The 130,376-nt window shown below is 44.1% G+C and overlaps 2 protein-coding genes and 1 long non-coding RNA gene across 12 annotated transcripts; 1 reads left to right on the forward strand and 2 right to left on the reverse strand.

The window, feature by feature from the left end:
* Positions 1-17,379: 17,379 nt before the first annotated feature.
* On the reverse strand, positions 17,380-115,078 carry LOC140629687 (synaptonemal complex protein 3-like). Of its 5 annotated transcripts, XM_072819237.1 has the most exons (11): positions 114,878-115,078; positions 107,758-107,896; positions 59,248-59,542; positions 29,356-29,541; positions 28,732-28,801; positions 27,910-27,944; positions 25,778-25,895; positions 24,749-24,848; positions 22,572-22,670; positions 18,502-18,606; positions 17,380-18,402 (listed from the first exon to the last, which is right to left on the reverse strand). In XM_072819237.1, exons 4-11 carry the CDS (start codon positions 29,480-29,482, stop codon positions 18,331-18,333), a joined length of 726 nt encoding a protein of 241 aa, XP_072675338.1. In that variant the 5' UTR covers positions 29,483-29,541; positions 59,248-59,542; positions 107,758-107,896; positions 114,878-115,078; the 3' UTR covers positions 17,380-18,330. The 5 variants fall into 5 exon arrangements, with proteins under 5 accessions (XP_072675338.1, XP_072675339.1, XP_072675337.1 ...); XM_072819238.1 differs by lacking the exon at positions 59,248-59,542; XM_072819236.1 differs by lacking the exons at positions 59,248-59,542; positions 107,758-107,896.
* LOC140629686 (PWWP domain-containing DNA repair factor 3B-like) lies at positions 30,893-50,321 on the forward strand. Of its 6 annotated transcripts, none has more exons than XM_072819233.1 (5): positions 30,893-31,026; positions 43,864-43,976; positions 44,324-44,479; positions 45,678-45,858; positions 46,598-50,321. In XM_072819233.1, exon 5 carries the CDS (start codon positions 46,802-46,804, stop codon positions 48,782-48,784), a length of 1,983 nt encoding a protein of 660 aa, XP_072675334.1. In that variant the 5' UTR covers positions 30,893-31,026; positions 43,864-43,976; positions 44,324-44,479; positions 45,678-45,858; positions 46,598-46,801; the 3' UTR covers positions 48,785-50,321. The 6 variants fall into 6 exon arrangements, with proteins under 6 accessions (XP_072675334.1, XP_072675329.1, XP_072675330.1 ...); XM_072819232.1 differs by lacking the exon at positions 30,893-31,026 and adding an exon at positions 40,270-40,387; XM_072819228.1 differs by lacking the exon at positions 44,324-44,479.
* Positions 37,405-96,456, reverse strand: LOC140629688 (uncharacterized). Its single transcript, XR_012027505.1, has 3 exons — positions 96,150-96,456; positions 44,609-44,680; positions 37,405-40,291 (listed from the first exon to the last, which is right to left on the reverse strand). It is a non-coding gene; the product is annotated as an uncharacterized lncRNA (long non-coding RNA).
* Positions 115,079-130,376: the final 15,298 nt, after the last annotated feature.

The raw sequence follows: 130,376 nt of genomic DNA on the forward strand, positions 1-130,376 counted from the left end.
GAAATTCCTCCCATGAATCATTCAAAACAAAACAACCCCATTAGGAGGAGAGGAAAGATTTTCTCCCGTTTTTCTGTATGGTGTCGTGGGTGGTTTTTGTTTTTTCTTGTTTTGTTTTTAATATCAATTCTGACCCCTGTATACCAACCTTCTGTTTGTTTTCAGGTTTTTGTTTGCAAGTTTTCAAACATAAGCCCATACAGAATATCTTTTTCTAACTGCAGTAATGTATACAGGAACAAATGAGTCCTCCACCGCTATCCAATCTTTGACATTACAGGGAGAAATTAATTGCCCAATTTCACATGTTCGTAAAGAAATTTCCTTTTAAGCCAAAGCATGTGTTGGTATATGCGTCTGAAGTTCTGTTCCAAATGTCTAAGAAGGTCCTCATTTGGGAAGTTTTCCAGTAGCTATAGAGGCAAAAATAAAGTACTCCAAAGGTCCCCATGAAAGTTCTCGTATTCATACTAAGACATCTGGTTTTATGTGAGCGGGCAGAGGCAATACTCAGTACATAGTGTACTTAGTGATCAGCAGCCCGCGGGATGACAAAAGGAAGGGACATAAGTGGTATAGAATAAATTGGTATGCATGTATTGCTTAGGTAAGTAGTAGTTGACTATGTGATAAAATAATGTGATTAAAAAAAATAATAATGTGATAAGAGGTCCATGGGTGTTTTCCTGGGAAAATCTTCCTGTGTCTCAGAAGGGATGCTGCCCACCCACAGCAATTACCAACAAGAGGCAATCAGTAGACTCTCCAATGGGACAATTGGTATTACAAGGTGGAAACACCTTGTAAATGCCAGTCCGTAAACATTAGAGGGTACATATACACCTCTTTCTTAGGAGAGACACCAGGACATACTGCACTAAAGTAGAAAGCTAGTCTCTATCTTCTTGCCTATGTAGCTCCCTCTCTGCCAGAATCTTTTACCTTTTTAAGATTGATTGATTGAGAGATTTATTTATTTATTTATTTACTTACTTACTTACTTATTTATTTATTTATTTGAGTGAGACAGAGAACGAGTGAACGAATGGGAGGGACAGAGGGAAATGGAAAGAGAATCTCAAGCAGACTCCGCACTGAGTGCAGAGACTGATGCAGCGTTCCACCTCACCATCCTGTGATCACAACCTGAGCCACAACCCAGAATCAGTCGCTTGATTGCGCCACCCAGGGACACCAAAGATTCATTTATTTATCAGATAGAGGGAGAGAGAGCGCACACAAGCAGGAGTGGGGCAGACAGAGAGGGAGAGAATCTCAGGCAGACTCCTCGCTGATTGCAGAGCCCGATGCGGGGCTTGAGCTCACTACCAGAGCCAAAGTAAAGAGTCAGTCACTTGACTGACTGAGCCACCCAGGTGCCCCTCCTCTCTGCTTGGATCTTTAGGGACTTTCTGCCATTGGGTCGTTTCCAGCTTTACCTTCACATGTCTACTGATGGTTTTTAGCCCCACATCGTTGCTGCATAGAAGAAATTATGGCACCTCCCCAAAATGTCTGGAAATGGTACATGACAGGAGAATCTCAGAACTATGCATGGTTATCTGAGGAAGGCCTTAGCCCAAGGTTGGCACTGATCTAAATTCTACAAAATTGCAGCTGCTGCCTACTGAACACCATCCAGTCTCAGGCATTGTGCTAAGGGCTTCACATGCATAATCTCCATATCCCATCAGGTGATCCTTTATATGTGGGGGTCTTTCGAAAAACATATATTGTAAAGACAGAGCCATGGGATGAGGTGTTTAAATTAGTCTTACTCATTCCTTACAAAGTATATAATTCGGTTAGGGATAGATCGGGCTAGGCAGGGAAAGGTAAGAGGAAGGCCCCAGAACCAGGCTCCCATAACTCCCGAGGACACCGAGATGGAAAAAAAAAAAAAACAGGTAAGGAAGTGGATCTGGCCCCGAGCCCTGAAAGGTAGGGAGTATCATCCTCTGACCACTACATAGTAAGCACAGAGACTCACCAGACCCCAAAATAGCCATATGTCATCCACTCATGACGACACAAGAAATCTCAAGGCCAGAAACTCCCTAGTCAGGTTCTCTGTGAATGGCCAGCCAAAAACACCTTCAGTGGCAACCCTGTCGGGGCCCCTCTCACTGCTGAGAGCCTTCTACATGTCCTCTCCTCATAAGCTTCTATGGCTTTAGTCACTCTCCTTTGTCCACAAGATTCATTCTTGGATTCCGTGAGACCAGAGCCAAGTTCTCATGAGCATTTTGGTGCTGAAACCCGGGATCGTGCTCACCAAAGGGTGAGTAAATGCAGACTCTTTCCTTTCTTTCCTGGGAGACATCTCTCCCTTGGATAACCTCTTCTTGTAACAAACAGCAAACCAGGGCACCTGTCAGCCAGCTACAGGTGAATAGCGTGGCTCCTGGTCTCAAGAGCCAGGTGACAGGCTTCTGGAGAAAGGTTTGGTCAATCCCGCTTCCTCAAAAGAAGGGAATGGTGGCCTGATCCTAACAAGTTCCACTGACGGTCCTCCTTCTCTGGTTTTCTTAATTGGCTTTTCCCCTGCCTCAGCGACTTTGCCTATAGTGGGGCCATGCTCACATACGACACTCAGGTGTGTGAACAGATGTAGCAGGGGTAAGGCGAGGAAACATAATTGAAATTGGTTTGTAATGGGCCTGACACATCAGGCACCGTGCGGCTAGGAATGCAAGCAAACTCACGTGACCAAACAATGAGGGCTCCAGCAAGAGAGCTCTGAAGAATAAGGTCATTTATAGGTTTCCCTGCTAGTTTAAGGTGCATCCGGAGAGTGGACATAAGGACTGGCAATCCAGCGCTCTGAACCTGCCCTTTGGCCACCATGATGGCCTTCGGGTCTCTGAGACACGTAAAAGGATGGAGACCGGCCCTGGGGCTCACGCCCTGGGGAAGCCTCATCCGTAAGCAGCACATGCCTCCCCCCCTGAGAGACCCTACATGTTTTGCTTGCTTCCTTATCCTTATCAAAGGAATATCACAGTTTAAACCATTAGCCTTGCTAATCTGTACGATTAGGACACTTTTGTTTTTCTTTTCTATCGGGGTGGGGGGGTGGGGGAAAGAGGAATCCAGAGGAGCCAAGGAGGATTAGGTGACGGACAGTTAAGAGTGGCTGCTCCTACCAGCCTGATCCCTCCTCAACCCAAGTTGTTAGGCCACTCTGTCACCATGGGTAGGCACACAGGGGACGCCTTGGTTGACAGGAGAGAGCTGATATGTAGGGATGCCTGCATAGTCAACCTCTCTGTAAAAGGTACGGGGTAACTGATTACCATGGGATCACGAGATGGGAAACTAACCATCCTCCACAAAAATTAATCTGGATTGGGTACTGCAAAATTGGACATTTTTCCCTGGAAACCTGTCTAGAGTTTTCCACGGGTGAAAAACTGTGGGTTCTTCAAAGCAAGGTGAAATAAAGCGTGACCTTCGTGGCAAGGCACAGTCTCTTCTTCAGTTCCCAAGGACTCTCCCTTGGGGTGCCTTTTACCCAGCTGGAAACAATTTGACTTGCAAAATGTAGGGAAGGCCTGATCTTCTGTAACACTGTTTGGCCTCCACGGGATCTATCATTGGATCTCTTCTGCAGAGAACGGGGCTCTCCGTCAGGACCCCCGACCCAAGGGGCTCTTGCAGAATGTGTTGGCCTGAACATGTTGGCTGGTAAAGTCCCTATTATCCAATATGTTAGGAGGGATAAACCAAATAAACCCAGGCCTCTGGAAGAAATACAGGCCTTCTGCAGCAAAGCGGTTTGCGACTGACTCTCTCACTGTTCCTCCTCCTAAGAGATGTGGGGGCTTCTCCCTCATTCATTTCCCAGGTTAATGGGTATCATTGGAGCCAACCAAGGTTAGTCTAGCTCCAGATGGAGACTTGAAGGAATGTTCCCGAGCAGCTGCCAAAACTCTCTTTGTTTCGGGGAAGTTCCGTGTCTTCCCCGGCCTGATCTGGATGGCCTAATTCTACACTGTTGGTGGAAGAACACGGCATTTGCTCATCTGTTCAAGTGGATGAGCTTTAGATGTGGGAACCCTCTTGCTCTGCCTCCTGGCTGCTCTTTGCCTCTTCTGTCTCCCCCTGCCCCTGCTCCTGTTTCTGCACCAGCTTGGTTACTGGCTACGGACACTGCTCACTTCAGATTTCCCCAGCAGTGTCATAGGTAGACATTGACAAATGGGGAACACACTAGTTTTTAAAAGTGGACCCGGGTAGCACATAATCTGTATTTAAATTAATTTAATTTTTCGGGTTTTTTTTAAGATTTTACTTATTTACTCATGAGAAACACACAGAGAGAGACGCAGACATAGGCAGAGGGAGAAGGAGGCTCCCTGCCGGGAGCCCGACGCGGCCGACGCAGGACTCCAACCCAGGACACTGGGATCATGCCCTGAACGAAAGGCGGATGGACGCTCAACCCCTGAACCACCCAGGTACCCCCAGCGTTGGTTTAATTAATATAGATATATCGTTAAAGTTATCAGCATTTAATGTGAAACTTGTAGCCTGTCAAGGTTTGCTAAAGGTCAAATAAGCCCGAGGTACGTGAGCTGCGATTTGTTAGCAACAAGGTGACTTAAAATGATGCTTTACCTTGTCCGTCTCAAAGTTTTCACAGGTAATTGTTAAGATAGCTCTCAAAGGTTTTGGTAACCTAAACCTTTAAGTTTTGTGTGGATGGTAATTGAAATTAAGTTCATTGGACATCTAGACCTTTTCCAAACAGGATAAAGTGCTAAAACATTGACTTGCAGAGAAATATGATAAAAGGCATCATTTATAAACAAATCAGATCATTCCCTTTTCTCTCTACTTGATCCCTCTGAAATTCAAAAGGTCTGTCTCTCCATGAGTGTTCTTCCTTCCATGGCCCTCATAGTCATTTGCAGAAGTTCGTAAGAGTCTGTTCCTATCACAGGACATTATTGGATATATATTGGTCATTTTACCAGAGCTTCGCTGGCATGTCCTATTTGAGAGACATGCACAGACTCGGAGATGACCAAACGGCTTTAAGGGACTAAGGCTGACTTTATGAAACGTGGAGGCACAAAGCCAATGGAGATTTTGGCCTGATACCTTGCTTACGGAGCTCCCAGTAGCCTCCCCTCACCAGGTGAGGTGAGTAAAGACTGTCGCTTCCTGGCAGGTGCAGGAAACTCAGGATACTTTGGCGACCCCGTGAAGAGGAACCCGTCCACACCTACAGGTATTGCCGCCATGTCTCATTGCAAGTGCTTGGTTTGGCTTCTGGCCTGGAGGGGCTGCTAAAAGTTCAACCTAGAGATTCCTTATAAAAAGTTCTGGCAAAGCAGATTCTAAAAGGCCCGTATGATCAATCATTATTCTTGCTGAGCTTATGGAAGTCATTAGGCCCAGTTTGTTAAAACTGGACTTGTTTTGTAGACAGGCCAGTCCTGATGTGGCTCTCTTTGATTAAAAAAAGAGGGTAATTTTACAGAGAAACTATGTCTCAATCACACATCTTGGTGGATATGAAGTTATAGCTCTGATCCTCTTTAAGTAAATGCTGCTTGCCTAAGCTAGACTACTTGAGGTAAACTTCAGAGAAATTAGCTTTTCTATTTCTACACAATGGCTCACATACAAGATTATCTTTATGCTTTTTTATTCTATGGGGGTGATGACAGGACCCCATGGGTGTATGATGACTTCAACATCTAGAAAATGGGATGAACTCCCCAGCCATTTTGTAACTCAACTTGCACCTTGACCAGTTCTGTATGGCTGGGTTGGCAAAATCCCTCCTTTAAAGCCAGAGCATAACCACTACCAACAACAACAACCGCCACACACACACACACACACACACACACACACACACACATACCCCGCCCTGCCCCGGCATGGGGTTAACTATGGCCTTCCAAAGATATTCAGGATTAATTTGCTCTTATATTTGTGTCTTTTGTTTTAAAAGGAATTCTTGAATTCTAATGATGTTCATATAATTACTAAGCCCCTTTTGGTGTGTGTATGTGTTTGTGTGTGTGCACCTCTGAATGTATGGTATTTTACAATAACAAAGAAATATTACTACCAGCAATCTGATTTTTTAATGAAGCTTTATGTTTCTTCATGTAGCTCAAGATGCTTTGTTCTTTTTTATTCTAAGGTATGTCCCATCGCTGGGATACACTGCAAAATTGCAGTGTGTGTGTGTGTGTGTGTGTGTGTGTGTGTTTCAGTCTCTAATTATGCATTTGAGAGAGACAGAACTCAAGCAGCGTGAGGGACAGAGGGAGAGGGAGAATCAGACTCCCTGCTGAGTGGATAGCCTTACGTGGCTCCCAATCCCAGGACCCCGAGATCATGACCTGAGCCAACGTCAGACACTAAACCGAGTGAGCCACCCAGGCGCCCCTAACATTGCTATACTTTTAAATCATTTGAAAGAGTTCTCTATTCTGTATGGTTAAAGCACCAATTTGATATATACAACTGACACGACTATGCCATGTGGTTCGTTTTTTTTTTTTTATCTATGTTTAGACATAGTCTTTTAAGTTCGATCATTTTATAATGTCATAAAACATTTATGGATTCTAAAACAAAACTTGACGGGATGAGCACTGGGTGTTATTCTGTATATTGGCAAATTGAACACCAATAAAAAATAAATTTATTATTTAAAAAAATAAAAAAGGCAAAAAATAAAAAAAATAAAACTAAACTGAAAAGCAGGATACTTTAAGAGAAGCAGGTTCCATTTCTGTAATCTCCACCCAGGTCCTTCCTTTGTAACCATTTCTTTCTCTTTTTTTATATTTTATAATCTATGAGAGGGATAGAGAGAGGAGAGAGAGAGAGAGAGAGAGAGAGAGAAGCAGGCCCCATGCAGGGAGCCTGACATTGGACTCAATCCCACATCTCCAGGATCAGGCCCTGGGCTGAAGTCGGCACTAAACTGCTGACCCACCCTGGCTGCCCTGTAACCTTTTCTAATATATTTTTGTTCATCATAGGTACCTAGCTCTAGACAGAGAGAAAGAAAGACCTACTCTCCCTATGTGTTAGCTAAAACATAACATTCCATACATTGGTTTGTTCTCTACCCATCAGAAACATGCCAGGACATTCAGGGCACGCAGGAGACTGCCTTTATTTTTATTTTTTATTTTTTGCCTTTAGTAACATTTTGATGAAAATTTAAAATTTACCAGGAGGAAAGGTAGTGACTATTTAAATGCTGTGCTACTTTACCTATGAATAGAGAAATGCAATTCTATACTAAAACAGGAAAACATTCTCTTTGACTTGTGAATATTTGAATCCCTGTGTGTTTCATCTTTTAAAATAGGTAGGTATCAGTACACATTTGAATCTGTTGCCTCAACTTAGATCACATAAACTGCAAAACGTTACCCAATAACTGTCTTTAACCATATTCTTCACCTGCTTAACTAGAGATTTTTTTCGGCTAATCGGCTGGCATTTTTCTGGATGCAGTTAGTGAAAAGAGTAGACATCTGCCCACTAGACTAATGTGCTAGTATTTTTTTTTAAAGATTTTATTTTTTTTTTTTTAATTTATGATAGTCACACACAGAGAGAGAGCAAGGCAGAGACACAGGCAGAGGGAGAAGCAGGCTCCATGCACCGGGAGCCCGATGTGGGATTCGATCTCGGGTCTCCAGGATCGTGCCCTGGGCCAAAGGCAGGCACTAAACCGCTGCACCACCCAGGGATCCCTGAAGGCTAGTCTTGAGATAAGTCGTGTCTTACATATATGTTTGATTCCAAGTAGCAAGGGTCTGGTGTAATTCAGAAGAGAAAACGCGGCTTTCTCTTCACAACTCACCTTTAAAATCCCAACCAAAACCCTTCTGCACAGCAAAAGAAACAGTCAAAAAGACTAAAAGACAACCTACAGAATGGGAGAAGATGTTTGCAAATAACGTATCAGATAAAGGGCTAGTATGCCAGATCTATAAAGAACTTGTTAAACTCAACAGCAAAGAGGCAAACAAACCAATCATGAAATGGGCAAAAGACATGGCTGAAATTTCACAGAGGAAGACATAGACATGGCCAACAAGCACATGAGAAAATGCTCCGCATCACTGCCCATCAGGGAAATACAAAAGAAAACCACAGTGAGATACGACCTCACATCAGTGACACTGGGGAAAATCAAAAAGACGGGAAACAACACATGTTGGAGAGGATATGGAGAAAGGGGAACCCTCTTGCACTGTTGGTGGGAATGTGAACTGGTGCAGCCACTCTGGAAGACCGTGTGGAGGTTCCTCAAAGAGTTAAAAATAGACCTGCCCTACGACCCAGCAATTGCACTGCTGGGGATTTACCCCCAAGATACAGATGCAGTGAAACCCAGGACACCTGCATCCCAATGTTTATAGCAGCAATGTCCACAATACCCAAATTGTGGAAGGAGCCTCGGTGCCCATCAAAAGTTGAATGGATAGGGATCCCTGGGTGGTGCAGCGGTTTGGCGCCTGCCTTTGGCCCAGGGCGCGATCCTGGAGACCCGGGATCGAATCCCACATTGGGCTCCCAGTGCATGGAGCCTGCTTCTCCCTCTGCTTGTGTCTCTGCCTCTCTCTCTCTCTCTCTGTGACTATCATAAATAAATAAAAATTAAAAAAAAAGTTGAATGGATAAAGAAGATGTGGTCTATGTATACAATAGAATACTACTCAGCCATTGGAAACAACAAATACCCACCATTTGCTTCGATGTGGATGGAACTGGAGGGCATTACGCTGAGTGAAATAAGTCAATTGGAGAAAGAAAAACCTTATATGGTCTCATTCATTTGGGGGAAATAAAAAATAGTGAAAGAGAATAAAGGGGAAAAGGGAGAAAATGAGTGAAAATATCAGTGATGGTGACAAAACATGAGAGACACCTAACTCTGGGAAACGAACAAGGGGTAGTGGAAAGGGAGGTAGGCGGGAGGTTGGGGTGACTGGGTGATGGGCACTGAGGGGGGCACTTGGCGGGATGAGCACTGGGTGTTATACTATATGTTGGCAAATTGAACTCCATAAAGAAGTAAAAATAAAAAATAAAATAAAATAAATAAAATCCCAGCCAGTCATTCTAAGGCCACATCGAATATCAACATTATTATGTGGCTTATATCGTTCTTTACAGTGACTATTTGTTTATTTATTTGTTGATTGGCGGGGGAGGGGCGGAGGGAGAGAGAGAGACAGAGAGAATATTCAGCAGGCTCTTCATCCAGTGCAGAGCCCCACGTGGGGCCCGACCTCACCACCACTTGATGATGACCTGAACTGAAAGCAAGAGTCTGAGGCTTAACTGACTGAGCCACCCAGGCACGCCTCCGTGTGACTGTTTAGACTCAGTGTTCATTTTCCTTTCCTTCAAGAGCACGGGAATTTGCACACGGTTTGAAATCCACTGTGCAACACACATGGTGGCAGCCCCTTACACAGACGTTTGTTGACCAAGACCTCCAGACTCCTCGTTGTACAGGACCAGTTTTTAGCAAATAAGATGGTAGTCTTCAGGATACATGAAAGTGTTCACTGAATGTAAAATGAGGAGTGATGGAATTCTGAAAAGTCAAAGATGGGGAGGAAGAAGCAGTCTAGAAAGGAGTTGGAGAACAATGTCGGGCAAGGAAGAGCATAGACTACATGAAAGCACAGCAAAGCCTTTCAACAAGAGGGAGTGATGAACATGTCAACTATTGCATAGAAGTTATGCAAGATAATTAGTGGAAAACAATTGAAAGTCCATGCTTGGGGCTCTTGGGTGTCTCACTCAGTTAAGAATCTGACTCTTGATTTTGCCTCAGGTCATGACCTTACGGTCAGGACATGGAGCCCCACCTGGCTCTGGCTCCCTGCTCAGCACAGAGTCTGCTTAGGATTCTCGACCCTCCTCTCTGCATCTCTCTCCTCCCCTCCCTCTGCCTCTTCCTCTGCCTCTCTCTATCCACCCCCACCAACCCCCAAAGCAGAAAGTCAATGCTTACCTTAAACAGGTTTAGTAGAATGATTTGGACAAACTCCAGACATCAATGTGTTAGAAAGCAAATTCGAAGGTAGGAGTACGTTGCAAATGTAGACTACTTGTTACTGTTGTTTGTTTCATGGGTAGAATTTAGTGATTTCTCATTTGCATATATAACACCCAGCGCTCATCACATCAAGCGCCCTCCTGAATGCACATCACCCAATCATCCCTCCCCGCACCACACACACACACACACACACACACACTTTCCCTACAACACCCCTCAGTTTGTTTCTTAGAGTTCAGCGTCTCTTATGTTCTGCCTCCCTCTCAATTTTCATCCTATCTTTCCTTCCCTTCCCCTGTGTTCATCTGTTTTGTTTCTTAAACTCCACACATGAGTGAAATCATATGGTATTTGTCTTTCTCTGAGTGACTTATTTCACTTAGCATAAGACCCTCTAGTTCCATCCATGTCGTTGCAAATGGCAAGAGTTTACATTTTTGGTGGCTGAGTGCTATTCCGTCATAGATATATACCCCATATACCCTGCCTCTTTCTTTTATCCCTTCATCCATCGATGGACATCTGGTCTCTTGCCGTATATTGGCTGTTGCGGACATTGCTGCTACAGGCACTGTGGTGCATGTACCCCTTCGAATCACTGTGTTTCCATCCCTTGGATAAAGACCTGGTAGTGCAACTGCCGGGTCGTAGGGGAGCTCCACTCTTAACTTTCTGAAGACCCTCCATACACTTTTCCAGAGTGGCTGCACCAGGTTGCACTCCCACCAGCGGTGTAAGATGTTGCCCTTTCTCTGCATGTAAACTACTTTTCAAGTGGGTTGTGGATTACGGGGAAAGAAAGGGACGGGAGTGATCGCTTCAGAGGCTAGAGGTTAGGAACCGACAATGGTTGGTTAATGCTGTTCCCAAAGACACTTAAGCACGTTTATCTGTTAGTGAAGATTTGTCTGTGGGCAACCAAAACCGGATTAGTGACTTAACAGCGCAGGATACTGGAGATTTCTCTATTTTTAAAAATTTTATCTTGAAATGTCTCTATTTTTAAGTGGCACTGACTTGAGAGTGTTTAAGCATTGCCCTCAGTCAGATGGTGTTGATTTGTATCGTTTTTTCCTGATTACAAGTGTCATGTACGACTGGTAACGAAAAGTATTTAAACTCTACAGAAGTACATGAAGTAGAAAGCAAGCACCTTCAGTCACCTCAGGAATCACTGCTATTAGCAGTTTGATCCATGCCTTTGAAGGGTTCCGCCTTCCCCCCACCTTACTACATGCTGATGTTTACCCCACAAGGGCTGTGAGCTTCCGTTGCTCTCTAGCATCCTTCACTTAATACTACAGTCCCATTATCGTTTCATCATGGAACTAAAGTTAAAAGAATTGTAAAGCCAATAGATATTTCCACATCTTTGTAGATTGATACAGGAGTAGCTCTCCTCCATGCTCAGGAATTTGTCTATAAAGCCTCACCGAGTGTTTGCTCTATGTCTCTAGACCAGATGGAACTGAAATGTGGGTAGCTTCAATAATCATCTGTGTGATATTTCCATTTTGAGGAGAAACAATGGGGGTGGAGGGCTGTATGGTAAATATGGGCATTTAACATTATACTTAAGCACCTGTGAAAGATTCAGAAAAACACTACCGCGTTGCTGATTTTCTCTGGAAAGGTGCCTGCACTGTATGTGTGCTGATTCCATCCCTTTAACCTTTTGTATCCACCTGATAATTCGATTATGCTATATGCTGTGCGCAAGTCCCCCCATGTGTTGAATGCATTAGCATAGAAAAGCACACGACCTCATTTCCCCAAGACAAAACGAAATACAATTGTTGAGCTCTATCTTAAAGGAGAACACTTATCGCATACATTCAACATTAGAACAAACGAACCCAGCATAATATTCTCCATTTAAAACTTGCAAGTCAATGTTAGGAAAGAAAAGTTGACAGTCTGCATTTTTAATAAACTACTGTGACGCGAAGGTCCTCATCTTTGAACCTCATGCAGTGTTTTATTTTCTGCTTGGTTGCTGACCTCAGTACTTGGAAAAAGTTGCTTCTTAAGAGGCCACTGTCGTCAAATCGAGCTGTGCATAGGGAAGAAATCTCACAGAGAGAACAACGTACTCTGTCACAACCACCTCAGTCCATCACACTGGCTGAGTGACTACTACATGCCCAGGGTGTTAAGAAGAATGAGGGTGTCGATGGCTAGCAAGTCACCTCGATTCAACACTTACGAAGTGCCTACGCATAAGGATGAGCATTCTTTAAGTCTCTGCACAGAAACAGATTAACTCGATAACCTTCATGTTCATGACCTTCGACATAGTGAAATGCAGGTAGGATCCAGCCCATTGTTCCCTGCTAGCTGGTCACTGGTAGAGCGCACTGCGTGTATGTAAGGTTGGCCCAAAGCTCTGTGGCCCCAGATGACCTCTGAGTCACACCGTGAGGCTCTGTGGAAGTCTCTGGAAAGCGCAGCTCCGATCTGGTTACTCCTTCAGGCTGCGTGCTCCAGCCTACGGCAGAGTTGCATACCGTCTGCAGTGGTAGAGATGCAGTGTCACTGTATGATGCTGACCTTCTGCTCTATCCCTGAGGGCGCCAGTGTCCTGTCCCCTGGACTCACACAGGACTACAGATCCTCCTGGCAATAATGAGCTAGAAGGTAGCAATTAGGGTTTTTGGAGGATGTCCTCATCTTTACACCCTAATATTGGAGTGTGTCTTTGGCAGTGCCGCACAACTGGTGCCGCTACTGGTGGTCAGAAATTACTTGAACTGATGATTCATGGTGAACATAAAGCCGTCAGTCCTGGGATGCAAGGCTGGAAACTACTCAAACAAGGGCCGAGTTTCCTCTGTGGGGCCACCACAGAGATACATGGTTAGCTTTGTGGCTATTCCACAGAAACGGTGAGATTCTGATATGAGTGACCGCTATGCGGGATATGCGGGGAGGCTACCTTCCAACTTTCTAAGGTAAGCCCTCTATTACTCTTGCTAGCATTCCGACTGTGGTACCATACAATTTAGATACTGAAACTTTAACGGGCTACCCACTCATGCATTTGAAAAGTTTGAGAGTCAGTGTTCCCTTTCCAAATGCAAGGTTAAGTTAGTAGTCTTCTGTGTCACTCACTCTCTCATCTGCCTCATTTACCCTAGCGGTTACAGCACCCACGTTAGACCGCATCTCAGTTAGGCTATTTTTAATTTTGGCCTCATTTGATCTCATTTGTGCAGGAAGAGATTCTCCAGAGGCTTTTATGCTTTTTGAAAAGTTTGAGAGTCAGTGTTCCCCTACCAAATGTGAGATTAGGTTTCTAGTCTTCTCTGTTTCTCACCCTCTTCTGACTCTTACGCGAGCTGTTAGAGCACCCAGGTTAGACCGCATCTTAGAGTATTTTTAATTTTGCCCTGATTAGGTCTCATTTCTTTTTCTTTCTTTTTTGAGTTGTTTTTCCATTGGTTTTTATTAAAGTTCGATTTGCCACCGTACAGCAAAACACCCAGTACTCATCCTATCAAAGGCCCTCCTCAGTGCCTGTCACCCAGTTACCCCAACACATCACCCACCCCCCCTTCTGCAACCCTTTGTTCATTTTCCAGAGTCAGGAGTCTCTCACGCTTTGTCTCTCAATCTGTAATTTTTCCCAGTCACTTTCCTTCCTTTTGCTTCCAATCCATTTCACTATTTCTTATACTCCCTGGAGGAGTGAAACCATATGATGATTATCCTTCTCCGATTGACTTACTTCACTCAGCATAACCACAGAAGAAAGAGCTAGATCTCATTTCTGCAGGAAGAGATTCTCTAGAGTCTTTTATGCGTTTGCCCAGACTCACCAGAAATTTGATAATTCTGATCCTGATGTCTATCTCCACATCTTACTTAAATCCATATCCATTAGATCTGTGGCACAGAGTATCACCTCCGGCTCTTCCTTTTTTTTATTTATTTATTATTATTTTTTTATTTATGATAGTCACAGAGAGAGAGAGAGAGAGAGAGGCAGAGACACAGGCAGAGGGAGAAGCAGGCTCCATGCACCGGGAGCCCGACGTGGGACTCGATCCCGGGTCTCCAGGATCGCGCCCTGGGCCAAAGGCAGGCGCCAAACCGCTGCGCCACCCAGGGATCCCCCGGCTCTTCCTTTTGCGGTGAATTCATCCTCCTGGTCGTTTTGTCCAGTGCAGAACGCCTTGCAAGAAGTGGTCATTTTTCTATTTATAGCATTCCAACTGTCCTTCCCTTACATCTCAGGTTGAATTCACGGGTGTTCAGGAGGGTTTGAAAGTTATCTAGCTGAATTTGGGGGACCAGATGCAACGAGGACCCCTACCCTTCTTCCTGCCTGCCTCTTCTCCTTAAGTGACTCGTCTTGACCTCAAATTCAAGTTATCGATATTACTCAGTGCTGAGAATGAATGGGAAAACATGTAAAATTAAATAGTAAAATATGCCGTGATTCTGACCAAGTTGTATTAATCTGAAGCAATGAATGAATCGTTTGTTTCACTTCCTTATCGGTAGCTCACAGGACGAAAAGCGAATGGTATTTTGGAGACACCGTTTACTGTTTTGACCCGCAGTTTAATAATTTTGTAGATAATATATCTCTCTGTGGATAGTAAACACAAGCAGCCAATATCCCCCCCCCCCGAGTAGTTTTTATTGCTTATGAACAGCTGTCAGGTAACACTAGGAGTAAGAGCCATTCGGTGAGACAGCAGTCCTCCCATCTGACTCGATGATTGATTGAATCCAGCGGCTCTGCAGACCATATCCTATCTAATGAAACAATAAGAAAATAGTGGAGTCATGAGCATGTGCTACAGTTATCTTAAGCAACAGGGAAACATATTGAACTGAAGTCAGTAAGTCTATATTCCACAGAAGGGAAAGTACGCAGATATGCATTAAAATACACAGACAACACACTGGAGCGTTTATTTTGCCTCTGGGCCTGGTGGCAACATTTCTCAAATAAGGATCTTCTTAAATGTGTGAAATATACCACAACTTCTTTTCCCATTCATCAGCTGATGGATCCTTGGGCTCTTTCCATAACTTGGCTATTGTTGAGAATGCTGCTATAAACATCGGGGGGCACATATCCCTTCAAATTACTATTTTTGTAACCTTTGGGTAAATACCCAGTGGTGCAATTGCTGGGTCTCAGGGTAGTACTATGTGTGACTTTCTGAGGAACCTCCACACTATTTTCCAGAGGGGCTGCCCCAAGTGGCACTCCCACCAATGGTATAAGAGGCTTCCCCTTTCTCCACATCCTCGCCATCACCTGTTGCTTCCTGTCTTGTTAATTTTGGCCATTCTGACCGGTGTGAGGTGATACCTTATTGTAGGGCTGTGGGTTTTTTCAAGACTTTTATTTGTTTGAGACAGAGACCGAGACGGTGACAGAGATAGCGTCACAGGGCAGGAGCTGGAGTGGAGTGGGAGATGCTGGCTCCTTGCTGAGCTGGAGCCAGACAAGGGGCTTAATCTTAGGACCCTGGGATCATGACCTGAGCCGAAGGCAGACGATTGACCGACCGAGCCTCCAAGGCCCCCGCACCTCATTGTAGTTTTGATTTGTAGTTCCCCAATGATGAGTGATGTTCAGCATCTTTTCGTGTGTCACTTGGCCATCTCTATGTCTTCTTTGGAAAAATGCGTATTCATAACCACTGCCCATTTTAATTGTATTCTTTGGTTTTTGGTTTTTGAGTTTGATAAGTTCTTTATGTGTTTTGCATACAAACCCTTTATCCGATATGTCGTTTGCAAATATCTTCTCCCATTCCATAGGTTGCTCTTTAGGTTTGTTGATTGTTTCTTTGCTGTGCAGAAGCTTTTTATATTGATGCAGTCCCAGTATGTACACTCACACACACAGACACACACACACAGAGTATTGCTGAACCATGACAAATAATGAAATCTTGGCCATTTGCAGCAACGTGGGTGGAGCCAGAGAGTATTGAGCTAAGCAAAACAAGGCATTCAGAAAAAGACAAGTACCATATGATTTCGCTCACATGTGGAAGTTAAGAAACACAACAAATGAACATGGACTGGGGTGGAATAGAGAGGCCGACCAAGAAACAGACTTAACTATAGAGAACAAGCTGATGGTGGCTCAAGGAGAAGTGGTGGTGGTGGTGGTGGTGGTGGTCGTGGTGGGGAAATGGGTGTGAGATAGGTGATGGGCAATAAGGAAGGCACTTGTCAGTGATGAGCACCGGGGGGCGGGTATGGAAGCACTGAATCACTAAATTCTACATCTGAAACTAATGATGATTATACTGTATGTTAACTAACTGGAATTGAAATAAAAACTTGGAGAAAACAGCATGAGGAAATACTTAAGACTTAATGTTTTGGCTCAAGGGGAAAATCCCTCTCAGTGAAATGAAGTATTTAAGGAGTACACTGTCACTTTATATCAGATATTCGCTTGTGGTGGAGGACTCCCTTCTCCCTAACTAAGGGGAGTAAGTTAGAAGTTAGAAAAATAGAACATGGGGACTCCTGGGTGGCTCAGTTGGTTGCGTGTCTGCCTTCAGCCCAGGGCATGATCCTGGAGTCCCGGGATCGAGTCCCACATGGGGCTCCTTGCATCAAGCCTACTTCTCCATCTGCCTGTGTCTCTGCCCCCCCCCTGTCTCTCCCTCTCTGTATCTGTGTCTCGTGAGTGAAGAAAGTGTTAAAGAAAAGAAAAATAGAATATGTTTGCACTTACTTTAGAAACTAGGATAAAGAAGATGTGGTTTATGTATACAATGGAATATTACTCAGCCATTAGAAATGACAAATACCCACCATTTGTTTCAGCATGGATGGAACCTGGAGAGTATTATGCTGAGTGAAATGAGTCAGTCGGAGAAGGACAAACATTATGTGTTCTCATACATTTGGGGAATATAAATAATAGTGAAAGGGAATAGAAGGGAAGGGAGAAGGAATGGGTAGGAAATATCAGAAAGGGAGACAGAACATAAAGACTCCTAACTCTGGGAAACGAACTAGGGGTGGTGGAAGGGGAGGAGGGCGGGGGGTGGGGGTGAATGGGTGACGGGCACTGAGGGGGGCACTTGACGGGATGAGCACTGGGTGTTATTCTGTATGTTGGCAAATTGAACAGCAATAAAAAATAAATTTGTTATAAAAAAATGAGGAAAACCATAAAACAAATAGAAGAGTGGCTCTAGTGGCCATAATTAACATTTTAAACATGCAGAAAAACGGGGGAAAGACAGTCCTCTCCTCCAAAAGGGAGTATTTTTCGTGTTATTGTTCTGAGTGAGTCACGAAAGGAACTTCAGTCACTTAGAGAATATGTGTAACCGGTTTATTCCAAACTAATTCTCAGACAACTTCATTCTTATGACAGTGAGTGCTTGCAGTTGGAGATTTCATACGGTCATGCATGTAAGAAGGGCACCAGAAAAGACAAGGTGTCAGCATTTAATTGTTGACGCTTTTAGATGAGCATACAATCAACTTTCCACATACTTGCTGAATATTAAACTTGCAAAACAAAATTTTCTAGGTAATGAATCTCTCAAGACAGGTTCAAAATGTTTCTACCTTGGGTAGCTTTGTTCTTGTACAGGCAAAGGCAATACTGTCAACGATTGCCCAGGGCAGGTGTCATTTAACAGTGGGCCGAGATCAATCAAATGACGTGTTAATTGTTTTGGTCGAAATGGCATATTGACGACGCCGTGTCTCACAAGTGATATTTACACATCTTATTCAGGTGTCTTAATGACTCTTCGCAGTTTCATTTATTCTGAGGCACAAACTTAAGTTGCTTTTCATAAATTTTGTGATTTCCTGGAGTAGATGGTATTTCAAATCTTCTTTTCATTACAATTGGCTCTGTACCTTAATGAGTATATACAAAAGGGTGTATACATTCTTTCCTCCCCCGCCTTCCGGAGGAACACGGCAACCGTTTATAATTGTACTTTCTATCTTTTGGGACTGATAGAGATTCATTGAAGCAAACTTAAACGTGAATCACCTCTATTGCTAAAATTTAATTGACAGCGTTAGGGAGAGAAAAAGTCACCAAAGGTTTGGTAGGTTCAGACCTACCAAAGGTCTAAACGTTTCCTGCCTATAACTTTGGAATTGCTGCTACTCACATAACTGTTTCACTCTCACTTGGGTTTACACAGTGAAGAGGGCCTTGCACTTAAGCCAACGAATAACAAGATGTGATCATTTAAACTAGAATCGTTAAGCCACAATCTTCATGTTACTTGGTTCAAGTCCTTTCTTCAAATGTCATCAAAGACACATTCCAGCAGAGAACGAAGAGACTCTCGAAGGAGTGCCGCCTGGTGACGTTGCTATTAAATGAAACGAGAAAACATACGCCTTTAGTATTTATCAAAGGATTATACATATAACTGCAAACAGACTATCTCAATGTTTCAATGTTTACTTACGTGTTCCATCACAAGTTGTTTTTGCCACATGGACATTTCTTCCCCAAGCGTGCTCTGCTCACCAGTAAGAAAATTGTCCTGATTGATGTCCAAGTCTCTCATGTCCTGAAACAGAAAACACAGTCCAGTTCCAAACCTCCATTTTCTTCTTACGTTCAAAACATGCAAAACTAAACTTCAAAAGCACTACTCTTTTAATATGCAGTGATGGCCAATATTTATTCGAATTAAAAAAAATCTAAATCACACATGTAGACAAGAACCTTCACTAAGAATAATTTAAATATCAGATTTGAGTTAAATGCTATTGTTATTTTAAGTAAGCCCCACGCCCAGCGTGGAGCCCGACACGGGTCTCCAACTCACAACGCTGAGATCAAGACCTGAGTGAGATCAAGAGTTGGACGTTTAACCAACTGAGCCACCCGGGGGGGGGCCCCAAAACATTATTATTTTAGGAGACACAGCTCTACCACACTTTGCTCAAAGCAAGGGGTCAATGTCAGGCACTTAGGGTCAAGGTCAAAATGGACCCCAAAATAGGAGAAGCCTGGGAGTCCATGCCAACCAATGCTATAATTTGGAAATTCAGTAATCAGCTTTCTAACATCAGGTAAGAGCGTATTTATTATCAGTAGTAGTCAAGGGAGCATGATTTCCCTGGAGGGAGTAAAATGGTCCACGATGTCACCTCTTCAAGTTATGAAAAACACAACCTACATTTTAAATGTTGCCATTCACTCCACAAGTGGCGAAATAGTGCATACCTTTTTTTAATGTAAAAAGTATGGAATTGAGTACTGTGGAGGAAATTCAGAGTGAACACGCTATCCCTTCCACACTCCAGGGCCAGGAGCAAACAGAAACGATACAAAAATTTTATGATCCTTATAGAAGCACAACCTGTTGGGTCTATGCAGCAGCAGAAGGGGATTAATGCCGACTTAGCTGGCAAGAGAAGATTTCAATAGGCAAAGAGAGAGAAGTTAAAAACATTCCAGGCAAAGGACATGAGCAAGGTGTAGAAGTAAGAGTTAAGACAAGGCATTAATCAGGACAGGTGGGAGGTAGCAAATAAAGCTAAAAAGGGCATCATGCTATGGTGAATCTTTGAATATCTAGCAGTTTACCAGGGGAAACCACGGACAGGCTTCCAGGAGGGAAGAACTGTGCCATGGGAAGATACTGTCACAGCCCTGTGAAGGACGCAGAGATCAGATGAGAGTTTCATAGGGGAAGCAAAGGATGATGAGGTCCTCAACTAGGGCAACCGCAGTGGGAATCTGAAGGAAGCATTTAAAGTACCACGGCCGACGTCAGTACCGCACAGCCTACGAGTAACTGGAGGGGAAGGACAAGGAAATGCAGGAGGCGAGGAAAACACTAGATTTGCAACCCTAAGTGGTAACACTGGGCAAGAACATTTAGAAGCATTAATTCCTGTTACTTGATGAAACCTCCATACCATCGATAAATGGACTTGGCAGAGCATTAGAGCAACATGCTCTCTCCTGGGAAACAAATGGAATATAACTATTTTGTGTATGTGTAACGCTAAAATCCCTTAAAGGATACTTATTTTGAAGTCATAGGACTAGTCTTTAAACATTCCAGTGAGTTTAGAAGACTGACATTTTACCACTAAATCTGAACGAGATTCTTTAAGAACAAACCGCATGATCACCTCAAAAGTTGCAGAGAAAGTATGCCACAAAATCCGACACACTTTCATGATAGAAACTCTCCAGAAACTAGGGACAGAAGCAAAGTATCTCAATATCACAAAGGACACAGATGACAAGTCCACAGCTAGCATATTCAACGGGAAACACAGGAAGCGCTTCCTCTAAGATCAAGAGGAAGGAGACAAGGTTGCCCAGTCTCACTACTCCTACTCAACATAGCACCAGAAGATCTAGCCAGAACAATTCAGCAATAAAAGGAAATAGAAGACATCCAAACCAGAAAGGGAGAAGCAAAATTATCTCTGCTCACAGACACTAAGATCTTTTTTTTTGTATTTTATTTTATTCTTTATTCATGAGAGAGAGAGACTGAGAGAGAGAGAGAGGCGGGCAGAGACATGGGCAGAGGGAGAAGCAGGCTCCCTGCGGGGAGCCTGCTGTGGGACTCTATCCCAGGACACCAGGATCATGGCCTGAGCCGAAAGCAGCAGCTCAACCAATGAGCCTCCCTGGCGTCCCCATAGTGTGTTCTTATATGTGCAGAACCCCAAAGATTCCAACACGCAAAAGAAAGCAACGCAAAACAGGGAGGAAACCCTGTTAGAAGTAACAAATGGGGGTGCCTGTGTGGCTACATCTGTTAAGCATCTGCTGTCGGCTCAAGCCATGATCGTGGGACCTGGGATGGAGCCGCACAATGGGCTCCCTGCTCAGTGGGGAGTCTGCTTCTCCTTCTCCCTCTGCACCTCCCCCACACCTCGTTCTCTCTCTCCCCTCCTCTCGTTCCCTCTCTGAAATAAATAAGAATCTTTTAAAACTGACAATAATTAATGAAAACAGCAAAGTCGCAAGTCATAAAATCAATACACAAATGTCAGTTATATTTTTACATGCTAACGATGAATTACCCAAAAGTGAAATTAGGGAAACATCCCATTTACAACAGCGTCCAAAAAGAGTAACGTATACTTAGGAAAGCACCATAACCGAGAAGGTGAAGGACTCGGACGAAGCTGAAAACTACAAAGCACTGGGGATCCCTGGCTGGCTCAGCGGTTTGGCGCCTGACTTTGGCCCAGGGTGCGATCCTGGAGTCCCGGGATCGAGTCCCACGTCGGGCTCCTGGCATGGAGCCTGCTTCTCTCTCCTCCTGTGTCTCTGCCTGACTCTCTCTCTCTCTTTCTCAATCTGTCTATCATAAGTAAATAAATAAATCTTAAAAAAAAAACTAGAAAGCACTGATGAAAGAAATGAAAGACGGCATACATACATGGAAAAATTATCCCATGCTCAAGGATGGGAAGTCTTGGTATTGCTCCAATGCCCATCCCGCCCAAATCAATCTACAGACTCCATGTTATCCCTGACAAAACCCCAATGCTATTCTTTCTACAGAAATGTTTCTACAAAGCAATCTTACAGATCACGTGGATCCACAAAAGTCCATGAATAGCCAAGTGATTCCAAGAAATAGCACCACCACCACAACCACCAAGCTGGAGCCACAGAGGTCTGTGTCACTGAGGATAATTTGCTAATGTGAAAATGTGACTGGAGGTAATCTCAGTTCACAAGCTTATACTCTCACTCTGGCTTTCTTCATTCTCCTATACATCTGTGCTGTCTCTTGAAACTGTTAAGTTGGCATATAAGGCCACTCTTAGTCACTCTAATCATTCTAAAAGCAAATGTGCCACAAGATACTTATAAAGTGCAACTGAAGGGCAGCCTGGATGGCTCAACGGTTTGGTGCTGCCTGTAGCCCAGGGTGTGATCCTGGGGACCCGGGGTCGAGTCCCACATCGGGCTCCCTGCATGAAGCCTGCTTCTCCCTCTGCCTGTGTCTCTGCCTCTCTCTATATCTGTCTCTCATGAATAAATTAAGAGCCTACTTCCAAACAAAAGTAAAATAAAATGCAATTGAAAATAGAATTGGCTACTTGCTGTTTAAGAAACTTTGGCAGTACAAAGAAAAGTAAATGACGCTGAGAAATGATTTAGACTTCCTACGTTCAAATGATACATTCATCACTGCTCTCCTAAGGAAAACTGACTCAGGAACAAACAGCCCTGATTAAACTGTTAGTAAAGGATCAGTCTCCTGCCAATTTCTTGGTAAAATTCCCAATTTACCATTCCCGGTTTTGAAAAACACCCACAAAGCCATGAACGAATCTGAAAAGTAAAAGTACATTTAGCATTTACGTTAAAATCAGAACAGTGAGTTCAAAGTGGAAAATGCGTGATTAATTTTGATTGCCTAAGTAATTAAAGGCATGACCAAAATGTTTTTAACCTGCATTAAGAAAGAAAAACAACAGTTTTCTACTGCCATATCCATAGTCCATTTTATGACACTATATTGTGTTACCAAATTCGACAGACCTTTAACAATTGCTCATGCAGCTCTTTAAATGCTCGCATTCTCTGGCTCTCAACAGTTTTGGAGTGTTGTAATAATTCCTGTTGCAGTCGGAATATATTCTACAGACGCAAAAGGGGAAAAAAAAGCTGCGATGACCACTTGTAAAATTTAACCATTGTAAAATTTAACAGCGACAAATCTAGATGAAACTTGAATAGTTTCTCAGGCTCCCTGCATGGAGCCTGCTTCTCCCTCTGCTTGTGTCTCTGCTTCTCTCTCTCTCTCTCTCTGTCTCTATGAATAAATAAATGTTTAAAAAAAAAAAAAAGGGCAGCCCTGGTGGCTCCGTAGGTTTAGCGCCGCCTCCAGCCCAGGGCGTGATCCCGGAGACCTGGGATCGAGTCCCACATCAGGCTCCCTGCATGGAGCCTGCTTCTCCCTCTGCTTGTGTCTCTGCTTTCTCTCTCTCTCTCTCTCTCTCTGTCTCTATGAATAAATAAATGTTTAAAAAAAAAAAGAAACTTGAATAGTTTCTCAATGAGTATTTTTAATATCTTCTCTCTTATCACCTAGCTTACGTCCTTTGTGTTTACCAGGAATATACAAAAGCACCACAGTCGTCTTATCTGCCAGTCACTGAGGAGGAAATTTCCTTTCTTAACAATATTCAAAACATGTATCTTATGTTGATTTCAAAACCCACACGCAGGATCCTTGCGATAATCCTTCCGTGATCTTCCTATTCCCTTGCTAGTGATCTTGTTACATCCCTACTTAGCCACTCACTTTCGGGGTCACACCTTAGGTCTTGTCAGCCCAATAACTGAAACACCTGCATGATGTTAATAATATCAAAGACGTAGAGAGGAACTGTGTACAGATACTGTTCTGAACCATTTCGATTAAGCTTCTTGTAGAGGTGCTCATTTAAATCCAAACAAACAATCAAAAACCCTGCCCCAGCTATAAGAACTCTTCTTATACTCTCTTTCGTAGATGAGGAACCTGAGGCTCAGAGAAAGACAATTTGTCCCTGGGTTCAAAGCTAGAAACTAGAAAATCAGAACTGGGTCCCAAACCTTATCGTTCCACTGTCCAGGCTCTTGACCACTGTACTACACTGCTTGTCCATTTTCCCTATGTTCAACCTCTCTACCTCCCTGCGTGTGTGGCTCACTCCCTTTCATGCTACAGACAGGTCAGTACCCTACCAGGATCCCACATCCATTGAAAGGAATGCTTTTCACCATCCCCTGTCTCCACCCCCTGGCCTGATTTTTCCCGCTTTCCAGCTAAATCCATGGTCAATGGTTAAACCTACACCTTTGCTTATATGCCTTGGCCCCTTCTCACTCTGTCGAGGTGCACGGCTAACCTCAGCTCAACCCTGAAAAGTCCAACTCTGCAGCTGCTCAGACGCACCCACAACCATGAGTACGACTACTCTCGTGTAAATTTGTGATTGTTATGACACCCACCCATGTTGGACCGGAATGTGGCCCGGCAGCCATCTCTCCCTTGTCCATTCACTGGCCCACCCTCAGGAAACAGTTCCAGGCCTTCTCCTCTGCCCTCAAAGAGCAACATCACCACCACCATCCTTATTCCTAAATGTGACACGGGCCAGTCCATTTAGGGTGAACCATGCCCTGAGCTAGTGATTCGTTTAGGAATGAGCAATCGATTGAAACTAGATGATTGGGAGCAGTCCAGGGGACGTTCCTGCCAGACCTATGGGGAAAGCTTATCTCAGTTCACCTGGGGCTGGATCTGGGATTTAAGAGGCTATCATGCTGACCCCGTGGAGCGGGCCTCCTAGAGGACGGAGGCAGAGCCCGGATGGTACTGCCTCAGCAACCTTTCCCCAGCCTCATCCAGCTACACCTGGTGCAAAACTCCCTTTGGCTTCTTCAGACAGACCAGGACATCCTTCTATGGTACTCTGGCAAGTGCCTGTCACTTGGAACTGCAGGAATCCTAACCGAGAGAGGAGGTAAAGACCAAGGGCTTCTGTGAGTAGGATGTGTGCCTGTACGCCCCTGCGTTTCTCCATCATCAGGGCCCAACCACATAGCCAGCAATGAATGGAAACAGGGCTCTGGCTCAAATCTACGGGTCTCAGGTGTGGCCGGGCTCAGCATTCCTGCTTGGCACTTGGTTACAATACATTCACTATAAAGCTGGGCCTGATACCAACAGCGAGTTTTTCTTCTTCTTCCTTGGTTTTCTGTATATCGATAGCCAACTCTTGAAACAAAGTTAGAAACTCCTGAGAGTATTCATGATGAAGCTCCTGCCTGTAAAACATAATAGAGAAGAGCGTCATGACTTTATATGGCTAAGAAAAATGTCAACCCATTCAAAACCAAATGACTGGACATAAATTATACTATAAAGCGAGAAGGGAATGATCACAGCTGGAATTTTCTGATGGAAAACAGCCCACTACAGGGGATGGCTTACCCTCATTGCTAACCGTGTATTTACTCTCACTCCTGACTGTCTAAGAGGGATGCTTGTCTTGTATGCCTTGGCTCTTGAAAGCTAAGGAAGATTTATGGCACTATAAATTTCCCAGAAAATGCATTTGATCTGCATGGAGTTTTGTTTCTATCGTTTTATTTCCATTCATTTGCTGAACAACCTATAGGTTGCGAAGTGACGAACAGATTCAATGAGGGTATCCTATCCACCGATACCACTTCCCCACACAGTAACCTTTCACTTTTCCCCCACTGTGGCACAATAAAGATTTTGTATGAAAGAATAGCAAAACCAAGAGGGATCAATGTAAAAAAAATCATTCAAATATAAGATGAACCTTTTCTACATACTTGAATACAGTTAACTATCGCAAGACATTGGCCTCTTACTCAGCTCCATGCTCCAAGAAAGAATACAAGTGCTTCTTATGCCAAGAAAGCTCAATTATAATTTGAAAGGAGAAAAAGGGGGTTATCTTTATGGACCTCTAGATAATACACCTCTTTCCAATTAAGGCTTTGCAACACGGAGCTAAATGAACTATTTGCTTAGATAAAGAACGGAACAACAACAACAACAAAAAAAAAACCCAAACAAACAAACAAACAAACAGAAATGGAGCCAAACATATTTCTTCAGTAGAGACTCCAACAGATGGAGGAAAGCAGTATTGTTTTGAATTAATCTGTGATCACACAAATACTAAGAAATGACACACAGTGCCTGGCTCCAACACTGATACCTTTGCTCTTCCTGAGTTTTCCAGACATGCTCAATTTTCTGGTTAATGCTTTCAACAGAAGCTTTGGTTTCCATCATGACTCTTTTTCTATTTTCATCAAAGAGCTCTTTAATCTCACCTATGAGAAGCATAAATATAAGCATATATAAATTTCTTTTTATGGTGTTCAATTTGCCAACATATAGAATAACACCCAGTGCTCATCCCATCAAGTGCCCCCCCTCAGTGCCCGTCACCCAGTCACCCCCACCCCCAGCCCACCTCCCCTTCCACCCCCCCAGTTCGTTTCCCAGAGTTACGAGTCTCTCATGTTCTGTCTCCCTTTGTGACATTTCCCACTCATTTTTTCTCCTTTCCCCTGTATTCCCTTTCACTATTTTTTATATTCCCCAAATGAATGAGACCATATAATGTTTGTCCTTCTCCGATTGACTTATTTCACTCAGCATAATACCCTCCAGTTCTATCCACGTCGAAGCAAATGGTGGGTATTTGTCGTTTCTAATGGTGCCCATCGAAAGATGAATGGATAAAGAAGATGTGGTTTACGTATACAATGGAATATTACTCAGCATATATATTTGTTAACATTTAACACTGAAAATTATTTTTTGGCAGCTTATTCAAAAACAACATAGGCAGTTTTGGTTCCAGAGCATTGGAAAGACAATTAGCATTTTGATAAGAGGCCTCACATCAGAAAGCAAGATGATTCGCTTCTTTTTTTGTGTGAAACCTTTCAGTTACTAGTTTCTGAATCCTGATTTTTCTTTGTTCCCTGCACACAGCCCCCCCCCCTTTTTCAAACTTACACTGAAAGAAGGCCTAATAAAGAAAAGTGACTATCTCCCAAAATGTATAAAACAAAAAGGGGGTCTCGATGACTGTCTTTGATTTTCTTGTGAAAACACAGTGGTAGGGGCTAGTCTCTAATCACTTTATGAAATATCCTCCAAACGAAAGGACTCATTGAGATGGATTATTGTTAGAAGTAGATGTATAAAACACACCTTACCATTCTATTTTAAAAGCGTCCGACAGGGAGGCACATAAATAAATGAAAGGAGACGAAAGGGCTGTGCGTGCATGCATGTGTGTTTTAATGTAGTCAACGAGGATTTTCAGTATACGTGAGTTAAAGACAAAAGACTGTGGAGAGATTAAGGAAATAAAAGAACATATTCAAAAACACGTCCTAAAGATGTTTTTGAGTAAAAACAATGGGGCTTTTCTTACACCATTTTTGAAAAGCAGCCTCGCAATATGTAAAATTTTTCACAGTTGAGAAACTGCTTTTGATTGTATGTGACGGACCTGCCATCAGTAGCTATGTTCTGGGGATCATGGAAAGACGCACCGTTTTACACCTATTTTATACTCCCAGTTTGCCAGTGTACTCACCAGTTCACGAGGCAGCTCACAGGCCGAGAACCCTGACAGCCACCCAATAGAGCAAAGCTTTCAAATACACACCTGCTTGTACGACTGATCCCCATAGAGGACTCAAATATTGACTCGCACTCCTTGCTATGAGTCTTATCCTGTAATCCCGTTAATGGATAAGGGACATCTGACAGAACAACCAAAAACTTTTAGGTTTATTGGTGCTGATCAGACTTTGCCAGCATGCTAGCACAGTGGTCTTTAGGTTTCCACTGCATGGTTTATTAGCGTAAACATCATGACAAAGCCTGAGTTGGCAGGCTTCAATTCAAACGTCTGCACCAAAGAATGGAAATAGAAAAGTCGAGGAAAGAAAGTGCAATGAGAAAATTAAAAATGGTTTATTAAAACCTCATGTATCATTTACCCCGGGACACGAAGTAGGAGAGAGATTATTTCACGCACGTTCTTCTGATATCCCCCACAGGCCATCAAATGTACCCACGTACAAAACAAAAGCATCACTCTTACCTCGCCACTGACAGCCCCGTTCTCGGCACGTGCACTATCAAAAGGGAAACTAAGGACATGTGTGAAGCCCAATCACCCTAAGGACTTAAGGAACACCCTGCGTCTGGGAGCAAGGCATTAGATGACAGTGTCGCCGTCCATTGATGAACATTTCTTGTTAACATGGGTTACATGGTTCAAAACAATGCACTTTCACCGAAACGGCTCCTGAATCATACCTTCAAATCTTTCCATCATGTCCTGTAATTCATTCCTGTAAAGAAATGGCACGAGGTGTTTAATTCAGGGGATCTGAAACCAGCGCACTTGTTTTGGATGAAATAGCTTTCAGGCCAGGTGTTTACATGCAATACCTGTTACCTTTATTTGTGTTAGTACCTTATGGGTCGGTCAGGTCAAAATTGCTGTTTTTTTTGTTTTTTTTTTAAATTTTTATTTATTTATGATAGTCACAGAGAGAGAGAGAGAGAGAGAGAGAGAGGCAGAGCCACAGGCAGAGGGAGAAGCAGGCTCCATGCACCGGGAGCCCGACGTGGGATTCGATCCCGGGTCTCCAGGATCAGGCCCTGGGCCAAAGGCAGGCGCCAAACCGCTGCGCCACCCAGGGATCCCAAAATTGCTGTTTTTAAAGATTTTATTTATTCATTCACGAGAGAGACAGAGAGAGAAGGAGGGAGGAGGGCACAGAGACACAGGCAGAGGGAGAAGCAGGTTCCATGCAGGGAGCCTGGCATGGGACTCGATCCCGGGTCTCCGGGATCACGGCCTGGGCTGAAGGCAGCCTGAAAACGCTGAGCCACCCGGGCTGTCCCAAAATTACTTTATTTTATTTTTTTTTAATTTTTTATTTATTTATGATAGTCACACATTGAGAGAGAGAGAGAGGCAGAGACACAGGCAGAGGGAGAAGCAGGCTCCATGCACCAGGAGCCCGATGTGGGACTCGTTCCCGGGTCTCCAGGATCGTGTCCTGGGCCAAAGGCAGGCGCTAAACCGCTGCGCCACCCAGGGATCCCCCAAAATTCCTTTAAAGACGTTACCACACATCTTCCAGAAAGGTTCCTGCAGGAGGACTTCCTTCCCCATCGTGCTCAGTGACCGGATGGTTTCCTGTGTTGAAATAAAAGTGGAAAGCATTCTTGAGGGAAGGGTGGCCTTTCGATCAGTTTTCGAGGGGGCAATACCGTCACCGCGCGGGCTGCGGGGCCTCTGGCAAACCAACAGCCTTTCAAGGCAGAGCTAGGAAAGGCTGCGTGTCTGTCTGTGCAAGGGCAGAGGAAAGGAGATCGGGGCCCAGGACCACGCGGCGGCGAAGGTGTTCCGGGCCTTTGGCGCGCTTAAACGGCAGAGAACAGCACCCGGCACGTGGGAGGTATTTGGGAAAGAGGGCCTGCAGGGCGCGGGGTGGGGTCGGGGTGGGGTGGCGGCGCGGCAGAAGAGCTGCGTGCGATCTCCGCCTCTGGAACCCTGGTTTGGGACAGGAGGATCCAGCGGGCAGCCTGCGGCAGGTGAAACTGCGCTGGCGCGCACACACACGTGCGGGGGCGCGCACGCTGGAGGACTGTACTGTTGACCTCGCGGAGGACTCGGAGGCAGAGACCTGCCCCGCGTGCGGTCATCTCCGAGCGAGCGCTGTGTCCGCAAAGGTGTGGGGCAGACGGTACCTTCCGCAGCAGCAGCCTCTGGCCCACTCAGCTCTCTGCTGCCTCCTCCGCCCGAATCACAGGCTGCCATTCTCTGAGGCTCCGCAGGGGCTTTCCTCCCCAGGCGCTTCCTGCCAGCCGGAGGCATCCGCAGAGGTGTCTGTCCTCCCTCCGAGGTGTCTGTGTGTCCTCCGAGTTGTCCCGCACCTTGTGAGCCCGAGCACGCGACCGAGAAATGGGGACACGGTCAGCGAGCGTCGGCAGGCAGGGGGCCTCTGCACAGACCGGGCTGCGCGTGTCCTCGTGTGTCTGGCCGGGCCAGGAGGGAGCAAGGAGGATGCGGCCGGCGCAGCCCTGCCCCCCACCGTCCCCCGCCCCGGGGACGGCGACCCGGGGCACGTCAGCTGCCCCGGGCCATCTGCGTGCCGCGCCCTTCCGCCGCACTCTTGCGCCTACGTTGGGACAGAGGCCGGCCCGGCCCCCGAGGTCCCTCCCCGCAGGGCTGTGCTGGCCTGGAGACCCGACCGTGGCCGGGACGAAACCCCCCCGCGTCCCCTGGGGATGCGCGGGGAATAAGCCGTTCTGCACCCGTCGGCAGACAGTCAGGTGGAGGGGGCTCCTCGACGGGCCACCTGGACCCCCAGGACGAGCCGTGGCCCCGCCCCCGGGGGCCAAGATGTCGGGCCCGGGCGGTGGTGTGGCCGGAGGGCCAGGCGCAGAGGGCCCCTCCTCACCAGGTGTCACCCTCCCGGGCCATGAGGGCCCTCGCTCCCGCTCCCCGCCCTGCCAGCTCTGCGCTCAGGGGCCTGGTCGTATCCCGTCGGAGCCCCGGAGGACCCCGTGGGGACGTCACCTCAGAGGTCAGCCCCGCCGCCCCCGTGGCCGCCCCACGCCCTGGTCCCGGACGTTCCAGGATACCCCCCCCCCGCCCGCCACGGCCACCCAGTGCCACCGGGTCCGCCTGCCTGCCTGGCTGGGCCCCCCAGGGGGTCGCTATGCCCGGCCCCCGGCCCGGCCCCCGTTTGTCTTGACCCTTCCTCTGTCCTATGCCCCTTCCTGTGCCTATGCCCCAGCGCTAGCCCCAACCCCTCTGTCTTGCCCCTCGGTCCTGCGAGCCTCCGTCCCTATGGCCCACCCCCGCCCCGCCCCACCCCCTGTCTCTGTCGGTCCTCCCTGCGTCCCTCCGTCCCTCCGCCCCACCCCACCCCACCCCCACCGCCACTCGCACCCCCACCCCGACCCACCGCGTCTCTCGACGCCCTCCTCCCTCCGTCCCTCCGCCCCACCCCCACCCCCATCGCCTCTGTCTTGTCCCTCCCTCCGCCCCAGCCATCGCCATCGCCATCGCCATCGCCATCGCCATCGCCATCGCCATCCGCATCCCCATCCCCCGCCCCTCTCAGGCCTCCGCGCACACAACGACCTCCACAGCAGGTCCTCCGCGGCGACGACCAGGCTCCTCTGAGGGCCTCGCGACTGACTGGGAGGAGCCAGTCAGCCTCGCCTGCGCGGGAGCGTCGCTGAGCTGAGGGGCTGGCCCAGTGCGCATGCGGGAGGCGGGACCTCGCCAGAGACACGCCCCTCGGGCCCCCTGCCCTCCGGGCGCCGGTGCCTGCCGGCCCTGAGGATCGAGGGTCGAGGGTCGAGGGTCGAGGTTCGAGGGTCGAGATTCGAGGGTCGAGGGAGGTCGAGGTACGGGGCTCACGTGGCGAGGGCCGAGGGTCTTGGGTCAGGACCCAGGGTGGAGCGTCGAGGGCCGCGGGCCGAGGGTCGGTCGAGTGCTGAGGGCCGAGGGCTGAGGGCTGAGGGCCGAGGGTTGAGCCCCGGGGCCCAGGCTGCGCGTTTCCGGCTCTGCAGCCCGAGGACGTTACTTTCATCTTCCTGGGAAATCACTAAAGGGTACTGGGTTGTGGAGCAGGTGGCCGCTCAGGCCTCCACCTTGCTGACCTGAGGCGGAAGGCTTTTCGCAGGTCCTCGTCGGGCTCCTGGCGGGGCCCTTTCCACCCAGCGCTTCCGCTTCCCGGAGGAATAGCCGTCTCCCCGAGGGTCCTGAGCAAACGACCCCCTCCGTTGTCTCGGCTCCGCTCTTGGGTTGGCGGTTGGTAGGTTGCCTTTGGTGCTGTTTCACAGACCCCTGCGCGTGTCCTTCACTGTGCTGGCCTCCCGCTGGGTTGCCCGGGTAGGAGGACTGAACTCCTGTCAGCGTCCTGCCTGACGTTGGCGGTTGCGCCACGTCCCTTTCCACCCAGCATTGTGTCCTAACAGGGTCTGTGCTATCCCGTGGAGCCCCGGGAATAGGCCTGGAAGCGGCCCCCTTCCCCCTCCCCCTGGGAGCACACGCCCCCGCCCCCCGGGAACCGCTCGGTGGAAGCGGCCCCCTTCCCCCTCCCCCTGGGAGCACACGCCCCCGCCCCCGGGGAACCGCTCCTCAATGCCTTCGCCCCATTGCTCCTCCGTCCACGTGCCCTTATTTCCACTGCAGCGCCCTGGACGGCAGCGATGCTACGAAGAATCTCACGTCTGCCGAACGTGTGCGATTACGCTCTGTGGTGTTTAAATGAGCCCAAGAGAAACACATAAAAATAAATGCGCCCAAGGCTTCAGAGGACTTGATGACCTGTTCACAGTCCTACCAGCAGTGCACAGTGGTTCCCCTTTCTCCACATCATGCCAGCTCCTGTAATTCCCAGTTGTTTGGTTTTGGCTTTCGTTTGGTTGTTGCCTCGTGTTTCTCTGTTTGAAAACAGGCATCCTACAGGGTGTGAAGTGCTTGCTGCTTGCGGTTCTGACTTTTCATTCCACTGGCGATTACTCACGCAGACCACCTTTTCAAGTGCCTACGGGGACGGGGCCACGGGTGTCCTTTCTCTAGACATATGCCCATTCAGGTCCTTTGCCAATTTTTAATAAGGTTTCTGTCTTTTTGGGGTGCGCGTTGGTTTTCTTTCTTTCTGTTTTTTTTTTGTTTTGTTTTGTTTTTTTTCTTTGCACCGCGGGTGAGTTGTAGGACCTCTTTAACGGTTCAGGATTTTATTCTCTTACCGGGTCGGTCATTTGCAATGATCTTCATCCATTCCTCGGGTTGCCTGCGTGGCCTGTTGATAATGTCCTTTGATGCGCAAGGCGTCTATAAACTGTGACGTTTCCGATTTACCCAGGTGCTTCCTGGCCTCCCGGGCCTTTTAGGATGAAAGCTGCCTGTACTCCGAGGTCATAAATGTTTCTTCAAAATTGACTTAAGGGCTTATTTTGTATCTTTTAGTCTCTGCTCACGTGAAATTGGTTTTTGTGCTTGCTGTCCGGTCGTGATCTAATTGCTTCTGTCCCCCCATGGAAAAGAAGAAAAAAAAAAAAAAAGTCACCGTACCGTCCCCATTTTTCTGAAGGGTGCACGCTTTCGCCACTATCAGCTGTGCCCGGTCACACATCAAGGTTCGCTATGTCCCCGATTCTGGTTCTCTGTCCCGTCCCACCGCTCCTTTCGTTTATCCTGTGCCAAAAGCCACAGCCTGTGGCACAATGAAGATTCCTAAGTCGGGGCCGCCCGGGCGGCTCAGCGGTTTAGCGCCACCTCGGCCCCGGGCGTCATCCTGGAGACCCCGGATGGAGTCCCACGTAGGGCTCCCTGCCTGGAGCCTGCTTCTCCAACTCCGCCTCTGTCTCTGCCTCGCTTTCTCTCTGCGTCTCTCAGGAAGAAATAAATAAACACAAATCTCTAAAGAGTAAAAACAAAGATTCTAGGTCAGGCCCAACTCCGAGTCCTCCGGTATTAAGCTTACACTCTGATGACTCAGATCCTTCCGTGATTCCTGACAGCCTCCACACGAGGGTCGACCCTACATACGAGGACCCTTAGCACCTCGTCTCCTTTGACTCCCCCCTTTATCCTCCCCATCCTGAGCTGCTTGCCACCGCCCGAAGCACACCGTGGCTGTTGCCTGCCACTGGGCCCTCGAACGAGCTCAACCAACTTCTCTGCCGAGACCCTTGGTTGACACTCCTTCCTCTGCCTGTCGCTGTGACTTGTGCCGCCTCGCTCCTCTCCCTGCACTGTAATCCAGTCCTCTGTGTGCTAACGGGACCCTATTCCCGTGCCTCACTTTGACCATGCGGGAAGCCTCTATCATTCTACCAAGCAGATTTGGAACTCACAATTCGTATTGGTCACTGTTTGCCCATGAATACAGACAACACTTCAGCGAGCTATGCTGCCCTGGCCTGAAGGGATACACACCCGTGACTCATTGGATGACCTTAATAACCCTCTGGAAGGTGAATTGGTGCAAGGCCCCTTTATAAGTTAAGAGGACCATGGTCAGAGACTACAGATGCTTACCCAAGTTTGCAGAGCCGCACAGTGGAGGAAGGGCCAGACCTTTGGCGTGTTTGTTTGTTTGTTTGTTTTTAATCATGAATTTATTTTTTATTGGTGTTCAGTTTGCCAACATACAGAATAGCACCCAGTGCTCATCCCGTCAAGTGCCCCCCTCAGTGCCCGTCACCATTCACCCCCACCCCCCGCCCTCCTCCCCTTCCACCACCCCTTTGCCCACCCCTGGCCCTCGCCTCTTCACTGTTTTGCGTCCCGTTGCTGCTCTGGGGCTACAGCACGTCTTCAGCTACAAGCCATGGTCTCCAGTAGTGCCTGCCTGTCCCAGTACTGCAGAAAATGGTTTGAAGGCTGTGACTGAGGAGGTGGAAGTCCTTTACAAAGTTCTTGTTTTCCATGTAAATTTCAAAACATGTCAATCGAGAAAGGTGCTGCCTCTGGCATTTTGGAGTGCACCTAAGCGTTATGAAATGACAAACCCATTGAAGAGTCCACGCAGACCAGACCAGATGACGGGAACAAGGGTCTGTCCTCGGTAGAGCAAGGGCCAGTAGCTCAACCACGGCTTTCGGGTTCCAAATTGTCAGGGACATTCTGGTTCCCTATGGCTGGCACCGGGACAGGAATCGCGATTTGTCAGAAGCTCCCACTGGGGATTTGGATGATCAGTATAGATACGTGTAAGTGCTGTGGCAGGTCCTGGACCTCCCCGAGCACCCCTTCCCTCACCCTTTCGTCCTTACTAACAGAACCCTGACCCCATTGCACAGACAGGTGAGTGCGTGGCCCAGTCCAGCCCCTGGGCTGGCCGTGATTCGTGTCCCAGATGACGCCGGTGGCATTCCTAGGAAAGCCCCTGGAACTGGAAAGACGCAGCCGGCATTCCCCTTTGATCTTTCCCACTTGCTCCTGCCAGTGATACAGACGCAGTGCCCGTGGCCCTGGAGACAAAAGCCACATTTAAGGAGAGAGGGGCGAGAAGAGAGGAGATCCTGGCTTCCCGAGGTGTAGTACCAGCCCTGGATTATGTATTCCTACCGTGTGTTACCTGGAATAAACAAAGCCCCTGTATGAGCTGCTTGATTCAACAAGCAGGAAGACGCAATTCACGGTGACAGAGCAGCGCATACCTGAAATTTATTTTTGCCCAGCTTGTGTCAGGGGTGGTAGACTATTACCCTAACACCTAAACCCAAACGTGTACAGGGACTCAACTGGTTTATCTCAACTAGTTTATCTATTACTCTTGGCACATTACTGGGAAAGTGACTGGGTCCTCCTGGCAGGCACTATCCATGCACTTCCACAGGGACCCCGGCTGTCAGAAAGTCTGCCACACCCAACGTGGGGCTCCCACGGGAGCCCCGGAGGTGGCCCCCTTGGCAGTTTGCTAGAAGGGGCAAAGAGCACAGAGGTGCACCAGGTACCAGGTGTTTACAAGTTAGGCCTGGCAGTGGCACGCCTCATTTCCGCTTGCCGTCCCATTGCCTGGATCTCAGGCACACGGTCACACGTAACAGCAAGGCAAGCCGGCGAATGATGCCTAGATGGGGCCCAGGAAGAAGAGGAGAGCAAGGATTTAGGTGGCGACCGGGAGGTCCCTGCAACCTGTGCCTTTCTGAAAGTAATGCAAAACTTGACTACGTTGGGTTTTCTTAAAGGGAAACTCACAAAAATGCTCAAAGCACCAACTGACAGTCCAGCATGCCATTAAACGGGGCTGTCCCGCTCGGGGACTGTGAGACACCGAGCTGACTTCTTGACTTCTCTCTCGAAGCCTTGATCACTTTCGTACTATCTTAAAGGCATACCGACAGTATTTGTCTCGTGATATTTTGGATGCCGCTAAGTGAAATAATGCATAAAAACTCGTACGGGCCCTCAGTAATATCCGGGAACCAGTCAAATATTAGTAACAGTATAGCAGCATTACTGTTTCTGATTCATTCTATCGTAATGGTGATCGGCGTTTCGTGTTTATTGTATTGCCATTATTGTGGCCACTTTGTGAGCCACTGGCACACAATTTCCTGAATATCAAACATTGAATGCAAGCCGGTGCCTGCTACATATTTCAAAGCGTAAAAACTAACTGATTTTCATCATCAGGATTAACTGTAACATTTCATTAACAAATGTGGACTTGGGACGGGAAATATATATTTCAAGTACATGAATAACTTAGGGTGTGTCAGACATCACAAGGGCATTTTTACTCTTTTTTTAAATTTATTTTTCCGTGAGAGACAGAGAGAGAGAGAGAGAGAGAGAGAGAGAGAGACAGGCAGAGACACAGGCAGAGGCAGAAGATGAGCACGTGGCTCAGTCCAGCCCATGGGCTGGCCATGATACGTGTCCCAGATGATACTGGTGGCATTGCTAGGAAAGCTTCTGGAACTGGAAAGACGCAGCTGGCACGGATGCAGCTGCATAGGCAGCTCCCATGCAGGGAGCCCGATGTGGGACTCGATTTCGGGACTCCAGGATCACACCGTGGGCCGAAGGCAGGCGCTAAACCGCTGAGCCACCCAGGGATCCCACATTCTTACTGTTTAAGGCAGTATTTCTTCCAAAGAAGTCAGAGAAGATGATGACGGATGTGTGAATAAACTCGATCAAAAATGCATGCAGTCTGGTTGACCCTTCTTATCTCCTTTTTTTCCCTCCCACTCTCTCTGTTTTCCTTTGGCCTCCATAACTGCATAGTCTCCCGTTATCTCCTTTCATTCTGGCGACTTCTTCTTACCATTGCTAGCTCCTTCTCTTCAAATGAGCCTTCGCATGATGATGTTCCTCAGGACTTGGTTTTACTTGATTCTTTTCTCAATCGATACACGTTCCCTAAATGTTTCCACCTATGTGCATGATTTCAATGGCCATTTACATCAGAGCTTCTCAAAGGGTGGTGCATGGGATCACCGATATATCAGAATCCCTGAAAGGAGAGTGTTTAGTCCAGATTCCTTGGATCTGTCCTAGGCCTGCCCAATCAACCATGTGGGCGTGCACTAGGAATCTGCATTTTCAGTAAATTCTCCAGGTTGCTCTCAAACTTGGAACCACTGTATTAGTCAAGAAGGACCTGACTGTCACAAACAGTGGCAGCTCAATATCTCCATCTGGCGGCTTCATAAAACCACTGTCTTTGTTTTGCAAATGCCCACCAAGGATGTGAGGAAAATATTAAAAATCTGAAAATCAGGAAAGAAATTGGAACAAGGGACTTTAGTGGACCATCTGCTCCATGACTAACCAAGATGAGTTATGACACCTTTTGAGTCATAACAGCTTTTGACTTTTCTAACACCGACCGTGAACTTGTCTGTTTTACACTTGTAAGGAGAAATCAAATTGATACATCTCAGAGGTCCTCCGACTATAGAAAAACACAGGTATTGGATGACTCCTGTCTATAGATCATTTCAGCACGTTGTGATTTCTTACGGCAGTGCCAAGAGGTTTTCAGGAATTTTGAAGTTATCCTTCCAGAGGTTAGCTCATAAAGAACGGTCTACTTTCCAAAAATAACTTAATACAGAGCGCTCTTTGTTAACTTAAGTTCTCCTGTCAAGTCTCTCTTCTAATTATAAAAGCAATAAAGACTCACGATAGGATAATTTTCACAAAATAGAAAATTTACAGAGGAAATGAAATTCATGCTTCATTCCACTACTCAGATGTACTATACGATTTGAAAGTGAGGGATACTATCTGCTTCCATCCTTCTCCCCCCCCCCTCCCTCTCTCTCTGCCCCCTATATTATTTTCTTTGGACCTTTCACCTTTTGGTGCCTGCCTTGATTTGCTACCAGCTCTGGGCTTTTATTTTTTCCGTCTGTTTTTAATCACACATGTTACTTCTTTCATCTAAGATTTGGAAGCAAATCTTCAATATTTTATTCAGTCCGATCCTTCTTCCATAGTGTCTACTTCGAGTTAACGGTCCAGGCTAAGCCAATGATTTATGTTGTACTTCTGATCCCCTTCCTCATAATGCTCAGCATTTCACTGGTTCCCGTAACTACACCAATATGTTGGGTGAGGGATGACTGATGATGACCATCCAGGAGGTAAGGATAGTCTCTTCAACAAGTGGCTCTGGGACAGCGGTATATCCACATACAAATGAACAAACTTGGACACTCTAGTCACAGGATACACAAAACGCCTAAACGTGAGAGCTAAAATTATAAAACTCTTAGAATAAAGGATAGCAGTAAACCTCCATGACCTCGGATTTCTTAAACATTAGACCAAAAGCAACAAAAGAAAAAAAAATGGGTAAATTGACGTTCACCAAAATGAAAACAAGCTTTTGCATTAAAAGACACCATCTTTGGGCACCTGGGTGGCTCAATCGGTTACCATCTGCCTTTGGCTCGGGTTGTGGTCCTGGGATTGAGCGCCGCATCGGGCTCCCTGCTCAGCGGAGAGCCTGCTTCTTCTGCTGCTCCTCCTGCTTCTGTTATCTCTCTCTCTCTCTTTCTCTTTTTCTCTCCCTCTCTCTCTCTGTCTCTCTCTCTCTCTGTCTCTCACTCTCTCTCTCAAGTAAATTTGTAAAATCTTTTTTTAAAAGAACAAAAAATAAATGACTATCGAGAGAGAGAGAAAGATATCATAAAGATGGGAGAAAACATTGTCAAATCATATGTCTTTTTAAAAAAGATTTTATTTATTTATTCATGAGAATACGCAGAGAGGAGAGAGAGAGAGGCAGAGACACAGGCAGAGGGAGAAGCAGGTTCCATGCAGGGAGCCTGATGTGGGACTCGATCCCGGGTCTCCAGGATCATGCCCTGGGCTGAAGTTGGCGCTAAACCGCTCAGCCACCCGGGCTGCCCATATGATTTTTTAAAAAGTATTTTATGTATTTATTCATGAGAGTCACGGAGAGAAAGAGGAAGGCAGAGACACAGGCAGAGGGTGAAGCAGGCTCCATACAGGGATCTTGACTTGGGACTCGATCCCAGGACCCCAGGATCACGCCCTGGGCCAAAGGCAGGCACCAAACCGCTGAGCCACCCAGGGTTCCCCTTGCAAATCATATGTCTAGGGAGAGTCTAGCAACCAGAGTATAGAAAGAACCCTTACAACTCCAACCAAATGAAAAAACAAATAAAGATGGGAAAGAGATCTGAGTACGTATTTCCCGAAGGAAGATAAACAAATGGCCAAAAGTCACATGATAATATGCTCAATATTATTAGTCAGTCGGAATTGCAAACCAAAGCCTAACAATAGCTGTTAACGCCCCCTAGAATGTCTAACATTAAGGGGAAACAGTTGGTCTTTCAGAAAGCATCTCTGATTTGAAAAGATTGGCCATGGGTGCTTCCCACTATTTTCCCACCCCTAAAACTACATAGGCTACATACATGGAGGCTCTTGGTATGCCTCTTCCTCTCCTCTTCACCAAGAACCTTTCGAAAGCCTTCATTCAGGTGGCACACAGTTCTGTGTAAGAGTCCAGCTTGCCCTGCTCTCGTGGATTGCACGTAGAACGAGAGGGCTTTGTCTGGCTCTGGAATCTGGGGTCCATGGCTGTGCTGGGTCTGTCTGGAACCGTCACCTTGTGAGGGCTGATTTGGGGCATCACTTGCCAAATCAGCATTCGGTGACATCGTGTCAGTGGTTTGAATTCGGCCATAATGGTAGTACTTACAACATGGAAATAGGAAAACCCTGGAGCTCGGAACTGCAATCTCCCCTCCCGAAAGCCTGTTCCCAGCACATCACACTGCCCAGGACTGGCCACAGAAGAATTGCCTGGAGCTCATTAACAGGAAACAAGAGCTACATCACAGGGCAGCTCTGTCCCCTGATGTAGATGACAATGAGAGAGGAAGTGTGCGCTGTGTGCCCTTCTGAGAGGAGCCCTACCTCTGGGCTTAGCCTTCATTGGCAGTGTGGTTGCGGCAGTACAAGCTGAGCGCACATCCCAAATGTGAGAGGCTCATCTCTATCTCCCTATTGTCCTCCATCGGGGACATTTTTGGGGACTCGCCTCTCTTCTCAGGAACCACTGGTGTCCCGAAAACCTTGTCAGTACACAGTCGTCCGAGGGTACACTGAGGGTCATTTGGTCTTGTTGCAACCCGAGTTTCTAGTTAAGGCAAATGGACCTCTGACACCCAGGGCCTTTGTCCTGACACGTCTTCTCCTCTTGGGTCATTTTCAATTGACTGAGAGTCCTTGAATCCCACCCACACAAACACACACGGCCTCATGTGTCTTGGCACGTTGAAAGGAGGTCCTTAACGGAACCTGGATCCTAAGCGTGTGTGTGTGTGTGTGTGTGTGTGTGTGTGTGTGTGTGTGAAGGGAAGACAGAAGCTGTTATCTTTCCACTTTATTTCTTCCATAACCCATTTTGCAAAAACTCCCCTGCCCTCAGTGCCTTTTCTGAGACCATCAGATATTGTCTTCAATGTTTCATGCATTCATTCACTCACAAACTCATTCATTCATTCACTGGATTGGTCAGGGTGTAATTGACTGAGACCACGATCGACGCTCTGCATCTGAGGAGGTATTAGTACTTCCTGGTTTCCATAGAAAGCGAACATCAGGAAGACCTTTTCTGATGACATTCTGGTTTCCATGACAACTGGGGTAAGCCATTCTTTCCTGGAGACAGAAGAAACATTTAACAAGGATATTTACAGACTGGAGAGATGGAGTACCTGTAGAAACGTCGGACTAGTCAGTGTCTGCTATCAATGTGTGAGTCGTGTGTGTGTTTGTGTGTTGCCAGTGTGTGGGTTTTAGTTGGACAGTTGGACTTTAAGAGCTCTAATCCCTCCTGTTTTATCAGAGGGGATGGCAGCTTCTCTTGGGGCTGGGGAGCTTAGGTGACTGAATACCTCTGTCACACCAGGGCCCCTTTCTGCTGTCCTAAGGTGACACCATTGCCCGAGGGCATTGTTACCTGACTTCTTGAAAGCAGAGATCCCCAAATATTCCTCATCATGTACCTCTGCTTGATGATTGTCCCATGAACCCTTAAAGATGTAAGTTGACTCGCTTGCACTGACTTAGAGTCAAGTTATTATGTGTGTGAAATGAGAGGGAGAAAGAAGTCAGCAAATGAGGCAAATGGGTAGGATTGGAAGATCTAATGTGACTCTGTGTAGCCTAGGGGATGATATTGTGCTCACTCTGAGTAGCCGACACACACATGATCTAAGAAACATCTCTAACAGACAAGGTCGGAGCCCACGCTCTGAGGTCTCCTCTTCAGACGTCACGGCTTCTCAGAACCACCGTATCCTCCGTTGCGCTCTCTGGAACTACAAGTGCCCACTCTTCCTGTCATGACACTCTTGCGTCATTGCTCAATTGTACTTTTTTTTTTCTTTTTTGATCTCCAAATGACTCAAGTTCTCTTTCATAAAAATAGGAAGAGAGTGTTGCCTAAAAGTCATGCTGGCTTTCCCTCTTTGCTTTTAAAGCTGTTCTTTTCCCACTGGGTTCTAGAAGTTTAACCATGATGAGCCTAGACCTGTGTGTGTGTGTGTGTGTGTGTGTGAATGTTAGAGAGAGAGGAAGAGAGAGGGAGAGCAGGGAGAGGGACGGAATATATTATGCTTGCAGGTTGGCATCTCAATACACCATCTGATATTTTGGAACATTGTTGCCTATTGTTCCTTCACACATTCAGCAGCCCTTCTCTCTTCTTGGACCGCAGTACAATATATCTTCTGTGGTTAAATATATACATTTTAATAATGAACATTTCCTTTGATCCATAGAAAATGTACCTCAAAGACATTTGCAATGTATTTGCATCGCTTTCTATGCAATGGTTGGTACTGTTTTGCTTGCCTGCTTTTTGTTCACTTACATCCAGGATTTCATTTCATATCACCTTAGAATCTTTGCAAAGTAAGGTTTCGGTGCCTATGTACACGTAAATGTGTCCTCCGTGTAATGTTTTAAAACATTTGAGAAATGATGTCTACCCTCACCACCCACTTCTGTCCTTTTCCTTCCTCTCTTGCCAATGCAACAGTGCCATGACATTTCTGTTTATCATTCTGGACTCTTCTCTTGCATTGACATGTCTTTGTATCCAAAGATGAAGTAGACACCGTTGCTCTCATGTGAATGTGTGCCTTACGGAAAGCGTATTACTTGCGCTTCACTGGTCTCTAGATATATTTTTTTTTGGGGGGGGGGAGTGAATGAATTTTTGTCCTCTGTCAGCACATGAAGGTCTGCATCAGTCCTTGTGTTGGATGCATAACATGCCCTTGTTGGCTTAGATTATCGGTTTGTTAGTCTATTCCCATGGGTAGCAAGCACCTGGCAGACACCCAATGCCGTTATGACAAGCTACGATGCAGTGAGTTGTCTTGTGAATTAGGGCACCTTTTTCTCCTTGTGCACGACACAGGGAAATTAATAGGTTCTGAAATACACACTTTGTCCGCTCGCCGGGCTATCAGTAATTATGGAAGTCTCGCCTGCAGGAAAGACCAGGATGCCCTTGACTTTTTCAGTCCTAAGGCTGTGCATGATTTCATCACTGTTAGAGAGGGAAGTGGAGGTCTCCCTGTGGCAGGTAACAGTGACTGGAGGGGTAACAGAGAATCTCTGGAAGAAAATTGGCCTGCTTGATGGGAGAAACCACCTGAGTTTGCTAAAGGAATGGGACAGAAGTCACTCTAGTCTTAAAATAAGGCCCTGAGGGGAACCTTGATGTTTGTGTCGTCCTTTGCACAAGCACTCATGGTTCTGCTCCTCTGGGCAGCTCTAGAGCTCTTGATGGTGTGTGCCTGCAAGCGTAGTTGCTGTGGTTCCTTCTTTCTTAAGGGAAAATGGGGGGCAGAGTTTGGCAATTTGAATGTGTAGGTGCTCTGAGTGTTGTAGCTGATCATTGGTAGGTGAGAAGCAAGCCTAGTTTTTTTCAGTTCTTTGGTAGAACTGAGGGCGGTTCACGATTTTTCAGTCTGCGCTACTTGCCATTGAAATGTTTATACAAAAATGGTCCACATTTCCAAATAGGTGTGACCTCCATGAGTTTATGAAACTAGTGAGCAACATAAGGGAAAGGTTTGAAGATGCAATTCCCACTCAGTTGCTCTACAAATGGAATGAGGTTAAAAACTTTGACAGGTGGAAAGTTCATGCTGGATTCATGGGGCACTGGAAAGGTGTAACAGTAGGCAAGAACGTGTTTTCTCTCTAAGTGAAATTGCGTGAAATGTGCCTTTATAGCCAAAAGGGGGAACTGCTAACTCGTCCATTCATGGAAATACATGTTTTGGGGACAGTTTAAGGTCACAAAGCCTACAGCTTAAAAGAAGCTCCAAGGTGTGCCTGGGTGGCTCAGTCGGTTGGGGTCAACACTCTTGATTTCAGCTCAGGTTATGATATCAGGGTCATGAGATCGAACCCCGTGTGGGGCTCTGCATTGGGCATGGAGCCTACTTAAGATTCCATCTCCCTCTACCTATGGCCCCGCCTTCCTCCTCCATCTCAGAATGAAAACCACACACACAAAAAGTCCAATAAATAAGCACTGGTTTTAGGGAAGGGATGAGAGGGTGTTGGGGTAAAGATGAGAGAAGTTCTGCCTCTGGGGAGTGGAGGGGTGCAGGAGTCCTATCAAGGACAGTGCCCTTGTTTTGAGACAACACGTTCAGAGGGTTGTTTTCGTTTTTGTTTGGAAGTGATCACAGCCCTCAACGGGGAAAGGAGTTAAGGAACAAAGCTTCCAAAATCATTCTTCCAAAAGTCACGGCGATTGATTGGAGAAATAAATATTCGTTGCCACCACGTTCTCTCATTCCTTAGCCAAGGAGCAAATGGACTAGAGTTAACAGCAGGACTTAAAAATTGAAGCTGGTTCATCTGAGGGTTCTATTTCTTGATGGTCTGGAATTGACCCTGAAGTTACAAATCGTGGAGTTGTTACTTCTACGATTCCCCTTCTGTTTTATTCTATTCATTTTTACTGGGCAGGCATGTTTGGTATGACTGTAAACTAGAATTGTGGATACATGTTCAGATCCAAGCCCTCCGAGAATTGGGGGTCACTTTAATAGTTACTTCAGTGTCATTCAGGGTTCTATTTTTAATACTTGTTCCTGGTGTGCAGAAGAGGATCAACATTTACATGTAATTCCCTCTATCTGTCCCTCTTTCTCTCCAACTGCCACGTGTCTGTCTACACACCCACCTGGATGCACCCTTAGAGGGAAAGAAGAGAGCTGTGCTCCTGTCAGGATGAAAAAATAAGGAAATCATCTGCAACATTATGTGCCAACCCTTCAATGGAAGCTGTTTGGACAGTGGGCCAAAGCACATGGTGAGTAGGCCATGGAGGATTTTATATTTTCATTAAAAACCCTTTCCTTCTGAATGCGTCTCTCAAGGGTGCATCGTTTTGGTAACCGGACAAAATGATTGCAATTGATATTTTGGTTGTCCGCTGCAAGTTACTCCATTAAAGTGCTTCGTAGTTGAACAGATGTACACAAACGTGAATGGGAGAGAATATTCAAATAGGTGCTATGGTTTTTAAAGCCCTTTCTATAGAAAATAGGTTTAAACAGAATTTAAAAGTGCGAGACTCATATATTTGCAGTTCGCATTCCTTCTGGGTGATCAGCTTACTGATCCTTAATGGTTTTCCTACTTTATGGTGTTAAACAGCATTTTAGATTCTCCGTGTGTAATTCCGAGATAAGGAACTGAGACGAGCTGCCCTGGAAGCAACAACATTTGCATGCATGCGTAGAGCAGAAAACATGGATTCCATGCATCAATATCAGGCATCTTGCGTCTCTAACCTCATCACTCTGAGTCTGTGTATGTATCTGTGAGTGTGTGTGTGTCTGTCTTGGGGGTCTGGTTGGAGCTCAGGTGACTCAGGCACTCCTGTTCTGTGTGAGAGACTGGCAGGTCATGCTGCAGGGAGACTGCAGTTGGTTGAGTTACCTGTTTTTCCTTCTCCTCTCTGTTCTGTGTCCTCACCCGACACCCGTGATCTAAGAGCCAGTACACTGAGTTCTGTAAAGCAGAGGACACAATACCTGCATGATCATACATTCTGGCAAGAAAGGGTTTGTGCAGGCTGGGCCCAAAGTCTGTGTCATTAGTCATCATACGTTTCATATTGTAGCTAGGAGTATGTGTGAACAAAGTCCTGCATACATGTGTTTTCTTAGGGAAATAATCTGTTGTAAATCAAAGCGTACCATTTGAAACCGATACTGGATGAACTAAAATCTGTAAGCGAACTGTGATACGTAATTGAACAGTATATGTGGAAAAGTAGAACCCATTAACAGGTATTTCCTGACGGGTCGGAAGGGGGATTGAGAGAACAACTGCATTTTCTGCATGACACACATCTAAAAGTTTGAAATGTATTTAAATGAAGTTTTTAAATGTCAGGGAAACCGCATTGCAAAAAGTGATTCACAAAACTGATGCAAAAAATCAGATTCCCACGAAACAGTGATCCCATACTGCTCTTGAGTGAAGAAATACAGTGCTAGGCATATGTGCACGCGTGTGTAGATGGCGCATTGGGAACGTGCGCTGAACGCTCACACCATCATGTTGACAGTAAGCATCTATCATGTATTGCCCCCGTGTATACCCCTCTGCATGGTTTTTCTCTTCACAATTTTACTTTAGAAACACCAACACACACTTACATAATAGACACCGTTTTGTTGCGCGCGCACACACACACACACACACACACAACGCTGCTACTACTAAATCCTTGCATTTAAGACGGACAAAAAGGCTATTATGAAAGCTGTAGTAGTGGCCATGGTTCTGAAATAGGAGGACCAGCCTAAACTAAACAGGTTAACATGGAAATATTTTTGAAATTCAAACGAAGGAAGCAGAGAGACAGGTCTACATTCCAAATGAGATGTAACTAACATTTCTGCTTCAGAATAGCCTGTATTCCAGAGCTGGGGAAGGGAAAATGATGACTCCATCCCCATTTCGTTGACTTAATTTCCCATCTGCCTTTCTGATTTTCTAGATTAACATTAGAGGTACGTACGTCCTGGGTATCTACATTTGAGGCCATTTGATCCCTGGAAGGACTGTGCACCTCAGAGGCACAGAGCAGAGGAAAGGGTCTGCCGGACAAGCAGTTGGAACGTGTGAACCAACAGGTGCCGCGAAAAGACTCACGCCTCCCTCGATCTACGTGCTGTTTTGTAAGACGTTCCTATTTTACTAAACATTTCACTTGCAGTCATTTCATGTTGACATTTGGAGTGTGGCTTATTCTGCTCCTCGCTCTACAGCCATCTCTTTCCGAAAATTTAGCTCTGGGGGCGGGGAGGGGGGTGGGCAACAGCCTTTTGAGCCACCGTAGTGCAATGCAAAAGGGCAGGTCAAGCCAATGGCCCATGCCTGTAGCAATCCTTATGAAGGATGGCACCAGTAACCACCAGGATGATCTTCGTGAACCTCTGGATTCTAAGCTCATGCTCTTGAACCCAAGATTGGGCTGGCTGGCATTCAGGGTCTGTAGGCTGGAGATCGTCCCTGGCTTCCTTGGGTGCACAGGGTGGCATCAGCGCCCCCCAGAAAATAAGGACCGAGTGAAGCATCCCCCCAGGATGAGCCCCAGGGAGCACAAAAGGCACAAGACGGCCAATAACACAAATGAGATCTGGAAAACGACACCCGCCTCCCCACACAGATGCTCTTTAATACGGAGTGGCAACAAGCAGGGCAAGAAGTTGGGTATGGAAGGTTAAAAAACTCCTCAGGTATCTTCTGTATGTTCCCCGATACTTGCCTTGTATTTACCCCCCCTATCTGACACACAAACTCGTTATAGTTCTTTGTTTTATCTCCTTTCAATTCTCAGTGACCGATGTTCTTCTACGTTCACAAAAGTAATTTTTTCTCCTAATGGTTTTCTTCTCTTCCTTTTCCACCTTCCAGTGTTCTCCTATACAGTCCGTTCCGTGACTCTGGGAGACTCAGGTGAAGAAGGAGGGTCCACACAAGCAGTAAACCCTTTGTGGCCCGAGGGCAAAAGGCGTGCTGAAGGACATTGTTTTAGGGAAGATGTGCCGTGCCTGTGTGTCTGACGGCCAGAACCCTCAACCTCTATTAGTCACCTCTTGAGAGGACACCCAAATCACAATGGATGCTGAGTATGTCCTGTGCAACTGGAAAGGCCACTTGTGGCCAGCAAGGGTTTTGTCCAGATCCGGGGTCTCACCAAGAAATAAGAGGAAAGGAGCACTTTCTCTAGAAGTTGAAATACTCTCGGTAGATGAAAAAATGAAAGTGAAAAGCACAGACGTAAAGATCCTAAACGAGTCTCAGATTGAATCCATTACCTCCTTGCTAACAGCCCAGTCGAAGGCCAGTGTCCCAGCGGGACAGGAAGTGCCTTACAGAAACGCTCTTTCAGTGGCATTGGAGATTCTGAAGGAGAGAGCAGATGTGCGCCCAGCAGGAGCATCGGATGATCCAGAGACCACTACACCGTCCCGAAGGGGACCAAGAAAGCGATCTCTTAAAGACTACCGGAAGGCCAAAGGGATCTTACTGAGGCGTCTCAGGAAACGCAGAAACCTCAAATCGCGGCTGGTGCATTCTCGGAGACAGGATGCCCCAGATGGCGGCCAATCACAGGCACACACAACCCTCACTCCCCTTCCAAGGAAAAGGCAAGCAAAGTCCTCACCAAGCTCCAGCAGGCGCCCGAACTTACCGTCACTTTCAGAAGATGGTGGTGAGAAAGAGGGCAAGGAAAAGAGGGACACCTCAAGAGTTAGGTCTTTGCATCGCATAGCCAAGGAGGCGGGTACCGGGGCTGAAGATGGAGGCATCCTTCCATCTCCGCCACCAGGTTTCAACCTCACTGTGCCCGAAGAGGCTCTGAAAGAAGAGGCACCTGACACCCACGCAAAGACCCCGGATGCCTCCTCTGAGCGCTCTGCCTCCTCCGGGAATGTTGAGGACCACGGAGAGGGTCCCTGGGAGCCAGGCATGGAAGGTGCGGCAGCCTCCTCCAGCGCCCCTAACCTGAGGCCGCGTTGTTCACTCCGTCTGGCAAACAGGAGAAGGAAGCTGCAGGTACCAGAGTTTGAGAAAGGGCTGCAGGAATCTCGACCTTCGGCCAGCTCAAAGGCTGTGAACCCCACCACTGCTATTAAGAAGGATGTCAGCCAGGAAATGGGACAACTGACCAGCACGCTTTCTCCACAGGAGCCTTGTCCCATTGAAGGAGGAATGATGGTCTGGTTTAAATTTCAAAATCACCCCTTTTGGCCAGCGGTGGTAAAGAGCGTCAGCCAAGCAGAGCAGACTGCAAGGGTGCTTTTGATTGAGGCAAACATGCACGCTGAAATGAGTGGCATTCGAGTTCCTCTTCGAAGATTAAAGCCCCTGGACTGCAAAGAGAAAGAAACACTGATGAAGAGAGCCAGGAAAATGTACGAGCAAAGTGTGAACTGGTGTTTCTCCCTGATTTCTCACTACAGAGAAGGGCTCACTTGTGGGTCTTTTGCAGGCTCCTTCCTGGACTATTATGCTGCTGACGTCAGTTACCCAGTTAGGAAAGCCATCCAGGACGGGGATCTGGAGGCTGACTTCCCAAAGGTCAATTATGCCGACCTGGAGGATTCTGAGGAGGAGACCTCCGTGGGCGGGAAGAGGCCCCGCAAGAAGATTCTCCCTGACCGGATGAGGGCTGCTCGGGACCGAGCCAACCAGAGGCTCGTGGACTTCATCGTGAAAACGAAGGGGGCCGATCACCACCTTCTGGACATTGTCAAAGGCAGGAAACAGTCCAGGTGGCTGACATCGTTTCTGAATTCCAACAGGTACACGCTCTGCGTTGAAACATACCTGGAGGATGAAGACCAGTTGGATGTCGTGGTGGGACATTTACAAGAAATCTACAAACAAATAGACAAGAAGAGGCTGACTCTGGCAAGGGACGACAAAGTGAGTTTTGTTCTGGAAGTTCTTCTGCCAGAAGCAATCATTTGTTCAATTGCTGCACTTGACGGATTAGGTTATAAGGAGGCAGAAGAAAAGTACCTACGGGGCCCACCCGTGCATTACCGAGAAAAAGAGCTGTTTGATAAAAATATCTTAAAGAAAATGCGATAGAGATCGGCACCAAGGGGCAAAGCTAATAAGTAAGCCCTCCTGTGCCCACACTGCAGCAGGGAGACCTCTCATTGCCTGTCTGTATGCAATGCGGGATCCTTCCATTCTCTATGCCATGTACATACGTTCTAGGAGTTTGAGACCCCGGGAACATGCTGGGTTCATTTTGGATCCATCTGTGGCACTTGTGCGTAGCACGGCCACCATCGTTTCTAGTTCTCAAACGCCTTGCAAACTAATTTGATAAAAAAAAAAATACTGCAGACCGTTGTACTTCTCTCTACTTACTTGGATGTGTCATTGTCTAGATGTTTTCATAAGGTTGCTTTGGAGAGCACTTCATATTTTAAATACGGGACGCACGATCTCTTATGACGTGAAAGAGCCCTGGTGTCAGACATGAAGCAACAATCGCTTTTAAAATGTAAGATGGATTTTCGCAGAAACATCACATGGATTTCTCACTCTCTCTGTGACACCTCGGTGTAAATGAGTGCATTGGTTCTTAGGATAATTCCTTGAATTCGATCTGCCATGCTTATCTGTGTGGAAGAAAAGCCCTGAGGGGTGAAGCCAACGGCACAGATGTTTGCGATTACTGTCACTACCTTCTCATGGTTCCTGGAAAAGCCGTCTGAAACCCAAAGGTAATGACTGGTCATCTGCATGTAGTCCACATGGGAGTGAACGACATCTCAATGTGCGGTGAACATTTTGTCGGCCTGTGCGAGACTGTGACCTCTACACTTGCCTGAGATTCCACTTAGGGAAGCAGTTCTTGCTCAGTGGCTAAGTGGTTTCCTAAAACAAACAGGCTCCTAGCTGTCTTCCTGACTGATGGGATGCTTTGCATGTAGTGGCTTATTCCTCTGTGGAAGACAACTAATCAGACACACAGTTTAGCGATTTTAGACCTAGCTGGAGTCCAGGTTCACTGCTGGGAGCCCATCTAAGTGGCACACATTGTAGGAAAGCATGCACTTTGTTCTGGAACTGTGTCCCCTAAGATGCAGTCATCTATCTCAAACCAAGCCAGCGTTCTCTTTTGATTTATTCACTGGCTAACCCTGACAGGTTCCGGCAGTAATATATGCAGGCTGGTAAGTCGTTCCAAGCTGTGTGAGCAATAGATGGACCGGGATCTGGGAACCAGAAATGAGCTACAGAAAAGCCTCCATTTGGCTAACTGTGGCTGTTTTCAGGGTACAATGAAACGTGCGTAACTAAAAGATAAACCCTGAATCCTATGAATTGTTATCTTAACTTGAAAGTGGGGATAGTAACTTTAGGAAAGTAAGGTTTTTTGAGGAAAAAAATGTTAGAAAAGCTAGTTTGCTTTTAAAATGTGATGTGGAAATGAGCACTATTGGTCTGACATGAACCCGAGTGCATTTCTATTCTTAGAGGGACTCAGCTGTCACTCACGGGCCTATGTTATATGTTCACACGGCCATGTGATTTGTGTGAATATGTGTGTAAAATTTGCAAGAGTTAGCTGTTTTGATTCCCAATAAAACGTTGTATCTTTCACTTTGAACTTGTGCTTCTTCACACTTTAGATTGTACAACTACACAGTTGTGTCTTAATCCATGCACACACACACCTGTGTGTGTGTACATGCTATATTGGAATTTCAGTGATTTAGTCATCATTTTTAAAAGTTCATTATGAATTTTCTTCACATCCTAAATCAATATTCGCTTTCATGTTCATTTTGCATAAGTTTAGAAGAGGGCCTTCCAAATTGTGTAAGCTTCAGGCCCAAAGGCAACTTCTTTGGATGCTGCCTGAGAGATGCCAATGACTCCTGAGGCGTTCTGCTTGGGCTAATCCACATGACATCCTCATGGTCCTGGAATGTACTTGGAAACACACCATCTCATGCTGTCTGTGGACCTTTCACACTGGAACAATACACTCTAGTTCTTCTATGAACATCGTGTCTCCCGAGCCAAATAGACCACTCAACTTCAGCCTTCTCATATGGCCATATCTGGCTCTACATTCTAATATTTTCTTCACTACCTCATCCATCCATCCATCATGCATCCACCCACCCAGCCATCCAGCCATCCACCCATCATCCACTCCTGGCACTGTGAGTCAGTAGATTAATTAAGATACAGTTGAAGACTCTCATTTGTAAGGTGACTGTGAGGCACTACTTTGCCTTCTTAGTAAGAAATCGTTATCAGTATCATGGTTTGATGGCCTACATGTGAAACCAGAACCCCAGATTTCCCCATGCCTGTGAAATTGCGGGTGTCCTTTGGTTTGGCGTGAAGGGTGAGGACCCTCTCCCTCTTGGAGTGTCATGTATGCCTGAGGCATCCACTGAAGAGGGCGGACATGCCTAGGACATGCATCTCTTCTCCTCCACAAAGATCCCATGTGAACCAGGATCACATTCGGGATGTGTAGCCGAATTGGGGGGCTGGCTGTGTGGACTCTGAGATACCTTCCAGCCTGAGCAGTTGTTAGGGGGTTCTAAGATCGCCCTAATCTGTTTCTGTAGCATGGGTGCGTGCGTGTGTGTGTGTGTGTGTGTGTGTGTCTGATGGGCTAGTCCAACCTGTCACCCACCCTAACCTCGTGGATTAAGGAGGCCTCCTCTCCTACGGTCACAAGGCAGAGGGTGGAACATCGGGTCCTGACTCTGTTGGTTGGCAGAGCTGCATGGAGACGGCATGCACAGAATTGACAGGTCTCCATATTTAAGTGTGCATCTGACAAAGACATAGTGGAACCTCGAGACACACTAAGGTGATGAGCATGGAAATACTGAATACCCAGAACCCCCTGAAACCTCACCTGGGCATTAGCAACCCCCTGACCCTTGCTACTGGAGAGTAGCTTCCTTGTTCTCGGAGACGCTGAAAAGACTTCATCTAAGGTACCTGCTGGGACAGATGTTGCTTCACTTATTCGACATTAATCTCGGCTAACCTCCATTACCATTGGAATAATAACAAGGGTAGGTGAGACTAGGTTAGAAAGCACCAAAAAAAAAAAAAAAAGAAAGAAAGAAAGAAAAAAGGAAGTTCGCTTTGGATGGGAAATGCCTTGTATTCAGAAGAAAACTGTAGGACCTGGCTCTTAGGTACTTGCATGAAGTGAGACAATGTATGTGCAATGGATTTTGAGAATGCTGGACCCCCAAGAGAGAGAACAGAATATAAGTCCGTATGGGGAGAACTTATTAACATGGGGGCACAGAGCTGTGACTCGGGGTTTGATGTCCTGAAAGGGGCCAACTCAGCAGCCTCCTGTACACGTGATATAAGCGTGGACAAGTGTTTGCAGCAAATGACACGGAAATACTAGAACTTCCTAGGCAGAGAAAATGGAGGAATAGGTGAGAAGGTCCAAGGGAGTAGGTTTTTAGATATGATATATAATGTAAGATCAGATGTCCTACCTCCAGCCTCTGTTTCGTCGGAGGGCTGCTCAGAAATCCCTGCTCAAAAAAAGGAATGTGCTGGTGAAGTAGTGGCACCGGCATCGTTGAGAAGCCCAGTGCCGACTCTCCTCTGCAAACCATTGTTGGAAGCAAGAGATGCTAGCATGGGACTGGCAATCAATGGAGACAACAGGATTCTCAAGAGGCAGAGTCCCAGTGGTGGCACAAGCCTATGCAGGGCAAGGTAGGCACCGTTACCATACTGGACTGCAAGGCCCTGGTGGGCCAGTCTCTTGTGACTGACCAGAATCTGCGGCAAGAGAGATAGTATAGAGAGTACATAGTAGTGTTCTGTGGTCTAGATATAGGGGCAGCTGGCTGGGGTATTACTTGATTTCTCTAAGGAGAACATAATGAGAACTGGCAGGCAGAAAGCTGATGTTAGCAGCTTTAGTGGAAAACTCTGGTCCCCCACCAAGTGTCCAGTTCTAAGTCAGCCCATGGGCCCAGGGCCCTGTGAGGAAAGTGGAGGTCAGAAAACACCGGTCAAGCTTTTCCCAAAATCCTGTGTCTATTTACGAAGGTAAGGTTAATGAGCACTGTGGTAAGGACCATACCTGCATTAAAAAAAGGAATATTGAATATGAGTTCTCTACTTATAAAGGGACTTATGAAGTCTAGTCTGCCTCATTTCACCTGACAGGAAACCCAAAGTTTCTGTCGATCACCCAAGGTTTGTTTTTTTCTCTCCAGACATTCCATGTACAGCTGGCATTAATGGACTTGGTAGGTGGTAGGACCATCACATTAGCACAAGTGGCATTATATGGAAAGACACACATGGAAGCCTATGAAGCTGATATGTCCTTAGAATATAAGGAAATAAAAGCAATAGTATACTAGGAAAGGAGAGAAGAGTCAGATTACTAAATTCAGAAATGTTCCCACTAAGATCAGAGTGGGGACATTACTATCAGCCTTGCAGAGATTTATAAAAAAAAAAGATTGCAAGGAAATTCCATGAACAATTGTACACCAAAATTTAGGCAAGTTCGGTGAAAAGGTCAATTTCCTAGAAACACACAATGTAACAAAACAGACTCATGAGAAAATAGAAATTCTCCATTGACCCATGAAAAAAGTAAAGAGAGCGAATCCATCCAGAAGAACTTAGAACAAAGAAAAGCTCAGGACCTGTTGGCTTCGCTGGTGAATTCTACCAAATGCCTGAAGAATTATACCTACTGTTGGTGGGAATGCAAGCTGGTGCAGCCGCTCTGGAAATCAGTGTGGAGGTTCCTCAAGAAGTTAGGAATAGAGCCACCCTATGACCCAGCAATTGCACTAGTAGGTATTTACCCCAAATGTACAAACGGAATGATCTGAAGGGGCACATTCACCCCATTGTCTATAGCAGCCATGGTCACAATAGCCGAACTATGGAAAGAGCCAAGATGCCCATTGATAGATGAATGGATAAGGACCTATGTTCTCTCTCTCTCTCTGTCTCTGTCTCTATCTCTCTCTCTCTCTCTCTCTCTCACACACACACACATTATACACACACAGAGAAGGAGACAAAGCATGAGAGACTCTTAACTCTAGGAAACAAATTCAGAGTCACTGGAGGGGAGGTGGGGGTGGGGTCATTAGGTGATGGACATGAAGGGGGGCACGTGATATGATGAACACTGGGTGTTATAGGTAACTGATGAATTATTGAACTCTAACTCTGATACTAATGATGTACTACTATATGTTGGCTAATTGAATGTAAATTTTTTTAAAAAGAAGAATTATAAATCCTTCTCAAAGTCTTCCCAAAAAATAGAAGGGGGAGGGGCAAGTTCTGAAATCATTCTATGAGGCCAACTTTACCCTGATAGCAAAGTGAGACTAAGACACCACAAGAAAAGTGCAGACCAATACACCTTACGACTACAAATGCAAAAACATAAAAAGTACACTGGCAAACCAAACCCAGCAGTTTCCTTGATTAAAAGAATTTTAACTAAAAGGAATATACATCATGGCAAAGTGGGATTTATCCCACGATTGTAAAGGTGGCTTAACGTATGAAAATCAACATGATATGCCACATTAATAAAATGAAAGGAACAAACCACACGATTACCACAAAATGATGCAGAAAATGCATGTGACAAAATCCAGTACTCTCTCAGGATGAAAAGCATTCAGAAAACTAGGATTAGAAGGGAACTTCCTCAACTTGAAATTGGGCATTTATGAAGAACGCACAGCTACTATCCTATTCCATGGTAAAAGAATTGAAGCATCCCCCTAAGACCACGGACAAGTCAAAATGTTCACTCCTGCCACTTCTATTCAACATTGTACTGAACATTCTAGGCGGAGCAATCGGTCAAGGTAAAGAAACAAGACGCACCAAATATGGAAAAGAAAGAAAACTATTTGCAGATGCCAGAATGTTATATATTAAAAAATCCTGTGCTCGTCACCAAGTCACCCCCAGTCCCTGCCCACCTCCCTTTCTATCACCGCTAGCACTGAGTGTTATTCTATATGTTGGCAAACTGAACACCAATAAAAAAATAAATATGTAAAAAATCCTAAGAAATCCACTACAAAAGCTATTAGAGCTAATATTTGAACTCACCACACAAAATCCAGTTGTGTATCCATCAGTATACTAGCAGCAAACATCCTTAAAAGGAAACTAAGAGGGGTGCTGCGTGATTCAGTTGGTAAAGCATCTGACTCTTGATCTCAGGGCCTGAGGTCAAGCCCACATTGGGTGTGGAGCCTACTTTAAACAAAAAAGGAAACTAAGAAAATAATTCCATTTACAAAAGCATTGAGACGAATAAAGTACTTAGAAATAAATTCAGCTGAGGAGATGCAAGGGTTCTACACTGAACACTACAAAACATTGCTGAAAGAAGGCAAAGAAGGCCTAAATAAATGAAAAGACACATTGTGTTCATGGATCAGAAGGTGTCCTATTGTTAAAGTTTCAACACTCTCCCAATTTATCTACCGTCTCAGCGTGATTCCTATCAAAATTCCAATGCTCTACTTGTAGAAGCAGAAAAAGTGATCCTCAAATTCATGTAGAAGTGCAAAGGACTCCCAACACCAGGACAAACTTGAGAATAAAAGGCAAAGTTGGAAGACTCACATTTCCCGATTTCAAAACTTACTACAAAGCTGCAGGAACTAAGACAGTATGGTATTGTCACAAGGCTAGACATTTAGACCAGCAGAGTAGAATTGAGGGCACGCAAATGAACCCATACACACATGGCCCTTGATCTTCAACAAGGGTGCCAAGACCATCCGGTGGGAAAAGGACAGTCTTTTCAAGAAGTGGTGCTGGGAAGTTTTGCATGTGGGGATGCACATGCAAAAAGAAGGAAGCTAGGCCCTTCTGTCAGAACGGACACAAAAATCAACTCAAAACGGACCAAAGACTTAGCTATAAACACTAAAACTATAAAATCTTGAAAGAAAACACGGGGGTAAATCTTCATGACCTTGGGTTTGGCAATAGTTTCTTAGATATAGCACCAAACGCACAAGCAATGAAAGAAAACAAAATACATACATTGGACTTCATTAAAATTTTAGCATGAAGGGACACTTGCACAAGAGTGAAAAGACAACGTGTAGCATGGGAGGAAATATTTTCAAATCATGTATCTGACAAGGGTCTAATATCTAGAATACAAAAAGAACTCTCACGACCCGACAACAAAAGGACGACCACACTTTAAAATGGACAAAAGACTTGAACATAGACATTTTTCCAAAGAGGAGAAGATCCACAAACAGCCAACAAGCACAGATGAACAGATGCTCAACACCATTAGTCCTTAAGGAAACGAAAATCAAAACTGCAATGAGACATCACTTCACACCCTCTAAGAATGCTGTAACTTTTTTAAAAGGAAAATAATTTCTTGAAATAAATTTTCTGCACTCTTCCCTTCTCCTTCTGGGATCCCTATAATACAAATGTGGTTCTGCTTGATGATGTCACTGACTTCCTTCCACCCACTCTCAGTTTTTATTCTTCATTTTTCTTTCTGCTGTTCAGCTTGGTTGCTTTCCATTACCCTGTCTTCCAGATTGCCAGTCCGTTCCTCTGCATCCCAGGTATTGAATTCTTCATCTCGGACAGGTTCTTTTTTGTATTCCGTCCATCTTTTTAGAAAAGATCTTATTAATTTATGAGAGAGACAGAGACAGAGAGACAGACATAGGCAGAGGGAGAAGCAGGCTCCCTTCGGGGAGCCCGATGCGGGACTCCATCCCAGGCCCCTGGGATCACGCCCTGAGCCTAAGGGAGATGCTCAACTACTGAGCCACCCAGGCGTGCCTCTTTCCTCCTCCTTTATGGAAGGTCTCACTGCAACAACGTGGATGGATCTAGAGGGTATAATGCTAAGTGAGGTAAGTCAGATAAAGACAGATACCATATGATTTCACTTATGTGTGGAATTTTAAAAACAAAGCAGATTAACAAAATGAGAAAAAAAGAGAGAGAGAAAGCAGACTCTTAAATACAGAGAGCAAAGTGGTCGTTGCCAGAGGGGAGGCAGGGAAGGGAGACAGGTGAAACAGATAAAGGGGATTAAGAGTACACTCATCGATTGCAAAGAGTAATGTATAGAATTACAGAAGGATTATATGGTACACCTGAAACTAATATAACACTTTATGCTAACTTTTAAAAAATATGAAGGGAAATAAGAAGTGTTGGCAAAAATGTGGAGAAATTGGAACCCTCATGCATCGCTGGTGGAGCTATAAAACGGACAGCCACCATGTAAAACAATTTGGTGATTCCCCAATCCATTAAAGATACAACTACCATAGGACTCATCAATTGCATTCCTAAATATACACCCAAAATAACTGAAAAGAAGCATTTAAACGAAGGATGTACAAGAATTTTTGTAGAAGCACTATTCACAACAGCCAAAAGATGGAAAAAGTGCAAATTTCCGCCAAATGATGAATGGATAAGAAATTTGGTATACCCATACAATGGAATATTACTTCGTCAATTAGAAGGAAGGAAGTTCTGATATATGCTACAACATGGATAAACTTTAAAGACGCTATGTGGAGCCAACGATGCCAGAGGCAAAAGACCACATGTTATTTGATTCCATTTATATGAAATATCCAGAATAGGCAACTCGCCAGAGACACAAAACACATGCGTGTTTGCCAGATCCTGGGAATTGAGGGAATGGAGAGTGACTGCTTTTTTTTTTTAGGTTTTATTTATTCATGAGAGACAGGGAGAGAGAGAGACAGAGACACAGGCATGACGGAGAAGCAGGCTCCATGCCAGGAGTGTGATATGGGACTCGATCCCGGGTCTCCAGGATCAGACCCTGGACTGAAGGTGGCGTTTAACCACTGAGCCACCCGGGCTGCCCAGAGAGTGACTGCTTAATGGGTAAGGGTTTCCTTCTGGAGTGATGAACATGTTCTGAAGCTAATTAGTTGTGATGGTTGCACATCTTTGTGGGTGTACTAAACACTCCTGAATGATTAAGGTGGCAAATGTTATGTCAACTTTAGCACAATAAGAAAAGAAGGAGAAACAGGAAAAATGGGAACAAAGATCCTATAGATTAAAAGGGGCCTTAAGAGACACCTGTCCCCATCTCAGTGTATGGTACTTATTTGGTTTCTGATTCAAATAATCAAACTGTTTTTCAAAAATCTTTATTTTTTTTTTTACTGTTGCTTCCTGTTGCTTAATGGCTCTGAAGGGTTTTTAACACAATTGAAGAAGAAACGTTATGACTAACTGGATATTTAACAATATTAAGAAAATAGTTTGATAGGGGGCAGGCAAGATGGCAGAGGAGTAGGGTCCCCAAGTCACCTGTCCGCACTAATTTACCTAACCTTCAAATCATCCTGAAAACCTACGAATTCGGCCTGAGATTTAAAGAGAGAACAGCTGGAATGCTACAGTGAGAAGAGTTCGCGCATCTATCAAGGTACGAAGGCGGAACAAAATAAAGAAATAAAAGAGCATCCAAGGGGGAGGGGCCCTGAGGAGCTGGGCTAAGGCCAGGTGGCAAGAACCTCCAGTACAGGAAAGCCTAGACCCAGAGAAGCAGGAACTTTACCAATCTTCCCCGACAGAAAGGCGCTCACAGGGAGCTCCGGCAGGATCCCAGGAGGGGCAGTGGAGGCCCCAGGATCCCGGGGTCACTAACAGAGGAAGCACGCCCCTGGGGAGAGCGCGCCACACTCCGCGGCCGAGCTCCCTAAAGGGCTGGAGCGCACGCCCGGCGGGGCCCCGGGAGCAGCTCAGGCGGTGGCTCCATCGGCGGCTCCATACAGAGGGGGCTGCGCGGCCCCGGGATCAGCTCAGGTGGCAACTCTGCAGAGGGGGCTGCGCGGCCCGGGAGCGTGATTCCAGCGACGCAGGCCCCGGAGCCCAGGGCGCTGCGGAACACAGCCCAAGATCCGTCACTCCCCCCCGGGACAGGCAGAGGCCGGGAGGACACAGGGCAGCAAGGACACTCCTGCCGCCAGGCGGCCCTGAGCTGTGCAGGTCCGCGACCCCCGCCCCCGGAGCATCCAGGCCCCTGCAGACTGGGAGACTGCGGTAGTTACTGCGGGAGCTGACTTTAGGGCTGGGGAGCTGGCCGCTGCCACTGTGGTTGTTTCTTCTGGTGTCACCTTGTGCCTGGGACTGAGCGGGGCCGCCAGGAAGCAAGGGCCTCACAGGGTCAACAGATCCCACTGAGCCGTGCACCTGGCAGGGGGCGGGGCAGCTCCCCCAGGTGCACACACCTGAGAATCAGCACAGCAGGCCTCTCCCCCAGAAGACCAGCTGCAAGGACAGGGGAAGAGCAATTTCTTGCCCAAGGAGCGCTGGAAAGCTCCAGGGGAATTTGAGAGACTTAACAGTATATAGAATCAGAGTATACCCCTCCTTGTTCTTTGTTTTTGTTTGTTTGTGTTCCCCTTTTTCCTTCCTTTTTCCCGTACAACTTGTTTTTAGCCGCTCTGCACTGAACAAAATGACTAGAAGGAAGAACTCACCACAAAAGAAATAATCAGAAATAGTCGTCCCTCCCACAGAGTTACAGACTTTGGATTACAATTCGATGTCAGAAAGCCAATTCGGAAGCACAATTATAAAGCTACTGGTGGCTCTGGAAAAAAACATCAAGGAATCAAGAGACTTCATGACTGCAGAATTGAGATCTAATCAGGCCGAAATTAAAAATCAATTCAATGAGGTGCAATCCAAACTGGAGGTCCTAACGACGAGGGTTAACCGTGGTAGAAGAACGAGTGAGTGACGTAGAAGACAAGTTGATGGCGAGGAAGGAAGCTGAGGAAAAAAGAGACAAACAATTAAAAGATCATGAGGATAGATTAAAGGAAATAAATGACAGCCTCAGAAGGCAAAATCTACGTTTAATTGGGGCCCCAGAGGGCGCCGAAAGGGACAGAGGACCAGAAAGTGTATTTGAACAAATCATAGCTAAGAACTTATTTAGTTTCTGATTCAAATAATCAAACTTAACATTTTTTTTTTTTACTGTTGCTTCTGTTGCTTAATGGTTTTGAAGGGTTTTTAACACAATTGAAGAAATTTTATCACTAATTGGATATTTAACAATATTAAGAAATTACTTTTAGTCCCAATAGTTTATTTTTGCCTTAGTTTCCCTTGCCTGGGGAGACATAAATATGTTCCTAAGGCCGACGTCCAAGAGATTTAGGCCCATGTGTTCTCTTAGGTGTTTTATAGTTTCAGGCCTCACATTTAGTCTATAATCTGCTTTGGGTTTATTTTTGTGTATGGTGTAAGAAGGTGGTCCAGTTTCATTCTACATGTTTCTGTCCAGTTTTCTCAGCACCTTTGTTGAAGAGATGGTCTTTTCTCTATTGTATATCCTTGCCTCCTTTGTCATAGATTGATTTGCCATAGAAGTAAGCGTGGGCTTATTTCTAGGCTCTTTGTTCTGTTGCAGCAGCCCATGTGTCTAGTTCTGTGCCGGGACCACAGTTTTGATTACTATAGCTTGTTGTACAGCTTGAAACCCGGGATTGTGATACCTCTGGCTGTGTCCCTCTTTCTCAAGATTGCTGTGACTACTCAGGGTCTTTCTTTATTATTTTTTTAAATTGATTTTTAAAATCCATTTATTCATGAGAGACACACAGAGAGAGGCAGAGACATAGGCAGAGGGAGAGGCAGGCTTCCTGTGGGGAACCGGACACGGGGCTCCATCTCAGGACCCAAGGATCATGCCCTGAGCCCAAGGCAGTCACTCAACCACTGAGCCACTCAGGAATCCCTGATCCTGATTGTACACAAATTTTGATTGTATTTTTTTTTATTGTATACAAATTTTAGGATTCTAGTTCTAGTTCAGTGGGAAATACCATTGTTGATTTGATAGGGATTGCATGGAATCTGTACATCATTTTAGGTCATGTGGACATTTTAACAATATTAATTAATTAATTCTCACAATCCATGAGCATTATATGTCTTCCCATTTGTGTCATCTTCAGTTCCTTCCATCAATGTCTTACATAGTTTTCAGAGTATTACGTCTTTCACCTCCCTGGTTAAATTTGTTCCTACATATCATGATTTTTGCTGCATCTGTAAATAGGTCTGTTTTTCTTGATGTCTCTTCCTCTTTCTTCTTTGTTAGCGTATAGAAATGCAACAGACGTCTATGTATCAATCTTATATCCTGCAACTTGACTGAATTCATTTCTTACTCCTCATAGATTTTTGGTGGAGTCTTTAGTGTTTTCTTCTAATATATATATATATATATATATATATATATATATATATATAGTTCAATTTGCCAACATGTGGCATAAGACCCAGTGCTCATCCCGTCAAGTGCCCCCCTCAGTGCCCGTCACCCAGTCACCCCAGCCCTCTGACCACATCCCTTTCCAGCACCCCTTGTTCGTTTCCGAGTTAGGTGTCTCTCATGCTCTGTCTCCCTCACTGATATTTCCCACTCATTTTTTCTCCTTTCCCCTTTATTCCCTTTCACTATTTTTTATACCAAGCAATTCTTTTAATGTACTGTTGGATTAATTGGCTAGTGCCTTGTTGAGAATTAGCAATTCTTTTAATGTACTGTTGGATTAATTGGCTAGTGCCTTGTTGAGAATTTCTGCATCCATGTTCATCAGCGATATTGACCTGTAATTCTCCTTTTAAGTGAGGTCTTTGTCTGGTTTTGAAGTCAAGGTAATGCTGGCTACATAGAATGAGTTTGAAACTTTTCCTTCCATTTCCATTTTTTGGAGTACTTTGAGAAGAATAGGTACTAACTCTTCTTTAAATGTTTGGTAGAGGGATCCCTGGGTGGCTCAGCAGTTTAGCACCTGACTTTGGCCTAGGGCATGATCCTGGGGTCCCAGGATCGAGTCCCGCATCGGGCTCCCTGCATGGAGCCTGCTTCTCCCTCTGCCTGTGTCTCTGCCTCTCTCTGTGCGTCTCTCATGAATAGATAAACAAAATAAAATAGTTGTTTGGTAGAATTCCCCTGGAAAGCCATCTGGCCCTGGACTTTTGTTTGTTGGGGGATTTTTGATTACTGATTCATTTTCTTTGGTGGTTGTTGGTCTATTCAAGTTTTCTGTTCCCTTCTGTTTCAGTTTTATACTTTATGTTTCTAGGAATTTATACATTTCTTCCAGACTGCCCAATTTGTTGGCATATAATCTTTTATTTTATAAAACCATCTCTCATATTTATATAATCTCGAACACACTAAATGTGTATCACAGAGGAAAATAATAATAATAGTTTTTCAGTGGAGCATCCTGGTAGATGCTACTTTAAACAAATGGTCCACATTAACATAAACAAACGTAAACAGTAATAGTACATCTGTATGTCTTCTTTCTTTCTTTTTATTTTTTAATTATTTTTTATTGGAGTTCAGCTTGCCAACATATACCATAACACTCAGTGCTCATCCCGTCAAGTGCCCCACTCAGTGCATATAATCTTTTATAATATTCTCTTATAATTGTATTTCTGTGGTGTTGGTTGTGATCTCTCCTCTCACATTCATGATTTTATTTATTTGGATCCTTTCTCTTTTCTTTTTGGTAAGTCTGGCTTGGGTTTATTAATTTTTTTATTGGAGTTCAATTTACCAACATATAGCATAACACCCAGTGCTTATCCCATCAAATACCCCCCTCAGTGCCCATCACCCAGTCACCCCCACCCCCCACCCATCTCCCTTTCCAGCACCCCTTGTTCGTTTCCCAGAGTTAGGAGTCTCTCATGTTCTGTCTCCCTTTCTGCTATTTCCCACTCATCTTTTCTCCTTTCCCCTTTATTCCCTTTCACTATGTTTTATATTCCCCACATGAATAAGACCATATAATGATTGTCCTCCGATTGACTTATTTCACTCAGCATAATACCCTCCAGGTCCATCCACGTCAAAGCAAACGGTGGGTATTTGTTGTTTCTAATGGCTGAGGAATATTCAATTGTATACATATAACACATTAATTTTGTTAATTTTTTCAAAGAACTAGCTCCTGGTTTCATTGATCTTTTCTACTGTGGGGTTTTTTTGTTTGTTTGTTTCTATACCATTTATTTCTGCTCTGATCTATCATTATTATTTCCTTTCTTCTGCTGGCTTTGGGCTTCATCCTACATACATAGCAGCATTGTCAACAATAGCCAAATTATAGAAAGAGCACAAATGTCTACTGACAGATGGGTGAATAGAAAAGGAAGTTGTGAAAAAATATATATATTATATATATTATATATATAATGGAATAATGATGGAATGTTACTCAGCCATAAAAATAATGAAATCTTTCGATGGACACCGAGGCACCTTCCACAGTTTGGCTATTGTGGACATTGCTGCTATAAACATCGGGGTGCAGGTGTCCCGGCACTGGGTGTTATTCTGTATGTTGGCAAATTGAACACCAATAAAAAATAAATTTATTATTTAAAAAAAGAATGAGGGATCCCTGGGTGGCGCAGCGGTTTGGCGCCTGCCTTTGGCCCAGGGCGCGATCCTGGAGACCCGGGATCGAATCCCACGTCGGGTTCCCGGTGCATGGAGCCTGCTTCTCCCTCTGCCTATGTCTCTGCCTCTCTCTCTCTCTCTGTGACTATCATAAATAAATAAAAATTAAAAAAAAAAGAATGAAATCCTGCTATTTGTAATAACATGGATGGGGCTAGAGTGTATTATGCTAAGTAAAGTAAGTCACACAGAGAAAGACAAATACCATATGATTTCACTCATATGTGGAATTAAAGAAATAAAACGGATGAATATAGTGAGAGAAAAAGAGAGAGGCAAACCATAAAACAGACTCTTCACTATAGATAACACACTGAGGGTTGCTGGAGAAGGGAGGTTGGTGTGGGGATGGGTTAAATGGCTGATGGGTATTTAGGAGGGCACTTGTGATGAGCACTGGGTGTGGTGTGTACATGATGAGTCACTAAATCCCACACCTGAAAATAATAATACTCTGTATGTTAACTAACTGGAATTTAAATTAAAACGTGGAAGAAGAAAATAAAAGAAGTAGAAATACCATACAATCCAGTAATTCCAGTAAATCCACTACGGGGTATTGAACCAAAGAAAATGAGAACACTATTTCAAAAAGACAGATACACCTATGTTCATCACAACATTATTTACAACAGCCAAGATATGGGAGCCACCTAAGTGTCCATTGATAGACGAGTGGATAAAGAAATGTCATAAATATATATTATATTCCATTATATTACTCAGCTCCTAAAAAGAAAGGAGATCTTGGCATTTGTGACAACCGGATGAACCTAGAGGATATGATGCTAAGTGAAATAAGTCAGACAGAGAAAGGCAAATACAATATTATTTCACTTATATGTGGGATCCAAAAAACAAAGCAAATGAACAAACAAAACAGAATCAGACTGGTCAATGTAAAGAACAACCTGGTGGTTGCCAGAGGGGAAGGGGTGGGAGAGGGGCATAATAGTTGAAGGGGACTAAGAGGTACAAACTTCCGGTATAAAATTAATAAGTCGGGGAGATGAAAAGTATGACATAGAAAATATAGTCAGTAATATAGTAATAACCTTGTACAGTGATAAATGATAACTACACTCATCATGGTGAGCACTGTGTAATGTATAGAATGGCCAACTCACTCTTTTGTGTGCCTAATATATTTTATATCAAATAAACTTCAACAAGATACAAAGCGCAAGATAGGCCAATGGATTTAGTGTAACAATATATGAAAATTTCAACACACTGGAAGGGATGAGCACTGGGTGATATGCTATATGTTGGCAAATTGAACTCCAATTAAAAAATAAACAAAGTTTCAGATTCCACCTTGCAGCTAATGTTAAAGAAATGTGTGGGAAATATCAGAAAGGGAGACAGAACGTAAAGACTCCTAACTCTGGGAAACGAACTAGGGGTGGTAGAAGGGGAGGAGGGCGGGGGGTGGGGGTGAATGGGTGACGGGCACTGGGGGTTATTCTGTATGTTAGTAAATTGAACACCGATAAAAAATAAATTTAAAAAAATAATAAAAAAGTAAAAAGAGGGGACCTCAGCCCCCCCAAAAAGAAATTACCCTTTGTTGAATTTTATATAGTTCCAAATTAAAAAGTCCACAATTATCTCAAAACGCTCAACCACTTCTCCTAGAATTAATGGACATCTCTAGAGAAAAGTGACCACAATACCAAGTTTTTTTTTACCCAGATATAACTTCTCTTTGAAAATTTGGCCTGAAAATGTTTACTGTCTTTTATTTATTTATTTTTTTGTAGAACTTTATTTTTTCTATTGTAAAACTTTTTTTTTGTTTCTCATCCTGAAATTTATTATTTATTATTTATTTTTTTTATTGGAGTTCAATTTGCCAACATATAGCATAACACCCACTGCTCATCCCATCAAGTGCCCCCCTCAGTGCCCATCACCCAGTCACCCCCATCCCCTGCCCACCTCCCTTTCTACCACCCCTTGTTCGTTTCCCAGAGTTAGGAGTCTCTCATGTTCTGTCTCCCTTTCCGATATTTCCCACTCATTTTTTATCCTCTCCCCTTTATTCCCTTTCACTATTTTTTATATTCCCCAAATGAATGAGACCATATAATGATTGTCCTTCTCCGATTGACTTATTTCACTCAGCATAATACCCTCCAGTTCCATCCACGTCGAAGCAAATGGTGGGTATTTGTCGTTTCCAATAGCTGAGTAATACTCCATTGTATATATAGACCACATCTTATTTATCCATTCATCTTTTGATGGACACCGAGGCTCCTTCCACAGTTTGGCTATTGTGGACACTGCTGCTATAAACATCGGGGTGCAGGTGTCCCAGCGTTTGGCTGCATCTGTTTACTGTCTTTTAAATTGTCTTTAAATTCAATTTTAAAAAATGTAAGGCTATTAAAATACCTCTCCCTTTTCCAATGATATGTCTGTATAAGGCCCAATTTTCCTCATGTATATCGACCAAAATAACACATCTCAAACGTTTAAATGCAGAAACAGTTAATAGAGTTCAGTTGTCCTCTATGAAGCCTCTTTAATATAAGAGATTTGCAAAAATGTAAAATAATACCACTCTTTCTCTAAACTTTTTGGTTTTGAATTTTTCAGAAATTTTTTATCCTTACATAGTTATTTTGATTAAATTAATAAGTAAATACTTCAAAAGTGTCTTCATCTCAAGTCTGAATACACTAAATATTGATGGACATAATACATAACCCCAAAGGTACCTCTTCAATAATCCTTAAGAGTCTAAAAAGGTCATGAGATCAAAGTGTTTGAGGTCCACTGAACTATATATATATATGGGGTCACTTTGCTGGTTTCCTTGGGAGAAAATCTTTATGGATAGGAGACAAGTAAAACTGCAACAAGAGAAATAAATGGTGTAGTTACATGTCCAGAATTTGGGAATCTGGAGGCTTCATTTCTATTCTGGGCCCGACAATTTGACCATGAATAGATCACTTGGCCACTGTGTAACTCTATTTCTTTCTTCATGACTTGACACTCATTGTAACTGCTCACAGCTCAGCCTATTCAGAGGACAGAAGCAGAGGCACACTGGCAGTACTATGGAGCATTTCTCTGACTTGGCCTTCTCAATATTTTCAGGACTTTCAGGTCTCATCAAATCTGTCACCACTGTTTCTAACAGCACTCGATTTATTTCTTGGAGCAAGTTTACAGAGAACACTACAGAGCAGAGTCTAGGTCCGCTTCCTTTAGTTGCCCTGTACACATATTCTGATCAGTGCATGAACAGAATCATTGGGCTATTAAGTTTCCATTTTCCAGGCTCTACTACCTCTTCCACTCTAGAGGTCCCAGGAGACTTCCAGGAATTTCTTGTCAGCCTAGGATGATGGAAGGAACTCTATCTTGGGCAGCATGCATCCTAGTTCTAGTCTTAGCTCTGCTAATGGCCAGCCCAATAACTACTGGAAAGTTGCTCAAACTTGATACTGGAAAGGGATATGTAAAAGCATCTAAGCCAGTGACCTATGCCCAGACCCTGTGAAAAAAACTCTTTACAACAGGTCAAACCCACTTGAAGAGAAGGAGGTTAAGGATTTGGATTTCACTGCCAATCCCCTCAAGCCTCCAGGTGTGGCTCCCTGACTTTCTGCTCTCAACTGTCTGGGACCAAAAGGTAATCCCTTAACCAGGCTTTGGAGTTGGGCTTTTAGGGTATCAGGAAGGGTACAGAATTCTGACAACTAAAATCTAGCAGGAGGCCAAGGGGAAGCATAAATTCAGAATGAAAAGTAGAACCATAGCCAACAAAGGTGTCAGGTTGACATTGGGATACAGACAACATTTACTGCTTTGGACACCAAGTAAAAGAGGAAACTGACTTATGCGTGTGATTCATAAAAGAACTTATTCAAAAGGTAATTTTCAAAAATATACATGTGGAATTTGAATTCTATGTATTCAACTTGATAAGAATAAGTCTGAGGATGCCTGGATGGCTCTGCCTTTGGCTCAGGTCATGATGGTGGGTCTGGGATCAAGCCCTGCATTGGGCTCCCTGCAGGGGGCCTTCTTCTCCCTCTGCCTGTGTCTCTGACTCTCTGTGTGTGTCTCTCATGAATAAATAAAATCTTTTTTAAAATAATGAATTTGGAATACAAGAGAAAGTTGCTAGACCTATTTCACTATTACTTAGATAGGAAAAAAACAACAACAATAACAAACTGTATTATAATCCGCAACCTCTAATTTGCTACCCTAATATTGACAAATTTGAAACTTTACCATGTACCAAGTTTCCATGTACCAAACATATATATAAATGTTACGTAACTTCAAAACATTTGAAAAGCCATAGACTAGATGGCCCCAAATAACCTTCCAAATCCATGGCTTCCCCAACCCCCTCATTTCAGAGTCCTCAGTGTTCTTTACTGAACTTTTCCACATTGCACAATTCTACCCATTGTTAATATCACTTCATCTGTCCCAGCCTAAACATTTTGAAATGTCAAGTGGCAGTCACTGTAGGACTTTTTTTTTCTTCCACTGTAGGATTTTTATAGGGAACAAAAGTACACACACATAATGGGTCAGACCATCATGCCCTGAAAAATCTCAACTGTATTTTCTTTATTTTTTTATTTAGATTCAATTAGCCAACATACAGTACATAATTATTCAGATATAGAGCTCAATAATTCATCAGTTGCATATCATACCCACTGCTCATCACTCCTTACTGTATTTTATTTAAAGTTTCAAATAATACTTTTAACTCAATATTTAAATTTAAGCCCATATTTGAATTTAAACCCCAACAAGTGTTACTCATCAATTCATGCTAACTTACAGGGAGAGAGAGAGAGAGAGAGATTTGCAATAGTGTCCTATCCACACGCCATGCAACACAATCCTGGGCAAAGAGGAGGACCCCAACATTTCTTACGATGACATCTCAGGGTGAGAAGGAATGTTAGAAGTTACTCTGAAGTAATCCTCACATCCAGTGGTCCCACTGAGCATCTCCATTCATTCACAGACTCTGTCTCCAGTATTAACATTCTAGTGCTTTAAAAAGGCCAAGGATTCAATAAAGGAATTATAATATTCATAGGGCTTTTTTGTGTTATGAATTTTCTGATGATGCATAGGGATGCCCACTGGGTGAAGGCTTTTTTACATTCCTTGCATTTATAGTTTCTCTCCAGTGTGCACTCTTAGATATTTTATAAGGTGTGAGCTCTAGCTGAAGGCTTTCTCACATTCTTTACATTTGTGGGGTTTCCCTCTAGTGTGAATTCCCTGGTGTCCAATAAGGCATGTATTTCTAACTAAAAGCTTTTCTACATTTTGTGCATTTATAGGGCTTCTCCCCTGTGCATGTTCTTTGATGCTGAATAAGCTCTGAGGGGCCACTAAAGGCTTTTCCACATTCATCACATCTATAGGGTTTCTCTCCAGTGTGAGAAAAAGAGGTGTCTAGAAAAGAACAAGGTATCAGTGAAGGCTTTCCCACATTCACTGCATTTATAGAGTCTCTTTCCAGTGTGTATCCTGTGATGCTGCGTTAGGTATGTGCTGTGGCTGAGGGCCTTCCCACACTCATTGCACTTGTAGGGCTTCTCCCCTCTGTGGAAGCGTGTGTGGCGAATCAGGAGTGTGCTTTTGTCGAAGGCCTTCCCACATTCACTGCATTGATAGGGATTTTTTCCTATGTGGATTCTCTGGTGGTCAATGATGAGCTCTGGCTGAAAGCTTTGTCACATTCACTACATTTAAAGGGTTTGTCTCCTACATGATATCTTTGATGCTTTGTAAGAGATGAGCTCTGGATGAAGGCTTTTCCATATTCCTTACAAATATATAGTTTTTCTCCAGTGTGAATGCCCTGATGCCCAATGAAGGTGGGATGGTCACAGAAGGACTTTCCCCATTCACTACATTGCCACAGCTTCTTTGCTGCACAGAAGCCTGCTGAATAACCAGGTTGAAATTTGGTGTCAGTCTCCCTACATGTGTACAAGATGTAGGGAGATATTTTTCTCCTGTAGGAACTCCCTATTGTCAAACAAGAACTGACTATAGACTGAAGCGTCCCTCGAAAGCACTGCATTTATAGGTAGTGATCTCCCTGAAATTGTTCTTTGTCAGTATGACTCCTTGTCCTGAATGTCTCTGTAAGTGATCCTCCCATCCCCAAATTTCATGTACCAGAGTCCCAGGTACTGTTTCCTGTTAGTCTTTCTATGGTTGTTCCCTAGAATGAATCTTCTTCAAAAATGTCCCGCTGGGAAGTTGATCCCTTAGTCTCAGGTCTGGTTTCTCAATCTGAAAGCAATACAAAAGTGGCAGTTGGGCCAGGGACATGCAATGAAAAACAGTACCTGTAAGGCATACATGCTGCCAACAATTTTCAGAGTCATCTCTGTAGTTTATTTTTTTACATTTTTTAAATTTAAATTCAATATGCCAACAGATAGTATAACACCCCGTGCTCATCCCATCAAGTGCCCTCTTCATTGCCTGTCACCCAGTTACCCCATCCCACCACCTACCTTCCCTTCCACAACCCTTTGTTTGTTTCCCAGAGTTAGCAGTCTCTCATGGTTTGTTCCCCTCTCTAATTTTTCCCACTCAGTTCCCCTCCTTTCTCTTATAATCTCTTTCACTTTTTCTTATATTTCACGTATGAGTGAAATCATATGATGATTATCCTTCTCCAATTGACTTATTTCACTCAGCATAATGCCCTCCAGTTCCATCCATGTCAAAGCAACGTCTCTGTAATTTCAAATGGGGATTAGAATAGAGAGGTGGACAAGCACGCAGATAAACAGATAATACAAGTGGCACATAAGAAAATCAGAGAGGGGGACAAAACATGAGCGACTTCTAACTCTAGGAAAAGAACAAGGGGTAGTTGAAGGGGGGGTGGGTGGGGGGATGGGGTGACTGGGTGACGGGCACTGAGGGGGGCACTGGATGGGATGAGCACTGGGTGTTGTACTGTATGTTGGCAAATCGAACTCCAATAAAAATAAATACAAAAAAAAAAAAAAGAAATGAATTCCAAGGAGAGTACTATGGTCTGAATGTTTGTATCCCCACAAAATTCATATGTTGAAACTTAATCCCCAAAGTGATGGTACGAGGAGGTGCGGCTTTTAGGAAGTAATTAGGTCATGAAGATAAAGCTCCTATGAATGGGATTAGTGGCCTTTATTAAAGACAGACCAAGAACTCCCTTATCCCTTCTGCCGTGTGACATGGAGAAAAGATGAACCAAAAAGATGGCCCTCATCAGAACCCGAGTCCACTGGTGCCTTGATCTTGGACTTTCAACCTCTAGAACAATGAGAAATAAATGTCTGTTGTTTATAATTCACCAAGTCTGTGGTATTTTTTTTTTTGTAGCAGCCCAAAGTGACTAAAACAGACAGCTGCACTAGGCTATAGGGTCACTTGGAAAGAAAGCCATGAGAAAGTCTGTAAGAAGAATTGGAGATAATGAGTAACAGCAGAAGATGATCCCAGAACTTGGCCTGGGAGGACAGGGAGATATGACTGTGCAGGGCTGAGTCTTTTTCTGTATTCTTCTCTATTTTCTTCAGTCATCTAACTAATAGCCTCTTGGTGATTCCCTTCTCTCCAGTCTCTCCTGATTTATCACAATCAATCTTGCATATTGTCAGGCAGAAAACTAAGAACTTAGGGATAAAGGTAGTATTTTCCTCTCTTATTCTAGTGCATACTAGAAACAGAGCATATAGGAGCATACAGGAAACAGATGCTGTGAATTTGCTGGTTAAAATTTTGGAACATGCTTTATAATACTACAATAGACATCTCTTGGCAAAGGACAAAGAGCTTATCTGTAAATGACTTTTAGAACATGTTAATTTTATAGGAGATTCATCAAACTGATAAGGAGTTCTAAACACAGAGAGCAAATTGATGGTTGCCAGAGGGAAAAGGGGTGAGGAGTTGCATAAAATGGGTGAAAGGAAGTGGGAGACACAGGCTTTCAGTAATGGAATGAATAAGTCACAAGAATGAAAGGCATAGCATAGGGAGTATAATCAATGATATTGTAATAGTGATGTATGAAGACAGATGGGCTATGTTTCTGGTGAACAAAGCATAATGTATGAACTTGTCAGATCACTAGGTTATACGCCTGAAACTAATGTAACAATGTGTGTAAAATGTACTCAAATAATAAAATTGAATTAGGAAAAGATTAGAGAAGAAAAAAAAACTGCTGGTAAAACTAAATACCAAAGTGGCCAAGATGCATGACTTGGAAAAATACTGTCTAGTCATTTTCAAGTGACAAGGTAAGACTAGTAGTGCAAGATCTATCTTAAGTCTTCAGCTGTCTATATATAATACACAAAATAGCGGGCACAAAGTTCACATGAACAATTTCAGTATAATTAAACTGAAATTGAAAATAACAAACTGAGGCGGGGAAAGATGGCGGAAGAATAGGGTCCCCAAGTCACCTGTCCCCACCAACTTACCTAGATAACTTTCAAATCATCCTGAATACCTACAAATTCAACCTGATATTTAAAGAGACAACAGCTAGAATACTAGAGTGAGAAGAGTTTGCGCTTTTATCAATGTAGGAAGACCGGAAAAAATAAGAAATAAAAAAGCATCCAAGGGGGAGGGGTCCCCACAAGGAACCGGGCTAAGGCCCGGCAGCAAGTACCACCAGGACAGGAAAGCCCCTTCCCAGAGAAGCAGAAGCTTTTTTTTAATGTTAAGCAAAACGTATATTAATACTAATAAATATTAACATCACATACATTTTTCCTTGTAAAATGTGTAGAACAGAAGATGAAATCCATCCACATGACAGCACACACCATCATACTAGGTTATAGGAAATATTACATATATACGTATATTTTTTTCTTTTAAGATTTAATTTTTCAGTAATCTCTACACCCAGGTGGGGCTCAAACCTACAAGCCAAAGATCCAGAATCCCACCCTCTAGTGACTGAGTCAGCCGGGGCTCCAATAGATGGATGTTTTCTTTTTTAAAATTTATTATTTTATTGGTGTTCAATTTGAAAACATATAGAATAACACCCAGTGCTCATCCCATCATTGCCCCCCTCAGTGCAGGTCACCCAGTCACCCCCATTCCACACCCAACTCCCTTTCTACCACCACTTGTTCGTTTCCCAGAGTTAGGAGTCTCTCTTGTTTTGTCTCCATTTCTGATATTTCCCACTCGTTTTTTCTCCTTTCCCCTTTATTCCATTCCACTATTTTTTAGATTCCCCAAATGAATGAAACCATATAATGTTTGTCCTGCTCCGATTGACTTATTTCACTCAGCATAATACCCTCCAGTTCCATCCACGTCGAAGCAAATGGTGGGTATTTGTCATTTCTAATGGCTGAGGAATATTCCATTGTATACATAGACCACATCTTCTTTATCCATTCATCTTTCGTTGGACACCGAGGCTCCTTCCACAGTTTGGCTATCGTGGCCATTGCTGCTATAAACATCGGGGTGCAGGTGTCCTGGCGTTTCATTGCATTTGTATCTTTGGGGTAAATCCCCAACAGTGCAATTGCTGGGTCGTAGGGCAGGTCTATTTTTAACTCTTTGAGGAACCTCCACACGGTTTTCCAGAGTGGCTGCACCAGTTCACATTCCCACCAACAGTGCAAGAGGGTTCCCTTTTCTCCGCATCCTCTCCAACATTTGTGGTTTCTTGCCTTGTTAATGTTCCCCATTCTCACTGGTGTGAGGTGGTATCTCATTGTGGTTTTGATTTGTATTTCCCTGATGGCCAGTGATGCGGAGCATTTTCTCATGTGCTTGTTGGCCATGTCTATGTCTTCCTCTGTGAGATTTCTGTTCATGTCTTTTGCCCACTTCATGATTGGATTGTTTGTTTCTTTGCTGTTGAGTTTAATAAGTTCTTTATAGATCTTGGATACTAGCCCTTTATCTGATACATCATTTGCAAATATCTTCTCCCATTCTGTAGGTTGTCTTTTAGTTTTGTTGAGTTTCTGTTGCTGTGCAGAAGCTCATGTTCTTCTCATTTAGGACCCTTTCTGGCCTGCCAGGTCTCTGTGGAGAGGTCTGTTGTTAATCTAATATTTCTCCCCATAAAAGTTATAGATTTCTTGTCTCTTGCTGCTTTAAGGATCTTCTCTTTATCTTTGGAATTTGCAAGCTTCACTATTAAATGTCGAGGTGTTGAAAGGCTTTATTGATTTTAGAGGAGGATCTATTTCCTGGATCTGAATGCCTGTTTCCCTTCCCAGATTAGGAAAGTTTTCAGCTATGATTTGTTCGAATACACTTTCTGGTCATCTGTCCCTTTCGGCGCCCTTGGGAACCCCAATTAAACATAGATTTTTCTTCCTGAGGCTGTCATTTATTTCCCTTAATCTATCCTCATCTTTTGTTTTTCACATTTTTCCTCAGTTTCCCTCTTTGCCATCAACTTGTCACCTATGTCACTCAATCGTTCTTCTACCTCGTTGACCCTCGTCGTTAGGACCTCTAGTTTGGATTGCATCTCATTTAATTGATTTTTAATTTCAGCCTGATTAGATCTAAATTCTGCAGTCATGAAGTCTCTTGAGTCCTTTATGCTTTTTTCTAGAGCTACCGGTAGCTTTAAAATTGTGCTTCTGTATTGGCTGACATGGAATTGTAATCCCAATTTTTTTTTATTGGTGTTCAATTTACTAACATACAGAATAACCCCCAGTGCCCGTCACCCATTCACTCCCACCCCCCACCCTCCTCCCCTTCCAACACCCCTAGTTCGTTTGCCAGAGTTAGCCCAATTTTGTAACTGTTAGAGAGAGGACTGTTTCTGAGTATTTCTTTTGAGGTTTTTCCTTCTAGTCTTTTGCTCAGTGCTGAGTTGCCAAAACAAGTTATATTGGGAAAAGGAAAAAAAGAGAGAAAAGAAAGAAGAAAAGAATAAGAAAAAAAAAAAGGAAGAAGAAAAAGAGAGGAAAAGAAAGAAAAAAACAAAAGGGGCGGGGAGCAAACAAAACAAAAAACAAGGGGGAGTATCCTCTGATTCTATATACTGTAAATCCCTCGACTTCCCCCTTTTCAGTGCTGCTTGGTCAATAAATTGCTTTTCCCCTGTCCGTCTAGCTGGTCTTCTGGGGGAGGGACCTGTTGTGCTGATTATCAGTTGTGAGCACCTGAGGGAGCTGCTCAGCCCCCTGCCTGGTGAACGGCTCAGTGGGAGTTGTTCCCTCCTGTTTATCCTGTGAGGCCACTGTGAGGCTCAGTGGGGGTTGTTTATACTGTGAGGCCCCAGGAGGAAAAACAGTGGCTACAGCCAGCTCCCAAGCCCTGGAGTCAGCTCCCGCAGTAACTACAGAGCTCTCAGTCTACAGGGGCCTGGATGCTCCAGGGGCGGGGGGCACTGATCTGCACAGTTCGGGACCGCCTGGCAGTAGCAGCATCCTTGCTGCCCTGTGCCCTCCTGGCCTCTGCTTGTCCGGGGGGGGGGGGTGCGGAGTGCTGGATCCTGGGCTATGTCCCCTGATTCCCTGAGCTCCGGGGCCTGCGCCGCTGCAATCGTGCTCCCAGGTCCGTGCAGCTCCCTCCCCGGGAGCCTCTGCCTGAGCCCCTCTGGGCTGCTCCCGGGGCGCGCAGCCCCCTCCGTGCAGAGCCTCCGCTCGAGCCCCTCTGAGCTGCTCCTGGGTTCAGCCCTGCGGCACTGCAGCCCTTTAGGGAGCTCCGCCGCCGCGGGGTGTGGAGCACTCCCCCGGGCGCAGGCGCTCTGTTAGTGACCCCGGGAGGCTGAGGGCATCCCCGCCCCCCACCATCCTGCTCCAACACCCAGCAAGCACCTTTCCGACTGGGAAGATTGGTGAAGCTCCTGCTTCTCCAGGGACGGGGCTTTCCTGTCCTGGGGACACTCGCCGCCGGGCCTTAGCCCAGCTCCTCGGGGACCCCCTCCCCTTGGATGCCTTTTGTTTCTTTATTTCTTTTTTTCTCCCATCTTCCTACCTTGATAGAAGCACGAACTCTTCCCACTGTAGCATTTCAGCTGATCGCTCTTTAAATCTCAGGCCGAATTCCTAGGTTTTCAGGATGATTTGAAAGTGATTGAGGTAATTTGGTGGAGACAGGTGACTTGGGGACCCAACCCTTTTGGCATCTTGTCCCACCTCCCGAGAAGCAGAAACTTCACCAATCTTCCCAGACGGAAATGTGCTCACAGGGAACTCGGGCAGGATCCCAGGAGGGGCGAGGATGCGGGCCAAGCTCCTAAGCGCCCAGCAGGGCTCCGGAGCAGCCCAAGAGGCGGCTCCGCGGGAGGGCCTGCGCCGCCCCAGGAGCACGAGTCCAGCGAAGCTGGTCGCTGAGCCCAGGGCGCCGGGGGACACAGCCCAGGATCCGGCGCTTCCACTGGGACAGACGGAGTCCGAGAGGGCAGCAAGGACGCTCCTGCTGCGGGGCGCCCAGAGCTGTACAGGTTCATGCCCTACACCCCCAGAGCATCGAGGCCCCTACAGACTGGGAGACTGCGGTAGTTACTGCTGGAGCTGACTCCAGGGCTGGAGAGCTGGCCTCCGCCAGTGTTGTTGTTCCTCTTGGTGTCACCTTGTACCTGGGACTGAGCAGGGCACCAGGGAACAGGGGCCTCACAGGGCCAACAGCTCCCACTGAGCCCGACACCTGTCGGGGAGCTGGGCAGCTCCACCAGGTACTCACATCTGAGAATCAGCACAGCAGGGCCCTCACCCAGAAGACCAGCTGGAAGGACAGGGGAAAAGCAAGTTCTTGACCAAGCAGTGCTGAAAAGTTCCAGGGAAAGTCTGGGGAAATACATATATAGAATCAGAGGATACACCTCCTTGCTTTTTGTTTTCTATTTGTCCCCACCCCTTATTTCTCTCTTTTTCTCCTTTTTCCAGTAAAACTTCTTTTTAGCCACTCTGCACTGAGCAAAATGACTAGAAGGAAGAACTCACCACAAAAGAAAGAATCAGAAACAGGCCTCTCTCCCACAGAGTTACAGAATTTGGATTACAATTCGATGTCAGAAAGCCAATTCAGAAGCACAATTATAAAGATACTGGCGGCTTTGGAAAAAAGCATAAAGGATTCAAGAGACTTCATGACTGCAGGATTTAGATCTAATCAGGCAGAAATTAAAAATCAATTAAATGAAATGCAATCCAAACTGAAGGTCCTAATGATGAGGGTTAATAAGGTAGAAGAACGAGTGAGTGAAATAGAAGACAAGTGGATGGAAAGGAAGGAAGCGGAGGAAAAAAAGAGACAAACAAAAGATCATGAGGATAGGTTAAGGGAAATAGACAGCCTCAGAAAGAAAAATCTACATTTAACTGGGGTTCCGGAGTGAGCGAAAGGGACAGATGACCAGAAAGTGTATTTGAAATCATAGCTGAGAACTTCCCTACCTTGGGAAGGGAAACAGGCATTCAGATCCAGGACATAGAGAGATCTGCCCCTAAAATCAATAAAAACAGTTCAACATCTCAACATTTAATACTGAAACTTGCAAATTCCAAAGATAGAGAAGATCCCTAAAGCAGCAAGACACAAGAAATCCCTAACCCTTATGGGGAGGAGTATTAGGGTAACAGCAGACCTCTCCACAGAGACCTGGCAGGCCAGAAAGGGCTGGCAGGATATATTCAGGGTCCTAAATGAGAAGAACATGCAACCAAGAATACTTTATCCAGCAAGGCTCTCATTCATAGTAGAAGGAGAGATGAAGAGCTTCCAAGATAGGCAGAAATGGAAAGAATATGTGACCACCAAACCAGCTCTGCAAGACATACTAAGGGGGACTCTGTAATAGAGGATGTCCAAGGGAACAATCCACAAAAACAGGGACTGAATAGGTACCATGATGACACTAAATTCGTATCTTTCAATAGTAACTCTCAACGTGAATGGGTTTAATGACCCCATCAAAAGGCGCAGGGTTTCAGACTGGATACAAAAGCAGGACCCATCTATTTGCTGTCTACAAGAGACTCATTTTAGACACAAGGACACCTACAGCCTGAAAATAAGAGGTTTGAGAACCATTTACCGTTCAAGTGGTTCTCAAAAGAAAGTAGGGGTAGCCATCCTTATATCAGATAAATTAAAGTTTATCCCAAAGACTGTACTAAGAGATGAAGAGGGACACTATTTCATACTTAAAGGATCTATCCCGCAAGAGGACCTAACAATCATGAACACTTATGCCCCGAATGTGGGAGCTGCCAAGTATATCAATCAATTAATAACCAAAGTTGAGACATACTTAGATAACAATACACTTACCTGGAGATTGAATATGGTGAATTCTACAACTGATAGATCTTGTAAACACAACATCAACAAAGAAACAAGAGCATTAAATGACACAATGGACCAGATGGATTTTACATCCAAACGCAACTGAATACACATTCCTCTCAAGTGCACATGGAGCTTTCTCCAGAATAGACCACATAACTGGGTCACAAGTCAGGTCTTAACCAATACCAAAGGACTGGGAATGTCCCCTGCATGTTTTCAGACCATAATGCTTTGAAAATTGAACTAAATCACAAGAACAAGTTTGGAAGGATTTCAAACACGTGGAGGTTAAAGGACCATCCTGCAAAAAGATGAAAGGGTCAACCAGGAAATTAGAGAAGAATTAAAAAGATTCATGGACACTAATGAGAATGAAGACACAACCGTTCAATATCTTTGGGATGCATTAAAAGCAGTCCGGAGGGGGAACTACATCGCAATACAAGCATCCATCCAAAAACTGGAAAGAACTCAAATACAAAAGCCAACCCTGCACCTAACAGAGCTGGAGAAGGAACAGCAAATGAAACCCTCACCCAGCAGAGGAGGACAGTTAATAAAGATTCAAGCAGAGCTCAATGAAATAGAGACCAGAAGAACTGTTGAACAGATCAACAAAACCAGGAGTTGGTTCTTTGAAAGAATTAATAAATAGATAAACCTTTAGCCAGCCTTATTAAAAAGAAGAGAGAAAAGACTCAAATTAATAAAATCATGAATGAGAAAGGAGAGATCACCACCAACACCAAGGAAATACAAACGATTTTAAAAACTTATTATGAGCAGCTCTATGCCAAAAAATTAGGCAATCTGGAAGAAATGGATGCATTTCTGGAAAACCACAAACTACCAAAACGGGAACAGGAAGAAATAGAAAACCTGAACAGGCCAATAACCAGGGAGGAAATTGAAGCAGTCATTAAAACCTCCCAAGACACAAGAGTCCAGGGCCAGATGGCTTCCCAGGGGAATTCTATCAAACGTTTAAAGAAGAAACCATACCTATTCTACTTAAGCTGTTTGGAAAGATAGAAAGAGATGGAGTACTTCCAAACTCGTTTTATGAAGCCAGCATCAGCTTAATTCCAAAACCAGACAGAGACCCCACCAAAAAGGAGAATTACAGACCAATATCCCTGATGAACACAGATGCAAAAATTCTCAAGAAGATACTAGCCAATAGGATCCAACAGTACATTAAGAAGATTATTCACCATGACCAAGTGGGATGTATCCCTGGGATGCAAGGCTGGCTCAAACTCATTAACCAATCAATGTGATTCGTCATATTAGCAAGAGAAAAAAACAAGAACCATAGGATCCTCTCAATAGATGCAGAGAAAGCCTTTGACAAAATACTGCATCCTTTCCTGATCAAAACTCTTCGGAGTGGGATGAGGGGCAAGATGGTGGAAGAGTAGGGTCCCCAAGTCACCTGTCCCCACCAAATTACTAGATAACCTTCCAATCATCCTGAAAATCTATGAATTCGGCCTGAGATTTAAAGAGAGCCCAGCTGGAATGCTACAGTGAGAAGAGTTCACGCTTCTATCAAGGTAGGAAGAGGGGGAAAAAGAAATAAAGAAACAAAAGGCCTCCAAGGGGGGGCAGCGAGAAGCCGGGCTGAGGCCGGGGCGAGTGTCCCCAGGACAGGAGAGCCCCGTCCCAGAGGAGCAGGAGCTGCACCAACCTTCCCGGGCGGAAAGGGGCCCGCAGGGAGTTAGAGCAGGACCCCAGGAGGGCGGGGATGCTCTCGGGCTCCCTGGGACACTAACAGACACCTGCGCCCTGGGAGAGTGCGCCGAGCTCCCTAAGGGCTGCAGCGCGCACAGCGGGGCGCGGAGCAGCTCGGAGGGGCTCGGGCGGCGGCTCCGCGGAGGGGGCTGCGCGGCCGGGAGCAGCCCGGCGGGGCTCGGGCAGAGGAAGAGGCTCGGTGCACAGGGGGCTGCGCGGTTCCAGGAGCAGCTCGGAGGGGCTCGGGCAGCGGCTCCGCGGAGGGGGCTGTGGGGCCTGGAGAAGCTCGGAGGCGGCTCCCGCATAGGAAGAGACTCCGTGCGGAAGGGGCTGAGCGGCTCCGGGAGTAGCTCGGCTGGGCTCCGGCGGCGGCTCTGCGGAGGGGGCTGTGCAGCCCCGGGAGCAGCTCGGAGGGGCTCGGGGGCCGGCTCAGCAGAGGGGGCTGCACGGCCGGGAGCGCGAATCCAACAGCGCAGGCCCGGGAGCACAGGGCGCCGGGCCACAGCCCAGGATCCGACATCCACCCGAGACAGGCAGAGGCCAGGAGGGACCAGGACCGCAAGGACGCTCCTGCCCCGAGCTGAGCAGATCAGCGGCCCCGCCCCCGAAGGCTCCAGGCGCTGCAGACGGAGAGCTCCAGAGTTACTGCAGGAGCTGAATCCAGGGCTCGAGAGCTGGCCGCCGCCACTGGGGTTGTTCCTCCTGGGGCCTCACGGGGAAAACAACCCCCACTAAGCCCTGCACCAAGCAGGGGGCAGAGCAGCTCCCCCAAGTGCTAACACCTGAAAATCAGCACAACAGGCCCCTCCCCCAGAAGACCAGCTAGACAGACAAATTCCAGGGGAAGTCAAGGGACTTAAAGTATACAGAATCAGAAGATACTCCCCCGTGGTTTGTTTTTTGTTTTTTGTTTTTTATTTTTGATTTCTCTTTGCTTTCCCCACCCTTTTTTCCCCTTTCTTTCTTTATCTTTCTCTTTTTCTTCTCTTTTTTCCTTTTTTCTTCCTTCTTTCATTTTTCGTTTTCTCTTTTCTTTCCTTCTTTCTCTCCTCTCTTTTTCTCCTTTTCCCAATACAACTTGGTTTTGGCCACGTTGCGCTGAGCAAAATGACTAGAAAGACAACCTCACCTCAAAAGAAAGAATCAGAAACAGTCCTCTCTCCCACCGATACAAAATTTGGATTACAATTCAATGTCAGAAAGCCAATTCAGAAGCACTATTATAAAGTAACTGGTGGCTATAGAAAAAAGCATAAAGGACTCAAGAGACTTCATGACTGCAGAATTTAGATCTAATCAGGCAGAAATTAAAAATCAATTGAAGGAGATGCAATCCAAACTACAAGTCCTAACGATGAGGGTTAACGAGGTGGAAGAACGAGTGAGTGACATAAAAGAGAAGTTGATGGCAAAGAGGGAAACTGAGGAAAAAAGAGACAAACAATTAAAAAACCATGAGGATAGATTAAGGGAAATAAACGACAGCCTGAGGAAGAAAAACCTACGTTTAATTAGGGTTCCTGAGGGCACCGAAAGGGCCAGAGGGCCAGAATATGTATTTCAACAAATCATAGCTGAAAACTTTCCTAATCTGGGAAGGGAAACAGGCATTCAGATCCAGGAAATAGAGAGATCCCCCCCCCCAAAATCAATAAAAACCGTTCAACACCTCGACATTTAATAGTGAAGCTTGCAAATTCCAAAGATAAAGAGAAGATCCTTAAAGCAGCAAGAGACAAGAAATCCCTGACTTTTATGGGGAGGAGTATTAGGGTAACAGCAGACCTCTCCACAGAGACCTGGCAGGCCAGAAAGGGCTGGCAGGATATATTCAGGGTCCTAAATGAGAAAAACGTGCAACCAAGAATACTTTATCCAGCAAGGCTCTCATTCAGAATGGAAGGAGAGATAAAGAGCTTCCAAGACAGGCAGGAACTGAAAGAATATGTGACCTCCAAACCAGCTCTGCAAGAAATTTTAAGGGGGACTCTTAAAATTCCCCTTTAAGAAGAAGTCCAGTGGAACAATCCACGTAAACAAGGACTGAATAGATATCATGATGACACTAAACTCATATCTTTCAATAGTAACTCTCAACACGAACGTGCTTAATGACCGCATCAAAAGGCTCAGGGTTTCAGATTGGATAAAAAAGCAGGACCCATCTATTTTCTGTCTACAAGAGACTCATCTTAGACAGAGTGACACCAACAGCCTGAAAATAAAAGGTTGGAAAACCATTTACCATTCAAATGGTCCTCCAAAGAAAGCAGGGGTAGCCATCCTTAGATCAGATAAACTAAAATTTACCCCGAAGACTGTAGTGAGAGATGAAGAGGGACACTATCTCATACTTAAAGGATGTATCCAACAAGAGGACTTAACAATCCTCCATATATATGCCCCGAATGTGGGAGCTGCCAAATATATCAATTAATAACCAAAGTTAAGACATAATTAGATAATAATACACTTATACTTGGTGACTTCCATCTAGCGCTTTCTACACTCGATAGGTCTTCTAAACACAACATCTCCAAAGAAACGAGAGCTTTAAATGATACACTGCACCAGATGGATTTCACAGATATCTACAGAACTTTACATCCAAATGCAACTGAATACACATTCTTCTCAAGTGCACACGGAACTTTCTCCAGAATAGACCACATACTGGGTCACAAATCGGGTCTGAACCGATACCAAAAGATTGGGATCGTCCCCTGCATATTCTCAGACCATAATGCCTTGAAATTAGAACTAAATCACAACGAGAAGTTTGGAAGGACTTCAAAAACGTGGAGGTTAAAGACCGTGCTGCTAAAAGATGAAAGGGTCAACCAGGAAATTAAGGAAAAATTAAAAAGATTCATGGAAACTAATGAGAATGAAGATACAGCCATTCAAAATTTTTGGGATGCAGAAAAAGCAGTCCAAAGGGGGAAATACATCGCCATACAAGCATCCATTCAAAGACTGGAAAGAACTCAAATACAAAAGCTAACCTTACACATAAAGGAGCTAGAAAAAAAGCAGCAAATAGATCCTACACCCAGCAGAAGAGACTTGATTAAGATTCGAGCAGAACTCAACAAAATCGAGACCAGAAGAACTGTGGAACAGATCAACAAAACCAGGAGTTGGTTCTTTGAAAGAATTAATAAGATAGATAAACCATTAGCCAGCCTTATTAAAAAGAAGAAAGAGAAGACTCAAATTAATAAAATCATGAATGAGAAAGGAGAGATCACTACCAACACCAAGGAAATACAAACGATTTTAAAAACATGAACAGCTATACGCCAATAAATTAGGCAATCTAGAAGAAATGGACGCATTCCTGGAAAGCCACAAACTACCAAAACGGGAACAGGAAGAAATAGAAAACCTGAACAGGACAATAACCAGGGAGCAAATTGAAGCAGTCATCAAAAACCTCCCAAGACACAAGAGTCCAGGGCCAGATGGCTTCCCAGGGGAATTCTATGAAACGTTTAAAGAAGAAACCATACCTATTCTACTAAAGCTGTTTGGAAAGATAGAAAGAGATGGAGTATTTCCAAATTCGTTCTATGAGGCCAGCATCACCTTAATTCCAAAACCAGACAAAGACCCCACCAAAGAGGAGAATTACAGACCAATATCCCTGATGAACATGGATGCAAAAATTCTCAACAAGATACTGGCCAATAGGATCCAACAGTACATTAAGAAGATTATTCACCATGACCAAGTAGGATTTATCCCCGGGACACAAGGCTGGTTCAACACCCGTAAAACAATCAATGTGATTCGTCATATCAGCAAGAGAAAAACCAAGAACCATAGGATCCTCTCATTAGATGCAGAGAAAGCATTTGACAAAATACAGCATCCATTCCTGATCAAAACTCTTCAGAGTGTAGGGATAGAGGGAACATTCCTCGACATCTTAAAAGCCATCTACGAGAGCCTACAGCAAATATCGTTCTCAATGGAGAAGCACTGGGAGCCTTTACCCTAAGATCAAGGAACAAGACAGGGATGTCCACTCTCACCACTGCTGTTCAACATAGAACTGGAAGTCCTAGCCTCAGCAATCAGACAACAAAAAGACATTAAAGGCATTCAAATTGGCAAAGAAGAAGTCAAACTCTCCCTCTTCGCCGATGACATGATACTCTACATAGAAAACCCAAAAGCCTCCACCCCAGGATTGCTAGAACTCATACGGCAATTTGGCAGCATCGCAGGATACAAAATCAATGCCCAGAAATCAATGGCATTTCTATACACTAACAATGAGACTGAAGAAAGAGAAATTAAGGAGTCAATCCCATTTACAATTGCACCCAAAAGCATAAGATACCTAGGAATAAACCTAACCAAAGAGGTAAAGGATCTATACCCTAAAAACTATAGAACACTTCTGAAAGAAATTGAGGAAGACACAAAGAGATGGAAAAATATTCCATGCTCATGGATTGGCAGAATTAATATGGTGAAAATATCAACGTTACCCAGGGCAATTTACACGTTTAATGCAATCCCTATCAAAATGCCATGGTCTTTCTTCAGAAAGTTAGAACAAATTATTTTAAGATTTGTGTGGAATCAGAAAAGACCCCGAATAGCCAGGGGAATATTCAAAAAGAAAACCATATCTGGGGGCATCCCAATGCCAGATTTCAGGTTGTACTACAAAGCTGTGGTCATCAAGACAGTGTGGTACTGGCACAAAAACAGACACACAGATCAATGGAACAGAATAGAGAACCCAGAAGTGGACCCTGAACTTTATGGTCAACTAATATTCGATAAAGGAGGAAAGACTATCCAGTGGAAGAAAGACAGTCTCTTCAATAAATGGTGCTGGGATAATTGGACATCCACATGCAGAAGAATGAAACTAGACCACTCTCTTGCACCATACACAAAGATAAACTCAAAATGGATGAAAGATCTAAATGTGAGACAAGAGTCCATCAAAATCCTAGAAGAGAACACAGGCAACACCCTTTTTGAACTCGGCCACAGTAACTTCTTGCAAGATACATCCACGAAGGCAAAAGAAACAAAAGCAAAAATGAACTATTGGGACTTCATCAAGATAAGAAGCTTTTGCACAGCAAAGGATACAGTCAACAAAACTGAAAGACAACCTACAGAATGGGAGAAGATATTTGCTAATGACGTATCAGATAAAGGGCTAGTTTCCAAGATCTATAAAGAACTTAGTAAACTCAACACCAAAGAAACAAACAATCCAATCATGAAGTGGGCAAAAAAACATGAACGGAAATCTCACAGAGGAAGACCTAGACATGGCCAACATGCACATGAGAAAATGCTCTGCATCACTTGCCATCAGGGAAATACAAATCAAAACCACAATGAGGTACCACCTCACCCCAGTGAGAATGGGGAACATTAACAAGGCAGGAAACCACAAATGTTGGAGAGGATGCGGAGAAAAGGGAACCCTCTTGCACTGTTGGTGGGAATGTGAACTGGTGCAGCCACTCTGGAAAACTGTGTGGAGGTTCCTCAAAGAGTTAAAAATAGACCTGCCCTACAACACAGCAATTGCACTGTTGGGGATTTACCCAAATTCAGATGCAATGAAACGCTGGGACACCTGCACCCCGATGTTTATAGCAGCAATGTCCACAATAGCCAAACTGTGGAAGGAGCCTCGGTGTCCTTTGAACGATGAATGGATAAAGAAGATGTGGTTTATGTATACAATGGAATATTACCCAGCTATTAGAAATGACAAATACCCACCATTTGCTTCAACGTGGATGGGACTGGAAGGTATTATGCTGAGTGAAGTAAGTCGATCGCAGAAGGACAAACATTGCATGTTCTCATTCATTTGGGGAATATAAATAATAGTGAAAGGGAAAATAAGGGAAGGGAGAAGAAATGTGTGGGAAATATCAGAAAGGAGACAGAACATAAAGACTCCTAACTCTGGGAAACGAACTAGGGGTGATGGAAGGGGAGGAGGGCGGGGGGGGTGAATGGGTGACGGGCACTGAGGGGGGCACTTGACGGGATGAGCACTGGTTGTTATTCTGGATGTTGGCAAATTGAACACCAATAAAAAATAAATTTATTATAAAAAAGAAAAAGAAACACTGGGACACCTGTACCCCGATGTTTATAGCAGCAATGTCCACAATAGCCAAACTATGAAAGGAGCCTCGGTGTTCATCAATACCTGGAAGGTATTATGCTGAGTGTAATAAGTCTATCAGAAAAGGACAAACATTATGTGGTCTCTTTCATTTGGGGAATATCAAAATTAGTATAAGGGAATAAAGGGGAAAGGAGAAAAAATGAGTGGGAAATACCAGAAAGGGAGACAGAACATGAGAGACTCCTAACTCTGGGAAATGAACAAGGGGTTGTGGAACGGGAGGTGCGGGGTGGGTTGCGGTGACTGGGTGATGGGAATTGAGGGGGGCACTTGGCGAGATGAGCACTGGGTGTTATGCTACGTGTTGGCAAATTGAACTCCAATAAAAAAATATTTAAAAGAAGAAAAATGTAAACTGAAATTGTTTATGTGAACGGAGTTTAACATTAACTGAGATATACTCACTAATTGATTATAGCAACAGAAGTGAAACTGGAGGAATATGAAAGTGATGAAAATATCAGAAGAAAGTACCCAACTTAACTTTGAATTAGTAAAAGTGGGTAAAAAGAACAGAGTTTGTGACTTTATACAGTCAAACCATCTGACCTCCCTCTGCCCTGTTCACCAGCTCCAATAAACCCTCCCTGATCCTACTTCTACTCTTTCCAATTTAAAGTGATCCTTGCCTCTTCTTTGGTGGGGAGGGTGTGTTAAATATATTTTTAAGTTATTATTTTCATTCCTGTTAGTTAACATATAGTGTAGTATTTAAATTCTAGTATACAATATAGTGATTCAACACCTCCATACCACACTCAGTGCTCATCAAAAGTGCCTTTCTTAACCCCCATCACCTATTTTACCCATCTCCCCACCTACCTCCCATCTGGTGACCATCCGTGTTTTCTCTATAGTTAAGAATCTGTTTCTTGGTTTGCCTCTCTTTTCCCCACACAATGTTCATTTGTTTTGTTTCTTAAATTCCACATGAGTGAAATCATATGGTAATTGTCTTTCTCTGACTGACTTATTTTGCTTAACATTATACTCTCTAGTTTCATTCATGTCATTACAAATGGCAAGATTTCATTCTTTTTTATGCCTGAGTAATATTCCATTGTGTATATATGCCACATCTTCTTTATCCATTCATCAGTCAATGGCTGTTTCCATAATTCAGCTATTGTATATATACAATGCTGCTATAAACACTAGGGTGCATGTATCCTTTCAAAATAGCATTTTTGTATTATTTGTGTAAATACCTAGTAGTGCAATTGCTGGATTGTAGGAGAGTTCTACTTACAAAGGCTCAAATCCTTCTGTAAAAACTCTCAAACTCTCAAATCCCCAAACCTGTGCCTCCTATATCATCCCCATCTCAGTTACGTCAACTCCTATATACTTCTAGTTGTCAATACGTCTAGTTGTTCAGGCCAAAAACCTTAAAGTCATCTTTGACTATTTATCTCACACCATACTATCTGACTTACCAACAAATCCTGTCAGCTCTATCTTCAGAGTATCTCTGGAATCTGGCCACCTCTCACCTCCTCCATGGCCACCCCTCTAGTCCAAGTCACCATTACCTCTCTCCTAGATTATTGTTAGAGCATCCAAACCGGTCACTCTGCTTCTGTTTTACTTCCCAACATACCCTCCTCACAACAGCCCAAAAGATTTTTCTTAAAATATTATGGCAGATCATGTCACTTGTCTGCTGCTCAGTCCAGCAGCTTCCTCTCTGGCTCGGGGTCAAAGTCCAGGCCTTTACAATGCTGTAGGAGACTCACTACATCATGGACTCTGGGAAGCTCTTGAACTTATCTCCTCCCACTCTCACCTGCACTCCCTCTTCTTCAGTCCCACTAGCCTCACTACTTTTGCTATAACATATCAGATGCCCTTCTTTCTGCAGGGCCTTTGTCTGGAACCTTCTATAATATATTTGCATGTGTTTTTCCCCAAAACGATGTCTTGATCCAGTTTTGAGGCCTTGGTTACAGGCCAGTCAGTTCCCTTTCTTGAGCAGCTGATTAAGTCTGTACTGCAACTACTTTTAATATCGTGCTGTCATACTCCAGGCTACCTGTCCTAATAATCCTGGGGCCAGATACCAGACAATTAGGGATAGCCTTTATGTCCTGGAACCCAGGAAATTGTGTACTTTATCAAATCCACAGAGATCCCACAAAATCTAGCTAACCTACCCAATTGCCATGTATGACTGCCGCCTAAAGCTCCAGCTTGCTGTTACCCTGTCTCTGACTACCCTCCTTCACCACTGTGTGGTTTCTGCCTGACAGTGTTCTATTATTTGGAGATATAAGTAACAGAGTTCTGCCTTTCATCTATCTGAGTGTCCCACCATCAAAAGAATCTTTAAATCTTATAAAACACTCTCTTCCCTGGGAAAAGTTCGTGGCTTGCTCTCTTAACACTCTCAGGTGATTGACCAACCATTTCATACCAAGGCTTTCCCTGACTGCCTATGAAAATCTGTAGCTCCTAGGCCTGGCACTCCATATTCCCTCTCTGCCTTACCTTTCTTCACCACTTGCCAGGTATCATATACTTACTGTGTCAATTGTTTGCTCCCACTCATTTTTAAAATTTAAATTCAAGTAGCCAACATATAGTACATCATTAGTTTCAGATGTAGTGTTCAATAATTCATCAGTTGCATATAACATCTAGTGCTCATCACATCACATGTCCTCCTTAATGCCCATTCAAATAGCACCTCTATGAGGGCAGAAGTTTTTGACCCATAGCAGGTGTTAAATAAATAGTTGTTGAATAAATGAGTGGATGCATGAGTAAACAAAATGCTAAGAGTAAACTACAGAAGTAGCAGAGATACTTAAGTCTTAAATGAGCTATGACTGCAAACACACACACACACACACACACACACACACACACAGTCATTAATTTCCCAACAAAACAAGCCTCCAAGGGCTTTTTAAGCCATGCATGAAACAAGTCATTTAAAGCCCCTCTAGTAAAAGGTCCCTGTAGTTCACATAGTTGCTCACCAGATATCCTATTTGCTCCTTTACCTTTCCCAGTCCCTCCCTCCCCTGCTTGACCCCATGCAGTTAGGAAGAGCTATATGATCAGTGCTGGCCTGGGGGACATAAATGCTTTGTTCTTTTTTTTTTAATTTATTTATTTATGATAGTCACAGAGAGAGAGAGAGAGGCAGAGACACAGGCAGAGGGAGAAGCAGGCTCCATGCACCGGGAGCCCGACGTGGGATTCGATCCCAGGTCTCCAGGATCGCGCCCTGGGCCAAAGGCAGGCGCCAAACCGCTGCGCCAGCCAGGGATCCCCAAATGCTTTGTTCTTTGAGTATGAGGAGGTCATGAGTTCCAGAGGATGAAGCTACAAAGTACATGGAGCCCCTCCATTAACCAGAGCCTCTGTTGACCTGTGATGAACATCAAGCATGGGCTTTAGAAGGTAAGGTTTTGTGATGAAAAACCACTGGGATTGGAGGCTGTCAGTTTTGTTGCATAACCTGTCCTATCCCGAACAATCTGCATAGTCTGTTGTTAGGCATATGGTCTAATGGAGCTGCTGATTTCTATGTACATTATATGAATATCTATGGGTGGCATCATTTGTGTGGTTAATAGAAATTATGTTTTGGTTCAAAATGGCTCCTTTTTTCACTTGGGAGGCATGCAATGGTGCTTAAGAGTCCAGTCTCTGGCACCAGACTGCCTGGGATTCTGTTCTTGCTTTTCCATTTATAGTTTCACTCTCTGGCCTCCTTATTCTACTTGAATAATGGTAATGATAATGAAATCTAGGTTGATAAGAATTAAGAGTTAAAACACGTACCTTATATATTTGGACAAGAATGTGATGCAAATCTCCTTCTGAACCTGATACTTATTGTTACTTGCAGATCATTCTCCTCCTCTCTTCCATAGAAACACCAAACTTTGACCATCCTCTCATCAGACTCTACTAGCTTCTACCCTTCCCTGCTGCAGGAGATTGACTAACTCCAGGTCAGTATCCTTGCAGACTATAGCTCCTGGATGAATGTTTGATCTCCTCTTCAAGCCATGAAGGGGGATGGCTCTTTCCTTCTATCTTCTGTTTATCTTTCCTCTTACTTTCCTACCCCTGAAGTGTGATGGTTCCCAGAGTTTCCTTCTCTATCCTGTGTTCACTTCACACTACGGTCTCCCTGAATAATCTCATCTTGGGTTCGATTATGACATTTAACAATATCTTCCAAATCTCTCCCTCTAGCTTCTACCTCTCTCCCAAGCTTCAATACAATTTCTAAGACTACTGAAAATTCCATGAACATCTTGCTTTCAGCGTGTCCAAAATCAAACATTATTTCCCTTACTATTCTTTTTTTAAGATTGTATTTATTTATTCATGAGAGATACAGAGAGAGAGGCAGAGACATAGGCTGAAGGAGAAGCAGGCTCCCTGTGGGGAACCCGATGCCAGACTCAATCCTAGGACCCCAGGATCACAACCTGAGCTGAAGGCAGATACCCAACCACTGAGCCACTTGGGTGTCTCTTCCCTTACTATTCTTGAAATACCTTCGGAAAAAGTAAACCCTTCAACTCCATCTCTTCTTTGCATGCTTTGCAACTGTGCATCTTCATTACTGGGACTGCTTTAATTTAACTTTAATCCAACAAATATGTAATAAGCATCCACTAAAGTGTCAAACTCCATCCAATTCAGTCCCAAATCTATACTGGCTGCCTCTTGTATACCTGGCCCAGGAGAACAAAAATGAGAAATAAATAGCCCTGCTCCATCTAGGGTGCGTGCGTGTGTGTGTTTGTGTGTGAGAGAGAGAGGGAGAGAGACAGAGAGAAAGAGAGAGAGAAAGCATATATACACAAGTTACTATAGTACAGTGCTGAGTTAAATGCTCTGACAAAATTGAGGGGGTGAATCTACTGGGGGAGAGAGATCAGTGGATCAGAAAAAGCTTCACAGATGAAATAACATCTGGATTGGGTCTAGAAGGATAGATAAGTAGGTGTGTGTGTGTGTGTGTATGTGTGTGTGTGTGTGTGTGTGTGATTATAAATATGTGTGAGGGGCAGCCCTGGTGGCTCAGCGGTTTAGCGCCGCCTTCAGCCCAGGGCATGATCCTGGAGTCCCAGGATCGAGTCCCGCATTGGGCTCCCTGCATGGAGCCTGCTTCTCCCTCTGCCTGGGTCTCTGCCTCTCTCTGTGTGTCTCTCATGAATAAATAAATAAAATCTTTAAAAAATAAATATGTGTGAGAATGTGCATGTGAAAAAATGAGTAGGAGTTATGTGAAAGTAGTATTTATGAATATGTGTGAGAGAATATGTGTGTATGAGTACGCATGTATATGTGCTTGAGTGCATGTATGTGAAGGCACAAGTGTGTGTGTGAATGTATGCAGTATGTATATGTGCAAGCATATACATGCAAATAAGAATGTGTGTGAGAGAGAGAATGTGTATGAGTCGTATGAATGTGTGTGAGTGCATATATATGAGGGCATCTGTGCATGAGACTGAGTATGTGTGTGAGGGATGGGCATATATGCATGTAAGTATGAGTGTGTGAGAATGTGTGAGTGTATATAAGAGAATGTATATGAGCGGTGTGAGTGTATGTGTGAGTGTACACAGGTGAGGACATATGTGTGTGAGAGTAGGTGAGTCTATTTGAGTGTGTGTGCAGCCATCATGTATGTGAGTATGTGTTTAAAAATATATGTGAACCCGATGTTTCTAGCAGCAATGTCCACAATAGCCCAACTGTGGAAAGAGCCTCGGTGTCCATCGAAAGATGAATGGATAAAGAAGATGTGGTTTATGTATGCAATGGAATACTACTCAGCCATTAGAAACGACAAATGCCCACCATTTCCTTCGACGTGGATGGAACTAGAGGGTATTACGCTGAGTGAAATAAGTCAATCGGAGAAGGACAAACATTATATGGTCTCATTCATTTGGGGAATATAAAAAATAGTGAAAGGGAATAAAGGGGAAAGGAGAAAAATGAGTGGGAAATATCACAAAGGGAGACAGAACATGAAAGACCCCTAACTCTGGGAAACGAACTAGGGGTGGTGGAAGGGGAGGTGGGCGGGGGATGGGGGTGACTGGGTGGCGGGCACTGAAGTGGGCACTTGATGGGGTGAGCACTGGGTGTTATCCTGTATGTTGACAAATTGAACACCAATAAAAAATAAATTTATTAAAAAAGAAAAAAAATGTATGTGAAAATGTGTGACAGAATGTGTGTGTGAATGTATGTAGAATATAAGTGAGAGTGTGTGTGTGTGTGTGTGTGTGTGTGTGCGTGTGTGTGTGTGTGCATTGGAGGGCTTGGAGCAGGGCAGAAGAGGAATTTCAAACAGATAGGAGCCTGAGTGAGAACAGAGCCAGAAATAGGGGTAATTACTAATGGTCATCTTTGATTTGTTTTCTCTTTACTTGGCAACACCAACATAGCACCAGTCTCACCTCAGACCTTTCCTCTATAGCCTCACTACCACGGGTCAGGTCCTGCTCATTTTTCACTGTTAGAAAAATAGTGAAAAAACTAGCCAGCTAGTTAACTGGCTTCTGTGATTCTACTCTCTTCTCTAGACATCGAGCCACTAAAACTTTTGATTCTCAATCTCTGGGGAACTTTCTCTAAAGTACAATAAAGATGTAACAGCACTGTTAAATTGCTGAATAAAAGTTTCTGAATTCTTACTTTCTGTTTCTATATTCATCTCAGCATAGACTGGTACCAAAGAGCATATGGCCTGATACAAGTCTGTGGAACTCTTTTTGAGTAGGGCTCTTCTAGACAACAAGACAGAACTTAGCAAAGCCTGGTTGCTTTGAGGTATAATAAAGAAGAAAAATAAAAGAGACTGGGTAACTAGCAAAATAGCCTGAGTACTGCATTTAGCTAGAAAAGTAGCATGAGTATAGCATTTTGACTGCTTACCAGCCAACATGGAATGGAGAGTGTCAAACTAATAGAAAGGACAGAACAAACTGGAGGGTATGGGTATTTGATGATGTAGAGTACTCTTTTTGTTTGAAGATTTGTTCTGTCTGTTGTTCTGTTGAGACTTGTATTATTTATTTAAAGTTAAATATAAACACGTTTAAGGGAAGCTAGTGAAGAATATATTGGAACCCTGTAATGTCTTTGCAGTGGTTCTGTGAATTTAAAATTTATTTTAAAATAAAAAGTTTTTTAAAGAACATTCAGAAGCTATTTTAGCTAATAAAAATAAATAAATTCATTCAATTACTAGAATAGTGTGTTTCTGAGATTAATAATTTTTCATTCTCAATGTTGACTAAACCTCAAATTATTTTCTTTTGACTTAGCCCTCACACCTTGTGAAAAGGGGGTTACCAATCTCACAGTACTACTGGCTAAATGAAAGTCACACATTCAGTCATTTGGTGGTCAACCCACATCACAGTTTGCCTGGTTTACTCTGGTTGTCCTGGAGTCCCATCCAGTTTAGCCTTCTAGCATTCTCTAAACTACCCTGGTTTGGACAATAAATTATATAGCTACTCTTGGTAGAACTATCACAGAGAAGGTGGCCAATAAATGTCTGGAAAAAAATATAAGATTTCCCCATGACACTTATCAGTGGGTATATATACCTAGTTAGGCTGGGGGAAAAAAGCCCCTTACCAAAGTATTGTCATCCACAGTTCCCACACTACCTTGGGTGACAGATCTGGGAAGAAAGCCACTATCTCCCAATCACTTTTCTTGTGCATCCTGAGAAATTCCCAACTCATTGCAAGTACATCAGAGTCTGCCACCCACTATCTTTCTCAGTTGCAATAATCTTTCAACACCTGCCTCTGTCACTCCCTACTCCCATTCCTGTGTTTCTCCCTACTTCTATGTCTGTTGTTACTTCTGGCAAATTCATTGTCCATGTGGGTTTCCATTCCTCACCTGGCCTTTCAGTATTCTGACCACCACTACCTTTCCCTAAAGCCCATCTTAGCCACTCACTTCCAAGGTCACACCCTTGCCATCACCTTGTTGCTACCAATAACTGCAGTGCTTCCAAATCCTTGGTTTCAAGCATTCCATTCTCTGATCATCACCTCCTGTTTTTTAGCTTCCCACTGGTGTCAACAGTCCACCAATCCATCAATCTAACCCCCTTTCCCTATCCATTACCCAGTACACATGCATGTGTACACACACACACAGACACACATATACATGCCACATTCACCTGCTCCACCACCACACACACTCCATGCCCACACTTCCCTGTTTATCCAGTTAGATGTTATGCTCCAAGCCCATAAATGCTCCTTTGCCAGCACTCTTAGTTTCTTTGCACCCTTTCCCTCCAGTGTCTTTGCTTATCTAAAGCCCCATGGCTTCCTGAACCCTGGGACAAGCCTACGTCCTAGCTGTACCTAAACAGTTGAATTTTGTTGGGGCATATATCTCTACAGTTCTGAATAGCTTTAATTTTAATGGCCCATTTCCTGGTTATACTCCTAGTCCCTCTCTCTAAATTACTCTTTAACAGTATCTCCTCTCATCAAAATTCCAAACTCCCGCCTAATGACTTTGCCCCATACTTCACTGAGAAGACAGGTGCAATCTGCCAAGATTCATGTCATCTTCCCACCATCATACCTACCCATTGCCTGTGTCTGTGTCTCTATTTTTAGCCTTGACCTGGTGATAATAAATGAACTGTCTCTACCTCTAAGGCCAACTTCCATTCTTTCCCACCTCCTAGAAGCATTCTCATGCCCTTCTCCCCTTCTTTTCTCTGCATCATTACTTCTTTTTTTTTTTAAATCAAATCTATCCCATCAGCACACACACATGCTCTTTATCTCACATCCTTAGAAGACTCTCTTTTGTCTTCACATTTCCCTCTAATGACAGCCCTGGTTTTCTGTGCTCCTTCTCAGCAAAACTCTTCAATAAAGTCATCTGCACAACTTTTCTCTTCCTCCTTCACCCACTCCATGAGGACTATTTTTACTCTTGGGAGTGGTGGAGGGGATGTAGGTGCACTAGGGAAAGAGGAAGCACATGGGCCACACGAGGATAGCCTCAGGCTGACAGAGTTCCAGGCCTTCAGTGTGAGCAGGATACGGTGTCATTTCCTCATTATACAGATGGGGAAACTGAGGTCTAGGGAAGAAGTGGACTTGCTCTATGTCCCACAGTGATGGGACTGTATAGCTAAAGCTGAAACATATTCATTTTCCTAGTTCTCATATATACCAGGCTGCCTTCAATTATTATAGTGACTTTCGTGTTTTTCATGGTTTTTGTCCTATAGTAACAGTACAAAATATTATATGTAAAAGAATTTAAACAGTCTAGATTTATGTGGAATAAAATATAAAGAACACACCATGGACTTCTTACAGTTCCATATACTATATCCCTTTCCCCAGGGGTACCCACTGTCAATGATAATAATGACAAAAAGGGTCATATTCCACTGAATTGCTGCTGGAGAGTTTGTTGCACTTTCTCAGACTCCTTCGTCCTGGAGGTGAACTTGACTTGGGCCTGTTGCACTTTCTCAGACTCCTTTGTCCTGGAGGAGAACTTGACTTGGGCCAGCTCCTCTCAGGCTGAGAGCTCACTCTGCCAAACCCACCACTTGGCTCCCTTTTATTGCTCATAGAACAGTCTTTGGGTTATTTTTTCCCTGAAGGACCTCACTATGTCCCAGCAAGACTCCTCAATTTAGAAATGGCCCTTCCTCCAGGTCCTATGATCTTGATAGCTCTCTTCCCCCCCCCATCCCCACCTCTCTGTTCCTAAATGATAACCATATCCCTGTGATAGTCCAAACTAGTGCCTGAGACTAATTTCTCACTTCTCCTCTCCCTCATTCACCCACACTTACTCTATCATCAAGTCTATCTATTCATCTTTCAGCTGTCTTCCAATTATACCAACATCTTTTTATGATTTTATTTATTTATTCATGAGAGACACAGAAAGAAGGCAGAGACATAGGCAGAGGGAGAAAGAAGTAGGCTCCCTGCAGGGAGCCCGATGTGGGACTTGATCCCGGAACCCCGGGATCATGCCCTGAGCTGAAGGCAGACGCTCAACCACTGAGCCACCCAGGTGTCCCCTAATTCTACCAACTTTTATCTCCACAGCCACATCCTAAGTGAAAGATGCCACTATCTTTCTTTTTTAGATTTTATTTATTTATTCATGAGACACACACACACACACACACACACACACACACACACAGGCAGAGACACAGGCAGAGGGAGAAGCAGGCTCCATGCAGGGTGCCCGACGTGGGACTCGATCCAGGGTCTCCAGGATCACGTCCTGGACCAAAGGCGGCACTAAACTCTGAGCCAGCCGGGCTGCCCAGATGCCACTATCTTTAGCCCAAACTACTGGCTACATTCACCTCCTATTTCGTCCTCCTGCAACCTCTCTTTCCCCCTCCATCTTTCTTTCCCAAGGTAACTAGAGAGAGCCTTTAAAAATAAATCCAAACCTGTCACATCCTTCTCTGAAAATATGCCAGGCAGGGGCTTCCTACCACCTTTGGATATAAATCTTGACTTCTTTCCATGGCATTCTGCCTCACTGCCCCAAGTGCCCATCTGACCTCCCCTCATGGTGATGTCCCTACTTACTGCTCCATCCATTCAGATCTCCCAGTTCTGGGGACATACCAGGCTTTTGTGTGTGTGCTATTTCTTCCTCTGGGAGCATTCTTCCTCTTCAGATGCCCAACACCTCTCCATCCCTCAGGTCTTCATCCAACACCACTGTTTCAGCATATGTGGTATGAACATTTGTTTGATCACAAGTCTCCGTTCCCTTCCTGTCCTTGCTATAGTTCACTGTAGGTGGAATATACTTCCATGCCCCATTGCCTTTGGGCTTTGATCCATGACTTACATTAGCCAATAAAATGTGAATAGAGACATGAGGTACACCATGTGCAGCCAGAGGCTTTAATGTGATTGCATGGTTTGGCTTGCCCTCCTCCACCCTTGCCCTAGACCATCGGGAGACCCTGCCTTACTCAGGTGGCCAGTGCTCCCTCCATCTGGGTCCCAGAATGAGAAGACACATGAAGCAGACCTGAAGCTATGTCCACACAATGATGCACACCACAACTGATCTAAAAAGGCCAGTGCATGAGAAATAAATGTTATAAACCACTGAGGTCTGGCAACTGAAGTATTGCAGCAAATGCTGATGAATACCTTGGGGTAGAGGCACTTACTCAAAACTAGAGATTGAAGTGAAAGTCTAGATAGATGGACAGTGAGACGCCCAGCTCCAATTCTCACCCAGCTCCCAGACCACTAGCAATAAGGTGAATATCTCTCAGGCAGAATATGAAAAAGAATTTCTCCATTGAGAAGAAAGGAGGAAAAAAACTAGGTCAAGAGAAAAGACCTGTAGACAGTAGCCTTAAGATAATCCACTATAAGAAAGCCAGTTAACCTCCTTGTGACTCCACAATCATGGCCTCCAGTGAGTAGAGCTCCCTGACCCTTATACACAGAGGCTCCAATCAGTTCCAATCCATTTTTAAGGGCCTCACTCTTTTGTTTTAACAAAAAATGTACAAAATGTTCATTTTGAAGCGGAGGGAAAAGTGAATGTTCATCAAAAGAGGCTCTTTTTCCTTTGCAGAGGGCTATAGTACACAGCTTGGGGCCTAACCATTCGTGCCTTACTGGAGTGTTTCTGCATTGCTCCATGGCCAATGCCTCTCTCCATGCATGCCACTGACATATTTACCCTGGACAACTCACTATGCTCCCAGCCACTGTCTTCTTGTCTGGGTTTCTTCTGCACCCATTTCCAAAAAGGCAGTCAGGGGGTTATTCTAAAACACCTATCTAATCATGTCACTGCTTGGCTCAGAACCCTCCAGTGGCTACCAGACTCCTATCCATGGCCTATGAAGCCCCGTGCCTAGCCTTCCAAGTACAGCTCCCACTCATATCCCTTTCACTGATTCTATTCCAGGTAAGGGGCATAGGCCTTTTTATATCTTGAAAAGCCTGTCTCAGAGATTGCACCCTTGTTGTTCCCTTCACTTGCCTGGGCTTTTTCCCCAGTCCTCCCCAAATTGGGGCTCCTTTTCATCCTTCTCTCATCTTGTTAAAGTGGCTTTTTATTTTTCTTAAGATTTTATTTATTCATGAGAGTCACACACAGAGAGAGGCAGAGACACAGGCAGAGAGAGAAGCGGGTTCCATGCAGGGAGCCCAATGCGGGACTCGATCCTGGGTCTCCAGGATCATGTCCTGGACCAAAGGCGGCGCTAAACCGCTGAGCCACCCAGGCTGCCCTTAAAGTGGCTTTTTAAAACTCGTCTATAGTAATTCTTCCTCAATGCTTAAGTTTCATCTTTTTGTCTTCACACTGACCATGATTTGCAATGACATAAATTTTTTTCCTTGAGTTACTGTCCATTCCCCCATTGACTGTAAGGACCACTGGAGCAGGATTCACTATGACACTCACTGCAGAATTCCCTGTATCTGGTGCAAGGCTTGGTCCAGAAAGGGCCTTCCAGAAATGGCTCTGAATGAAAGGGGATGGTGGCATCAGTATTAGGGTACAAAGTACTTGATGTACATACTGTGTGTCTATGTGTGTGGTTGGGGTGAGCAGGGGCAGGCTTATGGACAAATAAAATCTGAGTGTTTCTCTGCCCCACTGTCAACTCTTCTGCCTTCCCTCTGTAGCATTTCTATCCCCTTGCCCCACCTCTGAGTCTCTGGGCTGAGGACTACAGCAAAGGCAGAGAAACTGGATAAAAAGGAGAGGACTGTGTCCTGTGTATTGAGCAAGGTTCCTGGAGAAAGCGGGAGACCAAAGGGGCTACAGAGAAAGAAGAATACCATCTCACACCAGTGAGAATGGTGAAAATTAACAAGACAGGAAACCACAAATGTTGGAGAGGATGTGGAGAAAAGGGAATCCTCTTGCACTGTTGGTGGCAATGTGAACTGGTGCAGCCACTCTGGAAAACTGTGTGGAGGTTCCTCAAAGAGTTAAAAATAGACCTGCCCTACAACCCAGCAATTGCTCTGCTGGGGATTTACCCCAAAGATACAGATGCAGTGAAATGCAGGAACACCTGCACCCCGATGTTTCTAGCAGCAGTGTCCACAATAGCCCAACTGTGGAAGGAGCCTCGGTGTCCATAGAAAGATGAATGGATAAAGAAGCTGTGGTCCATGTATACAATAGAATATTCCTCAGCCATTAGAAACGACAAATAACCACCATTTGCTTTGATGTGGAGGGACCTGGAGGGTAGTATGCGGAGTGAAATAAGTCAATCGCAGAAGGACAAACATTATATGGTCTCATTCATTTGGGTAATATAAAAATTAGTGAAAGGGAATAAAGGGAAAGGAGAGAAAATGAGTGAAAACATCAGTGAGGGTGACAAAACATGAGAGACACCTAACTCAGGAAATGAACAAGGGGTAGTGGAAGGGGAGGTGGGCAGGGGGTTGGGGTGACTGGGTGATGGGCACTGAGGGGGACACTTGGTGGGATGAACACTGGGTGTTATGCTATATGTTGGCAAATTGAACTCCAATAAAAAATTTTTTTAGGAGAAAGAAGAGAAGAAGGAGAAAACTGGATCCACAGGGGGAAGGAAAAGGGACCGTTCCACAAGTGGCAGGGGCTCCCTGAAGGAGGTCCCCACCTCTACTTCCCGATGGCCCCAACACCCCTAAGCCCCCAAAACAGAAGAGGGACATTTGAGCCCTCTTCAGGGGTGATGGCCACAGGAAAGGGGAGCCTTGGCTTCGGTCAAGGCTGGACTGGATAGACTCAGTGAGACAGCACCCTCTGAACTAGGGTGTCACGAATGCCACTCCCACCTGTCCGTACTTAAACAACAGGGAAAAGGAAGACCCCCTTCCCCTCACATCTATGTCAGCAGCTGGTGTGCACCAAGTTGGGCCTGGGGGCAGCCACTAAGAGCCCAAGGTCTCTCAGGAAATCCTGGAGAGACGGGGACACGGCCAGCTCAAGCTGTGCCACTGGGGCCCCCGGAGAGGGAGGAGCTGTCCCAGATCCCCCAGGGATGGGGGTGAGGGGACAGGACAGGGATGTGTCCTGAGGGTTGTGCCCGACAAGCTTGAGGGCCTCCGACAACAGGTGATGTGCTTGGCTCTGGGTAAAGGAAGCGCTGCCCTGGGAACACCAAGTACAATGCACGGCATGGGAGCTCCCCGTTTCAAACTGTGTGGTTGCTGTGGGCCGACGGGGGGGAGGGGGTGAGAGGCCGAGCAAGGGACAGGGTCCTTGGCACAGATGCTGGCTGTGGCCTGGCCCTGCTCACCCCGAGGCCCTGTGCCCTATCTGGAACCTTCCCTGGGCCTCTCCTAGGAGCCAGTTTCTGCCCGGGGAAGGACCCCGAAGGCCCAGGGACAAGCTGGGTGAAGGTGTCCCCTTGGCCAAGCTGATGCCTATTCGCCCCATGGGAGGCTCCCCGTCTCCCTATGCAGCCTCACCTGGCCCCCTGCCCGCGTGTCCAGGTCCCCTCCAATTGTGAAGCTATGCCAGGCCCTTGCAGACTTGCTCCTTAGTCTCTACCAGGGAGCCTGGCTCCCACAATGGGGTGGGAGTGGAGACGGGGGGCATGAGTCCTGTCCGACATACACTTCACACCCGAACCACCAATCTGGCTTCCCTCTGGATGCCCCAACTTGCCCTAGGCATCCACAGAGCTCTGGTACTGGTCCTCACACCTTGTGGTCTGAGGGCAGCCACAGCACAAGACAGAGGGCCTGGGAAGGACGTAGGGGTTCCCCAAGGTCAGGTACAATGGGGTTAGAGCTCACATCTGCAGGCCCCATGTCTGGCGTCAGGTGTGATTTCCGGAACAGGAACTTAGTAAGGTACACTGAAAGGCCCATTCCAGTTCTGCCTTAGCCCCTCTTGCTCTCTTCCTTTCCATTTCCGGCAGGATCTGGCCACCTTTGCTTGGCACCAAGGTTGGACCAGGGTGCCACGTGTGCAACAAGTTTGAGCTGGCTGAGAGTGAGCAAGTGGTGTGCACAGAGAAATGGTGGACAAGGAGATATCCAGCAGGGCCCTGAGTACAGGGAAAGGACGACAGTCCAAAAAATGCCAGAAAGACACCCAACACCAGCCCCAGCAGAAGGCTGGCAACAGGGCCATGCCTAGGAGCAGGTGGGATCTGAAGACCAGGGCCCACCCCAGTGGAGCTCCTCTGCCAGTGCATCTAGAAATGTGCACTTGACTGGAGGCCGCAGAAGAGAAACCGAGAACTCACTGCTGTCATGTCTTCTGCACAAGCACTTGCCATGAACATGTGGCACATGTACATCCAGTCTTTTTCTCTTAGAGGCTTTTAAAAGACATCGATGTTCTTGGGTTTTTGTCCTGATTGCAGAAACAACAACACGTTTACTACTCAGGGAGCACCTGCCACTGCTACCCACATATGGTAGGTCCTTCATTCAGGTATTTCCCAGGACTGTCACCATTACCAATCTGCTGTGTGGCCCTCAGCTCTGCTTCTATGACTGTCATTGCTACCCACATGCCTCGAGGGTCTTTCCACCATTTCCATGGCCTGGGCTATGCAGCCTGTTAGCCTGGCCCTATAGTCCCAGTGCATCCACTGCGGAGCTGTGGGACTTTGAGCAAGTCTCCAAATCTTTCTGCGCCCAGTGTTCTCATTTGGATAAAAGGGGTCATAACAGTGCCCACCTCCACCCAAGACTTCTCTAAGGACTCCAGCACAGTCCTAGTTGTTCAGCCAAGTGTCTGGCATGTAATATGAATTCATGTTACTTTCAGCTATTTTTTCACGGTTAAGGTTATGCTATCTATGTGTACAATTTCATATTTTGGTTTTTTCTTTAGCATAATATTAGCCATATACTCCTGTTCTTCAAGTCTTTATTTTTACATGATTGATTGGTATATTCTATCATATACTATCATATCTAACACAATTTTATGCTTTTGTAATGTTTCAACTAAGCATCTTTTTGCATGACTGTTTATTTGCATTTTAGGTGATCTCTTAGAAATACCACTGGAGGGTTAGAGAATAAAAACATCTTTCAGAGTGTTGATATCTTCTCTAGTAGGCCTTCTGGCAAAAAATATCTATCTGTTTTCCTAATGCCAGCAAATGAAAGTGCCCATTGTTTTCCCACAAACTATCATTTTTGATTGCTCTTTCACAAATGGCAAAACTTATCCCCTATTTGTATTTCTTTGATGACTAATTATAGTAGGATTTTACTTAATGGCTACATGTATTTCTTCCCTGGTAAATTGCCCGTACCTATCAATTACCCATTTAGCTGCTAGAAATTAGTATTTTCATTTTCTAATTTTAAGACTGATTCATATAGTAACCTTTTGTCAATTATATTTGTTGCAGATGTTTTGCTCCACCTTTCATTTACAATTTACTTGTTATGATGCTTGATGTAAAGATTTTTTAAAAATCTTTTATATTGTTGAATTTATTAAGATTTTCCTTCTAATTTCTTTCACTGTTTTTTTTTTAATTTTTATTTATTCATGATAGTCACACACACACACACACAGAGAGAGAGAGAGAGACAGAGACAGAGACAGAGACATAGGCAGAGGGAGAAGCAGGCTCCATGCACCGGGAGCCCGACATGGGACTCGATCCCGGGTCTCCAGGATCGCGCCCTGGGCCAAAGGCAGGCGCCAAACCGCTGCGCCACCCAGGGATCCCTCTTTCACTGTTTTTAAGCTCAGAATATTCTTTCCTATCCAGAGACGATGTAAATATTCACTGGTGTTTTGTCCTAATATTTTTCTTAATATTTAGCCTTCAATCCTTTTGATATATACATTAGAGTATGGCATGTCTTAAGGCTCTGCACTAATTTTTCCTCCAAATACCTAAATGTCCTAATACCATCTTTTAATCATCCTTCCATAGCAATGATTGCAGTTTCCCTTGTGTATATTGTACATATGTGTATACCACATGTAGTCTCTCTTTGATCCACTTATTTGTTAATTTTGATGACACAGTGACTTGGTTACTCTATAATCTAGAGGTCTGTCTTGTAGCACTAGTAGAAATATCAAATTATGACATCAAATGAAGCATAGCCAAAAGCATATGAAAAACAATTTGTAAGTATCAAGTTTGTTGTGAAGATAATCTAAGTTGACACTGTGTTAGTGCCTAAGTTTTAATTTGTTTTAATGAACTGAGTTCAGTTTTGTACCACACATTGGCAAGGAAACTCAATCTCAGCAAGGAGGCAGGAAATCCCTCTTCCTAACTTACAACCCTGAGGGCCACCACTCTCAGAATTTACTGTTTCCCCCATCGATGACAACATTCAATTACTACAAGGCAATCACTAAAAAGGTCTATGTGTCTTCTAAAGTAAACCAAGTGAATAGCAGCTGTGTGCAAGGCACAGTTGGTAAAGGGAAAGGAACCAAGGAACATTTAGAAGAGTCCCAGAAGTAGGCAAAGTTATAGAAAATGTGGCACAATGTGACAAAGCAAGTGTTTTTAAGAAAATCAGCACTATCCAACATGGCAGAGAGGCACAAGAGAACAATGGTGAGAGCCAGCCAGTATAGATCTCATCTCCTTAAGGGGTAGAGGTCACACACTGAGTACACAAGAGGAATTTCACAAATTACACAGACATACTTCATATTAGAAAAGGTAATAGGAGTGAGCATGAAGTTCTGATTTTATTTATTTGTTTTTTTAAAGATTCTTTTTTTTAAATTTTTATTTATTTATGATAGTCACAGAGAGAGAGAGAGAGGCAGAGACACAGGCAGAGGGAGAAGCAGGCTCCATGCACCGGGAGCCCGATGTGGGATTCGATCCCGGGTCTCCAGGATCATGCCCTGGGCCAAAGGCAGGCGCCAAACCGCTGTGCCACCCAGGGATCCCCGAAGTTCTGATTTTAATGGAAGGCAGACATTAGAAACGACAAATACCCACCATTTGCCTCGACATGGATGGAACTGGAGGGTATTATGCTGAGTGAAATAAGTCAATTGGAGAAGGACAAACATTATATGGTCTCATTCATTTGGGGAGTATAAAAAATAGTGAAAGGGAATAAAAGGGAAAGGAGAGAAAATGAGTGAAAATATCAGTGAGGGTGACAAAACATGAGAGACACCTAACTCTGGGAAATGAACAAGGGATAATGGAAGGGGAGGTGGGTGGGGGGTTGGGGTGACTGGGTGACGGGCACTGAGGGGGGCCCTTGGCGGGATGAGCACTGGGTGTTATGGTTTATGTTGGCAAATTGAACTCCAATAAACAATAATAAAGAAAAAATAATGGAAGACAGAGCAGGCATGACTTCAGGAGCAAAGGATGAAGTTTCTGAAGTTACTTGCCCCCATAATTATTACATTATATATGTAATAATTGTACCCTGGAGCCCATCCTAATACCTCCTTGTACTCTTGCCTCCATAATTATTATTACACTCTGGAGCCCATCCTAATACCAAGAGTACAAGGAGGTATTAGGATGGGCTCCAGAGTGCAAGTAGAAGGGCACACTTCAAAGAGGAAACTAGGAGTGAACAAGTCTAGATGTTCAGGTTAAGGGTCTATGGTTCCCCATATCCCCTGTCATTAAAGGGGAACCTGGGGGAACAGGGGAATAAAGCAAGAAGTGCCCAATAAACACCTGAAAAAAGTTCCAAAATAAAACTATTTTGCCCTCTTCAAGCTGGCAGGGATTTTTAAAAACTCTAATACATGCTGGCAGGGTGTGGTGACATACACATTCTCACATACCACTACAAGAATATAAACTGGAAAGCGTTTTGATAAGCAATTCAAAGCACAAATCAAGTATCTTGAAAATTCCTGTTCTAGTTATTCTAGAGGAGAAAAAAAAACAGAGCTGTAGAGATACATCTAAATGCAAGGATGCTCAAAACAGTGTGAGTAATCACTGTAAAAAGGGAAAAATTAAAGTTTCCCATGACAGAGGAATGAATAAATAAATTATATCTAGATGATGAAATACTCAGCCTTTGAAGATCATGATTTTAAAGAATTTTTAATGACTTGTAAAAGTGGGTATGATATAAAATCAAACAAATATTTAAAGGCCAAATAAATAAATAATCAATAATAAATAAACAAAAATCAGTATACTAGCGGCACTTGGGTGGGTCAGGCAGTTAAGCATCTGCCTTCAACTTAGGTCATGATCCCAGGGACCTGGAATGGAGCACCCACCCACCCCCATCAGCGGGGAGTCTGCTTCTTCCTCTCCCCACTCCCTTGTTGGTGTTCTCTCTCTCTCTCTCTTTCAAATAAATAAATACAATCTTTTTTAAAAATCAGTATACAAGTACATGACCATAATCTGTTTATAATTATGATGCATAACTTTAAGTACATACATACTTACATGTGTACATTTAAAAAATGGTAGGAAATACACCAAAACATCAATAGTGCTTTTCTCTAACAAGTGATTTTGTTTGCTTCTTTATATTTTTCTGCCTGTTAAATCTTTTTATGCAACCAGCACATCACACTTTTATGATTAAAGCAAGATTAAGAAACTCTGCCAATAGAAGACATCATTTACAAACTAGAAGGGGAGAAATCCCAGTTTCTTCCAGCCCTGAAGCTTAGAACTGCATGAAAGAATCGAGCTCCTATGCAAAATTGCCCACTGGCTTGAACACAGAACCAGAAGTGAGTTTTGTTCTGGCATGAGTGGGGTTGAACTTGGCCTTGAACAATGGGGAGGGGAAAGAGATGTAGAAAGCAGGATCATATATCAGCCCTGGAGGGTTCATTCACACACAAGAAGAGGCATATGTCCTATCAAGTGAGCACAGGTCACTGCCACATCTGAATTCAACTGAGATGGTGGGGGAGGAGGAGATACCTCTGGCTGCTTACAGAAGTTGGCTAGCTAGAACATGGAGCACTTGTGTCTAACACCTTTGTGAACTGGAAAGGGAAGGCACATTGGCTTAGATGCACCCATAAATGTCTCAAGCCAACTGTACAGGTCTTAACTCCTGGCTCAACCACATATTTTCTGTGTGAATTTGGACCAATTAGGCTTTCAGGGCCGCCATTTCCTCATCAGTGAAATGAATATGAGGGCAACTACTACCTAAGGCTTTCTGGACCATGAACTACGTTATAGAAAAGTATATAGAACTGCATGCCTGGCACACTGGAAATGCTCTACAAGTGTTTGTTATTATTTGTTGCCATTACCCACATACTGATTTGAGATGGCCTGAAATACAAATAGTGAATACTAAGGGGCTCAGTTCTAACATGGAGGAAGTCATTGATCTGTCAGGGAGGCCCAGAAGAAGTAAAAACAAGAAAGTAGAGACTTGGGTGAAAATTAGGAAGTTAAAGAGAACCCCCACATCCCAGCATCATCAATCTTCATCACAGGCCTGGGGAACTGTTTAGAAAATGTTGTCAATTAATTTTTTAAGATCAATTCAAGTAGATTTTGCATTTGGTTAGCAATGATCCAGGATTGTTTTGAGTTTAAAGGAAAGAACATATTTTAGATGACTTGAACTCCACCACTTGCTCCATTAATACCACTGCAAGGAATTTATCCACAGGACCTAGACTGACAAGTCTGAAAATATGTGGTATAAGTTTGTTTAATTTTGGTGTTGCACAGAATAATGTAAACTTGGAAACAACTTTGTTATCAATTGTGGATTGGGGTAGATAGATTATGACATGCTGGTAAAGTGGAATGCTATGCAGCCATTAAATGGGATGAATCTCCATCTACATCTATATATGCACTGGCACAGAAAGCTGTGCACAGCACATTATTGAAGGCACAATACCGTTCTGTAGTTGTACAGAAAGAAAGGGATCAGAAGAATATATAAAGATTGATAGTGATTGTCTCTGGGAGGTAGGGTTTGAAGACATTTATGTTTTCTTCTTTATGTCTCTATTTTTTTAGTTTCTAGAATGAGCATGTATTATCTTTGTCATAGGCAAATCTGATTGTGTAAAAAAAATTTTTTTGTGAAATGAATGAATGTCTTTTAAAAATCCACAACAAATAGTTCCTTTTGTCACCCTCCTCCCACCCCTTTCTTTGGGGCCAAGTTGCCATTATTAAGCATGCTGTTCTTCTGACTGGAATGTAACTATCCAGTGAGGGAGAACGCAATTGGGAATATCTCCCAGATAATTATGAATGCTAAATGTGAGTAGGTGAGCAGACAAAAAAAAAAAACAAAAAACACCATACAACATTTAGAATTCTTAAAATGTTCATTTTTCTTCTCAGAACTAAAATTGCAAACTCTATTTCAATTCAGGGGCTCCAAATGCTTAGTTTTCACTTTCTATGAATGGATTGGGTATGAGTACCTCCCATGGGGTATAAAAATAAACATAAAACTTCTCACACTACCAGAAATTGAAAAGGGCCATTGTACTCTTTTGCTGACCATAAGCGTATCAACTTATCTGGCTTTCACTCAATCACCTGCACAGAAGCCTCATGGCACTACTCTTTTCAGCATCCATAGTTCCTCTGCTGGCTGTAACTTGGAAATTATGTAGTTTGGAAATTGGAATCTCTGATTTTTGAAAAATAAAGAGGATGGCTATTTGTTGTGGGGACACAATGGCATCCCAGAGATCCATTCCAATCACTTGGCCTTCAGGAGGAAAAGGTACTCTAGGATACCCCACAGAGTGGTACAAGAATATCTTCACAGGGCCCAATCTGACTTCTAAGAAGGACAGGAGGAAAAAAAAAAAAAAAAAAGAAGGACTGGAGGAAAGAAAGGAGGATGTGTGTGGGAGCAGGAGTGGGAAACTCCGCTACAATGAACAACTGGCTTTGCCTTCCCAGAAAGAATGGAAATCTGGTCATCTCCAGAGGAGTCTGACATCGAGGATCAGAGGACAGAGAGACCAAAACCTGAAGCAGCATAAGGAAGTTTATCAATAACTCCATTTGCCACTGGGCTTGCAGAAGGAAAGAGAAACAGAAACTATCAGTTTCTGGCTCCCAAGAAAACACAAATCTGAGCCCTGGCTCTCCAGTCCTAGCTCATAGGATCCACAGAAGGAATGCTGTACTTACACAGGGAGACCAGGGTCCTATACTTCACCAGTGTCCCTTCCTTACCTACATCCCTATCAGAAGGGTCCAGCTCACTCCTACCCTCCTGGCAGAAGTCTGAGGGCACATCTGTGAATATCACAGACTCCAAAAAGATCCAAACCATTCCTACTTACCCTGAACTTCCTTTAGGAAGGCTGAAGTTGGTAGTGCCAGAGGAAGAGAAGAAGATGGACAGGAAGGTCTCTCTGCTCCAAGTCTGATGCCTACCGAGGACCTAGTATGTGTCTAGCCAAGTACTTTACTCCGTGGAAACTACAAAAAAGAGTAAACACATATCTCTCAAGGAGACAGTCATTTAATCAGGAAGAAAAGAGCTTAAGCAGATTCTAGTAAGTCCCTACATGCTGGGCATGGTGGAGATGGGAAATTCAGCAGCAAGGAACTGGCTCAATTTGCCCCTCGCGGTATATGATGAGGACTCCCAATTCCAATCCCTTCCAGCCCCAGATCTCTGCCTCCTCAATAGATATCTGTCAGGTGAATAATTAAAACAATCTGAGAACAAAAGCCCTGAGTGCAAAGTCAAATGATGAGTTTTATTGTAGAGAACACATGGCCTGCTGGAGCAACAGAGAAGGAAGTGAAGTGGGGGTGGGGATGATGGATGACTGAGAGTGACTTTAGGAAGGAGGTGGTCTTTAAGGGAGGGTGACACTTGGATGGGACACTTCACACCTTTGGCCCATGGCATCAGAAGTCCTTACAACAGCAGTTCTGCCACTGCTTTGCAGGGAGGGGTCCCCACTGCCAAGCCTTCTGCTGGATTACTGCAACTGTCCTGTAACTGGATTTCTTGCCACTTCAACTCATGTTCTACCATTCCATTGTCTACACTGGAGTGGCCATTCAAAGTGCAAACCTAGGTATGGCACGCTTCTTTTTAAAAATCCTCTGTAAGCATTCTTTCTCAGATGAAGAAACTACATTCCTTCCGATGACATTCTAGGCCTTTGGCAACCTGGGCCTGATGTACCTGTCTGGTCTCATCTCCTCCTACTCCAGCCCACATAGACTCCATACTCCAGGGAAACAGTCCTCCTCACCGTTCTTGGAATGCATATGTTAATTCTCTTCTAGGTTTCCAATGCTTTTGTACTTGCTTTCAAATACATTCAAGCTCAAAGGTAATTACTATCTGATCTTAAAAACACCCTCGGGGATCCCTGGGTGGCTCAGCGGTTTAGCGCCTGCCTTTGGCCCAGGGCGCGATCCTGGAGTCCCGGGATCAAGTCCCGCGTCGGGCTCCCGGCATGGAGCCTGCTTCTCCCTCTGCCTGTGTCTCTGCCTCTCTCTCTCTCTCTCTCTCTCTCTCTCCTCTCTCTGTCTATCATGAATAAATAAATAAGTAAATCTTAAAAAAAAAAAAACACCCTCAACTGTCTCCTTGGGGATTTAAAACATCTAGAACCTCATAATTACATGCATAAGTGAAAAAGATGACCTGATGACAAAAACAGACACACAAATGGACAAAGATTAGAAAGAAGTGCACAAATGTGAGATAAGGCTTGTTGAGTAATAGAGTTATAAACAGTTTCTTCTACAAGAAGAAATATGTTAGTGTCACTACAACATATTTTTTACTGATTAAAAAAACAGCAAGCAATAGTGTACCAAATGACAGGAGGCATTAAGGTAAAGAATCTGCTTTGGGGGTAATTAATTATTTAACCAAAAGAGCACAGTGGGCTAGACACCATTATGGAAGAGACAATTTTTCAGTTAACAGTAGGAGGGAATGTCCTGAACCGTGTCATAACAGCTAGAAAGAGCAAGAGGCTTGTGCTCAAGACACAACCAAGACTGCTGCCTGTAAGGGGTGGCGGGCGGTGTCAGGGACCACAATGACTCTAGGAGTACAGGCAAAAGGACGGAAGTCAGACAACTCCTAGATGAGAGATAATGTGATCATACTTGGTGCCTGGAATGGCCACTGATATCTAGAAATGGTACATGGCTGTTACCTGAGAACACACTGGTTTTGCTGCAGTTACCAGGGTTGTATTCTTGGGGGTAGGGGAGTAGTGAATTCCCAAGAAGCTTTATGTTCCTTTGGGAATAGCAGAAATATCTGAGAATGAGAGGAAACAGGAAGGAAAATAATATTTGTTGAGTATCTACACATGCTAAGCACCATGGTCAGAAGTTACATATGGTAGGCCATGAAACCTTCACAACAACCCGGTGAGGTATAGACCTCTTATACCCTTTCACAACAGAAGTACATTCAGAGTGGTTCTAGAACTTGCCTAGCCCCTAGCATGTAAGTGACAGAGCTAACAAGTGCCTGTGTATATTTCTGAGCAACCGGAAAGGGATCATAGACAAATGAAAGTAGAGATCATGTTGAGATCATGGGTGCTTTCCTGATGACTTCTATTTTTCTTAATGTTGTTATAATAATGTTAAAGCAATTTCTTCTGACTGGAAGTTATTTTTAAGATTTTATTTATTTGTTCATGAGAGACACAGAGAGAGGCAGAGACACAGGCAGAGAGAGAAGCAGGCTCCATGAAGGGACCTCGATTCGGGACTCGATCCCAGGATTCCAGGATCATGCCCTAGGCCGAAGGCAGACAGACGCTCAGCTGCTGAGGCACCCAGGCGTCCCTTGACTGGAAGTTAAAAAGGAATTAGTTTGATGGGTTCCTAGATACCCTACCCCATATCTATTTAATGTGATCTGAAGACCAGTTTAACAAATTTAAGAATTAGGATTAAAGTCTCAAAAGGCAACTGTTATAATTTTTCAAGTAATTTTTAAAAAGATAAAATAATAGGGACATCTGGGTGGCTCAGCAGTCGAGTGACTGCCTTCGACTCAGGGCATGATCCCAGATCCAGGGATTGAGTCCCATGTCAGACTCCCTGTGAGGAGCCTGCTTCTCCCTCTGTCTGTGTCTCTGCTTCTCTCTGTGTGTCTCTCATAAATACATAAATAAGCAAATAAATAAATCTTTAAAAACAGGTAAAATGATAAAAGCAAGCTTTATAAAAGACAATACAAACTAGGGATGGTAGAAAGGGAGGTGGGTGGTGGGTGGGGGTGACTGGGTGACGGGCACTGAAGGGGGTACTTGATGGGATGAGCACTGGGTGTTATTCTATATGTTGGCAAATTGAACACCAATAAAAAATAAATTTATAAAAAGAAAAAAATAAAAATAAACGTATAAAAATAAATAATAAAAAAGACAATACAGAAAGATCCTGAAATGCCAAAAAAAAAAAAAAACAATCATTAAACTCTATAATCAATTTTTTATAAATAAGAGAATGAAAATATACGACAGTTCCCTAAGAAGCAACCAGAGGCCAGGGATCTTGGCTCAGATAACTGAAGCACTGCAGTGACTGACGCCCTGTGCCAACAGGGCAGGAGAGAATCTGCATGTTGGTGTTCCCAGAGTGAAGAGATTTTTCAAAGTGAAGTGTGTAGAGGAGCTGGCTTTGCCAGAGGCTGCATCTTTGAGTCCCACGTCACATTCTAAATGCAAAACCCACAATTTTATATGATGGGGGCAATAAAGACTAAAAAGGTTTATGCTCCAACTAGTCCATAAAATGCAATTAATGCCTGTTTATTCTCATATCTGTGACAAAACGGATTCCTTTAAGCTGCTTCTCAAATTCTATGTCTCAGGTGTATAAGTCATGTTTAACAAATGGGCCTAAATTACAGAAAGCAATAGTCTTGTTTAGATCTTAAAGTGTCTGAAAGCCTTGTGGCAATTCCTATGCCCAACACAAGAAATGGAGATAAACAAAACTTGAAATCTGTTTATTTTTTGCTCCAAAAGACACTTCTCTGGTCTTGAAAAGAGCTGCGCTGATACTAGATTTGTAGATGTGTATTTATATGCAATGTGAAATGTTTAAAAATTTGCTACTTTGAGGGGCACCTGGGTAACACAAACACAGTTGGTTGATTGTCCAACTCTTGGTTTCAGCTCAGGTCAGGTGATCTCAGGGTCCTAGGATGGAGTCACGCATCTGGCTCCATGTTCAGCAGAAAGTCTGCTTGAGATTCTCTCTCTTCCTCTGCCCTGCTCCCCTTACATAAATAAATAAAATCTTTAAAAAATTTGACACTTTGAAAATTGACCTAAAGGTCAACCTAAAATCACAGTAACTAAAGGTCTTCTTTATTGTGGGTAATACAGTAAAAGACTAAACTCTCTTCTGCCTGTTTTCTTCAATCCAGTGAAACAACTATCTGGCACCAAAAAACTAAGCATTTCCTCTAGGTCTCTGCACAGGCCTGACCAGGCTGTGCCTTTTTTTTTTTTTTTTTTTTTTTTTTGGCTGTGCCTTTTTAGTGGATCACAGGAAATCCTGCAGGAATCCATCAGTGACTACTTAACTGTCCTGGAAAAAGTGGAGGCTTTTCAAAGAGTTAAAAATAGATCTGCCCTAGGACCCAGCAATTGCACTGCTGGGGATTTATCCCAAAGATACAAATGCAATGAAACACCGGGACCCCATGTTTATAGCAGCAATGTCCACAATAGCCCAACTGTGGAAGGAGCCTCGGTGTCCATCGAAAGGTGAATGGATAAGGAAGATGTGGTTTATGTATACAATGGAATATTCCTCAGCCATTAAAACGACAAATACCCACCATTTGCTTCGACATGGATGGATCTGGAGGGTATTATGCTGAGTGAAATAAGTCAATCGGAGAAGGACAAACATTATATGGTCTCATTCATTTGGGGAATATAAAAAATAGTGAAAGGGAATAAAGGGGAAAGGAGAAAAATTGAGTGGGAAATATCAGGGAGGGAGACAGAACATGAGAGACTCCTAACTCTGGGAAATGAACTAGGGGTGGGGAAGGGGAGGTGGGCGGGGGTTGGGGGTGACTGGGTGACCGGCACTGAGGGGGGCACTTGATGGGATGAGCACTGGGTGTTATTCTATATGTTGGCAAATTGAACACCAATAAAAAATAAATTTATAAAAAAAAAAGTGGAGGCTTTTTTTTTTCTTTTACACATTGGTAAGGTAATGTAAATTAGATATTTGAAACCCTTCTTGGGGAAGAAATGTGTGGGAAATATCAGAAAGGGAGACAGAACGTAAAGACTGCTAACTCTGGGAAACGAACTAGGGGTGGTGGAAGGGGAGGAGGGCGGGGGGTGGGAGTGAATGGGTGACGGGCACTGGGGGTTATTCTGTATGTTAGTAAATTGAACACCAATAAAAAATAAATTAAAAAAAAATGAAACCCTTCTTTTTTTCAGTATATTTGTTTTTTTAATAATAAATTTATTTTTTATTGGTGTTCAATTTGGCAACATACAGCTTAATGCCACTGAGCTGTACACTTAAAAATGGCTAGAATGGTAATTTTTGAGATATATAATTTTTAAAAAAGAGTATAAACACCATCTGGGTCTATTCTTATGTATAAACATCAATTTATACTCTGACATACCTTCTATTCTAGCCTGTCTTCTCACTAGTTCTTGAAAAAAAAACTGTTCAGAGGGTACCTGGGTGGCTCAGTGGTTGAGCATCTGCCTTTGGCTCGGGTTGTGATCCCAGGGTCCTGGGATCGAGTCCCACATCAGCTTCTCCCACAGGGAACCTGCTTCTCCTTCTGCCTATGTCTCTGCCTCTCTCTGTGTGTCTGTCATGAATAAATAAATACAATCTTTAAAGAAAAAAAAAAAAAAGAAGAAAGAAAAAACTGTTCATTTCTTCTCCTGAGCATTTGTCATAGTATTATCTAGCTTAGAAACTATCATTTCTACATCTCCAAAGGCAGCTTAAATTTCTCCTTCTTTTGTTTCCCATACTACTTCTTATTTAAACTTGCGATATGAGTGGTTAATCATGCAGTTTCTTAATATTTCATCATTGCATATTCAGATCTTGTCCTGTTTTCTCTCCCCCAACAGGCCCTAATTTCCTTCACACCCAGGACTGGGTCTCACATGTGGCATAACAGAGAACTCTGAGGCACAGAGTAGATGTCAAAGGTGTAGTGAATGATCAAATGGTGGGTGGAGAGGAGAGAACTGCAGAAGGGTGTCCTATGGACTCCATCTTCTTTCAAGATGGGCAATCTGTGAGGAGTTTGAAGCTCAACCTCTTGGCGGCCACTGGCTTAGCAGAGACACTGCAGGGCAGAAAGGATGATACACTCTCTACCTAAGAATTGAGGAAGCCTTTCAGAGAGGAAAAAGAAATGCAAGCTCACATCTAAATATCCTGTCAGGAACCTAATCTTTCCCTATTTTTCTGGGTTATGCTTCTGGGTAAGAACAGGGTCCTAGGAAGGTACTGCTGGAGGAGGAGGAAGAAACTGTGAGAAACTCTGGCCCTGTCCTGAAGAAATCTAAGGTAAAAATTGATTGGGTACTACTACTCCCCTGTGAAACAGTGTTATCACCTACCCCCTACCTGCCTTACAGGCACTGAAGTTCAAAACTAGGTAAGAGACATGGCAGTGCTTTGCTCAGTGGCGCCAGAATGAAATAAAAGGAATGACCTAACGCCTAAGTGGCAGAAACCTTGGCAAGGCAGGGTTTACACCAGGCAGCAGGTGACATCTGAGCTACTCCTGTATACCCTGCCCCATTGAAGGGGCAGCCCAGAGAACACTCTGGGCTGCGCTGTCCAGTGGGGGCAGCCATGCAGTCAAATGCGTCTGTGTGCTGAGTATGACTTGAGATGTGCTGTACGGGTCAAATACACATTGGATTTTGAAGAGTTGGTGAAGGAAAAAAGAATGTAAGATATCTCGTCGCTAACTTCTTATATTGATCACATGCTGAAATAATACTTTTGGATATGGTGGGTTAAGTAAAACACGTTATTAAAGTTAATTTCACCAGTTTCTTTTAACTTCTAATACAGCACACAGGCAGCTCACATTGTGTTTCTATTGGACAGCGCTGCCCCCTAGGGGATGGTGGTGGCCTGACATCTCCAAGGCTACGGATGCCTTCTCTGCACCAAACATCCAGTCCTGCAGTCCTCCCACACCTCCCCACCCCAAGCATCGGTTTTCTCTTCCCTCATTCTGGGGAAGAGCTGGCCCCCCTCCTTCATCCGTAGACTGAGGGGCTCGCCTCTCTGCCCGCACTATCTGAGTTGGTTCCTTCACATCACTTTTCCTTCCCATCTGGAGTGTGGACTCCCACACTGAGCGCTTTAGGTTCCCAGCACTGTGGTAGAGGGGCGCCCCCGGGGGCAGTGCAGGCAGCCCGTGCACCAGCTTACCTCCGGCGCTCAGCATCGCCGATCTCCTCCAGCAAGCTCTCATCTAACTGTCACGCGCGGCCACGCACGGCCGTCACCACGGCAACTCAGTCTCACAGGCCACCTGAGTCACTCGACAACTGTGAGGCCGCAGGCTCAGAAAGGTCGCCAAGCCGGCAACAGGCACACAGGGCGCTTGCGCTCTACAGCCACCGCCGCCCCTCCCCCCCCCAGCTCCTCCAGGGCCCGCCATCGCGTCTTCGGAGTCCAAGCCTATCTGTTGCACGCTCCTCAGAGAGGGCTATTAGCTACCCCTGGCCCCTGAGGGCGCAAGGAGGTACTCCAGCCTTCCCTAAGGATCCTGGGAGTTGTAGTCCGCAGCCCAGACACAGGCGGGGTCTACCGGGCACCGTCCTTCCACAAGTGGCTAGAGAGGAGGTCGCTACCTTGGCAGCTGCGTCAGCCCCAAGGAACTCAAGGACCAGGACCTCCGTCCTGAGCTAGCACCCACCAGCTCCCTAGGCCCAGCTGCCTGCTAGCACACCTGCAGCCATGGGCGTCCAGACAGAGAAGGCGCCAGTGTAATTACAGGACAAGCACTTGGTGTACCAGCAGACTACAGGGGACAGAGTGAGGTCGTGAAGATTAACTTCCGCCACAGCTATGGGTTGACTGCCTTGCATGAGTCAGATACTATCCCAGGCTCAGGAGTGCAGAGAACCCAGACAGGTATGGGCCCTGCCCTCGAGGAGTTAATCAGTTGCTGAGCAGTTGAGTCCTCGTGCAAGGATATAGGAAGTTACTAAAAACAGTAGCTAATCCCTAGCCCACAGCAACACTAGAGATGGGATCCCATAGGAGACTTTCAACCAGAGAAATGCCTGAGACACCCAGGCCTCGACTCCACAGATACCGTCGGCTCTGGGTCTATAGACCACCTGCATGTATCAAAGCACTGCTGTAAGGAACAATAAAATTTAGCCAGGCAAAGGTGAAGGGCAAATACCAGTTACATGAATAATCTCCCAAACACTATGCAATGCAATGAAAAATTATGTTCATTCTACCTTCAAACTATCAAATTCATTTACTTTTCTCCACTTGCCTAAATACCACCATAGTCCGTCCACCTGAGGGGTCTACAAAAAAAGGGGTCTGTGTGCTTCTTGGGATGTGCACACTTTCCAAGGGTTAGGTGGGAAAGGCTATGTTCAATTTTCACATTCGGGTGCTTAAAACTTGACACTTTGTTGGTGCATGTCCATCTCCACAATCACTTTCTTTCTTTTTTTTTTTCTTATTTTTAAAAGATTTATTTATTTATTTACTTATTTATGATAGACATAGAGAGAGAGAGAGAGAGACAGAAACACAGGAGGAGGGAGAAGCAGGCTCCATGCCAGGAGCCCGAAGTGGGACTCGATCCCAGGTCTCCAGGATCGCACCCTGGGCCAAAGGCAGGCGCCAAACCGCTGAGCCACCCAGGGATCCCCCTCCACAATCACTTTCATGAAAGTTACAAAGGAAAGCATATTCATTATTCATCTTGAAATATTCATGCCGATAACTGAAGTGTACTTTCCCAGGATTTAAAAATCTCAGTGGCCCCGATGTTTATAGCAGCAATGGCCACGATAGCCAAACTGTGGAAGGAGCCTCGGTATCCAACGAAAGATGAATGGATAAAGAAGACGTGGTTTATGTATACAATGGAATATTACTCAGCTATTAGAAATGACAAATACCCACCATTTGCTTCAACGTGGATGGAACTGGAGGGTATTATGCTGAGTGAAGTAAGTCAGTCGGAGAAGGACAAACATTATATGTTCTCATTCATTTGGGGAATATAAATAATAGTGAAAGGGAATAGAAGGGAAGGGAGAAGAAATGTGTGGGAAATATCAGAAAGGGAGACAGAACGTAAAGACTGCTAACTCTGGGAAACGAGCTAGGGGTGGTAGAAGGGGAGGAGGGCGGGGGGTGGGAGTGAATGGGTGACGGGCACTGAGGGTTATTCTGTATGTTAGTAAATTGAACACCAATAAAAAATAAATTAAAAAAAATAAAAATAAAAATCTCAGTGGGCGGGCAAAATACAGGAACACCACCAATTATTAGTTTGGAAAAACCCTCCATCAGTGAGATAATCAAATCATCAATTCTTTAGGACTTGAAATATCCTATCGTACACACACTAATTTCTGCTGGGAATGATGCATGGTTCCAAAACATCAGTATCTTAGGCTGCGTTGAGACATTATGATTTCATATATTACTGTACAATGGGCCATACGCATGATTTGACACCTAATGCGCCACAATATTATTATATAATTTATATTTTCTGAAAAACAGACTCCTACATTTTCCCCATAATAATTGTCTTTGCCAATTATTCTTGATGCTTGAGCCTGCAAGAGAAAATCACAGAAAATAACTTAATCAGGTTAGAATAATAAACATTTTCAGATTATCTGGACTATTTTATTATTTTATTTTATATCTGGAGTATTTTCTGATGATACCATGTATCGGAGATGCATGGATGATGATGAATGATACCAACAATATTTTCTGATGATACCATGTATCGGAGATGCACTGAATGATACCAACAAATTAAAAGTTTGCAAGATTCTTTGAGATAAATTAGCTTCTTAAAATAGTTAAAACTATTTAGTACAAATTAAATCAATAAGTATTCCAATTATCATTACCTTAGTTCATCTTACAAAATATTTTATGTCTTCCACCTCTTTTAAATAAACAAAAGGCCAGCTACAAGACAATTTTTAGCAGTATATCCATTTCTCTGTCTTATTTATTTATTTATATATTTATTTATTTATAGAAGAGCATGAGCAGGGGAGGGGCAGAGGGAGAGGGAGAGAAAGAATCTCAAGTAGACTAACAGTGAGCATGGAGCCCCACTGGGGCTCGATCTCACAACCCTGAGATCACCACCTGAGCAGAAATCAACAGTTAGGTGCTTAACTGACTGAGCCACACAGATGCCACCATTTATCGTTCTTCATGACATGACAAAGAGTTGACCATAATACCTAATAAAATTAATGAACTTATTTCTGAGGTTTACATGATTGTGATTTATTTATTCCTGAAAGATCGCTGGAGTGAAAAACATGGATGCATGTCATGCTTTCCCCGTTATAATGCCTTATTTGATAACATAAAATTTTAGGTACATATCACATAGGTTTATAATACACTCAATGATGATAAATAGCCTTTTTAACAAGTTTTGCAATTGATTAGAAGATGGATAAAATATCATATAAATGATCTATATCATTTAAAGCTCAATATCGAAGACTTCAGTAATATGCTTATTCAAAGAAGTATCCTATCATGTATTTCTTAGTAGTTTAAAAAATATTCTTCCAGGGGCATCTGGGTGGCTCAGTCAGTTAAACATCTGCTTTCAGCTCACGTCATGATCCCCAGGTCCTGTGATGGAGACCCACATTAGGCTCCCTACTTAGCGGGGAGTCTGCTTCTCCCTCTACCTCTACTTCTGCCTCTGCCTCTGCCCCTCCCTGCCTGCTTATGCTCTCTCTCATGCTCTCTCTTGTGATCTCTCTCTCTCAAATATACAAATAAAATCTTTAAAAAATATTATTCCAACTGCATATTAGCACAATTATTTAATTTGGAAAGAGAAAGAGTCATACTGATCTGACAGAAATTAAGGCCAATGTGCTTCATTGGTGTGACAATGATAAAGGCCTTTTCCAGTAAAGTTCCAGGGCATATATTTCCCATACACTGAATGAGCTAGATCTGCAACTTTAAAGTTTTAGCAACAATATGTAGAAAACATGCATAAGATATTTTTATCCTTTTTATCATTTTTATAAGGAACTAATTATTGGCAAAATAATTTTCATCAAGAACTAATTATTGGCAAAGCATATATTTAAATCAATTCTCAGTATACCTGGACTTTTCCAAGCAAATCAAATGAAAGAGTAGTTCTAACTGAAAGAAAAAGAGATAGAATTTATAGCTACGTCTTTGCAAAGGCTTTTTTTAGCATATTTTATTTTTTTAATATTTATTTATTTTTATTGGAGTTCAATTTGCCAACATATAGCATAACACCCAGTGCTCATCCCATCAAGTGCCCCCCCTCAGTGCCCGTCACCCAGTCACACACACACCCCCGCCGCCCACCTCCATTTCTACCACCCCTTGCAAAGGCTTTTTGATATGTTTCTCAGAAATTGTGAAACAAAGGACTCTAATGAGTGGAGGATCCATCCTTTTTCAGGCCAGGTAGTTTCCAAAAGGACTTAATAGAGTTGTCAGCTGATTGATAGATCCTTAAAAACAATTTTAAATGAGAGATTGTTGTGTGATTGTGGGTTAACCTCATGGAAGGAATTCAAAGAATGAGATGACATACTACATTAAATCTGCTTTTGCTCCCACCCGCTTCTTCTTTTTTTCCTTTGAATTTTTGAGGTTTTTAAATTGGAGAATAATTGACATATAATATCATATCAGTAAGACAGTGATTGGACATTCATATAATTACAAAATGGTCACCATGGTAAGTCTCATTACCATCTGTCACCGTACAAAGTCCTTACAATATTTTTTAAGTCATTACAATATTATTGACTATATTCTCTATGCTGTACATTACATCCCTGTGTCTTATTTATTTCATAACAGGAAGTTTTTACTTCTTTTTTTTCTTTTTTAGGAAGTTTTTACTTCTTAATCCTCTTCACCTATCTCATCCATATCTCTCCCCGTCTGGCAACCATCCTTTTGTTCTCTGTATCTGTGAGTCTGTTTCCATTTTGTTTCGTTTATTTGTTTGTTTGTTTGTTTGTTTGTTTGTTTTTTAGATTCCACATGTAAGTAAAGTCCCATGGTATTTGTCTTTGTCTGGTTTATTTCACTTAGCATGATACCCTCTAGGTCCATCCATGTTGTTACAAAGGGCAAGATGTCCTTTTTCTGTGTGGCTGAATAATATTTCATTGTATATACACCACATATTCTTTCTTTATTTATTTTTTTATGGGTGTTCAATTGGCCAACATATAGCATAACACCCAGTGCTCATCCCATCAAGTGTCCCCCTCAGTCCCCATCACCCAGTCACCCCCCACACCCCACCCACCTCCCTTTCTACCACCCCTTGTTCCTTCCCCAGAGTTAGGAGTCTCTCATGTTCTGTCTCCCTTTCCGATATCTCCCACTCATTTTTTCTCCTTTCCCCTTTATTCCCTTTCACTATTTTTTATATTCCCCAAATGAATGAGACCATATAATGTTTGTCCTTCTCCGATTGACTTATTTCACTTAGCATAATACCCGCCAGTTCCATCCACGTCGAAGCAAATGGTGGGTATTTGTCGTTTCTAATGGCTGAGGAATATTCCATTGTATACGTATACCACATCTTCTCTATCCATTTATCTTTTGATGGACACCGAGGCTCCTTCCACAGTTTACACCACATATTCTTTACCCATTTATCTATCGATGGACATTTAGGTTGCTTCCATATCTCAGCTATTGTAAATAATGCTGTGATGAACACAGGGGTGCATATTCTTTTTTAAATTTGCTTTTTTAGGGCAGCGCAGGTAGCTCGGCAGTTTAGCACCGCCTTCAGCCCAGGGTGTGATCCTGGAGACCTGGAATCAAGTCCCACGCTGGGCTCCCTGTATGGATCCTGCTTCTTCCTCTACCTGTGTCTCTGCCTCTCTCTCTCTCTGTGTCTCTCATGAGTAAATAAATAACATCTTTAAAAATAAATAAATTTGCTTTTTTATTTTCTACTTTTTGATAAATACCTAGAAAGGGAATTATTGGATCATATATATTTCTATTTTTAGTTATTTGGGGAACCTCCAAAATGTTTTCCATAGTGGCTGCACCAATTTACATTCCTACCAACAGTGCACAATGGTATTAAAAATAGAACTACCATATAATCCAATAATCCACTACTGGATATTTAACTGAGGACAAAGAAAGCACTAACTTGAAAAGATATGTGCTCCCCTGTGTTTATTGCAACATTATTTACAGTAGCCAACATATGGAAGCAACCTAAGTGTCCATTAAAAGAAGAATTGATAAGGAAGATGTGGGGTACATACACACACACGCAATGGAATATTGCACAGCCATTATAAAAGAATGAGAGGGGCAGCCCAGGTGGCTCAGTGGTTTAGCGCCACCTTCAGCCCAGGGCCTGATCCTGGAGACCCCGGATTGAGTCCCGCGTCAGGCTCCCTGCATGGAGCCTGCTTCTCCCTCTGCCTCTGCCTCTGCCTCCCTCTCTCTCTCTCTCTCTCTCTCTCTCTCTCTCATGAATAAGTAAATAAATAAAATCCTGAACATTAAAAAAAATAAAAAAGAATGAGATCCAGCCATTTGTGACAACATGGATGGACCTGGAAGATATTTTGTTAAGTGAAATTAGTCAGACTGAGAAAGACAAATACCATATGATTTCACTCATGTGTGGAATCTAAAACACAAAAAAATTAATAAACAAGCAATCATCAGAATCAGACCTGCAAATACAGAGAACAAAATGAAGGTTGCTGGGGGTTGATGGGGGGTTCGGTAAAATGAGTGAAAGGATGCGGGAGATAGACTTCCAGTTGTGGAATGAATATGCCACAAGAATAAAAGGTACAGCATAGGGAATATGGTCAATGATATTGTAATAGCACTGTTCAGTGACAGATAGTAGCTACACCTGTGGTGAGTATAGTGTAAGGGATAGAGAAGTTGAATCTCTATGTTGTACACCTGAAACTAATATAACTTTGCATATCAACTATACTCTAATAAAAAATTAAAACAAAAAGTTTTCCCCCAAACTCCAAAAAATCCCCACCCAAAACAAAACAAAAAACCCAAACCAAAAAAAAAAAAAAAAAAAAAAAACAATGCACAAGAGTGCCCTTTTCACCACTCCTCGGTAATACAGGTTAGTTTTTGTCTTTTTGACAGTAGTCATCCTGACAAGTGTGAGATGTTATCTCACTGTAATTTTGATTTACTCACTGATGATGAGTGATGTCAAGCATCTTTTCATGGGCCTGTTGGCCATCCACATGTCTTCTTTGGAAAAATGTCTACTTAGGTCCTCTGCCCATTTTTCATCAGCTTAGGGTTTTGGGGGGACTGGTAGGGGATATTGAGTTTATGGCTTCTTTATATATTTGATTTTCACTCCTTCTCATATATCAATTGTAAATACATTCTCTCCCCTTCAGCCGATTGTCTTTTTGTTGTGTTAGTGGTTTCCTTTGCTGTGCAAAGCCTTTTTAGTCTGATTAGTCCCAGTTTGTTTATTTTTGTTGCCCTTTCCTGAGGAGACAGATCCAAAAAAATCCATCACTAGGAGCAATGTCAGACCAACAGAGCTTACTGCCTGTACTCCCAGGATTTTTATGGTTTCAGGTCTTACATTTAAGCCTTTAATCCATTTTGAGTTTATTTTTGTATATGGTGTAAGAAAATGGTCCAGTTTTATTTTTTGCATGTAGTTGTCCAGTTTTCCAAACACCATTTATTGAAGGGACTGTGTTTTCCCCCATTGTATATTCTTGACTCCTATGCCGTAGGCTTTTTGAGCCATACAAATATGAGTTCATTCCTGGGCTCTCTATTCTGTTTTTACTGAACTATGTTTCTGTTTTTGTGCCAGGACCAAACTGTTTTGATTACTATAACTCTGTGGTATAACCTGAAATCTTGGGGCATAATACCTCTAGCTGTTTTCTTCTTCCTCAAGATTGCCTTGGATATTTGGGATATTTTGTAATTCCATACAAATCCTAAGGGTCCCTGTTTTAGCCCTGTGGAAGACAGCCATTGGTATTTTTGATAGAGATTCCTTTGGATCTGTAGATTGCTTTGGATGATATGGATATTTCAATAATATTAATTCTTCCAGTCCATGAGCATGGTATATGTTTCCATTTGTTTGAGTTGTCTTCAATTTCTTTCAGCAGTGTCTTATAGTTTCCAGAGGTCAGGACTTTCACCTCCCTGGGTAAGTTTATTCCTAGGTATTTTATTCTTTTTGGCACAATTGTAAATAGGATTGTTTTCTTAATTTCTCCTTCTGGTAGTTTGTTATTAGTGTATAGAAGTGCAACAGATTTCTGTATGTTGATTTTGTATCCTGCAACTGTACTGAATTCATTCATTGTTCTAAAAGTTTTGGGGTGGAGGCTTTAGGGTTTTCTATATACAAGTAGTATCATGTCATCTGCAAATAGTGACAGTTTTACTTTTTCCTCTCCAATTTGTTTTTTTAAAGATTTTATTACTTTATTCCTGAGAGACAAGAGAGAGAGAGGCACAGAGACAGGCAGAGGGAGAAATGGGCTCCATGCAGGAAGCCCCACGCGGGACTCGATCCTGGGTCTCCAGGATCACACCGTGGGCTGCAGGAAGCACCAAACCGCTGAGCCACCCGGGCTGCCCCTTTCCTGTCCAATTTGAATGCCTTTTATTTCTTTTTGTTTTCCAACTGCTGTGGCTAGTCTCATCTGATTCTTTGGATTTAAAAAAAGGTAAATGATCCTGCCTCATATTCTCACTCCTCATACTTATCCATGAAAATATTAATTCATTGAAAAAAAAAATCCCATCCATCTCTCCTACCGATTCATTTCCATCCAAATTTTACTTTTTACTTATTTCTGAAAAAAATTTACTAAGTTATTCTGAGCAGCTGGGTAATATGATCAATAATTGTGCTGGTGGAAAATTCAAAAATGAAGAGTCTTAGCACAGTGAACAAATATTGCAATGGAGAAAATAGCATTTCAATTTATTTATATATTTTTGTTGCAGAGAACCACTATAGGGTTCGGTAAAAGATGTTGAGGATGAAAGAGAGATTTCATTCAGATAAAATTATGTGAGGGAGGGGGAGTAGAGATAAAATGAAGATGTCGATTTTCCAACTTAGGACAGCTGTTTCTTGTATTTTTAAGTAGATGATGATGGGTGTCAAATTGCCAGGATATTTAGATTTCACTGGGTAGCATCAATATAGTAATGTTAAACTTTTGTTTTAAAATGTCCACACTGGGGCAAGCAGCCCTGGTGGCCAGGCGGTTTAGCACCGCCTTCAGCCCAGGCTGTGATCCTGGGGACCTGGGATCGAGTCCCACGTCTGGCTCCCTGCGTGGAGTTTGCTTCTCCTTTTGCCTGTGTCTCTGCCTCTCTCTCTCTCTCTCTCTCTCTCTCGAATAAATAAATAAAATCTTTTTTTAAAAGAATGACCTCATTTTAAAATAAATAAATACATAAATAAATAATAAATAAATAAATAAATAAATAAATAAATAAAAAATGTCCACACTGCTTGAAGGGGGCAAGATGGCAGAAGAGTAGGGTCCCCAAGTCATCTGTCCCCACCAAATTACCTAGATAACTTTCAAATCATCCTGAAAACCTACGAATTTGGCCTGAGATTTAAAGAGAGAACAGCTAGAATGCTACAGTGAGAAGAGCTCACACTTCTATCAAGGTAGGAAAACGGGAAAAAATAATAAAGAAATAAAACAGCATCCAAGGGGGAGGGGCCCCACGAGGAGCCGGGTGAGAGCCCCCAGGACAGGAAAGCCCCATCCCGGAGAAGCAGGAGCTTCAGCAATCTTCCCGAAGGGAAAGGCGCTTGCAGGGAGCTCCGGCAGGACCCCAGGAGGGGCAGTGAAGCCCCCAGGTTCCCGGGGTCACTAACAGAGGAAGTGCGCCGCTGAGGAGAGCACACCACACACCGCCGGCCAGGCTCCCTAAAGGGCGGAGCGCCCCGATGGGACCCGGGACCCAGGAGCAGCTCGAAGGTGGCAGAGGCAGCGGCTCCGCGGGGAGGGGGCTGCGGGCCCGGGAGCGTGATTCCAGCTGCGCAGGTCCCGGAGCCCAGGGCACCAGGTGACACAGCTCAGGATCCGGCACTCCCCCCCACCCCCCGGAAAAGCAGAGGCCAGGAGGGCACAGGGCAGCAAGGACACTCCTACCGCCGGGAGGCCCCGAGTTGTGCAGGCCCACGCCCCCGGCGCCCGAGGCATCCAGGCCCCTGCAGACTGGGAGCTGCAGTAGATACTGCTAGAGCTGACTCCAGGGCTGGAGAGCTGGCCGCAGCCACTGTTGTTGTTCCTCCTGGGGCCTGACAGGATAAACAACCCCCACTGAGCTTCACAGCGCCCAAACCGGATAAACAGGATAAACAACTTGCACTGAGCCAGGCACCAGGCACGAGGCCGAGCAGCTCCCCCACGTGCTCACACCTGAGAATCAGCACAGCAGACCCTCCCCCAGAAGAGCAGCTAGAAGGACAGGGGAAAAGCAAGTTATTGAACAAGCAGCACTGGAAAGATTCAGGGGAAGACAAGGGATTTACAGTATATAGAATCAGGCAATACTCACACTTGTTTTTTTTTTTTTCTCTTTGCTTCCCCCCACCTTTTTTTTTCGTTTCTCTTTTTTTCTTCTTTTTTTCTTTTCTTTTTTCTCGTCTCTCTTTTTCTCCTTTTCCCAGTACAACTTGTTTTTGCACTGAGCAAAATGACTAGAAGGAAAAACTCACCTCAAAAGAAAGAATCAGAAACAGTCCTCTCTCCCAGAGAGTTACAAAATTTGGGTTACAATTCAATGTCAGAAAGCCAATTCAGAAGCACAATGATAAAGCCACTGGTTGCTCTAGAAAAAAGCATAAAGGATTCAAGAGGCTTCATGACTGCAGAATTTAGATCTAATCAGGCAGAAATTAAAAATCAATTAAATGAGATGCAATGCAAACTAGAGGTCTTAACGACCAGAGTTAACGAGGTAGAAAAACAAGTGAGTGACATAGAAGACAAGTTGATGCCAAGGAGGGAAACTGAGGAAAAAAGAGAAAAACAATTAAAAGATCATGAGGATAGGTTAAGGGAAAAATATGACAACCTCAGAAGGAAAAATCTACGTTTAATTGGGGTTCCCGAGGGTGCCAAAAGGGACAGAGGTCCAGAATATGTATTTGAACAAATCATAGCTGAGAACTTCCCTAATTTGTGGAGGGAAACAGGCATTCAGATCCAGGAAATAGAGATATCCCCCCCCCCCAAATCAATAAAAACCGCTCAAAACCTCGACATTTCATAGTGAAACTTGCAAATTCCAAAGACAAAGAGATCCTTAAAGCAGCAAGAGACAAGAAATCTCTAACGTTTATGGGGAGAAATATGAGATTAACAGCAGACCTCTCCATAGAGAACTGGCAGGCCAGAAAGGGCTGGCAGGATATATTCAGGGTCCTAAATGAAGAAGAACATGCAGCCAAGAATATTTTATCCAGCAAGACTCTGATTCATAATAAAAGGAGAGATGAAGAGCTTCCAAGATAGGCAGAAACAGAAAGAATATGTAACCACCAAATCAGCTCTGCAAAACCTAAAAAGGGGGACTCTGTAACAGAGGAAGTCCAAGGGAACAATCCACAAAAACAGGGACTGAATAGATACCATGATGACACTAAACTCATATCTTTCAATAGTAACTCGAACGTGAATGGGCTTAATGACCTCATCAAAAGAGGCAGGGTTTCAGACTGGATAAAAAAACAAGACCCATCTATTTGCAGTCTACAAGAGACTCGTTTTAGACATAAAGACACCTACAGCCTGAAAATAAAAGGTTGGAGAACCATGTACCATTCAAATGGTCCTCAAAAGAAAGCAGGGGTAGCCATCCTTAGATCAGATAAACTAAAATTTACCCCGAAGACTGTAGTGAGGGATGAAGAGGGACACTATCTCATACTTAAAGGATCTGTCCAACAAGAGGACTTAACAATCCTCAATATATATGCCTCGAATGTGGGAGCTGCCAAATATTTAAACCAATTAATAACCAAAGTGAAGAAATACTTAGATAATAATACACTTATACTTGATGACTTCAATCTAGCTCTTTCTACCCTCGATAGGTCTTCTAAGCACAACATCTCCAAAGAAACGAGAGCTTTAAATGATACACTGGACCAGATGGATTTCACAGATATCTACAGAACTTTACGTCCAAACTCAACTGAATATACATTCTTCTCAAGTGCACATGGAACTTTCTCCAGAATAGACCACATACTGGGTCACAAATCGGGTCTGAACCGATACCAAAAGGTTGGGATCGTCCCCTGCATATTCTCAGACCATAATGCCTTGAAATTAGAACTAAATCACAACAAGAAGTTTGGAAGGACCTCAAACACGTGGAGGTTAAGGACCATCCTGCTAAAAGAGGAAAGGGTCAACCAGGAAATTAAGGAAGAATTAAAAAGATTCATGGAAACTAATGAGAATGAAGATACAACCATTCAAAATCTTTGGGATGCAGCAAAAGCAGTCCAAAGGGGGAAATACATCGCAATACAAGCATCCATTCAAAGACTGGAAACAACTCAAATACAAAAGCTAACCTTACACATAAAGGAGCTAGAGAAAAAGCAGCAGATGGACCCTACGCCCAGCAGAAGAACAGAATTAATTAAGATTCGAGCAGAACTCAACGAAATCGAGACCAGAAGAACTGTGGAACAGATCAACAGAACCAGGAGTTGGTTCTTTGAAAGAATTAATAAGATAGGTAAACCATTAGCCAGCCTTATTAAAAAGAAGAGAGAGAAGACTCAAATTAATAAAATCATGAATGAGAAAGGAGAGATCACTACCAACACCAAGGAAATACAAACGATTTTAAAAACATATTATGAACAGCTATACGCCAATAAATTAGGCAATCTAGAAGAAATGGACGCATTCCTGGAAAGCCACAAACTACCAAAACGGGAACAGGAAGAAATAGAAAACCTGAACAGGCCAATAACCAGGGAGCAAATTGAAGCCGTCATCAAAAACCTCCCAAGACACAAGAGTCCAGGGCCAGATGGCTTCCCAGGGGCATTTTATCAAACGTTTAAAGAAGAAACCATACCTATTCTCCTAAAGCTGTTTGGAAAGATAGAAAGAGATGGAGTACTTCCAAATTCGTTCTATGAGGCCAGCATCACCTTAATTCCAAAATCAGACAAAGACCCCACCAAAGAGGAGAATTACAGACCAATATCCCTGATGAACATGGATGCAAAAATTCTCAACAAGATACTGGCCAATAGGATCCAACAGTACATTAAGAAAATTATTCACCATGACCAAGTAGGATTTATCCCCGGGACACAACGCTGGTTCAACACCCGTAAAACAATCAATGTGATTCGTCATATCAGCAAGAGAAAAACCAAGAACCATAGGATCCTCTCATTAGATGCAGAGAAAGCATTTGACAAAATACAGCATCCATTTCTGATCAAAACTCTTCAGAGTGTAGGGATAGAGGGAACCTTCCTCAACATCTTAAAAGCCATCTACGAAAAGCCCACAGCAAATATCATTCTCAATGAGGAAGCACTGGGAGCCTTTCCCCTAAGATCAGGAACAAGAAAGGGATGTCCACTCTCACCACTGCTATTCAACATAGTACTGGAAGTCCTAGCCTCAGCAATCAGACAACAAAAAAGACGTTAAAGGCATTCAAATTGGCAAAGAAGAAGTCAAACTCTCCCTCTTCACCGATGACATGATACTCCACATAGAAAACCCAAAAGCCTCCACCCCAAGATTGCTAGAGCTCATACAGCAATTCGGTAGTGTGGCAGGATACAAAATCAATGCCCAGAAATCAGTGGCATTTCTATACACTAACAATGAGACTGAAGAAAGAGAAATTAAGGAGTCAATCCCATTTACAATTGCAACCAAAAGCATAAGATACCTAGGAATAAACCTAACCAAAGATGTAAAGGATCTATACCCTCAAAACTACAGAACACTTCTGAAAGAAATTGAGGAAGACACAAAGAGATGGAAAAATATTCCATGCCCATGGATTGGCAGAATTAATATGGTGAAAATGTCAACGTTACCCAGGGCAATTTACAGGTTTAATGCAATCCCTATCAAAATACCATGGACTTTCTTCAGAGTTAGAACAAATTATTTTAAGATTTGTGTGGAATCAGAAAAGACCCCGAATAGCCAGGGGAATTTTAAAAAAGAAAACCATAGCTGGGGGCATCACAGTGCCAGATTTCAGGTTGTACTATAAAGCTGTGGTCATCAAGACAGTGTGGTACTGGCACAAAAGCAGACACAGAGATCAATGGAACAGAATAGAGAACCCAGACGTGGACCCTGAACGTTATGGTCAACTAATATTCGATAAAGGAGGAAAGACTATCCACTGGAAGAAAGACAGTCTCTTCAATAAATGGTGCTGGGAAAATTGGACATCCACATGCAGAAGAATGAAACTAGACCACTCTCTTTCACCATTCACAAAGATAAACTCAAAATGGATGAAAGATCTAAATGTGAGACAAGATTCCATCAAAATCCTAGAGGAGAACACAGGCAACACCCTTTTTGAACTCGGCCACAGTAACTTCTTGCAAGATACATCCACGAAGGCAAAAGAAACAAAGGCAAAATTGAACTATTGGGACTTCATCAAGATAAGAAGCTTTTGCACAGCAAAGGATACAGTCAACAAAACTAAAAGACAACCTACAGAATGGGAGAAGATATTTGCAAATGACGTATCAGATAAAGGGCTAGTTTCCAATATCTATAAAGAACTTAGTAAACTCAACAGCAAAGAAACAAACAATCCAATCATGAAATGGGCAAAAGACATGAAGAGAAATCTCACAGAGGAAGACATAGACATGGCCAATATGCACATGAGAAAATGCTCCGCATCACTGGCCGTCAGGGAAATACAAATCAAAACCACAATGAGATAGCACCTCACACCAGTGAGAATGGTGAAAATTAACAAGGCAGGAATCCACAAATGTTGGAGAGGATGCGGAGAAAAGGGAACCCTCTTGCACTGCTGGTGGGAATGTGAACTGGTGCAGCCACTCTGGAAAACTGTGTGGAGGTTCCTCAAAGAGTTAAAAATAGACCTGCCCTACGATCCAGCAATTGCACTGCTGGGGATTTACCCCAAAGATACAGATGCAGTGAAATGCCGGGACACCTGCACCCCGATGTTTATGGCAGCCATGTCCGCAATAGCCAAACTGTGGAAGGAGCCTCGGTGTCCATCGAAAGATGAATGGATAAAGAAGCTGTGGTCTATGTATACAATGGAATATTCCTCAGCCATTAGAAACAACAAATACCACCATTTGCTTCAACGTGGATGGAACGGGAAGGTATTATGCTGAGTGAAGTAAGTCAATCGGAGAAGGACAAACATTGTATGTTCTCATTCATTTGGGGAATATAAATAACAGTGAAAGGGGATAAAGGAGAAAGGAGAAAAAATGAGTGGGAAATATCAGAAAGGGAGACAGAACATGGAAGACTCCTGACTCTGGGAAACGAACTAGGGGTGGTGGAAGATGGGGAGGGCGGGGAGTGGGGGTGACTGGGTGGCGGGTACTGAGGGGGGCACT

Source organism: Canis lupus (genome assembly GCF_048164855.1).
Source record: "Canis lupus baileyi chromosome X unlocalized genomic scaffold, mCanLup2.hap1 SUPER_X_unloc_3, whole genome shotgun sequence".
Classification (NCBI taxonomy): domain Eukaryota; kingdom Metazoa; phylum Chordata; class Mammalia; order Carnivora; family Canidae; genus Canis; species Canis lupus.

What these genes read in the sequence shown, in the direction of transcription:
- LOC140629687 (XM_072819234.1), bottom strand. Translation starts at nt 31,211, where the DNA reads ATGAAAGTAACGTCCTCGGGCTGCAGAGCCGGAAACGCGCAGCCTGGG. An exon ending in GAGGACCTGCTGTGGAGGTC is followed by an intron (nt 29,542 to 30,754) that starts GTTGTGTGCGCG and finishes CGGGCTCACAAG; the next exon opens with GTGCGGGACAACTCGGAGGA. An exon ending in CATGATGGAAAGATTTGAAG is followed by an intron (nt 25,896 to 27,909) that starts GTATGATTCAGG and finishes TGCTTCTCATAG; the next exon opens with GTGAGATTAAAGAGCTCTTT.
- LOC140629686 (XM_072819233.1), top strand. Translation starts at nt 46,802, where the DNA reads ATGGATGCTGAGTATGTCCTGTGCAACTGGAAAGGCCACTTGTGGCCA.